This window comes from Mycetomoellerius zeteki, unplaced genomic scaffold (assembly GCF_001594055.1).
Source record: "Mycetomoellerius zeteki isolate Tzet28-1 unplaced genomic scaffold, Tzet1.0 scaffold31, whole genome shotgun sequence".
In the NCBI taxonomy this organism is placed as follows: Eukaryota; Metazoa; Arthropoda; class Insecta; order Hymenoptera; family Formicidae; genus Mycetomoellerius; species Mycetomoellerius zeteki.
In genome coordinates this window covers 2217884-2337913 of record NW_017257294.1, presented here as the reverse complement: position 1 = coordinate 2337913, position 120030 = coordinate 2217884, and the positions used below count along the sequence as shown (strand labels likewise).

General features: G+C 38.0%; 10 protein-coding genes across 36 annotated transcripts; 4 read left to right on the top strand and 6 right to left on the bottom strand.

Moving 5' to 3' along the window:
- Nucleotides 1–5145: 5145 nt before the first annotated feature.
- LOC108724643 (cyclin-dependent kinase-like 4) lies at nucleotides 5146–9831 on the bottom strand. The gene is made up of 5 exons (XM_018451100.1): nucleotides 9627–9831; nucleotides 9223–9417; nucleotides 7989–8274; nucleotides 6030–6369; nucleotides 5146–5703 (listed from the first exon to the last, which is right to left on the bottom strand). The coding sequence occupies exons 1-5, from the start codon at nucleotides 9792–9794 to the stop codon at nucleotides 5397–5399; spliced, it is 1296 nt and encodes a 431-aa protein (XP_018306602.1). The 5' UTR covers nucleotides 9795–9831; the 3' UTR covers nucleotides 5146–5396.
- A 4516-nt stretch (nucleotides 9832–14347) lies between these two features.
- On the top strand, nucleotides 14348–20363 carry LOC108724770 (zinc finger CCHC domain-containing protein 24). Its single transcript, XM_018451384.1, has 4 exons — nucleotides 14348–14705; nucleotides 15067–15318; nucleotides 18704–18868; nucleotides 19531–20363. The coding sequence occupies exons 1-4, from the start codon at nucleotides 14514–14516 to the stop codon at nucleotides 19651–19653; spliced, it is 732 nt and encodes a 243-aa protein (XP_018306886.1). The 5' UTR covers nucleotides 14348–14513; the 3' UTR covers nucleotides 19654–20363.
- Nucleotides 20364–20447: 84 nt separating this feature from the next.
- On the bottom strand, nucleotides 20448–28646 carry garz (Sec7 domain-containing protein garz). Its single transcript, XM_018451332.1, has 15 exons — nucleotides 28364–28646; nucleotides 27894–28092; nucleotides 27593–27820; nucleotides 27415–27521; nucleotides 26788–27334; nucleotides 26346–26716; nucleotides 26085–26262; nucleotides 25899–26014; nucleotides 25616–25807; nucleotides 25211–25546; nucleotides 24924–25132; nucleotides 24600–24845; nucleotides 24028–24526; nucleotides 21837–23948; nucleotides 20448–21497 (listed from the first exon to the last, which is right to left on the bottom strand). The coding sequence occupies exons 1-15, from the start codon at nucleotides 28484–28486 to the stop codon at nucleotides 21399–21401; spliced, it is 5562 nt and encodes a 1853-aa protein (XP_018306834.1). The 5' UTR covers nucleotides 28487–28646; the 3' UTR covers nucleotides 20448–21398.
- Nucleotides 28647–30191: 1545 nt separating this feature from the next.
- Nucleotides 30192–33428, top strand: LOC108724699 (glutaredoxin-C4). Of its 4 annotated transcripts, none has more exons than XM_018451249.1 (3): nucleotides 30192–30278; nucleotides 31575–31696; nucleotides 33125–33428. In XM_018451249.1, exons 1-3 carry the CDS (start codon nucleotides 30272–30274, stop codon nucleotides 33320–33322), a joined length of 327 nt encoding a protein of 108 aa, XP_018306751.1. In that variant the 5' UTR covers nucleotides 30192–30271; the 3' UTR covers nucleotides 33323–33428. The 4 variants fall into 4 exon arrangements, with proteins under 4 accessions (XP_018306751.1, XP_018306749.1, XP_018306750.1 ...); XM_018451247.1 differs by having other exon boundaries at nucleotides 30211–30278; nucleotides 31556–31696; XM_018451248.1 differs by lacking the exon at nucleotides 30192–30278 and adding an exon at nucleotides 30390–30565 and having other exon boundaries at nucleotides 31556–31696.
- Nucleotides 33429–34077: 649 nt separating this feature from the next.
- Nucleotides 34078–37810, top strand: GXIVsPLA2 (phospholipase A2 group XII). The gene is made up of 3 exons (XM_018451242.1): nucleotides 34078–34547; nucleotides 36006–36073; nucleotides 37357–37810. Exons 1-3 carry the CDS (start codon nucleotides 34313–34315, stop codon nucleotides 37678–37680), a joined length of 627 nt encoding a protein of 208 aa, XP_018306744.1. The 5' UTR covers nucleotides 34078–34312; the 3' UTR covers nucleotides 37681–37810.
- Nucleotides 37811–37924: 114 nt separating this feature from the next.
- On the top strand, nucleotides 37925–40116 carry LOC108724698 (high mobility group protein homolog TDP-1). 4 transcript variants are annotated; one of them, XM_018451244.1, is made up of 3 exons: nucleotides 37925–38260; nucleotides 38503–38789; nucleotides 39061–40116. In XM_018451244.1, exons 1-3 carry the CDS (start codon nucleotides 38202–38204, stop codon nucleotides 39114–39116), a joined length of 402 nt encoding a protein of 133 aa, XP_018306746.1. In that variant the 5' UTR covers nucleotides 37925–38201; the 3' UTR covers nucleotides 39117–40116. The 4 variants fall into 4 exon arrangements, 3 of the variants coding, with proteins under 3 accessions (XP_018306746.1, XP_018306747.1, XP_018306745.1); XM_018451245.1 differs by having other exon boundaries at nucleotides 38503–38802; nucleotides 39112–40116; XM_018451243.1 differs by having other exon boundaries at nucleotides 38503–38802; nucleotides 39065–40116.
- Nucleotides 40117–41025: 909 nt separating this feature from the next.
- On the bottom strand, nucleotides 41026–65920 carry enok (histone acetyltransferase enoki mushroom). Of its 4 annotated transcripts, none has more exons than XM_018451239.1 (6): nucleotides 65875–65920; nucleotides 54452–55232; nucleotides 49844–50310; nucleotides 48210–49681; nucleotides 45535–45914; nucleotides 41026–45458 (listed from the first exon to the last, which is right to left on the bottom strand). In XM_018451239.1, the coding sequence occupies exons 2-6, from the start codon at nucleotides 54992–54994 to the stop codon at nucleotides 41040–41042; spliced, it is 7281 nt and encodes a 2426-aa protein (XP_018306741.1). In that variant the 5' UTR covers nucleotides 54995–55232; nucleotides 65875–65920; the 3' UTR covers nucleotides 41026–41039. The 4 variants fall into 4 exon arrangements, with proteins under 4 accessions (XP_018306741.1, XP_018306740.1, XP_018306743.1 ...); XM_018451238.1 differs by lacking the exon at nucleotides 65875–65920 and adding an exon at nucleotides 63736–63986; XM_018451241.1 differs by lacking the exon at nucleotides 65875–65920 and adding an exon at nucleotides 63736–63983 and having other exon boundaries at nucleotides 49593–49681.
- A 3844-nt stretch (nucleotides 65921–69764) lies between these two features.
- Nucleotides 69765–73327, bottom strand: Adk2 (Adenosine kinase 2). The gene is made up of 5 exons (XM_018451065.1): nucleotides 72881–73327; nucleotides 71765–71972; nucleotides 71112–71387; nucleotides 70623–71031; nucleotides 69765–70137 (listed from the first exon to the last, which is right to left on the bottom strand). Exons 1-5 carry the CDS (start codon nucleotides 72895–72897, stop codon nucleotides 70010–70012), a joined length of 1038 nt encoding a protein of 345 aa, XP_018306567.1. The 5' UTR covers nucleotides 72898–73327; the 3' UTR covers nucleotides 69765–70009.
- A 768-nt stretch (nucleotides 73328–74095) lies between these two features.
- lark (RNA-binding protein lark) lies at nucleotides 74096–93603 on the bottom strand. 18 transcript variants are annotated; one of them, XR_001936716.1, is made up of 7 exons: nucleotides 93498–93602; nucleotides 87735–87898; nucleotides 87083–87628; nucleotides 86620–86903; nucleotides 83881–83928; nucleotides 77743–78819; nucleotides 75720–76092 (listed from the first exon to the last, which is right to left on the bottom strand). XR_001936716.1 is itself a non-coding variant. In XM_018451190.1 (7 exons), exons 2-7 carry the CDS (start codon nucleotides 87876–87878, stop codon nucleotides 78726–78728), a joined length of 1002 nt encoding a protein of 333 aa, XP_018306692.1. In that variant the 5' UTR covers nucleotides 87879–87898; nucleotides 93498–93600; the 3' UTR covers nucleotides 76276–78725. The 18 variants fall into 18 exon arrangements, 12 of the variants coding, with proteins under 12 accessions (XP_018306683.1, XP_018306690.1, XP_018306692.1 ...); XM_018451190.1 differs by lacking the exon at nucleotides 75720–76092 and having other exon boundaries at nucleotides 76276–78819; nucleotides 86620–86719; nucleotides 86834–86903; nucleotides 93498–93600; XM_018451181.1 differs by lacking the exons at nucleotides 75720–76092; nucleotides 77743–78819 and adding an exon at nucleotides 74096–74318.
- Nucleotides 93604–97919: 4316 nt separating this feature from the next.
- tkv (serine/threonine receptor kinase thickveins) lies at nucleotides 97920–111682 on the bottom strand. Its single transcript, XM_018451177.1, has 4 exons — nucleotides 111581–111682; nucleotides 98888–99896; nucleotides 98479–98794; nucleotides 97920–98383 (listed from the first exon to the last, which is right to left on the bottom strand). Exons 1-4 carry the CDS (start codon nucleotides 111663–111665, stop codon nucleotides 98252–98254), a joined length of 1542 nt encoding a protein of 513 aa, XP_018306679.1. The 5' UTR covers nucleotides 111666–111682; the 3' UTR covers nucleotides 97920–98251.
- Nucleotides 111683–120030: the final 8348 nt, after the last annotated feature.

Here is a 120030-nt window from a genome sequence, read left to right as displayed (position 1 = left end):
GAATGCCGCGCAAATATCAACCAAGTATCGCGCGCGCGTGCGCTATCACACTTATCGGCTTTGGAAATCCCGATTCTAGACTGACGGAGACGCGTTTCGGATGAGCTCTCCCCTCGCAAATCGAATCAGCGCTCAAAACGACGTAGGGAAAAAAAAATGTTTTACAAGTGTTTGCGAGGAAAGATAATAAACGCGCAATTAGCGAATAAATTCAAGCAAGTGCCCTTGCACTTAAATGCCTTTTAGCGAATTCTCGTCACGGAGCCTGTGTATCGAGTCGCGCACTTTTGCGTTTAGCGAGTAGTAATAGTGAGTTTCGGGAAGTACTGATATATTTATTAGCGCGCAGGTGTTCTTAGCGTACACGCGTCATGTTCATCTAACGATACAATTTCGTAGTGCAGGTAAAAGTGCCTTATAACGGTCCTCCACGAATACGAAGCGAATTCGTTACGCGAATTTTCTCCGGCCGCTGACCAACGAGCGGATTATCTTTGCGAGAGGATCGTCCGAAATCCGCGTAAAATTTGTCTGCGATTAACAGTAGAATAACGAGTCTAAATCGGTTTCCCGAAGTCGATCGGAAAGAAAGAAGATTTCGCGTGATAGTTAGAAGCGATTTTGAGTACTGGACGAGATGCAAAAGTCGATGGAAAAACGATTGCGCGTGCGTATGTGTATGCGTGTTTTGTGTGCGTGTGCGTGATAAAAAAAAATAGAGAGAGATAGATAGTGAAGGAAAAGGAAAGAGAGAATGCGAAAGAAGTTTATTGTGTGTTCTGCAATATAAATCTAAAAAACGCAGTCGGAAATTCTACACACACTGTAATATATATATTCCGATATAATTATACAAGTATAATAATTTAAAATAATCCTTGCAGTTATACATAATAAGTTTCGAAAATAAGCACTTTGTCTTGAAATTCGGAAAATTTAGTAAATTGGAAGAAAATCGCCATTTGCTCGAAATTGTAGACTCTAAAAAGTACGAAGGTGTATAAAAGAAATTTTTTTTTTTTAATTGCTACATTCAACAATTCAAGCATGGTTTTAGTTTCAAAAATCTAATCGTAATAATTATAAATGTATTATTTAATAAATATACAGCTAGACTTGTGATTCTCTAAGAGTCGAGTACGTGAAATACTTAATTGTATATAACTTTAGTTTATGAAAAAAGAAGGGAGATAATGGGAGAGGAAAGAGAGAGCGAGCGAGAGAAACGGAGCGAAAGAGGAAGCGAAATGTAGTGACGATTATCCCGCTAGGATAAACAACGTCGAAAGTGAGTGATACCAAAAGAAAAATCATGTTCTCTCATCTTCTCGAGTTCTCAGTTTCGGCACGGCGTCAGCCGGGGAGAAAAAAACAAAAAGAGAGAAACAAAAAAATGTGTGTCGGTGATTTTTTCGCGTTCGGCGAAGATTCCTTCTTTCTTCCCGTCGCATTTGCTGCAGGGTCAACGCGTCCGTTGCGAGATATTAATTATATATTTCAAAGATGGATGCAATTCCGAAATAAAAACCCCTTAAATATGTCAGATGGTTGCAAGTTATTTTCACAATTTCTTTTTTTTTTTTTTTTTTTTAAGAAAAGACACTGCCTGATTCCTTTCAAATGACATCCTTCTTTTCAATAAGGTTTCACTATCCATTTTTTATTTTATATCAGAGAGAAAAGAGAGAGAAAGAGTCATTAGAAATGTGAATACCCTTTAAAACTTTTAGAAAAGATCTCATTCTGAAATCTTACTCTTACAAAGTGAAAATTAAGTCATTCATTTCCGAGACAGGATCATTTTTACACTCTTTAAAAAAAAAATTAGAAGTAAGTATATTTTTCAATTCGTTTCAAAGGTCATTACATTACTACTTTCCTCAATTGAAATAATATATTAACGTATAATTTAAACGTACGGATTTTTATCTTTAGAATGGAAATAAATTCTTGCAAAATTACTTTATTTTCGTATTTAATTATATTATTGACAATATTTTTCTTTTTATTAGACTTGTACAGATAAATATGTAGTTACTCGTTGTAAATGATAAAATTTCAGCTTTTAAATAAAATCAAGATAGTTTTGCTGTGATTTCCTTAAGATTTTTTCTACAGATATTGACAATTTTATCAAGAATTTAATCGATATAGTGCAAAATCGAACACGTGCATTTCTCGGTGGCGACACATCTTTCACACATGTTTTTTTAATTAACATTTTACGCACTTGTCAAGTTACATGCAAGAAATACACGCACTGGATTTTTGAAACGCAGCAAACCTCACGAAAAATCGATGTAAAAAGGCGAAAACCAACCTGCGTTTCTAATTAAAATAAAAATAAAAAATGTTTTAAGACTCACCAAGCGATGAGTAACAGCGGTGTCTCCTAAATTCCCTCCTTCTGCTCTTCTTCTTCTTTCTGCTGCTGCTGGCTGTCTTGCTTTCTCGTCTTTGATTATTTTTGAATGTCTCACACAATATTCATTCGATCCACGAAACTGACATTACAAAAGCGCGACTTTTCATGCACGTTCTTTACGCACGATATATAATTATCAATTATCACATCGCGAAAAGAAGAAAACTCTTGCAAAACAAAAGAACCGCACGAAATTTATAATCCAGTCAACTTATGTGTACGAGTTTCGTAATTAGCGCAGAAGTTCAAATAATTAATTTTGGAGACGAAAAAGGTTTCGAAAGAAAGAAACACCGAATTTGTGCGTGATGATGAGGTTTGTTCGCGTTGCTTTCCAAAAGTTCTTTCACTTAAAACAATATAACTATATACTTTTGAGCATTAAAGAGAGCGAGAGAGAGAGAGAGAGAGAGAGAGAGAGAGAGAGAGAGAGAGAGCGACGATTCCGAGTGCTAAAAGTGCAAGCAACGCGAACAGATTTTCTATTCGTCAACTACGCCGAAATATTAACTTAACAATAAAAAGTTATCGTTAATATGATAATCAATCGCGTAAGACGCGATTGATATATAGCTGATCATCCGCTGATCTAATTACTGAAAATGGCGGATCGGCATCTCTCAATGTCTCTCAATACCCATTAGCCTATCACGGTCGCGTCTCGAAGAAACATAATACTAATACGATGTATTACAATGATACGGCCGCTCAGACCGCCGCCACGCCGACCCCGCGCCAACGATAACAGAGCTCGGATAAACAAAGCGCGTCGTGCCGTGTGCAAGAAAACAATGAATGTCTCTAATAGGCGATTTTTAGCGTGCTTCTCGTATAGCAACCGCGGTTGGGGCTATCTTTGTCTTCTGATCCCTGAAAACGAAGATAGCCTTAGTCGCGGTTGCTTTTGGTTGCTATACCAGAAGCACGTAAAAAATTGCCTAGGGTGAGTTCCGTTTCTCGTATGATGTGCATAATGCATCATTTATCCTTATTTAACATTCGGAATAACAAGGATAAAAGATGCATCATGCGCATCATGCGTGAAACGGAACGCAGCCCTAATGTCGACTGTCGCGCGGGAAATATTTACGAGATCAATGGCGCATAGAAACGTAATAAAGCAAACCGACCAATCGCAGCTAAGATATTTTGAAACAGTAGCTTTGCGTTTTCGACAATCTTCAATTGCGATTGACCGATTCGCTTATTATCACGCGAATCTTACATTTTTTCACGACTTAACTGTAAAATAAGATGCGCCATTTGAAATATTGCGTTTCTCGAATTATTTGACAAACGTGCGATGTATACCTCACTTCACGCTCCTCGATGCAAGCATGAAAACGAACTGTAACGAAAATTACGAGAAGCTCGAGATGCAATTATGAGAGATATTTGAATAAAAGTAATATTCGATAGAAAAATAATTATCACCCGGAAGCACAACGATAAAGCGATAATTACTTGTAAGTCATTTTTTTCTCCCTTTTGATATTTCGATTCGGTCTTTGATTCGAGTGCGAAACGCTTATTCTTCAACAAGGACGATAAGATTCGACGATCCGTCCAATTATAGGAGCTGTTGATCGCTGAATATACAATCCTCAATTATCCGTAAAGAATTAAGATTCAAATACTTGTCGCGATCGAGAAATAATACGAAATTACGCGGAGCGCTTCGCCGCGTTGCTTACCGACTCGAGGTTTCGCGCACGAATGACGACGAATGATGACGCGGTAAACATGGCGCGTAGTACGGCGGGAAAACAAACGCCAAGGCTAACCGAACTTCGTTTTTTCTTCCTGTCTCTTTCTTCGTCGCTCCAAAATATTCAATCGTTCGTAAAAATACTCTCCATATTTTGTCCTATATTCGATAAATGATTATTATCGAATACTTTTTGTATCTACTTTGCTTCGCGAACTATCTATATTGCAGTTAACAATTTAATTAAAAGTTTAAAATTCGATGAAACTTCATTTCGTTGAATTGAAAGTTATTTTAACAGAGATATGGTTATTTAAACCCTAATTCAAATTTGAATAAGTTTTAATGTATTTAAAATTATGTTTAAAATTGTAATAAATTGCGGTAATAAAGCATAGCTACGAACTTAAACGTATAACTCTGTTATTGTGGACAGTTTTATCATTTTATAATTTGATTAATTATGCAATACCGATAACTTAATTTTATTTTATTAACATTTTTTATTTTAATTAAGAATACGTTAATAACTCTTTTTTTTAGTATAAACGATGAGTTCTTCACGTCCTACGCATTTCTTTTTTTTAAAATACTAGGGGCACGCGGCTAAATAATAATTCTTACTTTTCCTTTTTTTAAATACACAACCTTACAAATATTTTCTAGAGATGTTAAAATATATGTAAGAATAATTACTTAATAAATTTTCAATAGTAATGAATTATTCAAAGGCTCCAATATTTAACAATGATATTAAGGAAAAATTGTCAATGTGAGCCAATACAAGATGTTCTTTTGTGAAAATAACAATTAATATATTTTGTATACTTGTAAAAATGATGAAAATTAACGCAGACATGAGTGACTCATCGTATGTGGTAAAAGACAATAGATCTTATTAAAGGATTAAAATATACACATACGAAATATGTAAATTATACGCGATGTCGGAACACTTCCCTGCTCGAAAAAAATCTGAAACAAAGATGTGGACATTTATATGTCACGGTATACTTGGTATAAAATAAAAGGAAACCTTCTCAGTGTTTATTCTCTTTCTTACAGCGAATAAATCGCATCTTACAAACATACTATCGACATTTAACATTTACATTTATTCATTTACAGAGATGTAAAATATAAGATATGTACACGCTCCACGTCTCGCGCATAATGAGCTTCTCTGTACAGCTTTCTCTCTCGTTCCTTCCTCGATATTAATATTGCATTGCAAAAAAGAAACGTGCTCTTTATTGAGCATGATCAACGATTTTTCACTCCAAGCAGATCAAGCTTTTTCCTCTTGGCGTTCGTTTTCGATGTCAGAGCTGGCAACACACAGCCCTTCGATTCAGGAATCAGAAGCCCTTTGTGCTCCAGCCGTCGAATATATGTGGTGTTTGGTATTACCGAGACGGGTCCGAAGTAACGCAATTCGCGCGGTCGGTTTATTTGCAGCTTACTCGCGGCATTTGTATTAACACGACGATCTTCTGGCGAATTTTCGCTTTCCATGGTTTCAGATTCCGTATTGTTATTCCGCCTCTCTTTCATCAACGTCATTTGCCATCTAAAAAGCGAAATTTAATTTATATTATTATTTAAATTTTTTAATTATTAAAATAAATGCAAGTTAATTGTAAAAAAGAAAAACATAAAATCTAAATATGAAAAGAATATATCAAAGAAGTCATAACTTTACAGTTTTATGTATTCTAAAGTTCTGTTAGAATTTTTATAATATTTAATGATAATACGTTATATATATTTTTATTGAAATATTTTTACTGGAATTAATAACTTATTTTTATTAATATAAATAAAAGTTACTATTTAATTGTTATCTAAGCTAATCAACGTGTCTAGTTGAATTAATTGAGAAATCATTAAGTTAACCTTCCGATGCTGCTACGGCAGATCCTGGAAGACGATTCCGCCCTCTTTGTTCCGAGCAAATTTATCGCGGATTCTTTTGCGACAAGTCGCTGCAGTTCGCCGAGAAATCTGTCGACGAAATTGTCCTGCAAGAAGAACGAATGCTGCAGCAACGTGAGGCACTTTGGTCTGACAGCAGGATCCGTACGAAGACATTGCGTCAAAAAATCGACCGCCACCGAGCTCCACGTTGGAAAGAGATTTCGAAGACCCGTAGGTCGCGTTAAACCAACAGACTCATCAGGTTTCGTGTGTCGGAGTATATGTTTACCACTACCGTTCGGTTGTTTGTAAAGAGGACCTGTTTTTGATAATATATTGCTAGATATAATTCTCGAAGAGAAGTGTTTGGTATTTGTGACTGTAATTGCATGGTAAAGTAATTATGATTAGGTGCTCCATTTTTATGATTATTTAGTAATTTAATCGTATATGTATAATTCTCTCAAACATAAAAAAATTATACGATTATTTGATAAAAAATAACTCAAGTTGGATATAATTTGACATTATACGAATTTAACAGTAAATAAGCAACTCGCACTTAACGAAATATTAAATTAAACAAAGCAAATTTAGGAATTAATCAAATTACAATAATTTTTTACCAAAAAAATTGTGCATGAATAATATATTTTAAAATTAATTGAATAAACTTGATAAATTGTTTAAAGTACAAAAAGACAAAGAAGATGTAATGGCAAAGAATCATGTTATTTGTAAAATTAATTGTAAGAATTGTAACGGTTCGTATGTGGGACAAACCAAAAGGAAATTAAATACTAGAATAAAAGAGAACATATAAATAATATAAAATTGGACTCTTCAAAACATTCAGTTATCTCGAAACATAGAATAGAAGTAATCACAATTTTGATTGGGAAAACGTAAAGATAATGTAGAACACAATTATAATAAAAGACTAATTTTAGAAATGATCCATATAAAAAAACAAAGTAATGGGATCAATTGCATGAAAGATACTGAATTGTTGGAGAGTTCATATTTAGATATATTAAAAGAACTTTCATATGTAACCAATAACGAATCAAGTTTAAATCGATAATATGAATTGAAAATAACTTACAAACACTATTGTTAATAACATAATATAGAGAATGTTCGTCATGTTATATGCCAGTCACCTTTGAGACTTGTCACACGTCAGTTAGAATTTATTAATACTGAACTTATTTTAATTTTCGAAGAAAGATTATTTCACACTATAACCGTAAGTATTACATTTTGACTAGATAAATATTTTTTTTACACATTAAAGCATTCAATTTACATATTTAACATTATTTTACATCATGACATCATACAAAGGACTTAACGAGATTTTCTATTTTGACACAATTGATTGGACATGGTGTGGCATAATCATTTCACCTTTTAAAAAATATAGGATATATAACAGATTTCAAGAATTGAGAGATCACAGGTTTTTTAAAGAAGTGATTCACTTTAAGGTAGATTATTGCATAGAATAATGATTTATTATATATTAATGTAACTAATTATAATTGTTTATACTGAAGAAGATTCTGTGAGTTGAAACGTATATTATATATTTTTGATTAAAGAGAAATAATTTATATAGCATTTCATAAGATTCTTATATGCTCGTCTATTGGTCGTCAATTAATTGTTTGCTGTGCAAATTACTGAGCGTTGTGTAATTGTTTATTTTAAAATTAAGTGTCTATTGAAATTGTAAGTCCAACAACAAGATAAAGAATGTAAAGATCCGTATCATTTACAAAAGTCTCAAAAATACAAAACGCCTATCTTTTTTTATGTTCTCCAATATTTATATTATTGTAAATAAAAATATGAGATAATTTCTAAAATTAATAAACTATTTTATCAATTCTTCGGTTATCTAACAAGATTCATCATCCATCCTCTTCAACTCACCGAGGACTTTCGTGATGCGGTACAACTGGTCGATGTCACTGTCGCCGGGAAAGAGAGGCTGGCCGGTGACCATCTCGGCGTAGATGCACCCGGCCGCCCAGACGTCGATCTCTCTGCCGTACTTGGAATCACCGACGAGGAGTTCTGGCGCGCGATACCATCTCGTCGCCACGTAATCGGTACAAGACTCGTTGGTGATGTACCGTGCAAAACCAAAGTCGCAAAGCTTAATCACGCCGTTCGGTGATACTAGCACATTCTCGGGCTTTACATCGCGGTGCATGATCTGTCGAAAGAAAAACCTTCTATCTCATTAAAATCAGACAAATAAAAAGAAAACGTTATAATTAAACCTTTGCGAGACTGATAGAAAATTTAACGAACGCGAATCTTGTTGCAAAAGTGGCTGAAAAAATCTTTAAATTTCTGAAAGCAGAAGAATCAAAATAGGATGAACTGTTCGTGGAAAAAGGTCAAGTTAATTACATGATAAGACGCAGATTGTACGCCGTTTGTAGAATCCTCATTTAAATTCTAATTGCAAACGGGAAAATGCGTAATGTTTTCTGTTAACGCTAGAACTTTCCGAATCGAGCTCGACTAAATGCGGCAACCATTGCCCTCGTTTGTTACAATGCTATCATTCATTAAGTATCCGACTCCGTCGCGTGTTACTACACATGCACGGTTTACTGCAACTCGGAATTTAAGCGTCACGGCCGTGAACTTTATCGTAACGGAGGTAGTATTTATTGCCAAAGGTTGCTGATAAACGGAAATACATCATCATGCACACAGATACATATTTTGTGTCTTTCAAATGCATAAATTAATCAAAATTTCAGCGTAAAATATAATCTGAATATTATTTATTATAATAACCACTTTTAAAGTTCACATAATTCTTTAAAAAATTAAGTTATATAAGAATATTATAATATATGTAATACATGATAAAATTTACGTTTTATTGTGCAGATTTGTTTTTTAATACTATAATGAATTATAATAAATTGCAATTTTTAATAAAAAATATAATTGTACTTTTATTATATTTAAACAGTAATATATATATATATTGTTTGAATAAGATTTATTTTATATAACTCTAAAAATATCTTAAAATAGCAATATGAGATGTGAAGGTAATCATAATTAAAGTAATTACAGCCATTACAGTGAGAAGATTTTTTTACAATTGTAATAAGAATATAATATTATTAATTTTGCTCACTTTATGATTATGACAAAAGTCCAACCCACGAAGTATTTGGAAAATATATCGCCTTGATTTCTCCCAGTCGAGACCATTTTCACTTTCCTCCAATTCATCGAGCACAGTGTGATCGACATATTCGAATACAAGGTAAAGTCGTTTTCTTCGGCGAAACACCTCAATCATGTTCACCAGATTCTCGTGACGTAATTTCTAAACAATATCACGCTGTTTAATACTAAATAATATATTATCTTAAGTAATAAACATAAACGATTCTTATAAAGTAATATCAAGAAATATAAAGCGTTTTTTTTTTATCGAATGAAAACAATTGAGTAAAATTTAACGAGCGTACAGTTCGTTACATTACACAGACTTAGACTTTAACAATAATAAAAATTTTAATAATTAATACCGACCTTTAACATCCTTATTTCACGAAACGCCATTTTTCGAATGTGCACATCTTCTTCCGTCGCCAAGAACTTTTTTATCGCCACTACTTGCCCGGTTTCGCGATGCATGCATTTCATCACGAGTCCGTAACTTCCCTCGCCCACTATCTCGATATTTTCATATTTCTCCATTTTACTCGCAAGGTTGACAGTGAGAAATTTCACAATTTTTTTTCGTTATCAAAAAATCATAAACTTTTTTATATTCATCAAGATTTATACACTGAAAAGCATATTAATCATGATATTGTGTATAAATGATAATTAATCAATCATTTTTTTATCACAATTATAATTTTAAACAATTCTCTCTCTCTCTCTCTCTCTCTCTCTAAGCTAAATTAATTTTTATAATTTCTTTCACCTTTAAATAATGGTATTAAATATTTGGAATTTCCTATCACACATTTTAATCAATTTTCGGTCAAAATCTATCATTTTAATATCTTTTTACGAGAAATATTCAAAAAATGCTGTGAACAAGATATACGAACAAACAGATACGATTATGTCACAATCTTGTGTATATTTGATACGATCGAAGAAACCACAATTCTTAATGTTGCCTCGCTCGCCGACGAGCCTGGACTGCTCCGAAAAGCCTCGTGCACGGCCCTCATCGATGATTATCGATCTGCTGGTAATTAGTAAGGGGTAGTCCTCGCTCGATGAAGGCACAGGTGAACCGGTTTAAAGGAATAGGGGGTCAAACATCAGAAAAAAGGACACTTCTGTAATGACAGCAATCTCTGGGACATAAAATAAATATCGTCATTTTAAATTAGAATCTTATGCTTACTACAAATTTTATAAATTTTATACATTTCGTTTTTATATACTTTATATTTTTGAACCATAAGCCTATTACTATTCAACCGCAATTTTCTGTTAAAGCTGAAAATGTAGTATCGCATTATTAAATTGATAATTTATTTTATTAATATTATCAATGCTAATATTAATATTTATTTATTCTATGTCATACGCATAATAATCGCAAATAGCTATATTTACTTATTAGCAAATCATTCTTTAAATTTTAATATAATTCTTTGAGAGAAAGTGTCAGAGCTATCAATTATATCGGTATTCTAAAAATGAAAGATAGAAATAGATACAAATGTGGATTTAAAGATCAAGATAAAGAAAACATACATCAAACAAACTTGGAGATAACATCACAATCAATTATTACATGCATTTTAAGCTGCTTTCAAGAACATATATAATCTAACTTTGATAATAAAACAGAGAGATTTCAAGCTTCTAAATTTTTTAATAAAATCTAATCAAATCTGGAAATATAATAAAGTATAAAACAAAATCAAAATCATAATTTGTGAATAACGTTCAAAATCTTTGAAATATTAGGCAAATTCTTAAAATTCTCGAATATTATTTTGAGCTGTTGCTACCCTAGAGTTTTCACAACAGGTCTAGTTATTAAAAATATACTCAGCATACTTCGCGATTTGCGCCGTCAAAAAATTTCTATTAAGAGCAACTCATTGTATTCCACGAGCAAGTACAATTATTACAAAAAGGTATCGTAATACCTCGAATCCACTTTACCAGCAATAAAAATACGATATCAGACAAGTGTATCAGACCTCAAAAGTCGGTACTCGGCGCTATAAGTCTAAAATTCCGTCAGCACTTTTATTATCGTCACAATATTACGCCAGAAAACTAGACGAAGGTTCAACTCTGTAAATAGTAAGTTGTTTTTACAATAAACTTTTTATGATACGATATTCGCACGCATGTCTCCTCAGATCATAAGTTTCAGTCCTTAAGATAAAAACAAACCCTGATTGTCTATTTCTATATACCTTGAGCGACACAACAGGACGGGATTACCGGAATGAAGATTCAATCAACTTTATGTCAAATGTGCAATATTGGAAAGAATAAAATATCATTGAAATATGAAAGCAAGAATTTCGGAACGGTTACCCTCGGTTCGATCGTATCGATGACAACTCGAGTGATCATTCAGACGAATGCAACTTCTCTGCTGTCTTGTCAAAAAAGATTCGCGTCATAGCGATTTGTTGCCGCAACTTAGTGAGCGTAATCGATACACGCGAATAGCAATTGGAGTTTATTTATAGATGAGTTCGGTGACTTTTCTTGGTATCGTGACCAAAGGCATAGTCAGCGGTCCTTCAATCGACAAACGCGATTCTAACATTAAATAGTAAAAATACCGATAGAATATATATATATATATATAACTATAAAAGCGTGTACGTGTATTACAACATATTTATCCTATATCATATAACTTTCCTAGACGAGCAACAAAATCTGATTGTGCGCATATTATGTAATTATTTACAGTTTATAATAAAATACATCGTTATCAATTATTTTATTTAATTCATAGAACATTTACTACAATGGCTTAAAAATCTTTTTCAATTTGAATTAATGTGATCGTAGTAAAATGATAAAAATGGTGTATAATAGAGATGACACGTAATGTAATAACACGTAACACAATTTTTTTATAATAATTATAATAATTAAAAATAATACTTTCCTAATAAATTTTACTCATGAGTATAATTACAATTATTAAAGCTCCTTTATTCATCACTACTATTTCAAATTGTAGTGTCAGAAACGAGAAAATGTACAAATTCTTGCAAAATATATTAAAAATTCTCCTCTAAGTCCGTTATTTAATATCTGGAAATGAAATATTAATTAATAATAATAATAATTTAATTATATTCACACTATATGAACAATTATTAATAACATATATATAGAAATATAAACACGATTTATTAATTTCTTCCCAAAATAAGAAGATAGTTTTCGATATATTTTATGTAAGTGTATTCTATTAATTTTCTAAATATTTTTTATTGAAATATATTCTATTCGTATATAATTTACAAGAATTTTTATTGTGTTTCTCTCGCTTCTGACGTCACAATCTGAGACAATAGTAGTAAGTGAACAGGAGCCTTTTAATAATCGTCCCCTCTCTCTAATATTTAAAAAGTGTACATATCTTTTGGCAGTCGGCATGAAATAATAGAGAACATTGGAGAATATCCGGAAGTCTGGACAACGAGGAGGCATCTAAAGCTAAATTATTCGCTGGACATCGCGCGTGGACGGGCGCGCCTGTCAAGCCACGTGGGCCACGACCATGAGAAGTTACGCGGCGCGGATCAATCAAGAGCAGCAAGAAGGAACCCGCTCGAGTCGGAGATCCATTCGGAGGCGCCGTGTCGGTCGAGAGCAAGCACGGAAATAGACGCACCACATGGCGGGGCTCGAGCTCCTCAGCTCTCTCCACTCCCTATGTGCACGTCCGTCTTGCCTTTACGCGTTCGTTCTGTACGCATTCATTTAGTCGCGCGTCTCTAGCGTTCGTCCAACGCCGGATCCGTTCTCAGTTAATATGACGTTTAGCGTACGCGTCGTACTTGGACAACGAACGTACTCGTTACGATTGAGGCCTGTCTCGAATCTCTTGGCCTCAGCCGATCGCATGGGAATCGTGTAAAAGTCGAGCTAGTTTTAATCAGTAAAACAGTGATCTCGGAAGTACATACGTGAAGACTTCTATTATTAATATAAAGAAGTCTGAAAGTTGTAGAAGTCTGTGACGAAGACTGATGTACGCAAACAATGAAGAAATAACCTTTTTGTTTGTTGTACTGATCGCTTAAAAATATGCTAGTTCAAGGTACTTTAAGTGGTGATTTTGACGTGCGTAATTGAACAGAAAATGGATATGATATGAGTCATGTGGGTTAATTAACACTAACATGTAATTTCACTATCGTGGCTGATAACATAGAAATATATATATTTTCGATTTTAAAGGTTCAGAACTATAAGGATGAGTTTGTAGAACCACTAAACGTGATCTCACGAGAAGAAGAAGAAGAAGAAGAAGAAGAAGAAGAAGAAGATGATGATGATGATGATGATTCATTAATAATTTAGAACGTAATTTAACGACTGAGGCTTTACTGTGTGGACTAACATCAAGATTATTACAAAAAAATCGGGCAAATATACTTAGTGATAAATGCGACGTTGTGGAATATTTTATGAATGAACTTCCGTGGCTGCTGAGAGCAAAAAGTATCGAATTGAAAATATCGAAGAACTTGAGGGCAATGTTCACATGTGTGCATACAAGAATACACATCCCGGTAACATATGCAGAGACGAGATACGTTCAGCATGTGCGTAAAAGCGTGTAAAAGCAATCCCCGTAAAAGTTAAGCACTCGTTTTGAAGAACCCATTCGGAAGAAGATGGCACTTTTCCGAGAACTGTTACATCGAGAGAATGACTGACGTGACCCAACGAAATTTCATGTTAAAATTCTGGAAAGAGTAAAAAGAGAAACTTGGAGCATTTCCGAAGTTGCAATGCAATGAAATTATAATATTTTCACTTCTTGGATGCCTTCCTCATCGAATATCTCTGGTTTCCTGATAGTATCCTCGAAACATCAATGATTCTGTCTCGTAAACGATAATGATATTTTAGGTAAATAATATTTTATGAAAATTTGTAATACTAGTTCTAAAGTTGGACACCATTCGTCCTAACCGTTAGTGGTTATCGCATTATCGATCACAATGAAATATTGAGGAATATTAAAAACATTAGCATCGAGAATTTTTATATTTCGTTCCTTAATTTCGGAAAATTAATGAGGAGATAATTTTCGATGAATTAAATGGAAAGAACGTCGCTCGGATTCAAGGACAAGGAAATGATAAACGATTACCGAAGAAAATTGTCGTCGAGAGCACGAGACGACGACGACATCCGGAACCGATAAACTTACCGAGCCGATTAGATAAAAATATGGCCGCTTGTCATTCGACACCTGCGGTGCAACGTCTGCAGTTGCAGGACTCAACTCGAATTGGTTATGGTGCAATCAACAACATAAGTGCTTCGAGTCAAAAGACTCTTCAGCAATCGACCTACCCGCCTCTACTCAATTGGTTCTACCTGGCCATTACTGAACAAAATCCGTCGCAATCATCTGATCAGGTACCTCACGACCCCCACGATGATTGGGACGCTTAAAGATCAGGATTTATCATTGAGTCAATCCCTAACTTGTCAAACAAAGTCTAGCAAACAAAGCCTAATACGAAGCATAATAAAACCTAGCAAACAAAGAATTTATTTGTAGATTATCTTAAATCTGTAACTTTATAGGAAATAGATTTCCTGTTGAGAATCAAGCCTCTTACAATTGAAAAAATAATTATAAAAATATTTGAAAGATCCATCAAAAGAAGCTAAGCATTTTATTATTTGAGGCTCTTTTAAAATACCGAGTCACTTTATTTAAAATAACGAGCTATTTTTAATAAATTGAAGACTAGATTATCCGTTTACATTTTAGAGCAAGCTACTTCCTACAATTTGGAGCAATTTTCCTGGTACGACGTCACAGACTTATCCACATCAAAACGCGTTGAATCCGTCCGGACCCGTCAGACCCATGAGAGATAGCGGGACAGAAAGTATCGCGGATTTAGCGGTACACTTTAACGAGTTAGTAGTAGGCGACCGGAAACCGGCGAAGAAACCGCCGTCAACGTACCTGTGTCATTTGTGCTTCAAGAAAGGACATTACATCAAGGATTGCCCGCAGGTCGGTAATTTCTTCTTTAAATTATTCTTCTAATAATATTATAATATATTTCGATGACATTGAACTTAATTTTCAATACATATTTAAAACTTCGATATTTTTCTGTTTATTAAATACTAAATAGTTTCTGTATTTTTAACTATATTTTAATAATTATTTTAAATACTTTAGATAATTATATACAATAACTACGTTAGACATATACAGTAATTACGTATTTAAAATTTAGATAAAAATTATACGTATCATGTAGGATTTCTTGAATTTGGAGTCGATTAGAATTGGCAATTTTGGGACAATCTCTAGAGATCTCGGGTAAAAATATAAATAGATTGCAATCGTAAAATGAAGTTTGAAGTGAACAAATGTACATAATAATAATACTGCAATCAAATGTAATCCTTGTTACATCATATGATTCGATTTCAAGATTTCAAGATGCAATTAATCAGTCTATTATCTGATTTATGGAAACCTTCGATTAGTTATCGTACATTTCATCAACATCGTTCAACACGACTTAAATGTATCTTATCAGATCTTTGTTATAAAAACATAGAGATGGATCAATTGGATAGAGCATCGAATAGAACATCGATTAAAAAATTGGATAGTTCAATCTTTTCTTTCCGTCTCCCAGAAAAATCAATAATTAAATAATAAATGTAAAAACAAAGCAAAGATCTCCTTTCTTGTTTCTATAGCTTGACACGACTCAGAAATAAATCTCTATTAAACACGAAACGATTTGAAAGGGGCCATTGTTAAATTTAGCAATACACATAAACGACGCGCATTAATGAAACAATGCCATATACGCATGGCTTAATTGAGCGCTAATTGACATATAACCAACAGTATTTCTGAGACACATGACGTCATACGATCAATTATCGCGATATGAGGGTGAGTCAATTAAGTCGCTTCTCCTGATTGTGATGACGTTTTTATTTATCTATAACACAGGTAGAGAATACAAAAATTATCATAATGTATGTCTTTTAAAAGTTACTGATAGAATAAATGATGCAAAAACGATTTGGAAATGAAAAAAGAAATCGTAAGCTATAGATAAAAGTGTTTGATTTTCAAATATTTATGTCATTTAATATATTATTATCCATAATTACTGTAGATAAGGCATGATAGTGACTACGAATACAGTAAATAAAATTTCTGTGATAGACTCACGTAGCACAACAATGCTTATAAGGCGCTTAAGAAAGCACATTATAAGCGCATACAATCAGTGCAGAATAAATGCAGTTTTATAGCATGTTTACAGCACTTTTCATATAGCACAACAGTGCCTGCAAAGAAAGCGCTATAAAAGCGTTTGAAGCTGCATTTATTGAACTAAAATTTCTCTGAAATTTAGTTGAAAATGAATTTTTCAGCTAAAAATCGCTGAAATTAAACTGAAATTTTTCTAAAATACTGAAATTTTGTTAAAAAGTATTCCAAAACGTGGAATAATTTTAGCAAAATTTTTTTACCAGGGTGTGTGTGTGATATTGTAATTATTATATGTATGTTATATACTTACCGTCGAAACTAGCCAAGACATTCATATTTATTATATTCTAAAAATTTATATATTTTAAAAAATTTTCATCAAATTAATTTTTTCTTCATTTTATTGTCAAATAAAATTTTCTTAAATCATATCGGTAAAATCTCGATGTTTCTGCGTTAAAAAATTCTTCTGAATCGCTTCTGAAGTATAAACACTTTTCACGTGCGTAATCATTTTTTGATCAGTGAAACTTGAGACCTGCTGAGTTATTCATATTTAATGAAAGTGTATAATAACTGAGAACAATTTTAGGAGGTGCAGTCGCAAGATCGCTCCCAAAGCGCTTTGTACACGCTGTTGTGCTATACGTAGGAATTTTCATTTATATTTCTCATTTTTGTGAGATTTTAGTGAAAATATATAATTTTTATATTATCATGTTACGTAATAAAAAAAAGAAGGTAAGCTTTAAAATTCGTTTTATTACAAAGTAATTTCTCTTTTTATTTCTTACAATATTTATAATTATACGAATTATATGTTAGGTTAAATTAGATTAAATTATTATGAAAAACTGCTTTTATATTAAAGACTGCTTCCTTTGAACATTTTCATGCTGAAAGCTTTAACTTTTTGTGAATTGGCATTTGGGACTGTTTCCTTTCATTTTGTAAACTTTTTATCTGTCCGATCGATCTTTATGAAATTTGGCTCATACTCGTAAGTAACTTAATAATACTTTATTCGAATCTAAATTCAAAAATAAAAAATTTTAAATAATGGATTCAATATGGCGGGTAGAATTTAAAAAAATAATCTGATTATCACACACACACACACATATACACGAAACTCGGTTTTGGAGAATTTGTAATTGTGAAATATATATCAATAACATCATGTTTCAGTTTTAATTTATTCGAAGCTTACAAGTGCTATGCAAATAGTTAGAACCGATTTTCGTACTGATTTTCAAACTTTAATTTTGAACCTTATATGATATGATCTTCATTAGAGATTACTAGCTTTTTGAAATTTGACATTTATTCAAATTTAGCGATACTAAAAAGATCTCCCAAAACTGAATTTCCTGTAATAATCAGATTATTTTCTGAATTTTAGTATCCTGATGCCAAGAATCGAATTCAGCGACCTCAAAGCCTTTAGAAAACAATGTCGTCTTTAAGTTTCTTTATTAGAAAATTCCCGACTTTAAAGAATTAAGAACAATGTCTTTTCTGCATATGTACGAGTACCATAAATGTTTTGCGAATCAGCTTCTGATACGTCTTGAACATTTTCTTATTCCCTATATAATAACACAGATCTCCAAGGGACGTTCCAAAGAACATTCAGAGATCATCCCTATGTCTTAAGAATGTTCGTCAGAACGTCCCTCGAATAAAGTGTGTTATTTGCTACCTGGATAGTTGCTGTTTGATTTATTGATATTTATTATTTGATGAAATTTATTAATAAAACAACATTGCCAAACGCTATCATTCTCAATTCTACGATATTTATAAGTCTGTTCGCATTCAAATCTCCAAAAACTTTTTCACTTAAAATGACATAAATATATATTCGGGCATTAAAAAGAGGAGAAGTAAAGATGCTGAGAGCAAAAAGTGCAAGCAATGCGAACGGACCTATTAATAACATCTACCGATATGCAAAAATTTATGATCCATCCACCGACTTAATTGGAGTCAATATACACTCATACACCTATACGTATATACGCAGTTTTCGACGATTAATTCAATCGTCCAGTTGTTGCCACATTGCATTCTGTGATATCTGCAACAACGAAGAATACAATTAAAAAAATGAATTTCTCAATTAGGATAATTTATATGATTTTTACAGGCACGACCGAAGGGCGAGGGCCTGACGCCGTATCAGGGCAAGAAGCGGTGCTTCGGGGAATACAAATGTCCCAAGTGCAAGCGCAAATGGATGTCGGGCAACAGCTGGGCCAATATGGGCCAGGAATGCATTAAGTGTCACATAAACGTGTATCCTCACAAACAGGTGAGCGAGGAGTCCGCCTCCTTCGTGTCTGCTTTCATCGCCCGCGCGTTACGGATTCTTCCCGTGATCAATCGTTAAATATAAAATTAGTCACGATTCTCCTCGACGAAGTCCCAGTCAGACTCGCTAAAAGATTCGACTCTTGGAACCGTTTCGCTCTCTCGAAATATTGCGCGGCCGAGAGAACGAAATCTCGTGTAAACCAACGCGAAAGCTAATTATAGTCGCATAATCACGCTCACTCGGTCGCTCTTTTGCCTGCCCGGTGGGCAGAAATACCCGGAGTCACCGGTAATCGTTACGTTACGGATCCCGAAAAACGTTCGCGAAATTCCTATTATAATTGAACATTAGCTATGCCGTGCCGCGAGCGAATGTTTTAAACTTTAAACGATCCCAGATTCGCTGTGCAATCGCCAAGTTTCGAAAATTGAAATCACATCGGAGTATATGAACAATATTAATGGTATCAATAATGTATTAATGTAAATTAGTTAATAACGTCAATTAAATTAACGACAAAAATAATAAATTGTACTGAACAAAAAAAAAAGAGAGCATGTTTATGTGAGAAATTGAGATATTATCTAGCAAGATTTCTATTCTTATCTCTCGCGAGAAACGTAGAGTGTGGGTAATAAAATCATTTCTATTATTTTCAGAGGCCGTTGGAAAAACCCGATGGTTTAGACGTGTCCGACCAGAGCAAGGTACATCCCCAACATCTCTGCGAGAAATGTAAGACGTTGGGCTATTATTGCAGACGCAGCGCTATAATAACTTAACGAATTCCGTCCAATTCATCTCGCTGATCCAATTAATTGCAAGAGAGGGAGGGTTTAATGATGAACTGATGAAACAGCTCGATACACTTGAACGCATCGATACGCATCGATGTGAATCTTATAGATAGAGCGTCCATTTCAGTTCGCAGGATTAAATAGAGAGAGTAAAAGAGAAATAAAATGATATATTTTTATGTATTTTTACAATTAGAATTTTTTTATCGCATGGTTTTTGACGACCAAAGACGCGGCGTTCAATCGCAGCTTTATATTTATAATATATATTGAACAATATATTATCTACACGGACATAAAATGCACACTCAAGTGAGCAATAAATTTTTTGTTTTTTAATATTATTTTGATAATCAAGTATTCACGCGGAAAAAGGCGTGTGTTGTTCGAGTAAAAAAAATGAGGGCATTGTTCTCAGGGATAAACTGTTCTGAGACCCTAAGAGCTAAGAATAAATATAGAGATCCTCAAGAAAAGGAGGTACCTCTAAAGAAAAATAAGGGGAAAAACGACGGAAGAAAGAAATATTTCAAATGAATGTTCGTAGTATTTACAGTAATGTCGAGTTGCGTTAAAATGCAGCATCGACACGCAATCCCTGCGCAATCAATATTGTTTCACAATATTGCGCAATAATATATTGATTAATGTTTATATTGATATCAATGTTACATCTACAGTCAGTATTATATACAATATTATTGCACACTTTCTTCATATTGTGTAATAATATATTAAGCACTCAATATCCGTACGGATATTAATATTATATTCTCTGGGGACATGAACATGATGCATATATAAATCTCTTCTTATTCAATATATTATTTGCATATGTACAGATTGGTTTACGATACTGAACGAATGAAGAAACATTCGAATTGCATTAAAAGTATAAGTTATAACGTTATAAATAGAGGCTATGAAACCGATGTATTTCATAGAGTTCAATTTTCGACACTATGAACGCACATACTTAGCGATTTCTTTTACTTGTCTATTCGTGAAACACGACTGGCAAGATCTTTCAATTTCATTTACAATTGAAATTGAGCTCACTGAAATCTCAACGGTTTCTTGATTATTGTTTAACGAAATCATTGTCAATTAATTCGACATTCTCTATGAAACGCATTGAACATGTACATGTCTAACATGTATTCATGTAGACATGAGAGAAAAGTTCTCTTACCTGTGTAGTAGTAGAATTCGTAAATGCTTAAGGAGGATTTGTATGAATCGATATTACGGTCCGCACCGTTCTACATAAAATACATGCAACACGCCGATAAAACATCAATGGCAAATAACTAATCGGTCGTTTTCCAAAATGATTTGGCCTACGCATTTGGCTTATTCGCGAAGAGCTTCTTTCGTCCACAATGAAAAAGATTCAAAAATGGAAATACGACGTAGCGAGTGCTAGGAGTGGTGCAGAGAACCGTATCGTGTCATCACTAATATTGCTAAGATTATACGACAATAATATTGCTAAGATGGTACGATAATCTTAGCAATACCGTGTATACATGGGTATAGTACAGATATATGTTATTTGTATATAATGAGTGCTTTCCAAATATACAAATCAAAGATACAACGATTCTGCGCCTACGTTCATCCTCCTTTGTCTATCAATCATTTTCGATACTGTTCTACACGATCAACATGATCACGCATTGTAGAAATGTTTTATATAATACAATTTATACATAGGAAATGTACAGTGGTCAAGGATTAGTGACGACGAAGAGGAGATCCGCCGCCGGATCCTCGCTAAAATACGCCGCGGAGTTAAACGTCGTCGCCCCCGTGGAATCTACCGTCGTCTGCAAATAAAATATTTCGATTACGTTCTCTCTATCACAACTTTTATCACTTTGGAAGAAATAGACTATCTGATTTCTTTTATCAACGAGATTCTATCATGGACGTTTATATTGATTTTTTGCACAATTGCAAGTGCGCTCGCGTAAAGACATTACCAAACATGTTTATATTTGTTAATAAATCTTTACATATTGATCATTGCGTTACCTTAGTGTTGTTTGTAAAATAATGAAATCGTTTAATCGAGACAAAGCGAACGCGTTTTTAATTGTAAGAGTCAATCGGTTCCGGACGATTGACTCTTCAAGATCTTGCTAAGATACAAGGCATTGATTCACCTCAGATGGATCCACGCGGTACGGGGAATTTTCCGTCGTCGGATGCTGATACTGCGCCGATTGTACATGCTGCGTGCATTGTTGCTGCTCCTGTTGCTGTTTCCATTCCTCATATTTTCTCATCGCGAGTATCAAATCGCGATTCTCGTCTGCCAAACCAACATTTTGCGTCATATTCTTCGTCAACTTGCTGGGATCTTCCTCGTTTGACGCCACTGACTGTTGCTGTTGCTGCTCCTGTTGGTGCTGCAGTCGTTCGTCCATCTTTTCAGTCAAAGAGTTTGCCGAGTAGCAAATGTCAAAGAAATTCTGAGCTGTTGGTTGTACCGCGACTGGACTGGATACACTGGGAGCCGGTTGGCTAACTAGAGTGATTACTTGCTGCGTTTCCTTGCCCTCGGTATTGTACATCAATGTCGGTAACAGAACTGGAACCGGAACTCCGCCAGATTGCACAGAATTTAGAATTTCCAAGGGCTGCGTCACGGTCTTCGCATCTACATTATTCTCGTTAGAACACTCGATGTCAGGCGAAGAGGGAATATTTTCTGGTTGCGGCGCTATAGATCCCGGAAAAGACAAAGGCTGCTGTTGGCCAACCAAGCTAATAACTTGCGGCTGTGATGATTGCTGCTGTGGCAGTTGCGGAGGCGGCAAAACCACAACAGGCGGCGGTTCGGGAAAGAGCTCCGTTTTCAGGTTCGGTAGAAACGCGTCGATCGCTCTCCACGTGGGCGCCCAGAGATTGGAACTCGGCGCTAGAACATTGGCCGATGACATCACCAGCAACATATTCTTCAGCGACTCGGGAATCGCTTCAAACAAGAGCTCGCTGTTATCGGCGTGCATATACGCGCGTAGAAGTTCCAGCACTGTTAACCAAAGCGGCAGGAAACCAGGTAGAGTTAGCAGTGGATTCAGATGATGAAGAAATACCTTGGAGAGTAACATTGCGGCTCTGTTTCTTGTTTCTTCGACGCCGATAGGATCGTTGGAAGCGATCGGACCCAATAATTGTGCCAACAGCGGGAACAATACTTCCTCCAAACATTGCGACCACTCTATCGCGGACAGCTGTGCCAAATCACGCGCCAGCAAGGTTCTTTGAAGATTTGTAATCGCTGTCGTGCGTACTGGTCGACGAACGTCACAACAGAGTCGTGCGATACCTTGCAGTAACGGTCGCCAGGCTTGCGGCCACAGGGATATACCATCGTCAATGCTACCTTCCTCCGCCCACAATTGGAATACCTGTGCAATTCTCGTGTGTAGGGTGTGCATCAGATCTAGGAGTTGCTCCGGGCTCTGTTGATAACCAGCCGATTCCTCCGCGGAGTTGCATACCCTGTTTCGTTTGCCCGCGCATTGCAGCACCGCCTCAGCAAACGTTCTAACGCAATTGACGCACAGATCGAAATTGAAGGGCGTTACATGCACCATGTCACGCACTAGGAAGTTCAAACTTTCGCAGCATTTGACGAACGCCGCCGAGTCGTGCAACTGCAGATCGCGCGCTAGCACTATCGTATCGGCGGCTACTGGAAGCGGTGCCTCGGTACCAGTTGGCGATACTAATACCCATTCCGGCACGGGACTGATAGGTCTAGGATCCAAGACCGATGCCCGAGCGTTCGCTGTTTCATCTAGAACTGTGTTGGATCGCTTAGGCGCCAATGCGCCAGCACCTGCGCACTCCAGCAGGCTAAATACTACCTTCCAATCTTCCGCACTATGGATGTTTGCGGCGCCCGTTTTCAGTAACTCGAACAGACCGTAGGCGATTTGTCGAGCTAATGGCGCGGTCGTTGCGGACGGCAAATGGGTCAAAGGTAGTAGAGGTGATAGACACGCAAACTCTTCTCCGCGTAAAAGCCTGATAGCCAATCTCAACATGCCCACAGCTACTCGTTCGAGCAAATAAGGATGATTCTCACGCGCCGCCACCGTTAACAAACGATCCAAGTAACTCTGAACTACAGGCCAGATGCACGTTACTCTGTCACGATTCTGTATAGTTACTTCTAGCAACAACTCCAGTAGAAAGATAGATATATCTTCGTCATTAGGATTAGCTGATACCAAAGCACCAACAAGAGAATTGAGCGATTCACTCTGCAAATGACAAAGGTTGTTAAAAAAAAAATATATATATATAAGGTCGTAGCCCAGTAATCACCTATCATCGATTTACCTGAAAGAATTTACTTTCTTCTATAATTTCTTTAAGATAACAATTGGCAATGAACTCCACGGCCTTTTTTCGCGCAGTTGCCTCAGCGGGATGAGGCAGACGTGATGTATCCATAGCGATATAAGAATAAAAGGTGGAAAGTATTCCTTGATCACCCGGAGAAACTTTGGGCGTGGTCGGTTCCCGGAGTAGAGATATTTTGCCGGACGGATCAATGAAGTCTTCCGCCTCCGTAAGATTCTTTGGCAATAATCTTGCCTCGTAGAGCGACTGTAAACAATCGATGATGTTCTTCCAAGACGCTCTCAAGGCATCCCCGTGTAAATGTGTGATCTTGAAAAGAGTGCGAGCTGCCATTTGGGACTTTGAGCTTCCACCGATATGTAAAACTACTTGCTCGGATTTCCCGCCGATTATCAGACCCGTAAACTTGCAGAGACTGACTATAAGCGTATCCAAGTCATTGCACATGCTATGGTAAGCACTGATTGCCGCACAACTGAGAAAAAAGAGAATACGCTATAGCTAATATAAGAATAAATTTATAATAGGTAGCAACAGAATAAACAAACCTAAGGAACGTTTGAGCGACTTTGCGTTGCAACGATCTGTCCGGTGCTTTATCGTAAGCTCGACAAAGAGCACTCACAATGGGAGCCCACGCGTGTTCGGCTAGGTCTTTATCGATGAATTCGCCAGAATTGCCTACTTTCAAGTACATACTTTCAGGTCCGAAGCCTCTTCTTAATAAAACCTTCCATAAATAATTTTCTTTTACTAGCCCAGTTTGTTCGGCTGGCATCACGATTTCTTCCCCTCTGCACAAATAACAGTTAAACAATATTTAGAATTGGAATATTCGGACTAGATCTAATTTAAATATTTATAACACTTACTTAATTGAAGTATATATCTCATCGAGCATATCTTGATCAAAATCAGTATCGCCGTTAACCTTCTTCAAATTTCTTTTAAATTCATCGGCAGTCATAGGATTATTTTGTCTCTTTACGTTATAATTATGTTGATCGACATTTAACATGATAACCGCGTAAGCTAACGTAAAGGCGGCATCAGCCGAAGCGAAAGGTCTACCATTGCTATCCTAAACACAACAACAATTTGTTATTCTATCTTCGCACATACGTTATTTCTAAAAAAATATTAGAATATATATACACACATGCCAATGTTCAGCAAATTTCTCAAGTAGAAGAGATATTAGGGGAGCTTCCCCAGGTAACCTGAACGATTCCAGGTAAAGTCGCAAAGCCTGATCGATTCGAGTGTTTCTTAAGTCAAAATTATGCACAAAATAATTGAGAATGTTCTTGTTTTCTTTCTTGCTGATGTATTCACCGATCGCTTTTTTATCTAAACCAGGATTCTCTCTTAGAAGTTTAGCGATTTTTTCTGGATCCGAGTGACCTGGAGTACTGCTCAGCAAACCGTGTTCCGTAAGTTTCGCGATACCCTCTCGTGGATTCTCATTGAACTTTTCTGTGCCAAGAGCCAACCACTGGAAATGACAAGGAGAGATTTGATTCATCGTAGTTACATAAGAAATAAGTGGAAAATAAATACCTACTCGCTTATTCGCTTTTATATCGAGCAAATCTTCACGCGTGGGTAGATTTGACGACGCCTCATGACGCGATGGTTTGCACAATTCCTTGCAGCCTTTGCAACGAATCTCCATACCGACGATCAGCATCATTATGGCGTCCAAGGAAATCAATTGCATGGTATGCATACCAGTGGTCATTGGTAGAGAAACATTCTAAGAAATAATTTTGAAGATATAGAGATTCTATATCTTAATCATTTTTTTTTAGATATTAATTTATAATATACGAAGAAAAAAAATGTACCTTAGAAAACATTTTCATAAGTTCCTCATACAAGTTCGTAGAATAAAGTCCACAGTCGTAATTTAAATATAATTCAGCGGGTAAACCAGGTATTCTCCATAATCTTACTATAGCCTCTGCAAATTATGGAAATAAACTTTGTTGTTACAATATATATTGCACAATCGCTATGAAATTAAGACGTACCAAGCGATAATTCTCGTTGCTCGTACGATATTCTATTAGATTCAGAAACAACTATTTCCATTAATTTAATTAAATAATGTTCCAGTTGGAATTTTAAATGTTCTCTTTGCGACTCAAATAGCAAGAATGATACTTGAAGATTTACAGCGAGGATCGACAATCTATCTGTTCCCAGTAGCTGATACATAAATATAATATTCATCGATTATTTCTTCATTAATGAACGACATTAAGTATAATTAATTAATTGCTTTTGCTTACCAAGATTAGATTCCTACACAAGTCGTCCTTCGCGAGAGCAAGTAGGGACGAAAAATTAGATAGAGCGTCGGCGGCGATTTCCAACGCTACTTGCAATAAGCTAAGACCTAGATGAGTTATAATTTCATTGTTCTGCTTGTCAAGGGGACTACATAGAGAAATGAGAAATCTGAACAATTCACGAACGCATAACGCGCCATATGGCGCCCGTTGTTGCAACGGAATAAATCGGACACCCTGACTATTCACATACTCCTCGATTTGTTCAGATTCTTTCATTTTAGATGCCCTAGACAGATTTTCGTCTATCGATAAATCTTCCACGCTACCAATCGGAGATTGTGCTAAATCGATACTTTTTTCTTCGTCACCTGCATAATTATTCAAAAAATATATTAGAAAATATTAAGATTTATTTTAAAATAGCAAAAAGAACATGTACCTTGATTTTCTGAAATAGATTGCTTAATGGAAGATTCGGATTCATCCGTGATTTTTTGATCAGCCGCATCTTCCTTCTCTACACTCTTACTTTCTGTTAAAACTGCAACTTTATTTTCCACATTGATATTTTCAGGTGCATTATTTACCTCGACCGTTTCTATTTCATTTTTAACATCTTTATTATTTCCGTCTTTATCAATCTCCTGTTTCTTATTAGCTTCCTGATTATCCTGATCCACCGCTTTGATACAGTCATTTCCATCTTTAATATTATCTTTGTTAATATTATTCTTGCTTTCACTCTTCTCGTCCTCGTTTTTATCAACACTTCCATGATTCAACGATCCCTGCATGTCAACGATATTGCCGACTGGTGAGACGGGTGTGGTAGCCAAGTGACCGGTTCGTATTTTGTCAACTGAACTTGAAATCATCGGCTCCTTCTCATCAATGTCATCCGTGGTAGACTTGGATTTTTGCTTCGTATAACTTTTGTGTTTTCTATTCTTGCCACGAGTATTCTCTATGCTATTTGTTCTCATTTTCTGTCAAAAATTACATTGTCTCATGTATGTTTGTTTTTTTACAAATAGATATTTTATAAATCGCATATTATGAAACTTACTTTCATGTTCGGCAAGATTCTGGTATCGTCAACAAATTGAGGTAATCTGGTGAACAAATGTTGAACCATGTCCTTCAGGCAATACTCCGCCGTTTTTCTAAGTATTTCTATAAAGATACCTCATTACGATATACTCGTAATTTGTCACAGCAGAAATATGAAACCAGTGACAACTCACCACTAAGACGAGTTTCGAAACATATTCTAAAGCAACTCAGCATAATTTCGCATACACTTTCATTAGAGAGATGATCACCAGCAGACGACAGCATCAGGGCTCTCAGTACTTGCAGAACTCTCATAAGAACTACTCCATCACCAGATGCGTCAGCACCTACAAACCTCGCGTGTGTAACAGCATCTGCTATGGCTTCTACGCAAGTTGCTATGGCAGGATGATTAGGATCTAAAAAGCAACATATATTATATTTTACAAGATAAAAATAATAATTTTCGTTGTCACAATAATTGAGACTAACCAATGAGACCATAAGAAATTATTTTATTAACAGCCGAAAGCGCTAGACTAGTCACAGGTCCAGTAGTTTCTTCAGATCTAATAATTTCCAGAAAGGGAGTGAGAAAAACTGCAGGTTCTAATTGGGATAAATCTCTGTGTTCGTTTAATACTTCCTTCAAAGTACTCAAGCCTTTCATGAGAGTATCCTGATCGTCATCCTGGAAATTAAATTAAGCAGTTAGAGAAAAAAATCTCTTCAAGCTCTTTCATGACAGTTATCACCATCTGTCGTATCAAACTACAGCTGGAGAGGATTGTAATGGTAAATTTATTTATACAAATTTAAAGTGTCTATACAAACTTGAAGTGTCATCAGATCAATCTCTACAACCTGTTTGATTTGATTAGGAATACTACCAAGTGTATATTCCTAATAATAGTCTGAATCGCGTTGAACAGTTGGCAAAGGAGATAAGAAAGAGTCTCTACCTGGTGAGAGTGCGACGACCATCGGGCACCTCGTCGCATTGCCGTCACCAGGAGGCCCACCTCGTCTTCGACGACGTACAAGCCGCCCCTACAGGGGCCCCCAGGTCTCGCGGTTCTACTCATCCTTGCGTGATTCCGTTGCTACGCCATAACAGGATTCCGAAAGATCGTACAACACAGCTGAATAAATTCGATCAGCGAAGTTCCGTCACGTCGACTGCCGCACAGCCACTTCCCAGTTCCCTGCACTTCCCGCACGTCCCCTGACGTCCCCACAGACCCGCACCTCCGTCAACTTCCAACGCGATAATCATCGACTTTACCGTCAACCGCTATCGATCTACGAATCTCGCAGTTAAAGCACCGACGTTCGATTAGTCGATAGCGTGTCACACTGCCAACGACAAAATAATGTGGGTGCCGTCATTTATATATGCATGTGTGTATGTGTGTGCATATATATATATATATATATATTGCAGGCCCGTACTTGAGATAATTTTGTGCCCTGGCAGAAATAAAAATTGAAGTATAACCTTGATGAAAAATTGCTAAAATTATTCCACGTTTTGAAACACTTTTTAACAAACTTTCAGCATTTCAAAAAATTTTCAGTTTAATTTCAGCGATTTTTAGCTGAAAAATTCTAATTTCCGAAAAATTTCAGCAAGAATTTCAGAGAAATTTCGGTTCTCAGTGATTTTTCAGTATGTTAGCTGGAAAATTCATTTTCAGTGAAGTTTCAGCAAATTTTCAGCAGTTTCACTGAAATGTTCCAAAACGTGGAATAATCTTAGCGAAACTTTTTCACCAGGAAAGTCGATGATAAGAGGAGAGTAACAAATCGTAAACAAAGTTTCTATATACAAGACGAAAATTGAGACAACGAAACGTAAAAGAGGTGCAATATAAATGCCTTTTCTTACGTTCATTTCTTACGTTCACGCTTAATTGTCATACTCTCGATTACTTTCGAATCCCCTCATATTCGATCTGATGCAACAAGCTTTATTGTTAGCTAAATATTCGCAAGAAAATTAAGCTTGAAATTTTAAATCTACGAATTATAGAAATTTTCCAAAAATCGACAGAAATTTCCTGAAATTTCAATTTCAGAAATTCGATCGTGTTTTATTTTTCAAATATTTTTAAGGTGACTTCAATCAAACTCCGACTAATAATATTTGATCAGTAATTAATTTATAATATTATCATGTTATAAGTAAAACTATAAGTTAAAATATCATTGAAAAATCATTATTTTGTCAAGAATTCACAAAACTATATCGTCAAAAGTATATCGAATAACATATCATGATTTTTTCTAAAAACTTCTTACCTACTTATAATTAATTGTTGATTTTATAATAATTTTGAGGTAGCGAGTCCCAAATTTATTATTACATTTATTTTTAATTCGGAATTATATTTATTAATATGAATAAAATATTAATTTTAACTTGTAGACGAAAAATTAATAAATTATAGAGAGAGGTACTGAAATAATAAAAAATTTTGCTTAAAGCAATTTTGCTGCCTGAACTGTGTTAGCCAATTATAAGGCTCTTAATGACGATAATGATACGTTACATTGTCGTTACATAATTGTTGTTTTACACTTTGTAAAAAAGCTAACACGCAACAAAAATATAACGACATCGTTAAAAGTTGTAGAATAGAAGCCTAATAAATATTCATAAACGTAGATTAACTTTAATCTTACTTTTATCCTTTTTTTAGTTTTAAAAATTAAAAAAAAATAATGGGTAAATTAAAGTTAATCTACCTACATTGGGTATTTCCATTTAATTAGTGACGTAACGTGAGTCAACACAAAACATTCTATTTTTCTCGATTTTCTGATAGTAACAAAGATAGAACGACACGTATGTCGACTTGTATCTCCAAATGCGACGTAAGTTGATTAGAATTTAGTGACGGCCGACCTCATTTTCATAAACATTTTCTGCGATTTCTTTATTCGTAACATCGCTCGTCAATGATGCCATGTGAATAAGGCTTAATGCTAACTCTAGTAAAACCTAACCTAAAATCGCGTCGATCAGCTGAAGGAACGTGTCTTGGTCCCTTGATAGACAGTTTTATTACAATTTTCATTTCGTTGCCAATTTGTCAATTGGCAACCAATTCCCGTAGTGACATATTTATTCCTTTAAAGCGACGTTAATCACAATTAGAGAGGTAAGGGCGAATCTAAATGGATGAGGTCTTTGATCTCTTGACGTTTGCCATGTATCGTTAACCACTACCTGCCTTCCAGTACAAATAGATGAATTATTATCGATACATCTTCTTTTGTTGTGTATTCTCGTGTGCCTCGGGCGCGTGTTGTTATCTTAATGCTAAAATGTAACAATGTAGCACATTCGCTACTTCGTTTCTCACCGAGTTATTGTTGTCACACTGACCAAAACATTCGATTTAAAAGAAATAATTAAATAGTTTATAAACGACGATATATTCTCGATTTTTCAATTGTATCAAAATTGGCAGAATATTATGATACGATTAATTATTTTAAAATAATTAGTTGGCAAGAGATTGTTTCATATAAAATATCTAAATGCAGCCCAAGCAGAACGAGTCATTATGATGTCAAAATGACTCTAAAATAATCATTAAAAGTCATATTTTAATAATTTCCGATTCATTTTTATGTTATTTTGACGTTCATCGTGACTTGTTGTTCTACTTGGAAGTGAAGTAATGTAATCAATTTTGACAATGAAATAGTACATATATATTCTGCATATTAAAAAAATAATGTGGCAATATTTCATTATTAGGTATTTAATCGATTAAAATATTCATATACTTTTATATTTAATTTTATTAATATCATATATCAGTTTTAATATGCAAGTGGCTGAATTTCTATCAGACATTGCTAATTGTGATAATAAAGTGGATGCTGCATGAATACATGATTATCGTAAGAGTAACCGATCGATTCAACCCACGTCCGATATCCATCAGCAAGATTTTTGTAGAGATACATTATGTCATCCAAAGCTCTCAGAATGCGAGTTTTCTCTGTCAAACTCCGAACGTCACGAACAATGGACATCGGACATCGGACGCGATTCGAATCTATTCATAAATGAATTGCAAACGTTAACGCCAACACGTGCTAAAGCGCCGAGGCATAATCAAGCGTAATGATCTCTTTAGCTCAATAGAATGGGTATAGTTTCCAGTACAAAAAGGACCATCATGCCGTCGACGCGAGACTTCGTCAAAGAATTGATCGCCAAGGACTCGGTTGTCATATTCTCCAAGACGTACTGCCCTTACTGTAAAATGGCCAAGGAGGTACTTGTGCTCTCTGTTTAAGGGGGGCACCTCATGTATCGTGCTGAGAATAATGTAATCTTTCGAAATTTTTTAATAGGAGACTATACGACAAATTCTTTTGAAATTTTCAGGATATGTTATTGTAATATTGAACTAAAAAAATTTTTTTTGATAGAAAAACAATGTGAATTTTATATTTACAATAATTTAATTTTGGTGCATCGGCGTGCAATGTAACGCTGTTTGTATTTATCTGAAACAAAAAAACAAAAACGATTCCTTTTTTGTAGAGCTTACGTTATTAATTGAATCTATTTTTAAAGAGAATAATGTCAAATTATAAAAATGGCGACACATAGAAGAAAAAAATATCGATTGCTACGAAAAATTTTCGTGTTAATTATGTAATAAAAGTAATTTATTTAAACAATATAATTATAAAAAATAAAAAGGTTCAATTTATGAGGAAAGTACTTATCTAGATCTGTGCACAGGGAGGGTTCAATCGGATGAATAGTTTTTGAGTTTATTTTGCACGCCAATTTTAAAAAAGTAGTTTTGAGAAAAACGCGTTTAAAGTTTTAAGTATATATAACCAACAATTTTCGAGTACTAACAGCTAATCTGCTATGCTGGGCCCATAAAGTAAATTTGAATGTACATTATAGAGTATAATCACTGCTTTCTATTTGATGACACAAATCGACACAAGCGTCGTTCTATCCTTCTTGACATTCAGAGAGTGACAAAGGTAGAACGACACTTGTGTCGAGTTGTGTCGACTGTGTCTCTTAAAAGGAAAGCAGCCAGTCTCTATAGGATACACAAAATAAATTTTCCAGTTGTGTTCAAAGCCTAAGGGTCGACAAAGCGCAACGCGCGCTCGGAGCTTTACTTACTTGACGGTCTGCAATAAAATCATCTATAATTACGTCAATTCTTCGAATTAAATTAAATTATTAAATTATGCAAAAAAATTTTTTCAATTTTTTTTATCCTTTACATGAGGTGCCCCCTTAATATGAAATTAAAAACGAAACGACTATGTCACGTACGTGACAAGTGGTTATCTCGCTGTATTTGATTTGTTGATTGTTTGACGCATGCGGGCTTCTGAAATTAAAGAAATACCTTCTGATATTCTTAGCATCTATGTATCTTTGAAAATTAATCAAGTTTTATTTTCTCCCTGTTTAAGTATATCAACATTGCAGTTTTTCGTGAGTTTATTGAATATTATATTCTATAAAAAATTGCCCTTTTTACACTAATTTGCAATTTGCTGAAAAATTATGTCGCGTTTTCTACACTACGATATGTAAATTTAAATATAATAATTTAATATCTAAATTATATTTATTATTAATTATAAAATAAGGGAATTAGTGATAAATTATTAATTTATAGTTTATTTATTTTAATCAATTTCATTAAATTTCTGTGCAGGTGTTTGACTCGTTGCAGAAGTCGTACACAGCGGTAGAGTTAGACGATAGAGAGGATGCGCAGGAAATACAAGATGTGCTGGGTGAAATAACTGGCGCCAGGACAGTGCCCAGGGTATTCCTCAACGGAGAGTGTTTAGGAGGCGGTACCGACGTAAAGAAATTGTTACAGAGTGGCGAACTTGTAAAAAAATTTTGAATTTCCACCGTCGAAGCGTCTTGTGATAAATTGTGAAAATAATTCGTTCGTAATAAGGAACAAATTATTCTAACAATAAATCAAACATACATCTATACTGATATAAGAGAGAAAAAAAGATATCTTTTGAATGGACTTTAATTCCTACCCTTTCATTGATTGCGTTCTTTATTGAAAATAAAGGTAAATATATATGATTGCGTAAACATCAATTATAATTTCACTTATTAATTTTACTTTAATTACTTAATTAGTCATTTAAATTTTATTTATGAAAAGTAGCTTGTAAAATAAAGTTGCGTTTTTTTTATTTAAGTTAAAGGTTTTTCAATTAAATTTCAACTAGATTAAAGTTAGAATTTGATTGATTTGTTTATTGTTGAATAATTCTTACGGCAAAAATTACAAGAAAATTTTTTAATTTGTTATTCTTAATCTCCAACTTTATTTTTGAAAAAATAAAAAACTGATAATTCCATTTAATTAATAAAAGCGATATTATTACACAACGAGTTAATCGGTGATTAAGTATTAATTGCAGTACGGTCGAAGTCAACTTTAAAACTAACTATGATTGACAATTTTAATTTACCTGTATAGAATATCTACATAAAGGAATTGCTTCAAATTTTAGCGCATTCATTAGTCGAATTACGTAAATTTACGCATTATTTTATTATTTTTCACGAATAGAAAGTTACGCGTCTTTCGTCAGCTGCTCTTTCTGCACTCTCGGTTTCCTCTCTCTTGCAAATCGACGTATCAATCCTGTCGCGGGAAGGATTTATTAGCGCGAGTGAAAAAAACTATAAGCTAAAAAAAGGCGGAATAATCAAGTTCAAGTCGATACGGTCGACAACACGGGGCACCACGTGTCCACCTCGATGACGGTGGTGGACACGCACACGCCTGTCTAAAAATATCCGCAGTTTAGTGAGAGTCGCTCGATCGTGTCCATCCAGGGCCGATCGGCCGCGAAGTGAGGAAGAAATGGATCTGACGCGGTACCGCAAGATCATAATTTATGTGCTGACGTTCCTGGCGTATGCCTGGTCCGGTTACGGCGCCGGGTTATTGACAAATCTACGTGACGCGGTATTGGCGGCGGAGACGGTCTTCCACGACCTCTTCGCCAACGCCATAACCGTGGCGAAGAAGATCAAGGACATACACGAGGTGTTCGATGCCGCCGTAGAGGAGCACTGCGTCTTCAAGTGTCCTGACGGTGGGTAATTTCAACGTGTCATATCATCAGCTGTCATCGTCGCGTTATCAGGTTATTCTCCAACGATGCGACGCTATTGGTCGGTTTCCTCGATCGATCCGCGCGGATCTCTCTGGCTTTTAATTGCACTTTCTACACCCCTTTCCTTTTGGCCCCGTTCCCTTACGATATTTTTGGAGCATTTGATCATAAACTCTGATTCATGATGTATCCTTACATCATTCTTTGATTAATGTCCAATTGTCCATTTCTATTAATATAGATTAACTTTAACTTCGGTTTAACTTATTTTTTTATCTCTTTACAGTTTTAAGCATATTACAATAAAATAAATTAAACCAAGATTAAAGTTAATCTACATTTGATAAAAATGAATATAAAGGCATTAAGTTTTTCGTTTTCACTTTCTGGTGAACTTGTGATTCAAACTTAACCTTACTTAAGTTCTCATAATATAAAAGTTGTTTTTTTAGCTTAATCACTAAATTAATAGTTTTGTAATAGTTATTTAAAAAAATACAATTTTTATATTATCATAAGGTTAAGTTTAACCACAAGTTCATCAGAAAATAAAAAATCGGGTCTAACTGAATCAGTGACTCGAATCAATGGCTACGTTTACACCGTACGCTTAGTCCGCGACCTATACGATAGGTGTCTTTGTTTAACCTACAGGATAAACAAGAACATCTATTGTATGTGGTTAACTTGTGGTTAACTTTAATCTTATGATAATATAAAAATTGTATTTTTTTAAACATGGTTTTGTAGTAATTTTTTAAATAACTACTACAAAACTATTAATTTAGTGATTAAGCTAAAAAAAACAATTTTTATATTATAAACTTAAGTAAGATTAAGTTTGAATCACAAGTTCACCAGAAAGTGAAAATGAAAAACTTAATGCCTTTATGTCCATTTTTACCAATGTAGATTAACTTTAATCTTGGTTTAATTACGTAGTGAAGTGGCCTGTTCTTTCTGGCTGAACTTTTGCACCAGTTCATCTTTCTTCCTCTTCTTTCCTCCTGGAGAGAAAGGAAGAAAGATGAAAGGTGCCAAAAAGAACAAGTCTAATGAATCTTTCTGTTATATGTCACGCAACAAAATATCAATAATTCTATTGTAAGCAAATAATATAGATATTATTTGATAATTAATCGCCGATTAATTTGTCAATCGATGATTAAGTTAATCAGAGATTAGTCGAGATTGTCCCATTAATTTTTGCGCATATATTTCGCTAATAAAAATTATTTTCCTTTTTCAACTGCCATTTTGTTACGCTTTCCGTATCGATCGCAGAGGTTATGAAGGAAAAAATTGCAATGAATAATATCTCTTGTTTCTCGTGAGCGCACAAATCACAAATGTGAAACGCGACAACTGACATGGTGCGTCGTAATTGGATGAGCGGTTGCGATTGAACAAATGGCGCATTATTCAAATCATTTTCAGGATCCACGCCGAAGGCAAACTGGAATCACACACCGCGAAGTGACGGATGCGGATCCCTTGGTATTCAGGTTGGTGTGTTTCCTGGAGAGGAAATAAATAAGCGATAAGTGATATGCAATGTTTCTATATGTATCATATAATATAACAAAAATTTTTATCGAATTTTTGTTTGTCAATTAACTGCATAAACAAGTGTGCATCGTCATGCATTTATAATTTAATATATACATTTCTTGATAATTTACAATCTAAGTCAGCAATTAAATTTACAACTTAGTTAATGCTTGTAATTTAATGTGGTCGAGCTTGTGATTTAATCTAGTTAAGTTTATAATTTAATTTACGATATTACTCGAAGTCTATATATTTTACAGTATCTGTCTTGCTTGCAACATTCTTAATTATATTAATTATACCAAAGCAGAGAACAAAAATTCAAGATGACATCAAAATGATTATTAAAAGTCACTTTTCAATCAATCATGATCATTTTAATGTAATTTTGACGTTATCCTGGACTTTAATAAATATAAATGAAGTAATAGCAACATAACATCAATGTTATAATTTCACATTCAACAATAATGTAATTATTGCGTAAAATATGTATGTATTATATTTCATTTATATTGTTGAGTGTGAAATTATATAGAATAAGATGATACAATTTTGAACGAAAGAAAGAATCCAATTTTCAAGATTCAAGTTTGATAAATCGCCTCATATCATTGTGTGGAGGATAATGAAGAGTACCCAGATAGCCAAGCGTGATATAGCGTGTTGTGCAAACTAATACATTGCATATGTTGTTATATATTTGCTGTACATTTGCTGACATCAAAATAGGACATATTATAAATACAACAACATGACTGCTTATATATGTAATCAATTGTCGAAATTTCTAGAACAAACTGTGAGCAATGGTGGTACATTATGATGTCGGCAATGTGTTAGCAACGAATAATTAATCGTTTCATCTTGAGCTCATTGCTAACAAAATGCTGACAATATGACAACACTAGTTATTGTCGAGGATATTCATGTTGACATATTGTCATCAATTTGCTATCGCAAGAATTTGAATTCCATTGAGTTCAACGCGACAGACATAATGCTGTCTCACCTTGTCCTGAGTTTGTCGAAATTGGTTGCTGCAACATGTCAGCAAATACACTGCATTTGGCTATTTGGGTATGTACCAAACAGAAGAAAAAATCAAACTTGAACTTTGAAGATTTCATTCAAAATTGTTCGAAATTGTACCACCTATTGATTTTATGTTACTTAATTGGTGTTGACTAGGCTATTGCTCTACTTGATCGTTTCAAATTATTACAAATATTTGTAGGTGAATCAAGAATACCTTCCACTCGCTGAAATGACAAAGTGCTGCGACGCTCACGACATTTGTTACGACACTTGCAACACAGATAAGGAGAAGTGCGATCTAGAATTCAAAAGATGTCTTTACAAATATTGTGACACGTATCAAACCACCGCCGGCAGTATCGTCAAGACGTGTAAAGCTGCGGCCAAGGCTCTTTTCACGGGAACGATTACGTTGGGTTGCAAGAGTTTCCTCGACGCTCAGAAACAGGCATGTTACTGTCCCGACAAGTGGAGCAAAAATAAGAAACCGAAGAAAGCGGCGCAGACCGGAGGAGAATTATAACGTTGCATATATAATATAATATAAAAATAATAATATGATGTATTTATACAAAGTGTATTAAATGGAGCAGAAATTTGTAAATTTTGGATTTACTAACAAAAGCCAGGATTTTTGTAACGCCGTTCTCCTCATAGCATAATTTGTAAGTCTTAGATTAAACGTATGTCGAATTTTATAAGAGACATAAGAGAGCTAAATTTCCTATTATAACTGTAAAATAATTATTACTAATTAGAAATTTTGTTAAAGTGAAGATAGAAAATAAGAGATAATATGTGCAATATTAAATTAATTGAATGGATTGAGAATGATTTCCCTTTTGTAATATCAAGTGATACTAAAATCGTGTTTGTCTTTTGAAAAAACAATAGACGGTCTTTCTGATACAAATGTCAATGTGACAATTGTCCCTGGTGGATAAAATCACCGTACTGAGACCGGCGTGAATGATAAATAATAAATTATCAAGTAACACTAATTGTAACACTAATTCGCTGACACTTCCGTAAGGTGAAGCGGAAATGGGAAACGCCAGTTCCGCGCAACCTCCCAAGATACATAAAGACCGGAAGGAGAGCGAGTAAGATAATTTCTACTTTATGACGGAACTGGTCTCGTATAACTCTGCATTTTTTATTCTTGATTCGTTCTTGGAACAGGCTTGTTTGAGTCACTCATTTACATCCATTTTAAATTTTTGAAAAAGCGTCAAAAGCCAAGAAAAATATACGCATCATTTTCCTGCAATCTATATCTATACGAAAGACTTATCGATCAATAGGACACGCAAAAGCATACTTTGCAGTTTTGCCTTTCACGTAGCGCAGATACCGGAAAAGGTAGACAACCCGCGAATGGAAGCGGTAAAGCCGCCAGCCAAAGTTCACAGGGCCAAAAGGACGGGCACCGTTCTCGAGCGACGAATCCTTTCATCATTTTCTTTCTGCGACTTCGTAGCAAAAAACCGAATGAGCATGTCACCGTGATAGCGCGAGCTGCGGGCAAATTGTGGTCCCGGATGACTCCCGAACAGAGAAAGAAATATGTGGATCTTGCCAACGAGGAGAAGAAACGACGTCAGGAGAGGAAACGGAAGAGGAAACGATCGTTCACACATTCGAGGTAATCCGTGAAAAAGAAATAAGAGTAATGAATATGAGTAATGACGCGTAAATTATCATCAACTCTAAGCCAAGTGAAGCATTTAAGATAAAAGTGGACTAAATCCATAAAGTTATAAGGTTCAAGAAGCTATAATTATATATCCAAGTAATATATCTAGTAAGAGAAAGTAGAGAAATGTAATATGTAAAATCTAAGAGAAAATATAAATATCTCCCCCAAGAAACCACATAAATTATGGACTTATTTCACTTTTACTCAGAATCCTTCAAATGCAAGCTAGAGATGTGATCGCATTCCTATGTCCAGGATGAAGTAACTAAAGCTTGTAGAGGGTCTATCTCGCGCAAGGAGGTGATCTTACATGCAATATGTCGTCGTACGTGGCACCTGGAAACAATCAAAGACGCGATTACATATTTTTGATTTCTTTTTTATTTGTTAGTAGTCTTTTTTAGATCTATGTACAATAAATATTGATGTATTTTTATACATTATTAATTATCTTATTCAATTATACTCTAAGCTAGGCGATCTGCCGTTTTTCTTTCGTTTCTCTCGTCTGAAAAAATTAAACTCGTAACGTTTCGTACCATAAATATATTATTTTTTTTGTCGTCACGACCGTTCCGCGAAGCGTCGCCCACAACGAGGGAGGGAAATTACGCGATTCGGGGCAATATCTTCGGGGTAACGTGTTTCACACTACCGTTCCTCTTTCCTTCACTTCGCGAAGGGAAATCGACGTATGCTTTCTCTCGCGATTTCGATACAAAAAATAATTTCGGCACGAGTCTCGCGACGCTTCGTGGAAGAGCCTGATTGCGCGCTCCGTTATTCTTTCCGAAACTAGAGCTACCCTCTCGCGATATTAGATAATAAAAACATACAGAGAGTAATGAATACCGAACGAATGGGTGTGACATCATACATGTGACAATTAAAATATAACGCATGAATATGTTTCTTGTGTGAGTCTCTTTCTGTATGTGTGTGTGTGTGTGTTTTTTGTGTGGGTGTCTGTTTTGTATGTGTTTCATCATCTGTCACAATAGTAATGATTATTAATGATAATAATAATGATAACAATTGATAAAAATTATGTAAACGATGGCGCTGACGATCGAGATTGACGATTTTACAATGGTGAGACGATGTCGGCGACAATTAAACGACTTCCGTAATAATACAATGAGGATTATCATAGCATTACGCAGTTATCTTTTCTTCTTTATGATACAGTAAAGTACAAGTGTGCCAACTTAAATAACAATGTTTAACAATTGATAATATCAAACAGAATATTATTCGTAAATATATCCGCATTTTTTTTTCTTTTACCCCCCCCCCCTTTCTTTCTTTGAAATTAGAAATGAAAGAGCGATACCTTGGCCGACAGAAATTAATCCGTCCAAGATAACGTCTGATCTCCCTTTCTTTTTTTTTTTTCTATTTAAAATGCACAAGTATACGAACTCGTGCCTTCGAAGAATCACCGATCGATAACTATGATTAAATTGTACCTTGTGTGCAATCTTTGTCGACAAGTTAAGAATCAGTTTAATACGAGCCTTCCTCGAGTACGGAGAAGAGAAACGTCCCGCTGTCGACGGACGCGGATAAAGAGACGAAAGGGTTATATCAATATCAATTATCCTCCCTTATCTCTCTCCTCCTGTTTTTCTGAAATTGAATGTGCAGTTAAAACAGTAATAAGCATATATATATTCGCGCAACGATTTTGATTGTACTAGGTACACCAGTCATTCGCGAATATAATCTGCTGGGTCACGATAAAGAACTAAAATAAGGTTGTGTGCTTGACGAACGGATTACCGAACGTAGATTCTGCTTATAAGCGTGTCACAGAGCTATCTTGCGATCTGCACTGTCCATTACAGCTATCGATGTATGCCATTTGTATTCGCCAATCGCAGCGATTGCAGCACCATCATCTTCGGAGGCTCCGTGGAGCACCTGGATCGGAAAAGAGGATTGTCGCAAATGGATCAGTGTGACGAGAAGACTCGAACAAGTCTGCGGACAGAGCTGGTGAAGGCAGCGAGTGGTCGGGGAAGTACAGTCCGCGGCGTCAGTTACATGGTAGAAGATCGAAGATGGGTCGCTATCGATGGTCGTATCGAAGAGAGCATTAACTTGTCGCGCGAAGAAGTTCGTTCGTCCGTCCGAACGTCGAGAGAGATTGATCCGATTGTAGTAGGCGATAATCGCGGTGGCTAGCGCGGCCTCATGGAGCTGTTGAGGGGTTGCATCAGACCACCGTTGATGTATCCGTGGTACGTAGTGTAAACAGCCGCCGGATTCTGTTGGTGCGGGTCCTGCGGATAAGGTGCTGGTACGTTCACCACGCCGACTGGTAGCTGGCTTGCCTGGTTCATAAAGCCGCCAAGCTGCGCTGCTTGGTTCATATAACCGGTCGCTGGTTGCGCTACTCGATAACTATACTGGGCGGCTGCCATGAGATTCGTGTTGAGGGCAACATTCGGGCTGACGCGGCTCGCCGCACTTTGCATCTGTGGGCAGGTACCGCTCGGATCGAGGGTCTGCCGGTAGAGACTCTCGCTGGGATACGGCTGCGTGAGCGATGGCATATTGTTCGCGGACGAGCGTGAGGTGGATCGGCTAGGCGGTCCGGGCGTGCCAGGAGGCACGGTGTTGACGTTGTAACAATAATTTTTTGCGTAGCCCAATGGTCCAACTTGAGGTGGCGTTGGTAGCTGCCGCGATGTCTGCGGTGGTGTCATAGTATGTGGGATGGGTGGCGGCGGCGTGAGGTTCATCGCCGGTGGCGGCGTGGGTGGTATCATCTCCAGACCGTTGGTCAGTTGTTGCAATTTCGCGAGACTGCATGAATTGGTGGTCTGATGACCACCACCGGAAGTAGAGAGTGGAGCCGGCGCTGGGGTATGCGAATGTGGTGGCATCGGAGGATTTGTTTGTATGTAGAAATTCGTGGCGGTGGTGCAAGGTGTCGGCGCGCCGGAACGGCCGCTACGATGTTGGATCACAGCATAGGTATTCTGTGGGAAGCCCTGCGAACCCGCTACTGCCATGTAGTTACCCTGCGAAATCACTGCCATGTTGTGCGAATGCGCGGCGTGCGGAGTGTGCGAATGCGGATGTACTGCCGGTGGTACGCTCATCGACGACGGCGATTGCTGATACTGCGGTGGCATCGCAACATGCGCCGTGTGTGCCACGGTGCTGTGACTGGTCTGCGACGTCGCAACGCTGTGTTGAGAAGTCTGAGTGGTATGAGAAGTCGGTGGGGTAGCTCGATGTGACCTACTACTCTGTTGCGTCGACCTGGATCTGTGTGTGGTCTGTGAACCGCTGGCGCGCTTGCTGTGTGATTGAGATTGAGTTTGCTGTTGTTGAGGCTGCTGCTGATGCGTAGATTGTTGTTGCTGTTGCGACTGTGCAGACTGAGATTGACTGTGCGCCATACTTTGACTCTGTGCCAACGATAGTTGCATCGGTTGTGGCGTATGTGATTGGGGCAACGGCTGAGGCGTATGGCTTGGTGGCAATGGTTGCGGACTCTGCGTAGGTATACTTTGCGGCGTGTGCGATTGTGGCATCGGTTGCGGCGTATGGCTCTGCGGAAGTGGCTGTGGGCTCTGGGTCGGGATGCTCTGCGGAGTACGTGGTTGTTGAAGAGATTGCGGGGTATGCGGTTGATGCATTGGATGGATATTCGGATGATGGGTCGGTGGTGTATGCTGCGGCATCGAGCAATCGGCATACTGCACTTGCTGCGGCATATTCACCGACACCGATGACGTAACAGGCGTCGTAATCTGCATGGCGACTGAGATCGGTACGTTTGCAGGCGGCGGAATAGATGGTAAAGCACTGGGAGGTCTCTCCACGCTATTTTGCGATGCAAGATCACTGGCTATGGAAGTGGGTGATTCCAGGCCCAATTGACTCACATCTAGATCGCACTGGCTGTAATGCAACGAGTGTACAGAATTAGTCGTCGAGTCCGGTGTGTAGACTCCCATAGATGGTAAATCTGGTTGCGACGGTGGTGTTCTCTTCACTGAACCCGGATTCTCAAGATGCGGCGTGGTTTTACCGCTCTCAGGCGAATGCTGTTTCAGTTCCTCCGTCTGAGTTTGTAACTGCAAGGTTGTATCCTGATGTTCTACAGTGGGTAACGTTTTCTCCTGCGGCGTGAGAGGCTCGGCTTCCGATGTCACCACCGCGTTGATGAGAGTGCATGTATCTTTCTTCTCTGCGGGTAAAGGTTCCGTTTTCGGTCGCGACAGATCAATCTTGACATCCTTCGGCGTTTCGCTAACGAGCTCCTCTTTAGGAAAACTATCGCTATCATCCTTCTTCGGCATGACGCTGCTCTCCGATTTTTCAATTTCCTCCTCTTTTGGTGAAACAACTGGTTCAGGTACTGATTTCGATGCCTCCGGACTGCAAACTGGGCGCTTGTCAATCTCGGAGTCCTTATCACATTCGTTTAAAGTTTCAGTCTGATCGTCGCCGACCGTTGGTGGTAGATCCGCTGCTTCCACCTTCTGCAACGAACTTTCGTCGTTGTCTTTCTCCTGAATCTTGTTGTCCGCTTTCTCGTCCTCACACGATTCTTTCACGGGGTTCTCCGTGCTGGACGAGGCCGATTGCGTCACTGGTTTAGGCGTTGGTACAGTTATTTCTTCCTCCTCCCCTTCATCCTCATCACCGCCCTCATATTCGCCGGAACTCGCGGATACTACTTCCGTTTCCGTGGGAACGGGCAAACCATTGTCCTCTGCGCTCTCCTCGCTCTTATTATCGTTGTTACCGGAGTGCTTCGTGGACGGTGACTCTGGCACAGGCGGCTGTTTATTTTGAACGGGAGAGTTCTTCATCGACTCAGGCAGTGGAGACAATGAAGGTGGCGGTATCACAGGACTTTCGGCTCTATTCTTCGTGCTGGGAGATTCAGGCGTAAGTTGCGGCATCTTTAGGGCTTCCGTCGCTTTACTTCTACTCCGCCTAGATAGTGACGAATTCTTAATATCCCGTACTTCCTCTTTACCATTACACTGCGTCACATCCTCCAGAGCTTTCTTTTCCTTTGCCTGCAACTTAGTTTGTCTGTTGGTAACTTTCAACAAAATATCGTCCACTTTACATTGTTTCTTTGCCGGTTTAGGTGGACTCGACACAGAATCTAACTTAGGAGGCGTTTTTCTAGTGTCCACCAAAGTTTCTTTCAGAGATTCTCTTTCTTTTGCTTTATTATCCCTCTCTCTTACTTTATTCTTCTCTTTTTCGCGCTCTCGTTCACTTTCCCGCTCTTTCTCCTTTTCCTTTTCTTTTTCTCTTAGAGATTCTCGCGTCCTTTTCCTACTGCTGACTTCCACTTTCTCTTCCTCAGCCTCAATCTTCTCGGAATGTTTTCGTTTTCTTAAAGGTGTGATGATTGATTCGGACATAAGCGTTTTAGGTGGTCTGATTCTTCTCCTCGACATCGTCATTATTGGCGTCGATTTCGGCGGAGTTACATTTCTTGCCGAGCCAAGGGCGCGCGCGTTTCTCGGTGTAGACGTTACACTCTTAGCGTCTGTTTCCGAGCGAGAATCTTTCCGATTCTCTGTGCTCTCGACGTTACGGCTTTCCCTTACGGATTCTTTTGGTTCTCTCAACTCTTTCGCCGCCTTAATCTCCTTCGTATCTTTAACATCCTTCTCTTCTTTGGATACATCCTTGTTAGATGTTGCAGTCTTTTGCGAAGCCTTCGGTTTCACAGGTGTTGATTTCAAAGGTGTCGATTTCGAAGGTGTTGATTTCAAAGGTGTCGATTTCAAAGGTGTCGATTTCAAAGGTGTCGATTTCAAAGGTGTCGATTTCCTTTGGCTTACTCTTCTACCCCGAGATTTCTTCTTTATCTTCACTCTTTGTATCTTCTCGACAATAGCTGGCACAGGTTTAGGCTCAACTGCAGGAGACATTTCCGAGCTAGTATCACCGTTCTCCTCCTGGTTCTGATACGGATTAGGGATCTGCGTGACTAATGGTATCCATCTGAGACAGTCGGCATCCAGTTTGATGCGCAAACTCTTTCGTACTTTCGCCATGTGAGCATCTACCTTGCTCCAATCGACTACCACAGCCACTTTACTAGTGTTCGCATCTCCTGGCAAATGAACCGATCTTATAAATCCAAGCAATTGCATTGCTGTAGCGATATCGTGCGCTGATACGCCGGTTTCCTTCGTGATATCGCCCAGCTTGATCTCAGTATCGTTCCGATGCATGTCCAGGTATTCGAGCACTGCGCTCTTCCAGAAGGAATGATACGACACTCGACCGAGGTCCGAAAGCGGTTTCTCCGGTGTTCCCGGAAGACCTTCGACCTTGGATAACAGGTAACTGAATTCTATGAGAAACCTGCCAAAACCTTGTCGTTGATACTGCGGCAGAGTCATAATGCAGGATACGTTGTACCTTTGAGCCGGACAGTGTTTCTCCTTGCTAAAGTAACCTACCAAATGACAGCCGTGTTTGTCGTTTTTGGTCATAGCATAAAAGAGAAATGGCTCGACGTCGTAGTAAAGAGTCTTGTGATCCAAAAATAACTTCGCCAGTAAACACAGATTTTGACAGTATATTTTGTTTACGTTACCATCGATCTGAAATATAAAAATATTCCTTTTAATTTTGTTAATCGAGTGAGAAAAGCTGTAAAATATTTGTTATACTACATACCTCAAACACGGATAATCCATCGCACCTATAAATTTCGGTGGCGGGTGGATGCCTCCACTGACACTTGTCCATGTGCCTGTCCAGCACAGCCCGGCTTTTCGTGTACTTGAGACAAAACTCGCAGAAGAACAATTTCGGTAATCGTGCATATTCTTGAGGGAACGGACTCGAATACCATGTCTCCACTTCGTACCGACCGAATACTATCGCGGCAGGATTTCGTGGTGCGTTACCGGATGCATTCGGCGTGTTAACGCACAACGATTGCTCATTCTCGTCGTTGCTAACCGTCAGCCGAGCCCTCTCACGAGCCTCTTTGATGAGATCCACATCTTTCTGTGTGACTCCTGGGGGTAAGGTTTGGGGTACAACTGGTTCTTCTGTAAAAAGAAGAAAAATGATTACGAGTGTTAACCGAATTCGTCCAAGCGATCTGTGCATTTTAATATTATCTTTCTTGAACAATGTTTTCTTTTTTTTTTTGTTGTAATCAATTTTATAAAAATTCAGTCAATATTTAATTACTAATAATTGTTTTACGAGATACTGCTACCTACAACTGCAATAGTTTATTGTATGAGATAAAATAGGAAAAATGATGTGTCAATGTAACGAACGAATTCGTAAATGAGAAATGTCATGAATAAGACACGATAATTAAATACATCATATATGCGTATAGTTTGAAAATATTATTTTTGAAGTATGTTGAAGTACGCACTGATGCTGCACATTACAAGATAAAAATTAAAATTACGTTGATATTGTAACAATGACTTTTTCTAAATGTACAAAGAGTGAAGGCAATTTTGCTAATGTTTATTAGCCGCGATTTAAATATTAATGATTTTAGTAAACGATGTCAAATGTAATAGGGTTAGTCACGTCTTGTTGGAGAAATCGGTTGGGGTCAAACATAAAAAGAAAGCAAAATTAATCGAACGGCATAGCATGGTGATAACAGCGATCTAATGTAATATGACAAAAGAATGCGAATAATTCATTTGCCGTTAATAATGTAAGTAGTATCCAAAGCAAAGCTGTGGGTTAGATTAGTGGGATGTGTTGGCAGAGTATCAAAGTTGGCTCTTCGACGGCAGGAACTTTCTTGTCTTTTATTTTTTTCGTGAACAGGTAAGGGGGCGGTGGTATATAACAGTGCCTGCTAAGTGTCAGCAGCAGCAGGTAGGCTCCAGTGTGAATGGTACAGGAGAGCGGCTGAGTAAAATAAGCCACCCAGTGCCGTATTTTTCTTCAGTGCCTGGAAATTATACCTCGGTTTTTGTACAAGGAGGGGAAGAAAAGAGAACGAATCGATCACGTAGCGTTTGATTAAACATTGCACAGTATACAAAATGAGTTTCATTTTGCATAAAATGTGCAAGACTGATCACGTGTATGTATTTTTTTTTGAAAAACAAAATTTTGTAACGTCTCTTAACTTGCCGAAATTAAACAAGAGGACTTGTTTTGCGCGACTGATGTCAAAAAGAAGTAAACTATAAATCGGTCAATTAGTCAAAATAAAGAAGAGTCAAAATGTTATATAATGAGAAATTAAAGTTTCTCTGTAAAAGTGCGAATGTTATATGTACATGATGTGATACGTTTGCAGATGCAAAATTATAGTTATGTATCCTGTATAAATATCCTGAAAAATGATAAGATGACTAAATCTAAAATAATAAATAAAAGGATGAAGGCCTCTACAAAAGGATGTATTCTTCAAAATTGTTTTAGTATTTCTTAATTTGATAGCCATTTCCAAATGTAGCATGGACAAAGGAAAAAAATGCCAGAGCCAAGTAATAATATGATTAACATGCAATAACCACAATAGTATCCACAGTGTAAAACAAATGAAAATGAATTTTTTATAAAAAAAATTCTTCTAATAGATGTATCTTCTAATTATTACATTTCTATACATTTCCTGCAATGAATATATCTACACGTTATCATTGGTTTTACACTATGTAGCAGATTAACATCCTGTCAAGAAACCTGATTGTTCGCGATATGTTTTTAAGATCAATCATATTAAATTGTGATTAAATTTTTTATATATAAAATATTTTTTTAATTGAACATGTTTTTAAGGGGATTCTAAAGCCGTCTGTATTATCGACTAAATCGTAATTTTTGTATAACAAATACTTTTTTCTCTTTCACAGATTCGAAAATCCTTTTCCAGGATTAAAGTATACGCATTAATACGTGTTTGTGAGGTGAAATTTATGCCGAGAACGACAAAAAATTTCGAAATTGAAATCTTAAGAAAAATATTTTATCATTCTCGACATAAATTTCACCTCACAAACACGTATTAATGCGTATACTTTAATCCTGGAAAAGGATTTTCGAATCTGTGAAAGAGAAAAAAGTATTTGTTATACAAAAATTACGATTTAGTCGGTAATACAGACGGCTTTAGGATCCTCTTAAACTAGATAATTTTTATAACTTTACTACACATCGGAACAATCACGTTATCTTGAAAAAAAGTTACGGTCATCAAACGCACGGTCATTAACACCACACTCATCATAACACCACACCGCCAACACATCCACGTGATCGTGAGCTAGGATTAGATTAGAAGGAAGTCTTCATTGCGACTTTTTTTAGGGTGCATCGAGGTTAGGAACTTGTGAACGGGTGGGGTAGACTCTTACCCTTCCTGATGGAGCAGGGTGTCGCGCGGGGTGTCGTGGTGGTGTTGGTGGTGGTGGCGCTAGTACAGGTTCGTGGATTGGACTTTGGATTAGGATTTGATTGGACAGGATCAAAACCGAGGCCTGAGGATTTCCCAACGGCGGGTACAGGGTGGCGTATTTGTATGTTCGTATCCGAAGCCATTTGTTTCTTTCGTGACTGTTGCTGCTCGTGTTTCGTTGACGGTGATGATGGATCCGCGGCGCATTTTACAAGTGACGGTGCGTCTCGCATCAGTTTTCTCCTCTCGTGCTCGTGTCTTTTACTATTCACTGCAGTTTTTACCAGACCCGAGGGCGTCATTCTCGGTAATTTCTCGTTAAATAAACTTAACACACTCTCGTCAGAAGGTACAAAGATACCAGGCTTCGGTAATCTCGATATCTCAAAGGTAGCTTCAGTCTTTTTGCGATCCTTGAGTTTACTCATGCCAGTCGAGTCGTCTGATTTGTTTCTCTGTGTTCCTTTCGGAATTTTGTTCGTTTTAGCAGTATCTTCCACGTTAGGCCTTTTTCTCCGATCTGGAGCATAATTCGGTGCCGGTGCACCAGTCGATCTTGCCCTGCTATTTGCAGATGCTGAAAAAAAGTGACTCAAACCATCGAAGAGACCTCTCAATTGACCGCTTCCGGGCTTGACCTTGTTATCCGTGCTTGCAACACCGGCATTACGTTCGGATTTGTCTTTCTTTTTACTATCTGATGAACTGATAGTAGCTGGCTGTTGTATGTGTAAGCCAAAGGTCGGCGTATCGCCCACATTGAGTTTAGGTAAAGACGCGCCAAAAGTATTGGTGATATTACTGAAGAAAGGCGAGTCTACGTTCAGCTTTGCTGCAGCGGCGGCAAAGCCCCACGGCTTGTCCTCGTCGAGGTCACAAGCGAATGGCGCCTTCGCCTTAGGAGAATTAATTCTCCCATTTTGGACGTCGTCCGACGAGGAGGAGTCGCTGCTCTCGCTAGAGCTATTGTCCTCCTCATCGTCATCTTCATCACTACTGCCCTCTGAACTCTCACTGCTATTACCAGCCTCGCTGCTGCTGCTGCTGCTACTGCTACTAGATACGCGCGACGTTTCAATTTTCTTCGGGTTCGCGGTACCGCCCCGAGTAGACCTAATGTTAACATTCCGCGAGGGTCTAGATTTATCACCGCCCCCCACCCGCTTCAATTTACTGTGCTCAGCATTAAATGCGCTCAATCTAAAGAATTTTTGCTTCTCCTTGGAAATTCTGTCGTTCTTTTCCTCGAGCAGCCTACCCTGGCCTGCGAGTGGGGTGGGGGGTTGTGGTAAAGGAGAGGAAATCATAGGTGGTTGACGAGGGGAGACAACACCCGCATTACCGTCCGAGCTGCTGTCAACCTGAGCCACTACCGCATTGCTTTTCTTGCCTGGAGTTGCGTTCGCCAAGCTTTTTCTGGATACCATCGATCTGTAAAGAAGTAATCAACAACATGTATATTAATCCTGTCATATAAAATCATATTACTGCACGATTGTATTTTTTATTTCAAAGTCGAAAATATTGTTACGAGACAATGCGAGTGAAAGAGAGAGAGCATTTATTGATCAAATACACGTAAATTATACTCACTTTCTATTCTCGCGTAACTTGCTGAGCCTCTTCCTCGCGCTGGTCGGCGTGTCGTCGACCGAATTCGCATCTTGCGCCTTGCCTCGTTTACCATCGTCCTTGGTAACCGGTGTGTGTGCCGTTTGACAATGCCGACATTTCCAGGGTGCCTTGACTTTCTTGTCGAGGGCAGGATCGATGCAAGCGGGATGGTAACACTTGACGCAACCGGCGCACTTGACGAGATAATTTTGCGACTCCCGTTCTAGCTGGCAGCCGGCGCAGGTTGGCGAACAGCCGTCGCAGGACCAAGTTATACCTCGATCGACGAGTATCGAAAGCTCCGGTGGCGCACAAGAATTATGCAGAGCCGCACCACAAACGCAGCACCTGCTTAGCTTTTCGTTGGCGTTTCGCTTACTGTTGTTGTTGTTACCGGCCATTGTGGCGCCGAGGCACTCTCTGCATATCGGCAATGGAGCCGGCAACTACGGGAAACGAACAGAAGTCGATAAATCGATAAAATAAAAATATCCAAATAAAAGTATCTAAGTAATTATAACATAACGTAGCGTACAATATTAGAATTTATAGGATTTATATTATTTTCAGCTTTGTCCATATACACGCTTATAAAATCGATATTAAACGTTATTGAGAATTTTTCTTGTCATCTGGAAGAGGAAAATCCTATAAAATATAAATTTAAACGGTGAAACTTCCGTAAACTTCACACGCCAGCTGTATATCAGCTTTCACATATCGGCGGCTCGATACTATCTATCATTGCGTATTGCATATACAAAAGACGAGTGAGTCCCGGCGCGGAACATAATTATTCATTTAGGTGGCAGTAACGCAGAAATACTGGCTAGACACGACGGTACTCTTATGCACCCGAGGGGTGCATCTTATTAAGAGCGTGTTTGCGCCAACCATGCAGCAATGGTAGCGATAATTTTGAAAGAAACGCTCGTTCGCACACAAATATTCTTTATATTCAAGGAAATATTCTGTAACATTCTTGCGTTTTAATCCTAGTCCTACATTTAGAATTATTTCTAAACTTGCAATAAATTGGAGTTACTTGTTATATATTACTTATTATATATGTATATATATATATATATTTAATATAATTACAATTATATAATTAAATTAAAATTAAAAATATATATAAGATATAAACGAACGAATCAATATTAAAATGTCCCCTAGCTTCTAAAAATTTGAGAAATATTTAACTTGTTATTTATTGTGAATTTTGATTCTTCAAAGGATAAAGAAAATTTTCCATCTATGAACAAATAAGCTCTCTTTGAAAGTTCAGTTTCGCGGAGTAATATTTTTTTTAAACGTTCGCTTGAGGAGAGGCAGTAATCTAATGCAAATGCACGCGCGAGGCTGTTGTTTTCTTTAGTCAAGAAGATGGAACGAAATTAGAGAGAAAGTATATACGGGCGAACAGTCTCCGTTTCTCGCACCAGCCGCTGCGACCTGTTGCGCGATTGGACGACTCGCTGTATCGGCGCTTTTACGCGTGCATCCGCAAATGCTTCACGCGCCAATGTCGCCCGTTAATTTCATTCCGCATCGAAGCCGCGCGAAACATGCTCCAGGTCATCGCTCAGGGCAGTATTATTCTATCGTGTGCTACAAACATCGATCCAAATTAATTTAATCGCGAAACAAGGACCAATTTTATCTAAAATCACGTCTTTAAATCTGGCAATAAGATCTTAAGGTCGGAGCACAGAATCTTTTATTTCACGGAAAAGAAGAAAACGAAGGACTTTGATTCATTCATTTTTTTTATGCATTATGCATTATGTAAGACTCTATGCTCCCGCCCTTAAACTGTTCACTTCAAAATTATTTTTCATCCCATTACTTATTAGATAGACATCCGCCATGAAAGTCTTGATATGCACATTTCTACGAATTTGGTTTAATTTTAATCTCAGTTCGATACTATCAAGAAGTTGCTTGATAGTAATACATCTCAGAATATTTCCTGGATAACTTATAATATGAAAAATCGTAGAGTCTAAGGCCCAGTTTCTGTAAGATTCATGTAAGATTAATTTTAATCTCGATTTAACTTACTGTTTGTTTTCCTAATGCTACTTTCTATCAATGTAAATTAACTTTAATCTCAATTCAACTTACTCTTTATTAATTCTCAGAACTAGAAAAGGATGAAGAGTTAATTGAATTAGAATTAAACTACACCGAATTAAAATTAAACTACATTGATAGAAACGGGCATGATTTTTAGAATTAGAAATAGATAGAGTAAATTGAATCAAGGTTAAAGTTAATCTTACATTGATGGAACCGGACCTAAGTAAACAAAATTCCATTTCATTGAATCACGAAGGATCAACGACTTTCCAAGAGGTATTTAGGTCCCTATTCTATAACTCTTAATGACATAACGTTACATTGCCATTGCACAGATGTTGTACATGATAAAAAAAGCTACGCAATGACAATGATAACGATATTATTAACTGTCGTTAACATTAACAGAATAAGAGGCCTTAATTCGAACTCGGACGACGGGTTTATTTTTTTCCGTACAGGCTGACGAAGGCTGACGTCGCTGACGAGTGTCGCAATCGACCCGGGCGGCGGGTCTCGCCCGCTGCAGTGTAATTTTCAAAATGGTCGTTCTCGCAAAACAGCGCGCGGCCAACGATCGATCCGTCTCAGCGGCCGGCGATTTGCGGTGTAACGACGAGGCAGCGAGGAAAAAAAAAAAGCGCGGGAAATGAACCGCCTAGCGACGTACGGCGCCTATGGTCCGACCCCCGTGCGCCAGGGGTAACCCACCCACCTGATGCACGATGGGGACGATGGGGACGTATATCGGCGCGGACCCGCGTCGGCGCGCCGCGATTTTTCGCGCTCGAAACGCGATGGGAGAAAGAAAGGGAGCGCGATTCCGCGGCGGAGGATCAATAAAAGAGAAACGTTATACAAAACGAGTCCGCCGGAAGTCGTCCGAGATAGCCCATCGTCCCGTCCCGGCGCGATCTCGACCTTTCCGCCTCCCCTTCCCGCCCGTTCTCCAGCTATCCTCTCCCCTCGCCGCGCTCTGTCGTCCCACTCCAGCGATCGCCAACCGACATTCCCAACATCGCCGGAACGTGGGCACTACGGCGTGACCCGGCGCAATACTTTTCCGGCTTTGAACGTTCTTGTTTGCGCGCGAACCGAGCGGCGCGTAACGCAAGCGACGCGGTGGGAAGATTCATGATTAGATTCGACGAGTACGCCAATGTCATCCATGTACGCGTCTCAACCTCAGCAATCTGATCTGAACAGTTTACTCCGATTAATCGAGGAATTTTATGTTGATCGCGTAAACAATCTGTCACTGGTCCATAAAGCGTACTAGGCTTAGATTAACTTTAATCTCAAGTCAATTTACTTTGTCTTTTTCTAATCCTAAGAATAAGAATAAGATAAATAGTGAGTCAAACAATGAAATTAATCACATATTGATGGAACCGAGTCTTAGAGATTTAAAAACTGGAGTGCGAAACACAAAAATCTTGCAAAACCATCAGAGAATTTGATGGTAAATGCTTGCGTCCGTATTTGCAGCGATTTATTCGATGATGAATTATTCTATATTACGTTCCGATTATCTCATTGCGATAACGTCGCTCGGCGATCACAACATGACATCGGGAAAGCTAAATTTACTCGAGTACTTGAGGGTATTCGACTTATGTTCAAGCTACAAGATCGTAAAAAATGTTCGCAAAACTGTTGCTGCAATATGACATAAAAAATATGATATCAAAAATAAAATCATAATCATACGAAGCTAAGAACCTAAGTTAATAAAACTCATTATTTCCTTCTAGTTGATACCGCTAACGTCAAGTAAATTCAATCGGAATTAACTCTTTCACCTAACTTTAACCTTAACTCCAAGAGTCCTAGGACTAATAGTTGTTATATAGTTCTGAAATAGATAGTTAATAGCTGGAATAGTTTCAGTTAGTCTGATTAGACTATAGATATAGAATATATATAAAATAGACTAAGCATTGCAATAGTCAAATGCGCAGTCTGCAAGAAGTACTACATAAAAGACCTGTTTGTTTCTCTTACATCTCACTGGTAATTTTGTCTCCCGCTGGAATTAAATCACCAATGAGATGCTAGCAAGAGAGATAAAACAGGAGGTACTACCTCTCATTTTACAGCAGGCGCGCATTTGGATCCATTCCGTAAGTCTGTTCGCGTAGTTTAAAATTCCCCAAAATTCTTATACTTAAAATGAGATAAACATATATTCGTACGTTCTCAAGAGAGAAAAAATGAAGAAGCCAAGTGCAAAAAATGCAAGCAACGCGAACAGACCTTTATTTATTGATGGATTAGACAGAGAAGAATGATTCATAAAACTAGCGTTATCCAATGTTTATGATTAGATTTCCATCTTCTAATAAACCGTATCATCAGGAAAGACGTAGAATATAGAGAGCTATAAAGTTGCAATTCAGCCATCATTACATCTCCGTCGGTAATTTTGGCGAGTCACAAGACGTGTTTTCCACAGAATGACTCATTATCGAATGCACGACTTATAAGCTGGTCGAAGTGACTCACCTTGGGCGTGAGCGATTCCGCGGGCGACGTATTACCGGCATCGTTGTATTTTTTTAAATGCGGTCTGTCCGTTTGCCGAAAGAGTTTGCCATCTTGGATCACTAGCCCCCGTTCAGCTGCTCGCTTGGCGGAAAGTTTAAGGGCAATTCTAAGATCACCCTCGGCACTCTCCTCGACGGCGTGACTTTGTCTAATGTATCTCTCGATACTCCTCAGGCTCGATCCTTCGCGCTCGCCGAGCTCGCGCACAGCCTTGCTCAAGACCTTGCTGAGATCTGCTGATCTGGTGACCGTAAGCTTCTTGGATTGGATAACACCTGGATCCTTGTACGAGGATTGACCCTTGTTGAAGATTTTGAGAACATCGCCGCGTTTGACGGCGATTTCCAAATGTTCGGCGATCTCCTCCTCGTGATAATAATGATGCTGGCGTATAGCGTGACATATTCGCTCGACGCTCGGTCGCTGTTTCTGACTGCGGATCTTCCGGATCGCATCTAGAAACCAGGTTGACCATGTCTCAGTCGTCTCGGGCTCGTCCATCGCGTCTCCGTCGGCGGCGCGAACGGCGCGGACGGCGACGACGACGACGACGTCGTCGACGAAGACGAAGTCACGGCCGGTGCTTCCTTCTCCTCTTCCTCCTCCTCCTCCTGCCGATTGGCGACGTCGCGGTCAACGGCAGACGTTTACATTCTGTTGCAACTCTTCGATTTCTCGGCTTGGACGCTAAGCTCCTCTCCGCCTCCTCACGTTCTCACCGCAAGCTATTGCGCTGATCCTGAAACAAGAACACGGTTAAACGGGGTTACAGAAGTCGTTGCGTGGGAGTCTGCCGAGTTTTGGCCGCCGGCATTAAACGATTTTTCCGATATGCCGCACCGTAAGATATATCCGATATCCTTTAACTCGTCGAAAGCCATCGGACGACTGGCGTATACGTCGTGCAAAAAGTTGATCGAATTACTCGCCACCGTTTACCGTAAAAGGTACTTATATCCAGAGGGATAAGACGCAGGATTGTAATTAAGCTGTATGTGCAGTGTAATTTAATTTCAGTAAATTTTATTTTTGACCGATAATCTACGTAAAGCGGCTTCTTGGACCTCCAAGTTGAAAATTATACATGTATCAATCATACAAAATAACTATTATTGCGGATATGAAAATTCATCCTTAGAACAGGCAAAGATCCACTTGTTGAGTCAATGTTGATCAATTAAAATACTATACGTCATTAAAATTCTACGTCATATATAAATAATAGAACTAATTACATTATCACTAGAAATATCAAATATTATTGACCATTTCTATTTTTTCAAATTAATATTATATTTTTTGTGTAAAACATAAGATTCTGAAAATTTTGTACTTTTCAATAATTATGTCCTTTACATTGATAAAATATTTGATTTTCATCACTTTATTTTCATGCAAATTTATTCTTTTGTGAATAGAGAAACGTTTGATATTTCTAGCGTTAACAAGTTTTGTTTTAGATATAATTCTGCGTCTTATTAACTGCAATAAGCTTTGTGTTAAATTAACACAAATTTTCCAATTATGTAGCAGTTGTTTTTTTTTTACTAGCGCTTTAAAAACACGTGACAGTCAACGTGTTAACAAGAATATTACGCGCTTGTTCAATTAGATTCGCGCTCCATTATCGGGAGCGCGCGTGAAGATCATCCTCGCGTGCTCGCGGAACTCGAATTATATCGGCTTCGGGATTTATTCAGCGCGTCTTTGTTCGGCGCTAACGCGGTGTTGTATAACTATCGGGTCATGCGATTTTCGACTCCGGTCGTAAACGACTGTCCGGTTTCCCCCTGAGCGATGAACTTTCTCCTGTGCGCGCAAAGCTCACACGTGCGTGAATGCGTGCATACACGTGGCAACGCACACACGAGCGAGTTCGGAGCAAATATTTAAAATCGCCGTGCCCCGACAGCGGGTATTGCGCAACGCGCAAACAACTCACAGGCGCGCGCGGCTTATTAAAGTCGGCCGCGTGAATACGCTGAAACGCACAGCGTCGGTGAACCGTTGCGCTGAGATCTACGGAATACAACAATAAGAATAGAGCAAATATATTGATCCTGAGGTAGTCCTCCCGCCAAGAAGTTCCAAAGGTGTAGCATACGGTATCTCAGACCTGGGCTTTTTCACACGTACAGATTCGATCGCTTTAAAGAACTCTCCTTGATAAAAGTGTCGAAGAGATCGTCATTTGCTTCAAATTAATAAATAATAATAATAATAATAATACGCTGCCGATAATAAATAATGAGTTCATTTATCATTTTGATCGTCTTTATTTCTTCTTGTTTATTATTCTTTTAACATCTCAGATTTTTATTTTGTTGTGTCCCTTTAAACTTACTTGGCTGTGTTCAGCAGAAAAAGCAGCTTTGCAACTGTTGCAAATTTTTTCGTAATAAATTCTTTGCGATGTTTCAAATCGATAATCAATTTAACTGTGACATTATTATTTCAGTTTGAGTTTATGATTGTATTTCAATATTTTCAAGTCCAACAGTAAATGGTGCGTAGTTCATTGTACTGAAAGATCTATTTAAAATTTATATATAAAAATATTATATTGGACATCAAGGTCTAATTTCGATTGTATATAAATACTGAGATGATAAAAGAATAATAAACAAGAAAAAATAAAAATAATCAGAATGAGATAAACGTATTATTTATTATTGGCAATGTTTCTAATAGTTTTAAACTACTTCTAAAATATCCATCTCTTTTTCTCAAAACTGATAAATGTATTGCAGAAATAATATTTTATAAAAATGTGAGTACATTAATTAATTAATTTCTCAACAAATACGTATCCAGTAATATGTCTATCTAAATTATTTACAGATTTATAGATTAGCTCTTGTGTTTCATTTTTGCTCTAATTCTTCTGTGGTTAAAATTAACTTCAAAAAACTAAGTAAGCATAAGGCCCTGCGCACAATGGAGGAAATATTAGGAATAGGAATAAATATTAAGATTTCAATCTATCAGAAATCGTGTATTTCAGTGTAACTGGTATCTGAGGTTGAAATCTTAATATTTATTCCTGTTCCTAACATTTGTTCTATTATTCGTAGGCCCTTACAACGTCTCAAAGTAAGATGCATATAACATTTCGAAATAAATCTGTGTCAGATAAAAGGCACAGTAACCCGGAAAAGGATAAACTTTTAAAGATCCAAGAAGTACTTATAACCTTCTTCGAAACGTCGTGTCACAAAATTAGTTGACCGTTGAACTTACGGAAATAAAAAAAAAAGGAAATTGAAAAAGAGAGAAGGTCGAATGACTCTCGTTAGCTTCGAGAGTCTCTGCCATAATCTGCCATGGCTTAAGCGTGAGAAACAATGCGCTTGGTGGTCACGTGGCCTAAATGTTCCTAATAGAATAAAACATGTATACGGCGTTTATTTAATGCGCACGGGGTACACGAAGTGTAATTCTCCGGTAAGCATAGCGGAAAGTTCGACCGTAGGTCGGTCGAGAGATCCATTGTTCGAGAGGAGACAAAGACCACCCACCGTTTTCGTGCAATATCCATATCGCGTAAGCACGCTTCGATCGCTGACGGAAATCGCGTTAAAAGATCATGTTCATTTCACAATTGGATAACAGCCGCACAATTCGGATTACACACCTTTTACCTATAGATGTATCTATAGATATACTCCCCTACTTATGTCGTTAGACATAATCAGATTATAACTGAATCTATAATCTGATTAACCACCCCGTTCAAAAATACAGCTTTTCTAAAATTGTAAATAAGAAGATTGATCGATTGACCTATAACAAACCACAAATAGCTGGCTGTGTTCAGCGGAAAAAGCATCTCTGCAACTATTGTCGGATTCTTTAATATGATTTTTGACATATAGATCCAGTGAGGAACTCTACGGGCAAGATCAATCATATTAAAGAATTTTACAACAGTTGCAAAATTACTGAATACGGCCACTGTCTTGACCTTTTTAAATTTTTTGGAGTAAATCTTACTCCAAAGAATTTAGAGAGTAAGAAAAAGAATACTAATTCATTTTTCGATTCGTGAATCGAATTAACGACAAAAATACTGGAGATTCTAAGTAATTTTTTTACACAACAATAAGTCACCTACAAGAACTCTGATGGAAATTCCCGAAACGAATGTCATGCATCAGATATCGGTTAAATGTCAACGGACGTGAAAGTTCAACAGAAAATGTTTCCGACACCGCGAGCGCAAAAAGGATTAATTATGCGAGAATTAAACGACAGCTGTGTCACCGATGTAGTCGCGATACGAGTTGACCTAGGCCAGTGATAATAAATACCGGCGGTTTAAGCACCGACACTCGTCGAGGAAGGTGAAAGAAAAAAAAAGGGACACCACGGGACCTCCAGTAAAACCGGCTTCGTTAGAAATCCTCGCTACCGGGATATTCCTCACCACGTGACGCGTTTTATTCTCAAAAGTGATGTCTATACGATCCTCAGGGCCGGATCCATGGTTTCCCGCCAAAACTTTACCAACTTCTGACAACCAGTCCTGTCGACTGTTGATGTTCGACTGTTCTCGAAACGATAAAATAAGGCACACACTAATGCACTACTGCAGGACTTTTTTTCAGCCTTGAATAACCGGAAGATCACCACTTTGAAAAGCGCTGAAGGATTCTGAAAACTCGTCTCGACACGAGTGAAACATTCTTTAGAAAATTCGTATTAATTTTTCTATTGATGCATGATTTTTCATTTTTTTTACTTTATCGCATTTTACAAAAAAATGCTCTAAAAATGTAAAAATGAAAACAAGATAAAATCTGCGTAAAACTGTTCTTTGTTGTTAAAGAATGGAATTTTTGAGGAATCATAACAAAATTCGCATAAAAGTATGAAAATTTTTACAATTACAATTCGAAATAGAGAGAAGATCTAAAATAAAAATTAAGTAAGAGGAATCCTATTTTCAAAGCGTATCTTAGTATCTGAATATTTTGCGATGTGAATTTATATATATACGTTTCCAATTCTGCAACCTGTCGAAATCTTTTTCTTGAAACGCAATTATGAACAGTACTATAATATAATGTCACATATTAAATTGACAAGCAATTTAACAATAATGATAATAATAAGCATCTTATAAAAATATTAACAAAACTAAAAAATTTTTCAATTATTTAAAATTCGATATAAGTATTTAAAAGACTGAGAAAAAAAATTGTTTCAAAAAAATATTAGTTGACTCAACTAAATGCAGCAGTCAAGCAAATTTATTATTATATGTAAAATATTTGTTAAGCCATATAAATAACATATTTTAAATAACATATCTTAAATTAAAATCCTGTTAAAGATCTTAAATATATAAATACATGAATTAAATAAATAATCATTACAAACTAAACACATTTAGTCAAGTTAACAACTTTTTTTCTCAATGTACATTGACAGAAAGGCTAACATACAATAATGACAGCTTTTTTTTCGCAAGCCAAGCACATGGAACGTAATGATGAATGAAACTCACGATTCCGAAACATCCTGTACAATTATGTATATCTTTTTTTGTAAATAAATTGTATCAGATAAATATTCGAACTGTTCAGCAAATTCTATTATGAAATATGATGATACTTAAAGAGAAAAAAGGAGACCAGTTACGCGTTAAAAATGTAAATATACAGTCATATTATTATCGCCGGAAGAATGACGCGACATGACGCAATTCGGCGGTGCACTCCAAGGCTCCCGTTGTATCGACGTCGATTAGCGCTAACATCCATTATCTCAGTCTTTTTCGTCGCTATATTTCAAGATACAGTCGCTAATATAATCGAGGGAAAAAAGTAACGAGTCATTGGCTGCGTTCAGCGGGAAAAGTAGCTTTGCAACTGTTGTAAAATTCTTCAATATGATTGATCTTTTACTCTTAGTTCATCACTGGATCTAAGGCCCGTATTCATAGTCAGGCCTTGTACTTAAGGCTTCCTTTAATTTATCTTTAGATGCTCAGTAGCCAATGAAATAATTCGTAGAGCATCTGAAGATACATTTAAGGAAGCCTTAAATATAAGGCCTGACTATGAATATGGGCATAAATGTACAAACCAATCATATTAAAGAATCTCATACCAACTGCTTTTTCTGCTAAACGCAATCATTAATTTATATTTCAGCAATATTTACTAATGCCAATCGCAACGAAGCAAATCTCGCTTATCTCGTTCATGAAAGTTGTCGTCTTATATCATATGTCTTATATCACATCGCATGTATTGGCTCCAGAGATTAAATCATAATTTCTGGAAAGGAGAAACGCAGCTGCGAAATTGGAAATCTTTCGAACACAGACGGTGGAGTGCACAAGTCAAAAAAAGAGACGCACGTCGAGCAGCGTCGACAGAAACGATCCTCGACTTCGCGCGTTGCACGCCGAAACGTCAATGGAACGCCGCGTGTTTATCGCAGTTTTATCATGCGGCTTCAATGAGAGATACCATAGTACTCGCATCTTTACTACGTGGCACGGAACTTTTAATATTCCATTGACGTTCACGGTTCTTTCCGCGAGACGGAGGGAGGGATGAGGTTTTCTACGAGTGGCGACACACTTTCGGAGCGAGGTAACTCGCGAAAACCACGCGTGCGTTTCTCGCGAAATGTCGCGGGAGAGATCGCTACGCGGTGTTTAATATTCTTTTAGAAAAAATACAAAGGACAAATCTGAAAATTTTAGGACTCTATTCCTCGATATTTCCAAACTAGATTGTGACTGTCAGAAGTCTGCGCGTTAATTTCTGAAATTTTCTTGCGCAATATACCTTAGGCGACTCCCAGAAGTAAAGCACAATCATAACATTAAAATGACGTCACACACAAAATAGCTACAACTTTGATTATTAAAAGTCACTTTTCAATCACGACTCATTTTTGATGAGGTGACTTTGATGAGGTGACTTTGTTGCTCCGTTCGGGCTAATATTGCACGAAACTGAATTTGTCGGTTATTCTCACACATAAAAATTCGCTCTTTGATAGAATGGAATGCTAATTTATTAGAAAAGAATTTCCGGTATATAACAATAAAGGACTGAGTTTTGAAAGAATACATAAATCTAAAGAACAGGTACCTGAAATGAAGGTCTATCCTTTACAATAAAGACTGGTCACCGTAGAGATCGCGGGAGAGACGGAAAATTCCATGCAGTAGAGTCTGGTTGCATCACCGAAATTCTGATTGGAAATGTACAAACTAGAATTTTCTGATTGAATCTTTTATAATTATAATGAAGTAACTAGAATTCTAGTTGAATTCTAGTTAGAATTTCGCGCAAATTAAATAGAAGAAGTGATCAGCACGACGAAGTATGACGGTTTCAACCAATTTGAAGCCCTTTTCTCAATGCGACACGCAACTCGGAGGGAAAACCTACGTTGTCTTCGATTTCGACGAGAGCCAGTTCTCCAACAATGTGCGAAAATAATCGTGACGCTTCGTGACGACGGGACGGCATAAAGGACGCTTCCAAACCTGTTTCAAGCATCCGGACGGAATCTCGAATGGAAAAATTATTTCCTGGAACGCGTAGGATCCAGTAGGTAGGCCTTTCGTAGATAAGTTAAGGATCGATCACTGTATAGGACAGAACGACGAGAGAAGAGAGACAGAGACAGAGACAGAGAGAGAGAGAGAGAGAGATAGAAAGCGATGGAGGAAGGAGGCCGCGACGCGCATTTCGCTCTCCTCTCCGCCGTCTTTCTCCGCTCGCGCGCGGCTATCTTATTAGGCGAAATGAAATACCGGCTGAACGAACGAACACGTCCGTCTGTTTGTCCGCCGTTCGTCCGGTTAAAACGATGGGGCCGAGGGCGAAGAGAGGCCGCCGGCTGCGCGTGTTTGTCGGGGCCCCTCTCACCCAACGAACAAACGAACGAACGAACGAGCGAACGAAACGAGCGTGTGAGCGAGCGAGCGACGGCGGCCGAAGGTGAGGACGCGGAGAAGAGTGGAGACAGAGACAGAGAGAGAAAGAGAAAGAGGAAGAGAGAGAGCGAGCCAGCTGCCGTCGCTACCGAGGAGCGGTTTGTCGTCAACGACCCTAACTGCTGCCGCCCGTCGCTCGGCGAAGCGTGCACGCGCGAGAAACGTATTCGTTCGCCGTCGTCCGTCCCGGCGAAGCAATCGGAGGCGAAAAGGCAGAAAAAAAGAGAGATGTGTGGCGAAAGAGAGAGAGAGAGAGAGAGAGAGAGAGAGAGAGAGAGAGAGAGACGAAGAGACAAAAACGAATGGACGGATGGGCGAGAGCGGGTGGATGAGCGATCGATCGGTTGGTCGGTCGACCCTGGCGAGACGCAAATTGGCGCGCGATGGAAAATCGCGGGAACGCGATAAAAGCGAGCTTGTGGGAATCGCGCGAGTCACCGCCGATCCGCCGCCACCGCTGTCGAGCGTTGAACGGCACTCCGCCGTCCGACGGGTAGCCATTTTGAGCGACTGTACTCGCACGGGATGTTCACGGCGAGCCGTATCCGCGCGAAATGACCTCCGCGATCGAGCGGATGACGCGCGGACGACGTCGGGGCGTTCGTCAGCGACAGCGACGGTCGGGAACGACCTCGTTGCCGACGGCCGTCGCCACAGCGACGCGACAGACTTCCGACGGGCCGAGAGCCACGAGTTGGTCGAGATTCGGATGACGCAGGCGAGTAAACGCCTCGAATGAACGTCGTACGGACTGCCGACGGACGTGGCGCACGTCGCGCGGTCGTCGTCGAAGACGGACGAACCGGAGCGCGCGGTCACGTCGAAGGCCCGTGCGACGGGCAGCCATCTTGAGGCCAGAGAAGTCGGACGGGCTGCTTCTCGGGTTCCGTTCCGCTCCGTCCGCGATCGGTACTCTCGCGCGCCGTCCAGGCGTTTCCGACGCGCGTGTCCTTCTCCTCCACCGTCGTCACCGTCGCCGTCTTCGTCGCGATCGTCTCGTTTCCCCGCGCGGTTCCGGGCACGGCCCGTGGAAAAAACGTTCCGATACCGCGTACGATACCTCGTACGTCGGTACAAGATGCAGGAACATCCCGATTACTCAGTTTCCTCCTCGTCTCGTCGTATCGCGCCTTCTCGCGCTGCTAAACCGTGCAGGCGGCCTCGCGGCGGCACCGCTCTCGGTCCCCGTATGCATCGGACGACGGTGACGACGGCGCGTGATTTTTCCACGCACGTAAGGTCGGCCGCGACGGCCCTCAGGCGGGCAGACGTTTACCTGTACGCGGCGATCCCATCGATAAATCCAGAGAGCACGAGGTAGTCGCAGGTCCACCGGGTCTACCGTAACACGGGATACGTAATCACGATCACCAATTATCTCGCGACAACGGCGTCACATTTCACACAAATCAACAAAGGTTACCCACTTGACAAAGATGGCGGTCGCGCGGGGGTTACACACTACGCGCACGCGGTGGGGAGTACACTGCGCGCACACCGCCGCGCTCCTCCGGCTCGTTACGGCGGAAGCACGAAACACGAAACGCCGTAAGCGGCACGCGTTCCCCTCGGCCAATCCCAATGCGGCGTCTCACTCGACACACACCGATGTACTCGCACACCACGCGCTCTTACGATCCGATCACATGGCGTCGCACTGGCCGCACCGAGATCCGTCCGAACTCCGGCTACGATCCGAATGCGTGACGTATGTCTCTGCGCGCGCGTGCGCGCGAGCGCACACATGGAAGGGCGAGCGCACGTATGCGCGTCGCGAGATGTACGTGTGTTATTAATGCGTACATATGCTCCGGCCGCGACTCGAGTAGCGTTCTCGTCCGATCGGGCGCGTTAATAGTCCGATCGTACGACCTGCGAAATTAGGAAACGACGTAGGGTCTCGGCACTAATTCTAACCTTACCCCGCGGACGATTATGCTCCAAACCACGTGCCGGACTGGCAAACTCATAATGACGTAATATCCATTCGACACCGAGAAAGAAAGGATATGAGAAGGGGAGAAAAGATTGATGATTATTTCATATAATATATGTATACATCATAGACCAAGTATCGTGTCCGTAGATTAAAGCCGAAAGTTGACAACTTAAAAAGCCATCGGCTTTTATAGAAGTGATAATAGTATCGTAAGGATATCATATCTTTATTTGTCACTTAATCAAGGAACACATCGAGTCAACAAGTTAAAATGATTTTATTTATATGACGTCATTAAAATCAAAATGATTTTTTATTATAAAATTTGACTGTTTATTCAGAATTAAAATAGTCATTTTGATTTTTTTGTGAAATTTTACGTATTCTTTGGATATAGTTCATTTTTTAAATAACAAATGATGTTATGATGAACGTTCCTAAACGAATCTAAAGTGTAAATGAACAGTGTAAGTTTAGCTGAAAAGAATACACTTTGACACAAAATGAGAAACTGAATATGAATTTATACTGTATTTATTTTGTATACAGGATGTACTGGGCGTGTATTTGAAATACTTTTATTTAAAACACAGTTTTTGCGATACAAGTATATTTTGTATTTGAAATCGAAAGATTGAAATAAAATTTTATGTATTTTGTAATTCAATTAATAAAACTGATTGTCAATTATAATATTTGAACATACAAAATACTTTCAATCTTTTAATTGTTATCAATAATAAAATACAAAGCACTTTCATGTGCTCTGCTGAAACACAAAATTGTTTTACAAATACTGTTTTTCAAATAAAAGTATTTCAGTACATGCCAATCCTATTTATATATTTATAAACTTATTTACTGCCAACTTCCAGCTTCACTTCCTATTATATAAATATAGTAAAAGCATAGAAATGCTTGGTCTATAATATGTTGTTGAACTATTCATATAGATAGAATACAAGAGACTGTGGCTGTTTTAACAATGAAAGCAATTTTGTAAGTGTTGTAAGATTCTTTAATACAATTGATTCTTGCACTTGATTCCTCAATAAATTTAAATGTATAAATCAATCACCATGGCTGCGTGCAACAGAAAAAACAGCTTCGCACAATTGTCGTAAGATTTTTTAATAGTTAATATCTTTTATTATTAATATTTAATATATTTAATATTTAATATCTATAATATGATTGGTTTATACATTTAGATCCAGTGAGGAACTAACGGCAAGACCAATCACATCAAAGAATTTTTGCAGCAGTAGCGAAGCTGCTTTTTCTGCTGAATGCAGCAATGTTCAAAAGTTTGTTCGCATCGTATGCTCCAATATGCTTCATTGGAGCATGCGAGGCGGACGAACCTCAAGACAATAGTTCCGTAAAGCATCACGTGGATCAAGAAATAAAGTATTAGGAAAACATGATCTGCATTGTATTTCTTTTCGCAAAAAAGAATAACGCTAATACACTCACAAGGATATTTCACGGTATCACGACTCTCGATGTCCTTTGTTTTTCGAGACTGAAAACTTTCACACATCGCACGTGCAAACGGAAAAACGTGATACTTCTCGAATGTCGAACGGAGAAAGATCCGTAGGTCCCCGGCCGGTTGCGAGATGCAACTTGACATGCGCCCGACTGTACTGCACAAGCACACTGTCGGTCGCAGGTACCTCGTATATACATGTATGTACATACGTACACTCGTTTACTAAAAAGTTGCAACACTTTTTTCTCGAACTCACCATTGCTCGTAGAGCGGTTGAACGTAAATAGTTAAATTCATAAGTAAAAATCAATCGCTCGATAAACAGGCTGTATTCCGAAAGCCTGCATCGAAAAAGAAGTGTTGCGTTCTTTTAGTTGCTTTTAGTAAACGACTGTACGCGCGATCGGTGTGTGTACGCATCCGCGCGCGAAATACGAATCTGTACGAATCTACGACGCGTGCGTGTGCGTGCACGACTCGCGTATCACGCGCGATACTTTAACGGAGATACTAGGCGATACCGCGTGACGAAAAGCGAGACCCGAGGTTTGTACGCGTAGCATGTTCCAATATGCTCCTACCATAGCTCTTACTCGCTCCAACGCGCTTGATAGAGCGAGTAGGAGCTACGGTAGGAACATGTTGGAGCATGTTGGAGCCTGCGACGCGAACAAACCTCCGGTTCGCGCGGTAACAGCGAATATATGCGATCCCGTCCAGCGTCGGTCCGGCAGAATGGCCGCCCGTTTCTCGACCGAGGCGACAAGCGTGCATCCGATGACCAGACGACTCCGGCGAGTCCGGCGAATGCCGCGAAATGAGGCTGAGAGAACCGGGAGAACCGCCGCGAACGATGCTAACAAGACGCGACAGGGATGTACTCCGAAGTCCGAACTCGTTGGAGATAATTATTCCCTCTTTTTTTCTCGGTTGCGACGCACCCTCCCTGCACTTCTCTCGCGTCGTTTAAAATTCAGAAGGCTAATAAACCTGTTCTTTTTTTAGCTTTTTACGGTTCACATCTTTCCTCTTTTTCTCTCCACGTTGAGGAATAAAAGACAAAGGATGAACTATGCAAGTTTAGTTAAAAAGTAGGCCCATTTAATTCATTTGTCACAAACAAATTTTTTAATTGCGTCAATTAGCTACAGAATAAAGAAGTCTTTGAGTTTTTAGAAATTCTCTATCTCGTAGATAGCCAATCAGCACACTTAAGAAATCTGTCGTACGACAAATGAATTATTAGCTTAGGCCTAGTCTACAATCGGTCGGGAGACGTTGTCATATGTCGTGCCATAAGAAATTAACTAATCATCGTCGATTGTTTTTTTTTCATATTCAACTGTGATTGGCCAATTTTTTACGACACGACATACGACAACATCTCCCGATTGGTTGTAGACTAGGCTTTAATGGCTGTGTTCTGGGAGTCGATTGTGTATTTTGAAATGAAGTGAAAATTACAAAAGTGAGCAAATTCACTAGTTATTGACCAATTAAATTATGAGTATTCTAGTGAATTTGCTCACTTTTGTAATTTTCACCTTATTTCGAGATACATAATCGACCCCTAGCAAAGAAGGGAGCTTTGCAATTGTCATAAAATTCTTCAATATGATTAGTTTATATATTTAGATCCAATGAGGAAAAAAGGCAAGATCAATTATATTAAAGAATTTTACAAAAGCTTTCTCTGCTGAACACAGAAAAATATTGCTATCAGGAGTGGTTCACTTGCACACTGCCAATCACAGCGATTCTGCGAAGGGAGTTTTTTTTTATTTCTTTTTCTAGCGCTGTGATTGGCTGTTGCGCAATTGGCTCGTGTGCAATTGATACATACCTACTGCCATCAATGTAGAGTAAAGCTTGTTTTTTTGGCTGAACTTCTTTAGATGAACTTGCACAGTTCATCTTTTTTTCTTTTTTTCACATTGGAGAGAAAAAGGAAAAAAATGAACTGTGCAAGAAGCTAATGCCTGTTTCTACTAATAAAGTTTAATTTTAATCTTGGTTCAATTAATAAGCCTGTTCTTTTTGGCTGAACCAGCTCATCTTTCTTCCTGAAGAGAAAAGAAAGAAATATGAACCGGTGCAAAAGTTCTACCAAAAAGAAAACAGGCCTAATTATTCATAAGAATTAGAAAAGAGCAAGTTGTGAATCGAGATTAATTTTTCATTGATAGAATCGAGATCTTAAAAACAGACTTTTAATTTTAATATCAGTTTAATTTACTCTGTATTTTTCTTCAGATTTTCTTAAAACTTTCAGAATTTTCTTAGAACTAGAAAAAGAAAAAAGTAAATGAGGTCGAGATTAAAATTAATCTACACTAGTAGAAATTGATATAAAATGACAACTTAAGTAGAATATACGAGTCATGATAATATCATAAAGATGTCATCATGATCTTATTTATTACCTACATAAATTTATTTTTAAATGAAAAATGACGTCGCGTGATATTATTATGACATAATTATGACTATAACGTTCTACCTGGGAATCTGAAGAAAATAAAATTTTCTGAGAAAAATGAACGAACGAACGAACGAACAAATTTACATGCTGCTAGGTTTCGATGCGGAAAGTTCCTCTTGTATAAAATACGCGTGGATATATTTATCGTAAATGAAAATCGATAACTTAATTTAAGACGGTCACGCAAAAGCGACAGATCCTTCACGTCGATCTAACATTAATCTAACTTGTACCTCTGTATTTCTTTATTCGTAAAAGAAGCGAGGGAGCACGATTGTTCCAGAAGCAAACCGTACACTATTATCGCGATCGTCGTAAACTCGTTTCACCGAAAGGTGCTATGTATACGACGGAGGAAGGTGCTGGATTAATACGACACTGCCCGGTGCAGCGAGTGTGACGCGCGTTACTTCTGTTTATATGCAAAACGCACAGCATGTCCAATGCAATTTCGTAATGAGATTATTGATTTTTTTTTTTAAGAACCGTCCCGCCTGCTCGCCATCTCATTCTCTCTCTCTATCTCTCTCTCTTTTTCCCTTGCCCGCTCGATACGTCTCCGTCCCGCTCCAAACTCCGCAGTTCGGCCGCATATCGCACCGCGCACGACGCACGCGTGCAGCGTCTCGCATAATTGAATACCCTACACTCCCGGACGGTATCGCCCGTCCAGCGGCCGCGTATGCGAAGCTAACCGGCAAATTCTCGGTATAATATCTACATACCTCGGTGATTGTATTGATTTTCCCCGACAGTATGTAAATTAACGTACGGCGATGTAAGTATGCGCGAGGGAGAAATTCTGCGCAGTTCACGTCTCTGAGCGAACACTCGTGAAACGATTTTAGGTTTCTATCGATGTAGATTAAATTTTAATCTTGGTTCACAAGATTACGCTTCATCTTTTTCTAATTCTTAAAACTAGAGGATGAAGAGTCGAACTGACAATGAGATTAAGGTATAGCGAATTCGATCACTTGCATTACACTAGATTAGTGTATACTAACGATTGTAAGAGCTGCTGAATGTATGAAAATAGCAAAATTAAATGCAAAAGCATATGGATATTTTAAAGGATTAAATACTTAATAATGATACTATTGACAGAATATATATGTAGGCAGTCAGTGACTTTTTAAAAGGAGAATATATATTGAAAAATAAATCAAATTTGGTAAAAAAAGTCATCAAGCTGCCCATTAAATGTTAAAGTTAATTATATTATCATTGATTCAGGGATTACTTTGTATAAAGCAGTCTTTAATGTGTATTAATCCAATATAGTGCGAGTGTCCGAATTCACCATTAATTATATTTGAAATGGTAGAAATGGATATCAATTTCGCAGCCCTGTAAAATGATTTATGATCTCATTAATTCAACAAGAATTTATTGATTTCTTTTTCTTTCCCCGAAATTATGCCGTCGGTCCAATGCGCTTAGATTAGCAAAATAGATGTTTTGTTGAATTTTAATAATACAAATATTTTTATAATCTTGTGTGTGTACCTCAAATTCCACTCGTAATGTAAAGTTCAAAAGGTAAAAAAGATAGGGATAAATTCAAGGTAAAAAAAAATTATTAAGATATCTATTAAGTACACGATTTATATCCGCTACCACATTGGCGCCAATCAAGACTGGAAGTTCGGCTTTCCCTCGTAAGTACATCCGAACTTCTGCACGATCTGCGTCGCTGCCCAAATGCCGCATTTTATACACGTGTCTATGCTTTTACCTTGTATAAGTTGTGATAGAAAACCTGAAACAATTTATCCAGTCGACATAAAAGTTAAGCTTTCAATTAGTTTTCTTTTTATGTAGTCTCTTTTATTGTTATTGTATTTCAATAATATACTATGAGAGAGCGAGCGTGGCAAAGTAGATAGCGTACCGATCTGTTATGCTAGAGATCCTAGGTTCGACTCTCGGTACAATCAAAATATTTTCATACGCTCGTATCTCCTCTCGGAAGGAAGCGGCAACCCGCCGAGAGTAGCTTTGCCAAGAACGCTTCTCTAACAAAATTTCATTGTTCGGAATCGACGTTAAACTGTAGGTCCCATATGACTGTGTACGTGTGTACCACCGGCATATGAGAGAAGTCACGCTCGGCCACGAGCAATAAAATTAAGAACAAGAAAATTAAGAAGAATCTCAATAAAGTTATCATTGCTATATGTATCTCAATAAAGTTATTAATTACGCAAATACTTGCTATTATAACAGCGACAGATCCGTACTCACCACCGACAAAAGCATCCCCGGCGGCATTAGTATCTACAATTTTCTCCTCTGGCAGTTTTATAACGGGATACTCCGTCACAGTGCCATCCTTGGCTAAAAGCACTGCATCAGTACCCTGTGTTATCACGACGATCCTTTTCCTCTTGTTATTTATCTTATCCATTTCCGATATCTTCTGCGCGATCTGTCTTCTATCCGTTACGTTAAGATTATTGACCTTTGCAAACGTGTCCGCTTCCGTCTCGTTCCCGAATAAGACGTCCACGTAGGGAAACGCCGCTAGCATCGGTTTTTGGAAGTACTCGCATAGAAACGGTGCGCTGAGATTCATCATGAACATTTTTTCGTTTTCGTAAGCATGTTTGGCTACCGTTTGTATGGATTCGGGACTGACCGTTAAGAAAAATCCCTGAGATACAGAATAACGAATTTCATGATATTTTACTGATTCGCTCTTTCATATACTTATTAGAAAATCTTTGCGTTTACCGATATGTAGATGTATCTCGCGACATCTATCAGATGCTTGTTTTCTGGCTTTTCGATGTGTGAATGTGAAAAGCAATTTGCCGCTGCCAAATTGGCGCATAGGGAGCGTTCTTTCCCCGTAATGAGCACCGCGCACGTCCCAGTCGGTTCCTGATCGGTGTATTGATAGCGAACATTTAAGCCATCCGCCGTTGCCTTATCCTCCAGAATCTTGGAATATTTGTCTTTGCCGACACAGCCCATGTATGTGGTAATTTTTGGTTTTTGCAGGAACCACTGTAATACGAACGTCGATTATTTGTAGTATGATTTTTGCCCATTTTTACCAATGTAGATTAACTATAATCTCAGTTTAACTGACTTTTTATTTTTTTCTAATTCTAAAAATTAGAAAAAGATGAAGAGTAAATTAAACCAAGATAAGATTAAAATTATCTACATCAGTAGAAATAAATTTAAGATTTTTTTCTTTTATCATTCAAATTTATAAATAAATTTGGCACCTCTAAATTCTTTGGTGAAAGCTCATCCTAAAGAGTGAAAATTGAGTCAGTCTTTTTTAAGAGTGACTTAATTTTCAATGTTTAAGAATGAGATTTATTCTGGAAAGTTTTAGAGAGTGAATAACAATTTTCTGTGTAGATTCTACCTACTTGCGCAACTCTCATAGTATTTTGCACAGATCCACCCGCAGTAAATTCAGCATTGTATAAGTCAATCAGTTCCTCATATAAAGGCTTGTGCTTTTCTTCGGCGAGAATGGCATTGTTGGACTTCAGATCATATTTTTGCAACAAGTCATGATCTACGTATGCTGAAATATCCAGGAGAGGATTTCCCATGCCCAGCAGCAATCCTTCTCTGAAATGTTCATTCGATAAAATTTTCCATACCATTTTCATCTATCATAGATGAAGTCTATAGATCAGTCTACAACTTATGCCCGTTTCTATCAATGTATAGTTTAATTTTAATTTCAGTTTAACTTACTCTTTATGCTTTTCTAATTCTTAAAATCAGAAAAAGATATAAAGTAAATTAAAAACCAAGATTAAAATTAATTTACATTGGTAGAAATAGACATTAGAATAGAAAGAGTAAATTGAACAGAGATTAAAGTTGATCTATATTGATAAAAACGGGTATTTAAATTTTCAAGGAAACCAATCCTAGATATGCTTTGCGCAATTTCATTAATAAAAAAAAATTTCCTGAGGAACGGCGATGAGATAATGACAAGCAATTCATTATCTTCGAATCAGTTCGATAATAGCTCGATAAGAAAAGCGATATTATTGAGAAAATAATAAAAACGCATATGGCAATTTCGTATTGCGATGCCATTTTGAAGCAGCCGCATCGAACTCGGTGACGAATCGCGCCTATGAGAATCGACCTTGAAGATTACCGAAGATTACATAACCTGTATCTTTCCTCTCGCCAGACGCGACTCACGCGACTAAAATTTCCACGAGTCTGACGTCGTTAATCGTTCGTGCAATTTTTATGATTCAAACAAAAATTATAATATATGCACCATTCTTTGCAGACAATCCTTTCTTTTCGACAGCGAATTGATTGTCACCGACGATCGCCGGGAGTAGTGGAGTACATACATGTAGCATGTCGAACTTAACCTTGTCGCGTAATAAATCCTGACTCATAACCTCTGAAGAGGAGGTAAAAACGCGACTGGGCTGCTCGATAGACGTCTCTCGAGATAGAGAAAAAAAAAATTAGAATCGTGAGAAACTAGATGTTCCACTTACCGTAAGTCCTCAGCCATTTCCGCGCGATTATAGTTTTCGAGCGATTACGAGGAAAGACACGCCAAGGATGGGACGGTCTGCTACGATCGCAAGGCGCGCCACCGACGCCTTCAGCTCACCGCTGTGCCGCTTCTTGCGCTTGGAAACGCAAAGTATCCAATGGTATCGACTCGCGGCTATTATTGAAGAAGTCGCTCTAACTCAGGATAATTATTATCTCTATGTCATAGCGATGACTTATCGAGGGGAGGGATGAAAGAACCATGTTAAGAACCGTATAATCAGATCGTAACTAAGCAGTCTATGCTAATTTAAAACATTCAACGATACTTTCAAAGACTGTTAACGTTTGTAAATATTGTAAATCGCTTCTCACATACTCACTCGAATCTTAAGATTATTATTCCTCTATACTCTATATTTAGATCCAAGGAACATACTAAGTTAACTAAGTCAGGAGAGTCAGAATGACTTTACTTCAACATCATTAAAATCCAAATGATTTTTACAAAATTTGACTATCGACATTGAGATTCAAAATAGTCATTTAGATTTTTTGCTGCCTCTTTGTGTGTTCCTTGGGATGTATTATCTTAGTTTAGCTCGGAAAAGTGAAACAGCTTTGCTTGTTTCTATGAAAAATAAATTAACTTGATCTCTGTTGGACTTACTCTTCATCTTTTTCTTATTCTTAAAACTAGAAAAAGATGAAGAATTCAACCGAGATTAAAATTAAACATTGATTGACGGAAACAGACATTAGCGAAGAGATTTATACCTAAATTCTAAGCAGAATCGTAAGACTCGTAATATATCCCTGTAAGACTTGTAAGAATTTTTAAGTGCTTATACCTTTATACAATATTTTTGCAGACAGTTTTTTACTAGCCATAAAATTTACAAGAAATCGTAGATATTTACGAATAATCGTACGTTTTATGATACATACGCACAAAATTAGAATACTAGTTATAAGTTCTTACAAGTTTTACGAAGACACATTACGAGTCTTACGATTCTGCTTGGAATTGACCCGTCATTTAATGACGTACATATAAAACAAGATAAGGTTTAACGATTTTTTATTACTTTGCGCGATAAGTCTCATCTTAATCATGATTTGTAAAAACAAAAACTGAGAAATAAATAAATTTAAAGTGAAGAAACAAATAAATTTAAACGTGTAAAATTATTTATTCCAGTAACATGTTGCTTAGATTAAACTTTTGTTGATTTTTTTTTACGTCAAAATATAAAACGAGTGTAAAAGAAATATTTGTCGTATAATTCAAATGTACGCAATAGCTTTAACGTGTTAACGAGACAGTTAAAGAGTTCTGCAGATGAAAGACAAAGGTCTTTATTGCTCAATTACACGCTGAATATTCTCGTCTGTCGACTTGGAAAGTTTCGTATGGTCAAATGGAGCGGCGACATCCTGTAACATATATTTCACACGAGGCTTACTTACGGCACTATTTTAACTCTTCATGATCCGTTGGGATTAAATAATACGATAGCAAGCTATCTTTATACATCTTACCTGCGAAATTTTACTTACCGTTACGCATTTACGTCTAAATAACTTTACTTTTATTAGCAATAGAATAGCACAAAAGTATTTAACATTAAGATTTCTCTCGCTAACATATTGGATTGTAATATCAAAAGTAGGAAATTGTATAAATTTTTTTTATTTTGCATCACAATTGAAATAGCTTAATTCTTTCACATGTTACTACTTGTATTTAATAGAATCGATAAAAAAATATATAAAAAATTTTTGATTCGTCAATTAATAAACAAGTCTTCAAATTTTTTTTAATGGTTACATATTCGTTAAAAATATGACTATAGAGATTCGATTATACATGGTGAGTTATAAGTATGTTTTAAAATTTTATGAGCGTCTTCCTTTTTGTTCAGGACGCTCACAAAAATTTAAAACATACTTATCTCGTATATTATTTATTAATGTAGAGTAATAAAAAAGAATTTTTCAGTATAGCTTACCAATGTGCACTATCGAACGCAAATGGCAGCATGTTGAAAGAACCAATTTATTTCGATGCATAATAAAAAAAGATTTATATTATTTCTTACTTCTGATCATCATAATCTAATATATATAATAGTTGCATTGAGAGAAATCAAGTGTTCTGAAAACCGTAAAATTAGTGAATGACAGTAGAACCGCTATAATCTGTCTGAATTAAACTTTTAATGTAAGTCATGAAAAATGAACTATAAGAAAGATATAAAATCACCCTCGCATGAATAAGAGTTGAAGCAAATATGGTCAATATTATCACGAATATTATGCTATCGTTAGGACTATCTGAGATCGAAAGTGTCCGATATTTCTCGAGATTTTACCCAATTGACACCAATTAAAAGTAATATCTATGTTATAATTTCGCATTCAACAATCTAACTGTTACGTAACATCATGTGTTATATTTATGTTGAGTGCGAAATTACAACAAACAGGGTGTCCCATGGGAAGGAGTTACACCTTGGTGTCTTTGTTACTTTTAGAGGTCTATTCTGTAATTCTTAACGACTATAACTGTAGCATTATAGTTGTTAAGAGTTATAGAATAGATCCTTTAGTTGGTGTCGACTGGGAGGGATCGCAGCGCGGGGAAAGTATTCGTTCTTACGATACCTTCATGGTCCCGTCGAGCGGAGACTCTCGAGAATCCGCTCTAGGACGAGATTCGGCGTGTGTAAGCACATGTCGATCTCACAGTTTTGTCCGGCGCACCCTACAGAAGAAGATTCCTCTCGTAGAGATGGGCTCTCCCTTAAGAAGCGCCGCTTTTCCTAAGAAAGAAAACAGGACTCTCAAAGGCGTTCGGGTGGAACACGCGGGGATGAATTAACGTGTCGTTTTCTCTTTTCTTTATATTACTTTTATTCATTTTCTTACGCGTATCGGAACAATACCGAGAGGCTGGACCCGCGTCTTGGATGCGGTAGCGCAATCCCGCGTCTCTATTACAGTATACATCTCTCATTCGCACTCTCCCCCGCTCTTTTTCGACGTAGTGCTGTGATGAACAATTACCTCTCGCTACACCATGTCGCTCCTCCATCAGACCTCTCGCGTCGCTTCTACTTGAAACCCTCTCGTCTCTCGAGCCTGGCACGCTCGCTCCTTCAAGGGTACATCCTTCGTAGACGATGCCGGCGTAGAGGGCTATCACGTCCTATATCACATATCATATTACAATACAGCGTGTTACAATCCCTGCTGTCGCGTTTCTATCGGTTTTGCGCTTTTTTCCGTTAATGCGGCAACCGACGATGACCGACACGTGTGTGTTCGTTTTCTATCACGCGAGATCAAGGGGTAACCCGTGTCCCGACGACGTGCGTCCGGTTTTTTTCCGTTATATACATGTACATATGTTTTTCTCCGGGTTCTTGCGCCGACCGTGTCTCCCAAAAATCCGATGCACGGATCCGATCGGCGATTCACGATCTCCACGTGCCTCTAGTGAGAACTCTGCCGAGAGGGACTGGGTACATTTTTTTTTAATCTTTCTAAGCGCCTGCGAGGGTCTGTGCCGGCGCGTGTCCGGAAATGTAGCTCAGCGATCTAGCTACAGACTGGGCTCGGAACTTGTCATCTCGTTGAGCTTCTCGGCGGCCAGCGTGTGTCCCGAACCGTTTTGCAACTCGGGCTGCGTGACTTTATTAGACGACGTTGACGGCGACGACGACGGCAGCGACGAGGGCGGCGACGAAGCTGACGACGACGGCGATGTGACGACGACGACGAAGAAGACGACGACGACGACGACGACGAGCCGGAATCTCGCACGTCCACGTATGGGCTACGAGAGCGAGGCTGCCGACCCTTCGGGCAGACCTTCGCTATCCGACGACTAGTCCGGCGGCACCGACATTACCGTAATCCTCGAGGGAGTATGTATGTACTTGCACTACAGCGATACATCGCGTATCGAATATATCCGACGAAGCTCCCCGGTGTGACGACTCCATGCTCCCCGAGTCTTTTTTTCCCGCACGCGTGTGTTATACGCGCGCGACTCGGTATCGCAGATTTTCTTTTTCTCCGCGTACCCGCATCAACGAGCCTCGAGCCTCGTCAAGTACGTCAAGCATACGTATCGCGGGTCGAGGGTCCACATCTAAGTGGGTAGCTAGTTGCGAAGGGATAAATATATGCGCCAACAATACGAAAAAAAGGAAGGAATGGGCTGTAATTTATAATAAGATTATCTCAAAACCAGTTATGAGAGAGCATTATTTGTAATTTTTGATACTACTGAACTTAAATTTCTTCAATAATCTCTCTGCCTCTTTTAAATAACTTAAAAACCATCGACATACAGTACTGTACGGAATATAACATCGACAGATAGATCTTGACAGATCTAGAAAAAGATGGAACAATGTATGGGTAGAATACATTACTGTTTTTTCTCTCCTGAAACAAAACTTGATCAATAAGACAATAGTAAAAAGAGGGTTCCGTATCCATATATTTACCTTTCTCTTAGGTCCATCAAGATGAAAGATTAAAGAGATTTCACCACATGCTCCAGTATTATATGTCGATGAAACTAATTTCTCAAGCCAAAGATACATTAATTTTCTGAAATTTTTAAAAAACAAGTAGACTGGACTTTCGACTAAGCTTTGTTGAATGTTTAGTGGTTCTGAGACATCTTGTATAAGTTCTTGTACGAGATCTCGACGATCATGCGCCGAAGTCTCCCGGTGAAGCCAAAGTTAACGGGTGTAGACGCACTTGTTATGCACCGATCAAACTCCTCCGGATTTGAAATAGTTACGTATTATCGGATAACATCGGACAGCAGTTTGCTCACCACATCTCAGTATGAAGAGATGATCGAGTAGCGTGCCTGGTTCTACACATTCGTGTTCCAAAGTCACTCTGAGAGAGACTCCGCTCGGTTATCTCCGAGGATACTGCACGATGTCTCTTAAAGTAACTTTGGAAGGAGAAGTGACTGCGTATAAACTACAGATCGTGGCCGGTCGCCTCCGTGTCTTGCCGTTGGTAGAGTGGAAAAGCGATCTTCAGCAAAGTCCGATTTTGTAGACCTGCTCAACCTCCGAGTCTGCAAGTTTGACTGGTACATAACAATATGAGTATTACCATAACACAAAATCGACTTAAGATATATAAAAAAAAAGAGGAATATTTACTCCCTCGTCTATTTACATTTCCGTGTCCGCTTGGTACTTCTGGAAACAGCTTTAACTTTGGCTTTGATCGGAAGTTTATGCAAGTGAACAATAATCGCACTACTAAAGATGTGAATGCGGCGAAAGGATTGCAAATCTTTCCTCCGTGCTTATGGAATAGGGACAACAGATTAACCGAGAAGAGGAAGAACGCGTGAAAGATTGATGCTGTAAATATATACATATTCATATCTACAATATTCATAGTTAGGTGGTAATAATAAACATATCATATTTGAATACATAAACAATTGAGTTTAAAGATGGGAAGACTGTCCTTCTTCTTCTCAGTTAGTTTACTCAATCTACAAACGATACAATCGCTTTCGACGAACAAATTCAGCCTAGTTCGAGAGAGCCAGCTAGAAAAAAGGTTGAATTCTCAGTCACAATTTAAGGAGACGTCGTTCGCACGTGTTTTGATATTTATTAAAAAATAAGAACTTGCAAAAACATACGTGAGTCACGTACAAAATAAAATGTACAAAACAGATACTCATCTCGTACTGTTACTAACGCGAGAAAGGTACGTAGCAGGCTTATATCGGAATTCGATATTATTTCCCAGTGTTCCCTTGTTTTAACACATACAGAGGGAGAATTAGTATTCCACATCCGTGTATGCATGATGAAGCGACTTATTCGCGCTATATGCTAGCTCGTGCGCGACCACCTCATCCGCGGTGCCAATTGTTCTGAAAACATCAGTCATACAACGAACGATTTCACTTAGTGTTCGACGGATCTCGCTACGATGGCCCTTAATTCTTTAAGACAGTACAGAGATAGAGGAATCAGAGATCAAAGCTGTTATAATCTCTAGACTTCAACTTTCGATGCCGTACTGAAAAAAGTCTGCTAATAGTTACAAAATGTTGAGTAAAACAATTTCAATCATAATATGTTCAATTAATATAACCAAAAATAATTTGATTTTTTTAAATATTTAGTAATCATTATCAAACGGTTAGTTACATTTTTATGTTTGATAATGCTTATTAAATATTTAGGAAATTAAAATTATTTCGCTCAACATTTGGTACCTATTACCAAATCTTTTCAGAGATTATATAATTGTTCCCAACGTCTACAGCATCAAAACTTAAACTTTACAAAAATATAATCCGTTATAATCCCTGCTTTCGACTACTAAGACTGAAACAAGTAATTACAGAGGAGAAAAGAAAGAAGCAGACACATCTCGGTAAAGAGACACGCTTAAAGATCGTCTTAAAAACGAAGGAAATCGACAACGCATCAATTCGAATAGATCGCTTAATATTCGATACGAATACGATGGTGGTTCGCGAAATAACAAAATGACACATAGATGATGTAAAGATTCTTCGAAGAACTATAAGAAATTATAAAATTTTCCCTGTACTTTCAAACTGATTTCTTTAAGATGATCAAGATATGAAGGAAACGACAACGTTGCTGAGTTCAAAATCTCCTTTATTTTGTTGGTTCAAAGCAACACATGAGATGCACAAAAAATATTACTTGGACTAGACAGGATGTAATAGAATCATCGGATAATCCTTTTAGACAACCCAGGAAATATGCAAGTTGTTTTAAATAAAATAAAAAATTACAGCAATTTAGACTAGAAAGAATTTTAATTAAAAAAAAGTGTCTTAAGCAATTAATTTAATAATGAAAAATTCTGTTCTTATAAATTTTATAGAAATTTTACATTCAAACACAAAGTATGAATACAATACCACTAATAAAATTTTCACTACTTAAAATTACTCCCAATTTTGTCATGAGATTCGTGTAGCTGACAGGATATCTCTAGTGATTCCGGAACATCCTATATTTATATACAAATGCTGAAATCCTTTCGTAATCGGGCGTGCATCGCGCGACTAATTTAAATTTCCTATTGACGTTTGTCACGAAGAAACCATGAAATCCGGAAACGATTAACGACACAATCAACGCACGATTGCATGTCCAACGAGCGGGAAAATATTACATTGTATTACATTATATGTGCATCTCATCCCTACTTTTTCCACTCTACTGAGAGTAAAATGTAGAAATGAAAGACAGGTGAGGCTTCGAGAGGAATTCGTTTAACAGAACTGAGAAAAAAATAGTCATCGAGCCAGAAACACAAACGTGAAATACAATTTCACACGTGAACGTGATAGTTCTCGATACATTATGAAGAGACACTAATTTCCAATGATATTAACAATATAGTGCAACGTTTATATAGACCAGAATGTTTAATCTAAATATTATTCACATGTGCAATTACAATCAAATTACGTGCCAAATTATGGTTCTCTAACAAATAATTTGATTAAACGTAATTTTGACTAAGTAATTGATGACAAACTCTAATTGATCCCTAATCTACCAAATTATTGGACGGTCTGATTGCATGACTAAAATCCAAAAATCGCTGTCATTAATTCATATAGATTGCACTGTATCGCAATTAAATAAAAATTTAGGAAAGTAGCAGTTTGAGTTGCTCGATGGAGGAAATATCGCAGAACTCTATCTGTGGATCGACAATCAGACTTGTGAAGGGTGGCACAAGGATGGCAGCAAAGATAGACAGAGTAACATGAGCGAACACGCCGCGCGCGTTTCGGATCGAGATTTTGACGGGGAATTTCATTTCTTTTTTTTTTTTATTAAGCTAATGCGAAGCGGAAACGCGCGCACGACGCGCAGGAAGCCAGCGAAGGAAGCGCGCGTCCGATCGTACCCGATCAAGATTTTCGTGGTGCGACAAGAGAAGGATTGGGGTGGTTTCCTGGATGGTTGTTGCTGGCAAAGGATACACCACGAAAGAGAGAGAGAGACAGAGAGAGAGAGAGAGCGGTCGGTGTGATATAATTAAAGAAACACGCAGTACACGTCGTTTTTTTCTTGTGAATTTCACAAATACATGTTATTACATTTCTCTTATATTCATCATCATTATTAGCAATATATCGTGTGGTTATAATTTATAATAATCTTTAAGAAAAAAAAAAACACGGTCGGTTCTCAGCAAAAAACAAAAAGTGTAGACGGGAGAAAAAAGCTTACAGCAAGTCTCTACGCTCGAACAAAACGGAAGTGCGATTATTACAGACTACAGCACGTCTTTTTTTACGTCAGAGTTAATCCTACGTTAATAAAAAGATTACGTTACTATACGCTAAGAATAATGTTCCGCCACTTAGGTTTCCATACAGAATCGGCGCATCCTACCGGGTCTAAGTCCAATTATAACTTGTTTTTTCCTTTTTGCAGCGAAGAAAACAGCGTTATGAAAACAGGTTTTCTGAACGGTCAGACCCGCACGCTACCCCCCTTTGGGGAAAGATTTCGGCAAACGCTTATCTTTTCTTCCCTCCTTAAACACGGTCTACGTCTTCTCGGTGTATTTTCAAGACTACGATAAAATCGCAAGAGAGAAAAGTTCAATTTACATCTCTATAAATTATACATAAATACTCCTCAATGTGACGTGAATTCTATCACTTTGGAAGATGAGGCATGCTCTCAACTTTAACACTTTAAAAATCGTTTCTAAAATTAAAGAGTTATTCATTCAAAAATTTTTCTCTACATCCCCCTGTTTCACAAACCGCGTCGCGGTTTTCGTCGATGCTACATTAATAAAATCCAAAAGAGAGAACAAAGAGCTTTAAGAGGTGACCAATCGATAAAACAATTTCTGACACAAGCAAAGTAGCGATGCACACTCATCATTCCTAATATAATTCGTCCTCATTATGTTTTCCTGCGACGATACGTATGATCGTGTTCCATGAGAATTTTCTTTTTGTATATATGCAGCGTATTATTTTTGATGAAGAATTTTGTAAAGAAATGTAAATTAAAGACCTCACAATTTTCACCGTACTCGTAAAGGTGTCACGAGAAGACATAGGCCGCGCTAAGTGTGTACAAACGCACATGCACAAGTAAAACGATCTTCATTTTTCTTTTTAAGGGACCAACCGCGAGTACCGCTCTCGGAGCGTATGAATGCTCGCGACAGTGAATCTCGCATCCGTTCGACGCATTGAATAAAAACGGCAAACATCGCTTTTTGGATCTAATCCATCTTGTTCCGTCTATCTCTAACGCGCGATGAAATCCACGTGCGACGCAGTTGCGTAGGAGATTAACAATCGACAATAGCGGATCGCGAGTGTTCAAATGTGTGGAGAATTACAGTGATATCACGCAGTACCTTCGCCAAGCGGTTGTTACCTCGTCCAGCGGTCCCCGCGGAAAGGTGCGTAACGCGGAGACTATCAATTGTTACGCAACGGAGGGGTGGATGTGTCATCGTCACAGAAAACCCGAAAACGATCGGTGGATTCGACCGCTGCGAGATACGGCTCCACTGCAAAGCTTTCGTTGATCCTACATTTTTTTTTCATTTTTCTTTTTTTTTTTTTAATAAGTTACAAGTCTTTTAAGTTACAAATTACAAGAGTTGCATTTGAGCTACGAGTCCAGTTCTCAAACGAGCAAGAGACTTTGAAAAAGGAAAATGAAGCTTCCTGGTCGAGGATCGAGAAGTCTCTCCGCAGTGGAGCCGGATCCCTTTTTTTGACACGTCGAAGATAACCTGACTTTATACAAATGTATGAGGGAGGGGTGCGAAAGTGGTCACAGTAGACAACAAGAGATACGGAAAGGATCGTCAAGCCGGGAGTCTCGGGAAAGATACGAGGATTCGTCGGATGGGGAATGATAATTTTCCATAATTTTTGCATGTCTGTGCTATTTTCGGCTTGCTATATTTCGGTTTTTTTTCCGTCTAAATAGATCGCACTGCGGGTAGAGCACTTGTTTCTCATAGAGCGGGCGGCAGATCTTCACGCGTGCAGTTCGCAAGACGGCCAAGAGTATCTCGGTTCCGAGGCTTCCTGCTAGCGACAGACAGACCCGACGGACCGACGACCGACAGAGACCGATCCGAGCCCGACGCGACGATTTAGTATGGTGCGAACCGGCGCGACGGCGATGGCCCTCGTAATCCCGGTCTGGTAACCAAAATTATGTCACGTCAGTCACGAGATCGATGATCACGGATCAAAGCACGGATAGATATAGAGTGTAAATGTTAAAGGTAATATATTTGCGTGGTATGAAGAAAAAAACAGAAGATAGAAATGTAGAGTAACAGAGCACGTACGTAGAGTGAAATATCGTAAATAGTAGAGTAAGAAAGAAGAAAAAAATGAATAAAAAAATAAAGAAAGAAAAGGGGAACGGACATACAGCTCGGATAATACCTCGTTTTTCTCGCTAAACTTTTTTTTTTTACTGATACTTCTGTTTTACGATAATAGGAACATTCGCGCAACTTGCATTAAAACATTCGATTCTTTATCCGAGCACTCTTCTTTATGAAAGATCGCGTTTTGAAATATTTTATGATGTTGAATGTGTTTTCGATCATTGCTATTAAATGATCTACATAAATTCTTGCGAATTACAATTCATACGGAATAAAATAATGCGTTCCAAATTGACGATACTGAAAATCTACAGCTCACTTTTCGTATGCTATAGATTTTTATTACTGTCAGTACATTTCGAAAGATATAAAGAAGATAAAAATGAATATCCAAGTGCTCGATAAATTTTTTTTAAACAAAAATATTGTTTTGGCACGATCGCGACATAAAGAAGAGGGCGGCTTAATATTGTTTCTAAATCTCGCGGCATGTGAGGATTTCAATTTGGGCGTAATATTATGATCCCAGGAACTTCACTCTACTTACCTACGCTCTTCAAACGAATCTCGGCTGAAGTCCTCGTACATGCCTCTACTATAACAGCGGTATAATAAATAATCGAATCTACCAATGAGATCAGATCAACATATACCATATACTGGCTCCCTTGTCCAAGGCTTAACTTTGTGAATTAGTCCCTGTATATACATATAGATTCACGTGCAAGAATCGCGTGCCTCGCCTAATATGACTGAGGATCGGGGACGGAATGTTTTTTTGTGCCTGTTACGCTACCTCGAGAATAAAAATCGGGACAAAAAATGTAAGACAGGATATAATACGCAGACCACAGAATTACTACATTTACAATAAAATTTCCTGCCACTTCATTACATACAAACACAACGCGCGCACGTATGTGCGCGCGCACGTGTAGGCGTATGTACAAAGGAAAAATTTTTATCTATTAAATAAATTTGACAAACCTTCAATGATGCATGATTAATAATCATTCGCAGACTCGAGCGCAGAAACGCAATGAACGATTAACAACTACAAAAACCTACGACAGCGAAGTGCAAACAATTATCTGTACTAATTCGCTATCTGTACAACTCGATCGTGAAAGTGAAGGGCTGGCCAGGAGAATGTGGGATGTTGCTAGTCATATGAGGCAGGCAGCGGTAGACTGGATTTTTAACCCATGCGACTTGTCAATATTACAGCTTCTCGCAAAAAAAAAAACCAACAAGAGTATTATAAAAAATAAGAGCCATTTGCAGCCCAGGCTGGGATAGTATGGGGTAATGAGGTGGTAACGTGCAACAACAAATTTAAAGTATTTAGAAAAACTGAGAAATTCAATCAATTCTGTTTTCTATTTGAACGTTTTGCGAATGGATTTACATACATGAAAAGCTTTGAACCTCGTGAGTAGAAGTCAACTTCAAGAGCTATGGATATTAATTTTGAAAAGCACGCGGACAAACTGACAATCTCTTCGCGGAATTCCGATTCGACCGAATGTAGGATGACTTTGTAATTTATGATTTAATAAGATAATTTCTGCTTCATATGACGATTTTCGAAAGTTTAAGCGTATTTAAATTAATGCATCTACTGAAACAAATTCAATTGAAAATTTTTCTATTTGAAGTAATTGGTTATTTAATGAAATAGGAAAAATTACAAAACAGCAAGAAAAAAGCGATTTGCATAGTCTAAAACAAGAAATTCAATCTTACATTGCAACTTGAAAATATATACTGCACAAAGAAAAAAATATACAACATTTTACTGATAGTAAAAAAGAAGAAAGAAAAATATATTCCCAAGATTTGCTCAATTTCACTTGAAAATATTTTTACTGTCAGAGACATAACATTTTTTTAAATTTGTTACGTCAGTATTTTTACTATTAAAGAGACAGTATACATGATTTTAGTCAATAAAAAAAAAAGTATTTACGCATCAAAAAAATTGAATCGAATTAGATTCAATCGAATCGATTCGATCGAATGTTACAAGTTTATGTTCGTAAGTTTGTGAAACTTGGAAAGATTACCGATATAAACTTACTGATCCAAATCGTCTGGAGAGCTGGTTTCTACTTACGACACGTTTCAAAGACAATCGATTCGATGCGTCATTCCAAAATCGCGCCAGCCCTGTTTGTTTTTCTTTCTTTTCTCTATCTACAGCGTAAGAGTTTCGTTTAAAATTGCAGAGCGCATCCTGGCTCGCGGTAGTGCGATCAAGAAATTCTAATTCGCATTCCTTAGGTACGTTTCTTCATCCCAGGCCTCCGCGCCACTCCCGGCTGAGTGATGTACGTAATAGGGAGCGCTTGAAACACAAAGGATTCAGTGAGAGACATACAGGCCAATTTCGCAGTTAATGCCATGGATCAAGAGAGTCTATGAACTAGGACATCCCTAGAAGAGCAGTCGACATGTTCAAGGAACAATCAGTCGAGACCCGGAAAAAAATTCAAACACCATGGGACGCAGACGACGTAGGCGGCTGCTATTGTATTTCTGACGCGGGTTGTTGCAGCGACAAGAACGAGGCGTGACTACTCGCTAACAAAATGAGTCAAAGACTTACTCTTGTACGACTTGAACGCTGACCCGGGACTGTCTCTCTAGGGTTGCCCGCGTTCATGGACAAAGATGGTACGCCTGAGGTGCACTGAAATTTAGAATGTACAGAAACGTCCAAGCGTCATATAATTAACATTTCACTACGACGGAGTCTGCACTCATGTGGGCATCGGGTCGACACTGGTACGTGTGTGTAAAAGTATTAAGTCTTAAAATCTCAAGTACGAGAAAGTAATATTTGCATAGACGATCATGCGTTGTGCCGCGCGATAACAATTGTCAGAGAGAAGAAGTTCCGTTTAATATACGACGATAGAAAAGTAAGAAGAGACAGAAGAGATAAAAAGAGTGGCAGTACACTTAACAAAAAACGTCGAAAAGGACGACAGAGGTTTATAATGAAGTAGACATGAAGTGAACATTGTAAGACTCGCGATCGCTTGTCCATAACTTAACATTCGCTTTTCCATGGGAATAAAATAAAAAAATAAGGAAAGATATACTATAAGGAGATACAAGCTGAAATCTATATGATAAGAGAAAGAAAAATGTGCAACAGAGACTAGAAATAATGTCGACGAATCACCGAAACCCCAATTCGCATGAGCTGTTAATCCAGCCTGGAACGTTCACAATGTTAAGTCGGACGAATGGGCAGTCGGTACGCCGGGTACCTACTCACCTGAACCGGCCGTTGTTGCCACTTGGAGGGGGTGATCGGCGGCTGAACATTCCATACTCGTTACCACGGGAGAAGCCAGTGTCACGCATGGATCCCATACCTAGAGGAGGCATAGGAGGCATTGGGTCTCGTCTTGGTGGTAGAGGTGGCATTGTCATTGGTGGAAAGTCTAGCCCGCACATGGTAGAACCCATGTCACTGGGCCCTGTCATACCCGTAAACCGCCTCTCGTAGAGGTCCCTGGTGTCCTCGAAGCCGCGTCTGTCGTAGTAGCTTTCGTAATCCTGTTAAACAGATGGAAATCAGAATGAAAAAATTAATACAAGATATTCTCATACGTAATCACCTATGCTATCCATCAATGCGAAAGTCATCGATAACATGGATGATCCAAATGTTTATATACACACACACACACTGTGTACAATATGTGTGAAACATTGATGGGAAAAAAGAAACTTACCCCAAAGCGGCCACCACCCATGAGCCGGTCCCGTAGGAACGGTGGTGGCGGCGGTGGAGGATATGGATCACGTCCAAACATTCGGTCCCTGTATCCGTTCCTATCTGGTCCACCTCCCATCCCTCCCTTGGGACATTCCTTCGACCAGTGACCGCCTCGTCCGCATCGGTAGCATTGTTCCGGATCCCCCATGCCTGGCCTCTGTCGTACTCGACTAGTAGATATCTGGACCTTCATCGGTTGTCCATCCACGATCTGACCATTCAGCTCCTTGATGGCATCATTTACGTCGCCAGTTGCCTCAAGATGAACGAAACCGTAGTTTCTCACGATGTCGCACTCAACGACGGTGCCATACTTGGCAAACAGTTCGCGAACCTGTGGCGCCTTAGTATTATCTGTAAGATTGCCCACGAAAATCTTCGTCGTGGGAGTGTTGGGTCCCTTGCGACTCTTTGCAGCTTCACATTTTATCGGCTGACCATGAACCATGTGTCCATTCAGATTTTGTATCGCATTTCGACCCGCTTCTTCGTTTTCCATATGCTGTGTAAATAAAGTGTCACTATATTATCAATTATCAATCCTGATAATCATATCATCGCCTGATTGTACCGATTAAAGTATTCGATTAAACCGATATGGCACTTACCACGAATCCATAATTCTTTACCACGTCGCATTCCACGACTTTTCCATACTTCTCGAACAATGGCTTTATGTCCGCGTTCGAGGTCTTATCGGCTAAATTACCAATGAAGATTTTAAATGTGCCAACGCTGCTAAAACCCGGCATTTTGCGGCTCGTACAAGAACCTAATGTCACAAAGATGTACATATAAGAACAGAAATACTTCTTTTTGTTTCTTTCCATGCAGCTTAACATAAAATTATAAAAATATAATTACTTATAATAAATTTATAATTAGGCTTAAAATTATATTGCATTTTTATTTTCACCTTCATACATTTAGCAGAACGTTCACAAACAAAAAATAAAAATTTATTTGCAGTAGCGTCATTGTGAAATAATGAACAACTAATATTTGTAGGCCCATAATAATAAATTATATTACTTCGAGGATGAAATTTTTTTCGCGACAAAAATTTTTAATAAATATAAAGTACAGTATCAATCAAATGTTCATCTGCAGTCTGCACCATCGTGTTCCTGATATATCTAGCGACGCTAATCCATTTAGCGTACTCGTCCCCGCCATTTCATTCCGCCATAGAATTCGGCCGGGAGTTTAGATGCCTGCGCCGCATAGCGTTGCGTCGCTAAAGTGAGGCAATGGAAGCCGGATAATACCGGCGGATGTGGATTTCGATGCTAGGAATGTGATCCTCATACAATAAATATTTACAAACATCCACGGGAAAAATACATCAATTCTAGCCAATCTACGTCAACCTCAACACAAATCACGCCAGAACAACTGGGTGGTCGAGAGACGGTCGTTAAAATTTAATTTCAAGGTTACCCAAAACGTTAAAACCAGTTTTCTCGTCATTTCTCAAAATAGCGTTCCAGAACGTTCCAGAGCGTTCATAATTCTCGCGCAACCATCTCTTTCGCCCGATGGCGCAATCTCGTGAGACGGTACCTTTCCCGGCGACCGGGCGACCAAAGAAAGGAAATCAGAGTGACGCGATTGTTTGCCTTCGATCCCGACGCTTGCCTTTCCTCCATCTTGCCCAACGATCCCCCGACTAATTTACACGTAGCCCACGCGCAATATATCCACGACTCCGACGAACATGCCTCGTGACTCGAGAGAATTTAAACTCACTCGCGGCTACGTTGTTTCTCGTAAAAGGACGTCGTGAGAGCCGCGACGACAGAGAGATCGTCACGACGATCTTTCGTCGAAGCAAAAGTACGTACCTGCGTCGAACGTTCTTCACGGTATCGTATCGGCGTACGAACTATATTCCACCGTAAGAATCCGCGTGGAATTCACGGGACAACGGAATCGTACGCGTTAGACGCGTCGGGAGCGAAGTACAGAGGTAGAACAATGCCGGTTCCCGGCGCTGTGAAACGGAAAGATCTAAGACGCCGCGCACACCAAAGAAACGCAACGGTAGTAATGGCGTCCCACCGCTTGCCGCGTCGTCCGCCCGAGCTCGGCACTAGCGCGTTCCGCAACCTATCGCGCGCTCGCCGACGACGTGAAGATAGGCGTAGACGGAGCGGAGCGAGCCAATGGCGAGCGGCGACGGTCGAACGTAGACGAAGCCGTACGAGCCAATAGCGAGCGACGCCGGTCGAGCGCGGGAGAATTTCAACTGCGCTCCGTTCCCGCCGACATCTCGAATGTTCAAGATCGAAGTATCGAGCTTCACTGCGATCCTCGCGTGTGCCAAACCGAGCGGGAAGAGCGAATATAGCTGGACACATCCGCTTCCCGCGATTCTCTATGCGTTACCTTCTTCCGTCGCGTGATTAACGGATACGTTCGGCGACAGAGATAAAGAATGATATTTATAGCATTTCTCGAGAAATAAGGGCCCCCGATGCAACAAGAAACCAGAAATTAAACACAGGGAAAAAACAGAACGTAGGTATTTAGGAGCAATGAATTTATCGTGTTTTTCCAAGCATGGCTTCGTATATGTTGAGACTGATGTTATTCCCAATTTTACGAAAATAGGAAATCTATAATATATATGTATATTATTGTATACATTTGTGGTATTATAAATTAAAATTTGATTTTCATAACAAAAGCAACATCAAATTCTATACAAAAATAGAGAATTTATTATTCATCTAGTTTGATAAATATTTATAGTACCTTTATATGCAACTTTCGGTACATTACAATACTCGGACGCGGTACTTTTAGGAATACAAGCCCTAGTTTCTTTGTGTCTAAATTCTCAGAACTTTTTATATATGTATTATCATGTAAATTAGCAGACATGAAGATTTTAAAATAAAAATTTGACTTTCATAAAACGAAAGCAACATCAATCCCATATAAAAATAAGAACTTATTATTATGCATCCAATTTGATACATATTTATAGCATTACATGCAGCGTCGGTGCATTCAATCACGATAATGCATGCAGTATTTTTAGAAATAACGTCAGCGTATGACGGTGCGCTTTATCCGCCTCCTTAATGCCGAACTTTCATGAAGCCAGCCAAAAAACACAATGAGTCATTCATTGGATTATTGATTTCCAACAAGGGTAACAGAAGAAACAGACAATTTGCCGCTTCGTTAATTAACCCTCCGGCAACCGAATGTTAACTCTTCCGTCAGCAATAGGGGTCTTCCAGAAGCAAAGCAAATGTTTTGTATTACATAAAAATCTGAAAAAAAAATCTGATGTACTTATTAAAGCTTTACAACGTGTTTTACCATTATACAAGTAGGATTGTATTTTACTTACTTTTTACAGATTTATATTTATTATCAAAACTTTTACAATCAAAATATTAATAGTGCCTTTAAAGCTCACACTACGCATTGGCGACTGCAAATTGAATTTAACCAATCAGAACAAAACGGATTAAAATTAAAATTATCAGACTGGTTGAATTCTAATAGGCTTTCTATAAGCCATTACCTAAGCTTTGAGTTTTGAGAAACTGACCATCATAGCCAATTATTATTATTCTTCTCATATTCGACTGTAATTAGTTAATTTTTTACAGCTTAAAACTTAAAGTTCAAGTAACGACTTATAATAGAAAGTCTATAATCTTTAATTCACAATCTTCATCTCCAATGCGTAGTGTGACATGAGCTTAAATACCCCAATTGTCGGCGGAGAGTTAAAAACTCCTACTTGAACTCTTCTCTATTAACGATTGAAATATTTAAACAAACACGAATTTCCGGGCAACGTCATTGATGGTCGGCCAAAAGTCACAGATTACACGATACTTGTCACGAAACAATGCGCAATAATTGGAATCTTGCCTAAACCTCGAGTATTACAAGTATTATTAACTTCGAGGAAACGTAAGGCGACCGAAATTAATAAAGACTGCGGCACACGATTGCATATTTCACACGATTGCATATTTCCCTGCTGAATCGATTGTGTTTCGACGAATTACTAGAAATTCTGTATGAAATTCTGATAATTTATTAAAACGCAAGCAATTCAGTAGGAAAAAATACCTCGTGTGCCACTGGCTTAACGGAGACGATACAATGCATCGTTTGTAAAGACTGTAGTCGTGCCGGAATTCAAGGATCGTCTGACATGTGTAGCGTCTCGACCGTGAGGTCGCGAACGATACGGGACGCGAACCGACGATGGAAAATTACCGCAATGGATCAAGAACAAGCGTCCAAGAGAGACAAGGATAGAACTCGTCGGGCGCGAGAAAGGCGTCGTCCCGCTAGTCGATACAACTATAAAGTCTGTTCTTTTTCGAAGAAAGTTCTAGAAATCGGTTGCGTACCTTGAAATGAAATAAAAATTATAAAAGTAAGAAAATTCACTAGAATATTTATAACTTCGTTGCTCAACATTTAGTGAATTTGCTCCTTTTTATAATTTTTATCTCGTTTCAAGATACACAATGAGTGGCAAAAGGTACACTGGGAATCGATTGTGTATCTTAAAACGAGATGAAAATTATAAAAAAGCAGCAAATTGATGACGATCAATAAAATTATAAATATTTCAGTAAATAGTTTCAAATATAGTTTACTTCTAACAAATATATAGGCCTGTTCTTTTTGACTGAACTTTTGCACCAGTTCATCCTTCTTCCTCTTCTTTTCTCCTGGAGAGAAAAAGAACAGGCCTCTTGTGTATATTGCATCAGTTCAGAAGTTTCTTTGAAAAAACAAAACTTTAAAGGGCCGTTTACAACTGGAGTAATATGAGTAATGCAGGGCCTACAATAGAAGTCGTAGCGGTTGTAGGGTCTTAAGTCGTAGAAAATTGACCAATCACAGTTGATTATTCTTCTCATATTCGACTGTGATTGGTCAATTTTCTACGACTTAAGACCCTACGACTGCTACGACTTCTATTGTAGACCCCGCATAAGTCTCGGAAGTCGTAAGAAATCTATCAATCACAGTCGAATGTGAGAATAACCGAGTATGATTGGTTTCAATTTCTTATAGCTTACTACACAATATTACTACAATTGTAGGCTCTACAACAATATTACTACAATTGAGGTTCTGGCACACAAAAAAACTTAAGCAGTAAAGCCTTAAACACAATGAAAAGCAATAAGAACAGCGAATAAGAGATTTCAATCTATCAGAAACCGTGTTTAAGAATACTTATATACTAGAATTCTAATACACGATTTCTAATAGATTGAAATCTGTTATGCCTTGTTTCTATTACCTGTGCTTTTCATTGTATTTAAGGCTTTACCGCTTTTAGGTCCGATTGCATCAACATTACTTTGACTTATGCCTGTTTCTACCAATGTAGATTAACTTTAAAATGGGTTCAACTTACTCTTCATCTTTTTCTTATTCTTAAAACTAGAAAAAGATGAAGAATTGAACCGAGATTAAAGTTAAACTACATTGATAGAAACGGGTACTAAAGGGAAGCTTAAAACTCTTTTCTTTCTCTTTTTAAAATCGACAGAAAGACAGAGAGGAAGTTTTAAACCTCGCTTAAAGTTAAAATAATGTTGATGTAATCGTTCTTATTGTACGTTTTTCTATGTGCCATTGATTTTAATCTCGTCGCAGTCTTAAAAAAATGTAAATCGCGTGGTCGCGAACTCAAGTCTGAACTCTCAACGCCGCGAAAAAATGTGAAAGAAAAACAAATAAGGGAAGGCACGTCGATCTCCTCTGTGCCGCATACGAATGACGTGACGCATTGGATGCGAGACGCACCATCATTCACGCGTCACGAAATGTCGAGAGGATGAGTTTATACAGCTCAAACACACCGGCGACCATCGCGTTTGTTTCCCCAATTGATAAATCGCGGGAAGAGAATAGCGCGCCGCGAATCGAGTCGAATAAACATACATCGCTGACGTTGTTGCAAAGTAAACGCTCTCTATCCAACCTCGTTCCACCTCGTGATAATGGAAGCGCAGTGATCGAAGGCACGACGCTCACGACGCCTCGCCCGAGTCCGATCACGGCGATCGCGCTCGTCACGAGAGAAACGACCACGATTGCCAGCGCATTTCGCGACGAAGGTTTCCGATAGATCGCGTCTGAATGCCGGCGACTCAATCCGCTTGATCTCTCTCGTTCGAGAAACCGTATTAGGAAATCCGGGAAACCGGCTAAACGGCACCGGACGATCGCACCGAATGGAACGCCGCATCGAGTTCGATGTGACGTTATATCGAGCCGCTCGAACGTGTTCCAGCTGTTGTTCGTATTTATTTGCTCGCACGCGACCGCGACAATTCCGGTAAGACGAGATAAATTGTTTCGGTACTCACCAAGTCAGTGGTCTGTAAAACTACGCGATAGAACAGGACGCGAAACGGCACACTTCCCGAGGTAAAAGATGGCGAAACGGAAGTATGTGGCGACGCGAAGAGAACGTCACGGTTGGCGTCTCTTCGGTCTTCCTGTACTGGAGTCACTGCTGCCAACTTAAATCTTTCAAGGAGCCAACCTAACCTAACCTAATCCGATACACAGGTCTGTTCGTGTTGCTTGAATTTCCAAATATTTTTGCACCATTTTGCACTTCAAATGAGATATATATATTTGGGCCAGAGAGAAACCTGAAAGCGGCCATCCCGGCCTTTTTCGTGTAATAGGTCTGTTCGCGTTGCATGAAATCCCCAAATATTTTTGCACTTAAAATGAGATAGATATATATTTGGCCTTGAAAAGAGAGAAAGCGAAGATACCGAGTGCCAAAAGTGCAAGCAACACGAACAGACCTATTGCTTCTAACTTCCTGTACACTAGCGACACCAACGTCCATTTTCGAACTGCGGGAACTACGTATCACGTCCATTTTCGAGATCCCCGTCTCGCCGATAAAGGCTGCGATCTACTTAGCGCTTCAAACGCTACAGAGCATTTGTAGCACTAACATGACTGGTCCATTTGACGCTTCGGAACGCTCCCAGCAACTCTGATTACGTCAGCAATACGTCATCGTTTTCGCTCCCACTTCGCTCCAACTACCTCACCTCGGGAGGTGGATTGGCTGGAGCGTTCACGTAGCAATTGTAGTATTCGGGACAGTTAAGCGGGGAGCACAGACTTTTGCATAACGCATAACATGTAATGCATAAGAAATTCAATCAATCAGAATTCTTTATTTCATGGAAAGGAAGGAAACGGAGGGCTTTGATTGGTACATTTTCTTATGCATTACGTGTTATGCGTTATGCAAGAGTCTGTGCTCCCCGCTTAAAGCCGGTGGCACATGATGCTTGTTTTCTTGCTGGATTGCTAGCTAGAATAAATTCTTGCCACCGTATCGGCTACGAAGCTGACACTATCAGTACCGCGGCCAATACGATGGTAAGATTTTAATCTAGCTAGGAATCCAGCAGGAAAACAAGCATCGTGTGCGGCAGGCTTATGCCCGTTTCCACCAATGTAGATTAACTTTAATTTCGGTTCAACTTACTCTTCATCTTTTTCTAGTTCTAAAGATTAGAAAAAGATAAAGAGTAAGTTGAACCGAGATCAAAGTTAATCTACATTGGTGGAAACGGACATTAATGGACCAATCGGAGCGTAGCATTTGGAGCGTAGCGTTCAGAACATTTGAAAGAAGCAAGTGGACCGCAGCTAAAATCGTATCGTCGAAAGTGGACACTACACAAATTATATTATATATTTTCTTCACATTTATAATTTGTAGTGTACCACGTCCACTTTCGATACGATTTTATCGGCGAGACGGGGGGTCTTGAAAATGGACGTGGTACGTAGTTCCCGCAGCTCGAAAATGGACGTTGGTGTCGCTAGTGTATGGCGAGTTAGAAGCATTACAGGAAAAAGGCCGGGATGGCCGGCTCTCAGGTTTCTCTCTGATTTGGGCATTGAAAAGAGAGAAAGCGAAGATGCAAACAAACGCAACAAAAAGTGCAAACAACGCGATCAGACCTAATTATGAAGCATGCTTTTAAATATCCCATGTTACCGATGGAGCTTTAAAGCAGTTGAAGAATAAACAGATCGGACTGGAATAGCGGAAGAAAAACATGTATTAATACATAATTACTTACGATTAATTATATGATTAATTACATTATTAATTACGATACAATTTCTAATAAAATTTTGTTAGAAATTGTATTAATCAAAAATCGCTTTTAAAATTCTTTACTTACAATAATTAATAATTTAAATAAATTCTTATTGTCTCATATTATAATCTATTATCGCCTCACAATATATTGATAGTTTTTTTAAATCTCTTGTGTTTAAATCTCCAGTACAGTTGTTTGCATTATTACATTTTAGTCTCTCTTTGAACATTGTATCTTTAAAGGAAAGCTATTTTTGCTAGATAATATTCTTTTTATAAGAACAACACTTAAACAATCTGAATTTAATAGTCTAATCTGGAATAGCCTAACTGTTTTGAGAAAACTTATAGAAATATAAGAAAATATATAGTTACTGTTACTTCATTCTTCCAAAGTGAAAATGATAAACGAAGTTACAATGAATTGATCTCTTTGCATTACATTTGTTATCTTCTACAGTTGTAATTTTTTCAAAAATAATTATATACTCTTAATTAAATACGACGATATTTAACATACAGAATACAAAAGTGAAAAGAATAAACTTAACATGTAAAGAAAATAAAGGCCGTATATTTTTTTTGACGAAAAAGGATATAGAAAAAAATGAATATTTAATTTTTAGAAATATAAATTTCATTGTTCAATTAACTAACAATCATCTACAATTTTCTTTCTGTTTGATTACATACAAAAATTACATAACAATCTCATGATTAACTTGATAAGAAAAAACTTTTGAAAATAAAAAAGGAAGAGAGGGAAAATATATTTTTACAATCATTTAATTTACATAAAAAAATTAATTAATTTGATTAAGAATTAACTATTTTGATCGTTATGTTGTAAATGCTACACAAGTTCGAAGGGATATGCGAGATTACATACTGCCTTCTAAAATAACATTATATCATTATACTGTTATTGCACTATGTAATTGTTAACTTTTTCACAATTTCCTCCTTTCTAGTTACTTTCACTGTACAAAAGCATAAAAATTCGAAGAGTACATCGGCAGCGTAATGAAAACATCTTGGGATGATCAACAATCGATCATATATATATATATACATACAGGGTGTTAATTAAGTATGTTGCCATACTCAACAGAGTGATTCTTTGATTTATTTCAAGTAAAAAAGTCCATATAAACATGTGTCCTAAACGGGTTAGTTTCCGAAATACAGGTGAAATGTTCGCAAATGTTTGACGAAACGATAAATCCTTTGAATTATTTCCTTTGGGGGCATCTGAAATCATTGGCCTACTGTAGGGCTATTCTGTAACTTTTAACGACAGTTCGGTATCGTAATATTGTCGTTGCGCAGCTTTTTCATCATGTAAAATACCTGCGCAACGACATCCCTAGCTAATAAAATTGTCGTTAAAAAGTTACAGAACAGGCCTACTGTAGGGCTATTCTGTAACTTTTAACGACAGTTCGGTATCATAATATTATCGTTGCGCAGCTTTTTCATCATGTAAAATACCTGCGCAACGACATCCCTAGCTAGTAAAATTGTCGTTAAAAAGTTACAGAATAGGCCTACTGGTATCTTTGAGCGTGTACGTTAATTTTTGAGAAAAAGGCTCGCTGGATGTATCATGGCACAAGATGGACATTTTCAACAATTCATCTAATTGTTTTATTTCATCAGAAGAACTGAAGTCTGTTTTTTTTGTTTTTCTGTTTTTGACTAGTTTTTGATTAGTTTAAGCTGTATTTCTTTCAAATAAACAGATTATTACTACACGTTTAAATTTTTTATGTCGGAAACTAAGCCGTTTAGGACACATATTTATATAGATTTTTTTATTTAAAATAAACCAAAGAATCGCTCTATTGAGTATGGCAACATACTTAACTAACACCCTATATATATACCCAAAATAGTATTTCGAATAATTAATGTATTCCATTTTTGTACAAGTTAGAAGTATAATTTACAAATTTTACAAATGATAATATAAGCTTGCGCATAATAATTTGCAGTTGTCGATTAATAACGTGACTCTTTTGCGTATATAATATAAAAATGTTGTTCTTAACATTTAATTAGTTCACAAGGTTGCGCACAATAATCGATTATAATCGAAATTGTAATCGTACATAAATTAATCTATGGTTATTTGTTACAACGCGCGAATTTTTATTTCACGCAAATTTCATATGCGCAATGCGTATATTGCGAAGCTAATCTTCAATAATAAATATATTTTGAGGTACTTGAAAGAGAAATCTCTCTCGGCATGTGTGACATAGGCCGCAAAGTAATGTTAGCTTAGTTTATAAGATCTCATTAGGCACGTTATACATACTTTCAAATTCCGAACACAAAAAGAGTGACGCGACGTAGACGCGAAATGTATCTTATGCGGAAAATTTGTATTGACATATCGAATATTTGATATACTTTCACACGCTGAATTCGCTTTACATTACTATATGGCCAAATAGTATAAATTATGATATGACTATTCTAGCTTTTATTAAAATAGCTATTTTAATAAAAGACAGAATATCACGTATTCAACGAGCTTTAACATGGCGCAATGTATCGAAATCGTCTCTTTAACTTTGATAAGTTTCATATAAATATAAAAGAAAATTATCACAAGATATTTGAAATTTTTCGCGTTCATTTTTTTTTTTTTGAAGATTTATATTTTCAGTGTGAAAATTATTTTTCTTTAATGATGAAGAAATCGAATTATATACGGATATCTTTCTATATATATATGTACATAATATATACATGTCACTTACATCTTCTACAATCGGTCAGGTCATTCATTCCTTGCTCATTCATACTCTCTTTCTTTCTCTGTATCTTACATTTATAAACTTTAATCGTCAGTCTTCAGGCTGCAGTCTGTCAACAATTCTATTGTCACTAAGGGCATATTTACAGGAGTAGGAAGTTGTTTGTTTAACTAGAAGAAGAGTCAGTTTTTTATAGTCACATCAAGCACTATACGATCTTGATGCTGACGTTATCAATGTGTAGTTTCGACAGTGTCTTTTTAACGCGAAGAGCAGTTAAGCGAACTGGTGGATTTGGATGCCAACATTCTGACATCATTTTGCTTAATGCATATAGGATCTGTAAGGAAAAAAAAAGCCATTCGTTATTCGATCCGTAAAACCTGGGACAGTTAAATTAAAAATTTGCTTTTCTCAGAAAAGTGTCTTTCTTACCGAATCGTTATCCCATCTCGTTGGAATAACTGGACGCAATCGTTTCACGCAGACTACCAGGCGCATATCCTCGAAGTCTGGATCGTTTGGTACCACATCGTGATAAGGCAAGGCGTAAGGCTCTGCCATAGTAGTCTTGCCACCTGTGACACATCTCCTGCATGCTTCCCAAAATACAAGACCAACAGAATACATATCTGCCATTTTGAACGCATCAAAGGACGATGTATTCAAAGTCTCATCCAACACTTCTGGTGCCATATAACGTCGAGTACCCACTCGAGTATTTGGCGCGATGTCAATCTCTCCGCTCTCGCTAAAAAAAAAGTTAAATTTCCCATTCTTAATTTGTATTCTAAAAAAATATTAATAATAAAAGATGTATCTTTAGACTTAAATCCCTGCGTACCTGATGTAACGAACGGCCAACCCAAAGTCAGCTATGGCACATTCTCCGTTTCTCTTAACTAAAATGTTTCTGCTCTTAATATCTCTGTGAGCTATTGCGGGTTTCCCTTGCGTGCCAAAGATTTCCGTATGCAAGTGTGCGATACCAGACGCGATTGACGAACAGATTGCTAGTAAGGCTTGATGATCTAGTGCAGTTGTTTGCAGGTAATCGTGCAATGAACCTCTTTCGTGATAATCCGTGATCAGCAACATCTGAGTCCAAGAGCCAGTTCCTTTAATATCGGCCGCAATGAAGCCGAGGATATTATCATGTCTCATGAGGACAGTTTGATATATTTCCGTTTCTCGGAACCAAGATGCCTCCTCTAACGTGAAGAAGACCTTCACCGCTACTTTTTCACCACCTCGCCATCTAGCAAGCCATACCTCGCCGTAACGTCCCTTTCCCACGCACTGCGACATGGCTAATTGTTTCGCGATCGTCTGTTGTACTAAGAGTGGTAATCCCGAGCCTGATCCACTGCTCTGATCTATGAAGTCCTTGAGAGTTCCTTGTGATGGCACTAGGCATGGATCTCGCTCTTTCTTCCGGCATTTAAGATACACGATTCCTATCGCTATCGAGGCGATGACGAAAATCGCTGATAGTGTTACTATTAGGATGATTAGCGGCACCCCCGATGATATGACCATAGGATTGGTATCCACGGTAGGACGGGACTTGTAAGATATATCGGGAAAGTGTTCTTTGTTGCATAAATTCGTATGGTTACAGCACTTTATACTCTTCTCTCGTAAGTGAGGAACTTGATTTCCCTTGCATTGCATGAAGCCTCCCTCGGCGGGCGGCAAGCAACCGAACGACCATTCGGGAACGTACTCTCCCTGCTCGGGGTCCCACACTTCTTCCACAGCGCTGAAACACTGGCCTCCAGGTCGTAAGTCGCAAGTCCCATTTTGTCTGCCGTCCGGGCAATGTCCGTCGCAATAGCAAAAACCGCCCAACACTGCAAGAAGAAACATCGATAGTATTATTAGGCACTGAGTATGAATGAATCAAGTGTATACTTGGAAAAAAACATACAAGATTCTAATATTAATCGTGTCTACTCATTCAAACAATTTATTTTTAGCAGGGTTGGTAAAAAATATGTTTTATATAAACATTTAGAGAAGAGAGTTTTTTTTATAATACTATTTAAAGCATATTTGAAATATTAAAAATATATTTAAAAGAAGAAACGTTTTATTCTTAACAAAAAAAAAACATTAGTCTTTGCCAACCCTGATTTTTGGACCACACGATTCGTCTGAGATTAATACTTATTTATAAGCTAGCCAAAGAATGGCAAGGTAGGAGATACGTTGCTATATGAAATCAGGTGAACGATGTGTTGCGCGAGATGCTAAATAACTTAATGATAATTGATATAAAGAGAGGCGAAACTAGGCGTGGAGTTGAGCGAATTCGAGAGGTTGTTTGACAAGTCATGAGATGATGTGTCGTGTTTTTTCGCGTCCCACGGAGGGGCGTGCACCACCACAAAGAGAAAGGAGTGGTAGGTGCGTCCCGACTCGGAAATCGGAGATATCTTTCATAAGCGTCTCCGCATGCAAATTGACGTAAACCATCGGGGACCGATAATTCTCTCTGTTAAATTTCGCGCACGTATAAAAGCGCGAGTAGCACACAAATATGATGAAATATATGTTAAGGGATCATAGTGTTAATGGATCATCAGTAAAAGAAAATGATATGATAACAAATACAAATAGGGTAAAAATCTGGAATGAATTAGGTTCTGAAATCAGTATGTTATAGAAAATAGTGTGATAGTAAGTACTTGTATCATTGAAACGCATCAAAATTTAAGATATAAACATAAAGAATATAATTAATACCTACACTGAAAAAAAAAATGTTATATATTAAAGCATTTGTTATCTTAATTGAAAATAATTTTGTTAATTCAAATAACACTAATAATATGAGACAAATATTTTTGTTTCAATAAAATTTTATTTCATTAATACTGTTATTGAATTAACAAGATTTTTTCAGTGTATGAACTTTCTAATGAAAATTTCATGAAAAAAATAATTACTTTCAGATCAGTAGTGTTCTATTGAAAATATTTCTACTATTATATCGTTCATCGATACTTAATCGCTTATAAAATTCAAAAGTCTGTTTATCAAATCTCAATTATGATTTGCAGTGACGTGTAGCATCCAGAATTAGAAGTGAGTCCGAAACGAATCTGACAGACCGCGAAACCGGAGAATTGCCACGAGGCATCCACCTCCGTCACGGTTGCCGATAACGGCGAATTCGATGCAAACACGGTGTCACGTTTCTAACGAGTATGCAAGCGGGACGACCGTCGCGGGACGCAAAAGGAGAAAGAGGAAGAAAGCTTGACGCGCGTGGAGGCTGCGCTTATCTACCGCCGCGGAATTACTCTCTCGCGTGTCTATTTTACGGTGACCGCTCTATTTATAACCCACGAATATCTGGATGACGGATTCGATTCTTCGCGCGTTCTGCATTCGTTCCACCGCGCACACTTTCTCTTCTTCCTTTCTCTTTCTCTAAGGGTGTCGCCAGAATCTTTTAACCCTACTAATCTGTCCGACTCTATTTGATCCAAAATATAATTTATATTCTTGATAATATTTCATTTATTTAAAAGCTGTTATTTTTATAAATTTAATTACAGTTTTTCAGCATATTAACATCTTTATAATATGATGCCTGATTGAGCATCAAAATTATTAAAAATTGCTTGTCAATTTAATTCGAGAGATTACTAAAGCAGTTTAATTGCGTTTCTGTAGTCCGGAAAAATAATTCCGCACGCAGTTCGAAAGACTACAAATATGGTATATATGCAAGTACATATATAGTATATTTAGTAATTCAAGATTGAATTATTTAAGCATTAAAGATCCAGCTTCGATCGTTATAGGCCTTTTAATTTCTATTATTGATTGTGTTCTCACATATGCGGTCTAAAAATAAAGATTCTTAATATTGTTATTTTTATTTTTCTACTTTTTATTTTAATACTTTATTTATTTCAAAACTTTTCTCTCGTATTTCATTAATAGACTTCGTCTGTTAATCCAAGATTTTTTTTCTGTAAAAATTGTTCTTTTTTTTTACTTTTAATCATATTGATCTAAACGATGATCGTATAGTAAATTTGAACCAACGGAGTTAATTTTAGCATTAATCTCGAATAATTTAATTTTAATTAGTCAATGAATCTGATGTTGAAAGCAGTAGGGAGGATTTGGATAAAGCGAAACGTGAAACCGAGACAGCAATGGTCTATTAAATGTCTTTTCCCTTTAGATTTAAAATCCTTCTAAGAAATCTATGTTGGGTCGAATTACATGATAATCTCAGTCTGACTTAGTGGAATTCGACCTGCTAAGTTTCAGGAACATACCGTGACCGTGTTTTTTATTAGGAATAAGCATAAACAAGCAAGTACAAACGTGAAAGCAACGAACTCTCGACGGCCACGATTCGCTTATCCTTGCATATCTGGAAGCGAAACACAAATAGCTTCGCTGAAAGTATTTTTCCACATCAACAACGTTCTGTCAACGCTATACTGATCGTTGCACGGATACTATCGCTGTCATGGCTGGCGAATAATGACCGCAGTATATAGGAACACGCGAGATCTGGGAAAGGAATAGCCTAAGTGACACTTATACCGCGATATCGATCTCGCCTTATCCAGATGGAGGCAGTGGCGGATTTAGAACTCCAGAAGCCTTACATAGTCTTTAGTATGATGAGTTTCTGAAGAAATCTATTTAACAAGTCATATTTATACCTAATCGTTTCTGGTTAAACCTGTCTAATAGGTTTCTTTACATATAATTTGAAAAAAGCTCTACTGCTTACTTTGATTGTTATATTTTACTAATTTCTAAAAATAAGCACTTCGAAAAAATTTCTGATTGAAAATAAACCAACATGTTCCAATTATATCAACTAGAATTCTGGTCATTATAATTGGATATCTATAGTTATCTCGACTAAAATTGACAGATTTAACCAGAAAATTTTTCATTAGAATTCTAATTAATGCAACCAGACTATTTTTTCAGTGCATTTATGAAATTAAGAGACTATCAGGAGACTTAAAGATTGTATCAAGACCAATGCATTGGAGTTTCAAAACCGCAAAAAACTACTATAATTTGACCAATCAATCTTAAGATCCTTCGTCAGCAATATGTAATTTTGCACCTTCTGTCAGCAATCTGGGTCTTTAAACTTTAGTGTAGATTTGTTCTTGACTGTATAAAAATTTGAAAAATTACTGTGAAAGTTTTAATAATATATTGTGTGAAAGTTTTAACAACGTTTTTATTATCATAAAAGTCGGAATGTATTTTATTCATTTTTTACAGATTTAAATTTATCAGCGAATTCACAATAAAAAAATCTGTGCCTTCAAAGTCCCACATTGTCGGACGAGTTAATCCATTTTGTTCTGGTTGGTTGAATTATAATCTTCAATACGTAATCTAATGCGGGCTTTAAGTTCATCACACTACGCATTGCGGAGATGAACCGGATCCGGATTGCGTGTCACGGATCGTAAAATAGAGAATCACCTATTCTGTGATTGACAATTTGGAGCCTTGGCTACTTCAGTCTAATTGGCTGGTCAATGATTCAAGCGATTCACAATCCGAATTCAATTCTCATCTGCAATGCGTAGTGCAACGTGGGCGACCAATCGATGGCCTTAATTTTAATCCATTTTGTTTGGATTAAATGAATTCTGCAATAAGTAATCCTCAATCTCGAAAGATTCTCAACTTTTCGAGGTTGAGGATTACAAATTGCAGATCAGAATTCACGGATGAAAATTAAGACCATCTGATTAGTCGAATTCTAATCTTTAAGTTTTCATAATTCTCAATCTCCAATGCGTAGTTTGATACGGACTCAACAATCGGGTCCCCGAACGAACGCTTATCAGTTCGACCACCACTGGCGAGAAAAGCCATAATGAACTGTTTAGAAAACTCGTAAACACGCGAGTGTGTGTACGAGCTCGCGCGATCGGCCGAGAGGCGGTAACGCGCATATCTGCTTTCGTGCAGCTTTCGCGACGCAATCGGCGCCCGTAATCGCACGAAGGTTTCAATGAATCGCGCGAGGCGACGTGCCAGCTAGTTGCGGACTTTATCAGCGTGGCAAAGAGCAGTATCAGCGATAGCCCCGCGCGTCTATGAGTCGCGCCGAATCGCCAAGTTCGCCGGCGACCCTAGAAACGCGGCGCAGCTATTTCGAAACTAAGACATTTTTTTTTCTTTTAATTAATAACGTTGATTGTAATGTCGTAATATTCCGAGTTATAATAGAATGACGTCAAAGGTAATCAAATCGGACAAGGTGCGGAAGGGAATATTTGTCACGCATATTCCCTGGGGAATAAGCGATAAGGGGACGAACGTTGGTAAAGACAGGCATTAAGGTGATTGCGACTTATCGGAGATAATAAACGAAATTGGTTACCAATTTAAGTGAGTGGAAAAACAGTTGAGTAAATATTGAACGTAGGCTAACTTTGCGAGAGGTGATTTTGTATCACAAGAGGGCATTGATTCCACGTTGAGTAAGAAAATCATTCCATTATCTCCTTTTGTTATCGCTATATCAATATTTAAAATCAGTCAATAAAAGAGATACACGATTATGGGAAGATATGTGTTTCTGCCAAAACAGATGTGTTAAAATACACTGAGAAAAATTTCTGGTTGAGAACGAACGACCCAAAAGATTGATCATATTAATAAAAAATTTGATTATTTTTTAATTGTAATTATAATAGATTCAACCAGAAAATTCTTGTCCATTTTCAAGAATTTTAGAATTTCAATCAGTGCAACCAAACTCCTTTCCAATGTATCATCAATAAAATGATTTTATTTGTTAATAAAGGAAAAGCTCTTTGATCTTTGATCTTATCGTATCTTTATAATTTCATAATATTTATCTCATATTATTTATTATCGCGATGTGACTTTTAACTTTAATTATTCGCGTACCGGCTGAATCAAGTGATCTCATCGAAGTGGCGAACTCTGCACTGGTAAAAGTCTGGTTGTTAATTGGAATTCTGATTGGAAACGGACATCAGAATTTTTTGGTTGAATCTATTATAACTCTAGTTATTAGAATTCTGATTGGTACGACTAGAATTTTCTGATTCATCCATTTTCAACCAAAAATTTTTTTCATACTCGTTTCTATCAATGTAGATTAATTATATTCTAGTTAATTTCTATCTTTTTCTAGTTCTGAGAATTAGAAAAAAATGAGGAGTAAATTAAACCGAGATTAAAACTAATCTACATTTGTAGAAATGAATATCAGTGTGATATAATTGATGTCGAAAAGGGCGACATTTCGGAGGCGGTACGCAACGTAATGGCATTCGCGCTGGAAGCGTGCATAGGAAACTTAATACCCGCATCGCGCTGCAAATAATATCGTCGAGAAAAGCAGCGGGAACTCACGGACGGATTTGCGCGCGTAATCATGATACTCCGCGATCATAATTTTCGTGGAAGGACAATCAGCTTGTATGTAATTCTACACCGTAAACGTGCGGCGTGATTGAGAGTTGGAAATCCCCAGTCCATGGAAGAGAGACGTGATCATCTCCGGCGCAGCATCCACGATTGTCGATCGAAAATTTCCAGCGAGCTTCAATTTTCGACACTACAGGCTTCTATAATTATAATTAGTTATTAGCTGCGTTCAAATAAAGTAGCTTTGCAACTGTCGTGAAATTCTTTAATATGATTGATATGTTGCTTTTAGTTTTTAGTATCTCACTGGATTTAAGTGTATAAATCAATCGTATTAAAGAATTGTACAACACAATTACTGAACGTAACCATTGAAATCGGATTAAGTAGCTTTAAATAGCTATTTGCTTGTTTCTAATGTCCATTTTTACCAACGTAAATTAAATTTGTTCGCATTGCTTGAAATCCCAAAAAATTTTGCACTTAAAATAAGATAAATACACTGAAAAAAAGGACTATGCCCAGTTTTATAAGGAAATTTGGGCCCCGGATGAACAACTTTAACACATGCCTAAAATTTTAAGGTATCAAAAGAGAATCAAAAATTCCATAAGCCTAACTTTATAGGAGAGGTTTCCTGAGTGCTCCTAGAACATATATTGGCCACATTTCAATTAGGTAATTAAAACCTTTTGTTTCATACTTTGAGTGTCTCTCTGCTCTTCATCGATTAATATATATCACCTATAACTATTCATTTGGGGTCCAAAAAAGATTTTAGTTGTCTTCGTCAAGATTGGACATATTCCAGATACTAAATTTGAGAAATCGAATAAAACTAGTTCTACATGATACACAATACATGATCATAATAGCGAACTTTGAACAGCTGTAGCATTCAAGGGATTCATTTTACAAAGTTGTGCATATGGAACTTTTTACTCCTTTTTTGATGCTCTACAATCCTAGCTAGGTCTCAACGCTGTTCAGCCGGGGCCCAAACTGGACATAGTCCTTTCTGGTTGAGAATGGACGAATCAAAATTTTCTGATTAAATTTATCAGAATTCTAGTTGAGATAATCAGAATTCGTTAATACAATATTTCTGGTAAATTTTATTACTAGAATTCTTATTTTTACCAGAATAATAATATCAATCAGAATTATCTCAATTAGAATTCTAATAGATTTTATCAGAAAATTCTGATAATTCTGATTCGTCCATTTTCCACCAGAATTACTATTTAATTCAACCAGACCATTTTTCTCAATGTATGTACATATTCAAGGTGACCAAACATTCCAATTTCGGCGAGTAGTAGTTGGTAATAAATGCATAGTAGAAGAAAAAAGTGATTAGAAGAAATGAAGTCCATTAAACCTCGGTTAGACTTTTAAGTAATCCGTTTGCCGGAACGACTCATAAATACCTACATGTCTATACATCAATTCGCCTTTTTCATTGCCGCGCATAAAAATGTTTTCGCGCGTCTACAGCCTCGAACTCTGGACCCACCGAACGTGGGGCTTTTTATTCCAGACTTAAATTATCGGGAATCTCATTAATCATTCTTTTCACCGAGAACTACTACTTTGTTATTCAGATCAAGAATGCGTACGCGCGTTTTTTCTTTGCTACTTTATCGTGTTTTTTTTTTTCGTATTTCGACAGATAATATATGTTCTTTTAAATCCTGGGGTTACAAATCTCTATCTGATAACGGTCGACACGTTTCCGGCATCGCACTTGAAAAGAGTTCGTTGCATTGCGAGCGAGAAGTCACATGTTACGAAACAGCGTATTTTTATATCCCGGATATGGCTCGCGCTTGCATTGAGAAAGGCCGCCTTTTATTTGCCTTATTCATTACGTACGCACGATGTACACGCGCGATGTCCTTGCGGGATCTCGCGGAAAAAAATCGCGTACGTCGTACGTCATACGCGACGTGAGAGAGAGAAAAAAAGAGAGAGAGAGCGCGAGAGGAGAAAGGCAAAGCGGATCGGAACAGACCCGCGTTTTCAGTGCAAAATTACTGCAGACTCCGGCAAGGGAAAAGGAAAGGGACGAGTGTCATGTCTCGCTGAAACGACGTTTACAATCCTTTGATGTATTTCGAGCCCTATGCACGCGCTCGCTGAGGCAACATAAACAATCTCTCCATTTCCTACGCACAGACAAATGCCGTCCCGGCATCTTCGCGCCGCATTTAGCGCTGAAAGTGCTCGATTGCGTTGCTGCGATTATTAATGTCCGTTTCTACCAATCTAGATTAACTTTAACCTCGGTTCAACTCACTCTTCATCCTTTTCTAGTTCTTAGAACCACACTGAGAAAAAGGTCTGGTTGAAAATGGACCAGAAAATTCTGTGATTCGTCCATTTTCAATCAGAATTCTAATTAATCCAATCAGACATTTTTTTTTCAATGTAGAAAATGATGAAGAGTTAGTTGGACCAAGATTAAAATTAAACTACATTGGTAGAAAAGGGTAGAAAATATGACAATTGTGTAATTAGATGTCAATAACTGTGAGAGATCGGAGCGATAATTGAGCGTTTTAGAAAACTATTGTTTTCAATTCAGTGTTTTTTGTAAAGCGCAAAAAATACTCGATAGCTTCAATAATAACAGTAAATTGCAAAATGCATTCATCGCTATATTATTCTATTGTCGTCCTTGCAATAATTTTTTTCTAATGTAATGGGATCGTAAGTGGCTTTGGGCGACTCCGATCAAACTTCAATTAACTTATCAAGCTAATACTCTATTCGTTTAAAGTGGAAAAAATAAGTGAGATATTATCTTCCATTGTTTCATATATGAAAAGGATTCGATTAGGAACAACGAATTATATATAATTATAAATTTTGCAATTGTGCTAGTTGATCGATTAAGTTAACTGGAGTTTCATCACAGTCACTTTTAACGCATGAATGAATCTGATTACATACATCGAGACATGTATCAGGTATCAGGATATATTTAGGACGCGTGCTTCTCATTTCAATGCGTTGTAACTATTGATTATTCGAAAAACAGCAACATCACGGAAATTGTTGAAACATCTGACGAAACTAACCGACTTTTGGAGTCATACGTAAATATTTTCTGATCATACGTACATAATTTTATATCTATCTATTAAAATCGACTATTGTGGTTATTATTGACGAAATCAGTTCCAGTCTAAAATCGTGATCAAACTAGAGATTGAGACTGAATTGGAATTTAACCAATTAGAGCAAAGTTCATTAAACTTGAGATTGTTTTTTTTTCTTCTGATTGGTTAAATTCAACCCAATCCTAATCTCAATCTCTAATCTGATTAGAATTTAAGGTTCAACCAATTATAAGATTAACTTTAATCTCAACTGTTTACTAATTTTTAGAATAGTACATTGAACCAAGATTAAAGTTAATCTAACAGGTAGAACCGGGTTATAAAGAAAGTTAATCTAACAGGGTTATATAAAAAGAAGCATACTGTTTCAAAACAACTTGGAGACAATATTTCGTAATTCGAGACATATTAATGATGGCAAGTAACTACAATAATATTATAATTATCAATAAAAGCAATATTTCTCAAATAATTCATAATCATAATATGTAAATATTCACGTACTGAGAAAGAGATTTAAAAATTTATTTATAGAATATATTTATTTCACTGAAATATATCCTTATTTAAATACACCAAATTAAATTTTATTCCTAGCAAATAAATTATCTTTTTTTTTTTTAGAATTATATATATAATAATATATTTCACAAAAATACATATTTAGTCATTACAGGTTTTTTGCAATCAATAAATATCGAAGAAAACGTCACATATAACATTTACTTGCGAATATTTTTCGACCTTTTCTCAATGTGAATGAAAAGTTTCAAATGTGTTGCCGATATATAAATAAATTCTGGGAACCTTTAACTGTATGTGCTCTTCATGTCGCAAATGTATGTCGAAAATGACAACACATAACAGAGGAAAGTGACTTTCAACATTTCCATAACAAGGTCCTATCTGAAGCGAATAATTTACTGAACTTTCCTTTCGTCATCAACGTCAAGCATGATCGATGCGCAAATTAAGAAAAAAAGGTATTAAAAAATGCCACAGTCATACGATCGCATTGCGTTTCAAAGGGTTAAGGCTCGTCTACATAAAAGTCGTAGACAGTCGTAGGATTTCAAATCGTAAGAAATTGATTAATTCTAGTCGAGTATTCTTATATTTGATCGCGATTGGTAAAAATATTTAAGTCGTAGGAAACCAATCAATCACAATCAAATATAAGGAGAATCTCGATCAGAATTGGTCAGTTTTCTACTTAAGACTCCACGACCGTCTACGACTTTTATGTAGAGGACCCTTTAAAGTCTGATGTTGTCGCCGCGGCGACGTCATCCCCCGCCGATACAGAATCGCGCAGCAAGATCGATCGGTCCAGCATCGGGATCTGGACCGTACGATCGAGATGCGCAAAGAAGAAAGTCCGTGAGAGAGCGAAGAAAAGAGGGAAAGAAGAAAAGTGGAAAAGGCGTCTCGCGGGAGAACGGCACTCTCGTCGAGCCGACGAGAGACGGCACGAATTCTCAGCATCGCTGGTATTTCAGTCTCTAACGTCGGGAACACAGCTAACCTCTCATCTCCCTCTCCTTTTCTCTATTCGTCTCACTCCCGTCCCGACGTACAGACGTAAAAAAGTACGGCCGCGTGCTATGTTGAATGGCGCAGAAATTCCACCCGAGAAAACGTATCAGTGGGAGAACGTTCGATTTAATTGCGAGGAGAAAAAAAATTTATAACGCTACTAACCGCTGTAAAAAAAGAAAATGCAATTAGGTCTGTTCGCATGAAATTCATAAAAATATTTGCAATTAAAATAAGATAAATATATATTAAGACGTTGAGGAGAGAGAAAGCGAAGATGCTGAGTGCAAAAAGTGCAAGCAGATCTATTACTGTCACGAAACAGCCGAAGGTATTTTATAGTTTGAGACATGAATGTTTGATAAATAAAACGGAATCGAGAAAAATACGCGACGCACGGAGTTACGAGGGTCGCAGAACCAAGAAGTGTCACACGGAGGTATTGTCGATCGCCGTTGCGTCGACGGCGTTTCCCCGTATCTAGGGGTGTTTCCTCGAAGGTACTAAAAAGAGTGCGATACAATCAAGGGATTCGAGGGCGCGCCGAACGATCCTTCACGATGATGTGACGTTGGTTAGTTTGCGACGTTTCTCGGCCAGGTCAGTTCGGCCAGGTTTTATAACTCTTAGGCTTGATTCTGCCAACGTAGATTAACTTTAATTTCGGTCCAATTAATTCTTTATCTTGTCCCAATTCTAAGAATTAGAAAAACAATAAGTTAAAGAGATTAAAATTAATCTTACATCGATATATATAGTCTTTTATATCCATTTCTATGTAGATTAATTTTAATTTCGATTCAACTAACTTTATCATTTTCTAGTTTTAAGAAATAGAAAAAGATGAAGAGGAGCTGAACCAAGATTCAAATTAATCTACATTGGTAGGAACGGGCATGAATGACAGTAAAGATATCATTACATTGTCGCAGGTTTTATACATAGTGCCGGTAGTAAAATAAAAAGCTGCGCGACAATTTAATCGTTATTATCGTTAAGAATTACAGAACAGGGGCTCAAGGGAGAGAGACGGGGTCGACGGAGACGCGAATGCGCGAACGAACGCGCGGATCGAGAGACGGCGCGGAGAAGGCGAAGAAAGAGAGAAGAGAACGGCGATCGGGTTAAACATCTGTGCGGCAGAAGGCGAACGGCGCGGGGACCAGGGCGATCGTTTCGCGCGTCGCGTCGCGCGACCAGTCCGCATCCGATCGATTCTCTCTCGCGCGCGGCCCGGCAGCGACGGGACGCAAACGTTCTCAGGCCACTTCGCCTCGCTTCGCCTTCTCCGCTGCCCGTCGGCAGCAGGCAGCATCTCGCGTACACGCGCACACATGCACAGGCAGGCAGCAGACACAACGCATGCATACACGCGCGTAGCAGAAAACGCGAACGTACGCACGCACGTTACGAAGCGGATCGAGCGTAACGCGTCACATACGGGGCACGGTTGTACTCACCGCCGAGGTATCTCGCGGCGAGCACTCCCAGGCCGAGCCACAGACCATATTTACATCCGCCCGAGTTAGCGGAGAGCGCAGCCATTTTCTACACTCGGGAGCACATACTTCACTGTGACGTAGAGCGCTCCGCGTCAAGCCGCAAGGCGCAGGCCGATTCGCCTCGGCTGTCTTCGTTGTGAATCGGTGGGGGCGCGTCGCCGGTGGTGGGACGACGCCTCGTGCGTCGTCGGCATTGTCGACGGAGAACGACGATCGACGCCGCGTGAGAGAGTGAGATGATGTTGTTGGGCTGAAGGGGGGGGATCGGGGCTCAGGTCTGTGCTAAGGAACCTCTCCCCGTTGAGAGTTTATCTGATTGTGCAGCGCGATAAACAGAACCGAGAGACGCAATGACGAAGTGACGAGAGGTCTTTGGTATTAAGTCGGATTACGCGATTCTTCGCGCGTTGCGAATGCTATGATGCAGAATGATTTTAAATGGTTTCAACTCAAAATCGATGTCTCGATTTTATCGTAAAAATGTACGACTTTCTGGTTAATAAAGGGTAGTTCTTTGGATACAAAATTTAATGTTGCAAGCGTTTTTTTCCTTACAGACGAATTATATATATATATATATATATAATTACAAAACTGATCAAATTCTATCATTATTACAATTATTCCTTTGAAAATTAATGAAGATATTTGTAGCGAGATCATGAATATTTTTTAAAAGTTTATTATCTTAATAATATTAAAAGTGGCCTTCTTCAAATCAATTAGTCGTAGATAATTGTTGTGTCATTAGATCACAGTTTCGTGAGTCACTATATATGAGATCGCTATACTGATAGTGAAAGAAAAATGTTTTCCTATTGGACTACAATTACATGGTAAAATAATTATGATTAGCTCCATTTTTTTTAATTATTGCTGTTATAACGTTAATAATAATATTTATATTTATAGTTGCTATATTGTTGGCACTGAAAATGATTATAAATTATAGTTAAATTATCGTAATTGCAATCATTTTGTTTTTTAATGTACGAAAGTGACATATTGAATCGACACAACCATAAAAATCAGCGGCAACATTGCACTATTTTTTAATGAGATTAATGTCCATTTTTAATGTAGATTAACTATAATACTCAGGTAGCAACACACGTCATTTTGACGTCAGCTTGCTACCAGGGTATCGGTTCAATTTACTCTTCATTTTTTCTACTTCTTTAGAATTAAAGATTAGAAAAACATAAACACTAATGTCCGTTTCTACCAATGTAGATTAACTTTAAATTCGATTTAATTTATTCCTTTTTTTTTATTTATTTACCTTTTTTCTAATTCTTAGAACTAGTAAAATGATAAAAAGTAAATTCAACCGAGGTTAAAGTTAATTTACTTTAATACGAGCATAAGATATGAAAAGGGACAAGAATTGACTTTTTTTCAAATCATTTCAAGATATTTGAATAATGCATTTAGGTGAAGTGCACAATAATCATAGATAACCGTGTAATTTACGACAGCCGTGTCAAAGCGATTATTTTTGCTGCGTATTTTAGAAGATATACCTAAGGTTTATTTTTCTAAAGATTATCTGTCTAATAGAACCTGTTTAAGGAGTTTGACCAGCCCTTCGAATATTTTTTGAGGGTGCAGACAACTTGATGAGCCGTCGAAAGAATTTGCGCATGCCGAGATTGCCGAGTACGGGCCTGGCGTCGTCGCCGTCGTCAGCGGGGAAGTGCGCGACGGCGCCATGGTGCCGCGAACGGCGGCGGCAGCGGCGGTGGTTACGACGGCGCAGAGACCCGGAGATCTTTTTCCGTCCTTCTCTCTCTTTCTCTCTTTCGGATGGATCGCGATACTTCGCCTCTTCTTCAACGCGGCTCCTTGGAAAGGCGCGAATGTCTATGCGCGGCGCGTCACCGCGGAATCTAGAACCCGGTTAGAATCTCGAATCTTTTTCTCCACGATCCGGGATAAGGGCATACGCAAGACCACGCGTTTCTCTTTTTCTTTCTTTCTTTTTCGGGAGTTTAGCGGTATTTACGTATTTACTCCAATGCGTACCGTTGAAGTAAAACTTATACCTGTTTCCATCAATTTTTTAACTTTAATCTCAGTTTGAATTATTATTCTGTTTCTTTTTCTTGTTCTAAGATCCGGTTCCACCAATATTGTTTATTTCTACCAATGTAGGCTTAATTTTAGTCTCGATTTAATTTACTTTTTATCCCTTCCTAATCTTTAGAATTAGAATTTTTTAAATTAGGGAAAAAGAGATAAAAGTAAGCTAAAGATTGAAGTTATCTATATTGGTAGAAACGAGCATAAACGATTTTTCAGTTTACCTAAATTTAAAAATAAGAAAAAGATAAAAAGTAAATTAGACCGAGATTAAAATTAATCTATATTGATGGTGGAAACAGGCACCGAAGATGTGAAGCTTAATCTTTAAATGTGATCAGGCAAATATTTTCAGTGGGTTAAACATCCATGGCATACAAAAAATGTAAGGCAATAAGACGTAAGCAGTAAGTGAATCGACCAATGACAGTAGAAACCTAGAACAATAACATAAAACAATAGCAAATAACAAAATGTTGATTTGTTTACTGCTTACACTTTACGTTTATCTATACATATCCCTGGCGGAAAAAAAATTTTTACGAAAAAGTACAGAAAACTACATAGATTGAGACAAAATTACATTTTAGAAATTCTTAATTTTACGTAAATATTCTCTAGAGTGAGATTTGTTTGTCTTATTAAAGATTCTTAGTTTATCGTAGAGATATTCTCAGTGAGACGTAGAGTGACGTTGTTTGAGGGCGGAGGATCTCTAGGTTTTTCAAAGAAATAACGTCGCTCTACGTCCCACTACGAATATCTGTGAAAAACTAATTATTTCTAAGATCTTGTCTCAATCTATGTAGTTTTTCGTAAAACTTTTCCGCCAGGAATGCCATTAGCTTTACGTTCAATGCGTACATGTTGTTAGCATCACGAAGTGCAGGTTATCGAGCTTGTAATGTTTATATCGGCAAAGCAAGTTTCTCGCGAGAAGTGACGAGAGAGGAAGTCGGCCTTGATATGAAAAATTATGCTCCGCGGAGCGTAGCGTACATAACGCTCTTCTCACTTCGAAGAAACGGAGCCCCTTCGTGCGGTTGTAGTTCTCACACTTGTTTTCTATCCTCTTCCTCTGCCACTTCTAGAAGTGGAAGTCCATTCAGACTATATACTGAAGATTGAACTCTTGAGAATTCAACCAAAAAACGGAACAAAGGAAACTGAGGAGGGACAGAGATTGAGGTTCAAGATTGGTTGATCGAATTCGAATCTCCGATTCGCAATCCTCAAGTTTCAATGCGTATAGTTCTGATACTTGGGCTTCACGGTATTGAAAGAAAATGCGAGGAGGCGTGACTAAGGGGAGCAGACCTATACTTTGGCGAGGAAATCGAAAGAAGCAACGTGATCAAACGCAACGGGGGTGCGCGCCACGCTGCGCTTTCAAGTAGCGATGAGGTGCATGCATTCACTTGCATCGCGGCGATCCGATGCGATCCGTCTCGTCTCGGCTCTCTCGGCTCGACGTGCGAGTATATACTACTATCGATATCAGATTACCGGTTAATTGCCGGCGGCGCGGCGCGCTCGGCACCGATTGTTGCACTCGAACAGTAATATTTCACGCTTCAGGAGGGCGACTTGCTACCGCCTTTGAAACGACCTGACGCCTAATTACGTGGCACGATTTCAACGAGGGTTGTTGAGAGCCGCGAAAATTTTACGTCTTCTAACTTCAAAATCCGTCTCGAGATTGTACACGTAGGCCTGTTCTTTTCAACTGAATTTCTTGCGCATTTATCTCTTTCGTCTTTTTCTCTCTACGTTCGAGAGAAAAGAAAGATGAACGGTGCAAGAGTCAAAGACAGACGATAGGTCTGTTTTCTACAACTGAATTAGTGTACACTTAAAGTGAAATAAATATGTGTGTTTGATATTTGATGAAAATGAGAAAGAAAGTTCTTGCAGTCTCCCATACAGCATAGAAGTTTGAAACAATATTGCTGCAACATTTGCAATGTTACTACGATATTTCTGGAACGTTGTAATAAATTGCTACAATCCCTATAAGCGCAAAATATTCCTAGAATGTTATATAGATATTATTAAAAAAAAAAATTAAAATAATGTTATTATAATATTTCGAGAATATCATAAATTTTTTTAATATTACGGGAGTATTCTATAGAGATTATATGTCCACTTACATAATACTAGAGTATACTAATATACTACTAGATATTACTGCAACAGTATTTGCAATGTTACAACAGTATTTCTAGAATGTTGTAACGTTGCTGCAATATTATTGCTAGAATATTTTTGCTATATGAATTAGTTACAGGAATGAAAAATAGACTAAATATATATATTCAAGTGACATAGGCATCTTATAAGCCGTAAGAAATTAACCAATCACAGTCGAATGCGAAAAGAATAATCGCTTAAGTAAATGGCTCATTGTATAAACTAATTATAACAAAAATAATTATATAAAAATTTACGTCGCGGGTGTATAATTTTCAAATTTTCTATATTTGACCTGTACAGTTCTGTAACAAAATTCCAGCTACGTTAGAAAGGAGAGAAGCAGCCTCCCTAAAATATTTCACGCCGGATGTTTTGTTTTTCTTCTCGACACGCGTCTTACATGCATCTCTGGAAGTGAAAAACGAATTCGTAGCGCCGCTCGGATGCAGTGAATATTAAGGTCCAACAAAAGGCGCACTGTTCACGAGAGAACAAAGCCCGTGGTAATTCTTTCAGCGCCACGGCAGCTGAAGGAGCACGAAACGCCGGCATGCATCGAGATTAGGTCGCCGTGGAACGACGCGACGGCGACGATGCAGCAGCGTTTGCTCGCGCGTAACCTGTTGCGTGTATATCGCTCACGCGTGAAGTCGCGCGATCCAGATTGAAGTCGCGACCGGACCCTCTCGGCAGCGCGTCTGTCTCGCGCTTAAAGGCGTCAGTCATTATATTTTTAGAGATGATCTTCGGCACTTTTATGGAAAGACGTCCATACACGCTGATCCCGCGCCAAGAAGACAACGCGCAGCTGCGGCACACTGGATCTCTTTTCCAGCAGCGAAATCGTCGCTGATTTTTTGAACAGTTAATTAGAGATTTAACATTAGAAGAAACAACGTTTCGTATTCGTTAAAAGGACCAAGCTAATAAATTACTATGAAAGTAAAGGAAGTATTGAAAAATCAAAATATTTCAGAATCTTATCTTTTATATAAAAAATATAATATTCATCTATATATATAAACAATAGAAACGATTAATAATGACTGTGATATTTCTAATGACTTTAGTATTGTATACTTCTATGATTAACAAGACCGAAACAGCATTTCAAGCCCAACAATAATTAGTGCAGTTCATATAACCGAAAATGTATAAAAAAATTTACATAGAATTGTTATTAAGCATCAAGATCTAGCTCGATTGTATTTGGCGCTTCTTTATTTATTTGATTTAGCCGTAATCGGAATTCGTGGGTCCAAACTATTTTCTTCAATTATGTTGTCAGAAACTGTTTGCAGCAAATATTTTTCATAGCTTTAAATAATTTTAAGTTACATAATTTTATTCCTCGGAAATGAAAAAGAAATCGTTTAATTACGTTAACTTTAAACTAATTAGCTTAAATTAATGTCTCTTATACATTAATTTAAAGTACACTGATTAATTTAAAGTACCTACACAATAAGATACATTAATTTAAAGTACACAAGCTACATTAATTTAAACTACACTCGCGAATATCAGTTAAGATAATTTCAGAGTAAATACCGCATTAGGATTAAGACCAAGAGAGCAAAAATACAGAACGTTCTTTCTCTTTCTCGGGGTGGGACCTCAATTTCAACGACTGGACTTTCGGCGTATTTAAAAGGTTCCAATTCCCCTTATTATTCGCTACAGAATTGGTTCGTGTTTATGCATTAAACGCATTTCTTAGCTTAAACATTTCACGGTCACGTCCTTACGTTCTTGCATATCGATGCAAATGGCTAATATCACTTGCGCTTAGCGTTGTCGCGTAAGAACGCGTGAACAGGATGACAAGCAGTCTCGACGATTAACAGTAAATCACTTAACGTCGTTATTAAGCTCGCTGAGTACGTAGTGTGGAAACTGTTAATGCGCGCCCGACGGAGCATTTTCTCTAAAGTAAACGACGGGCTCTTTAACTAATTCAATACCTCGACTCATCGTCGATCTTCGGCACGACATAGAAATATGATTCTGGTCTAGCATGTACTTATAATGATTTGCAGATGCTTGGCAAAAGAACGCAATAAAAGTCGATCGCGTGCGCGAGAAACGTCAAAGCGACTGTAAAGATCATGTTGCCTTCAATGGCAGCATCTTACGCGCAATTTCTTGCTATTAACCTACTCGAATGAGAGGCCTCGCCTATCGTTCTTACCGGCGATCGGCCGGAAATCGATTCGATCCGGTCGCCGCACATCGGAGAAACTGCGTACGAGATAATCGTCGCTCGAAACGAAGCATCCAAGAGGAAGAAAAAAAAATTAGGTCTGTTTTTTTGTGGTTGAACTAGTATACACTTTTGGAACTTAATTAACACTAGAACCGCGGGTCTAAATTAACCCTTCGTGATCACACCTCTTAAAATTCCGTAATGATCACACCGGGGTCAAAATGATGTAAGAGCGCATTTAATCGATTGTATTCACAGTTTTCTTTCTTTTTTTTTTTTTTTAAGAAAAAGAATTGCTGTTTAAATGTGCTCTGGGGTTATTTTGATTCCAGTGTGACCAAGAAGGATTAACTCAATCGCGGTTCAAGATAAATCTGACTTTTTACGAGGAAATGTTGTCACTATAAAAATAAAATTACTTGGGATTAATTACGATTATTTATGAAAAATCACAAAAATCTAAAGCTCCATCCAAATTAACTGCAAAATCCAAATTAACTCGACAAGAAAAACTATCAGATAGATCTAAAACTGCACATCCGCGGTCCTAATGTTAAAGTAAGAGAGGTATATATTTGATATTTGACGAGAAAGAGAGTTCCAGTGAAGTCTAGTGAATGGAATAAAAAAACAGATCTATCGATAACACGGCCGTGATCTATCGTCGGCTTCGCGGAAAAATCGCGGCAAACCGTATGCGAAAGAACGATTCGCTGGCTGCGGACAATCGATGACTGTGGCTTTCATTAGTGCTTAATTATGAATTATTATAGATCGCCGGGGCGAACGCGGCAAGCGCTCCGGCCGAGTGGCGACCGATGAATATGCATCGTCCGTTCGGCGAGGCGAATATAACGGCTACAGTTGACTAACGAACGATTGCTAATTGCGGGGGATAATTACTGCACGGGCCCGCCTCGTTAACTGCCTCCGCGGCAACTCTGACAAACTTGGAAGGACAAGGCGAGTAAATGACAGTGCGCGGTGCAATATCATATAGGGATTTCACGATCATAAACGAATCTATGGATTGCGGATAATTATCAATTACTTTATAAACTACGACTAACGTAGATTAGCTTTAATCTCAGGTTAATTTATTTTTTTTCCAATTCTTAGAACTAAAAGAAGATAAAAAGTAAGTTAAACAGAGATTAAAGAGTTAATTTACAATACATTGATAGAAATGAACATAAAAGTACATGTATACTTTTTGAGTTCGTAAAATTTCTGCTCGTTAATTAAAATTTTGTATTTATAAAATTATGTTAATATAAAATCAATAAAAGCTCAATTACGAAATAAAGCTTTAGAAATTTAATTTTATTAAATACTTACATTTAATGCATACAAAATTATACCCCCTTCTTTTCCATTGATCATCATATTTTAAAAAGAGTATACACGTACTCTTTTTGTGATTCAAGTATGGTAACCGTAATTGCGCAGAATGTCATTCTCGCTCTATTTCTGGAAGACGTTGAAAAACTCTGGTGTAAACTAGAACTCCGGATAAATTAAAACGCCGTGTTTTTCTCGTGATTTTATAAACAACCGTAAACGGATTTTATGTGAAATCTCATCCCGCGCCTATCTCTTATTCATGAACGCCTCGGGATGGTCATGTCGGTCCCGAGACCTTTTTAAGCGCCGTGTTAACGAAAAAGGAGGAGTATCGCGCCGACAATCCGGAGCTTCGAACCGGATTTCGGGATTAGAATCAGATACCCCTTCTACGAAGCCGCGTTCGTTTTATACGGACGAGGGCGACGGCGATCTCGCCTTCGTGTACCATCACTGTCCGGTCGGCTTCGGAGAACAGCGACAATGGATAACAAAGGCAAGCGAAATCGTGCTCCGTCCATCCTGCGGCCACGAAAAATCACGATCCATTCGTCTCGCTTGAAAATATATTATACTGGCA

What these genes read in the sequence shown, in the direction of transcription:
- LOC108724643 (XM_018451100.1), bottom strand. Translation starts at nt 9,794, where the DNA reads ATGGAGAAATATGAAAATATCGAGATAGTGGGCGAGGGAAGTTACGGA. An exon ending in ACTTTTGTCATAATCATAAA is followed by an intron (nt 8,275 to 9,222) that starts GTGAGCAAAATT and finishes TTCTTTCGACAG; the next exon opens with ATCATGCACCGCGATGTAAA. An exon ending in TGCCGTAGCAGCATCGGAAG is followed by an intron (nt 5,704 to 6,029) that starts GTTAACTTAATG and finishes TTCGCTTTTTAG; the next exon opens with ATGGCAAATGACGTTGATGA.
- LOC108724770 (XM_018451384.1), top strand. Translation starts at nt 14,514, where the DNA reads ATGGCCGCTTGTCATTCGACACCTGCGGTGCAACGTCTGCAGTTGCAG. An exon ending in CGTCGCAATCATCTGATCAG is followed by an intron (nt 14,706 to 15,066) that starts GTACCTCACGAC and finishes TTTACATTTTAG; the next exon opens with AGCAAGCTACTTCCTACAAT. An exon ending in ACATCAAGGATTGCCCGCAG is followed by an intron (nt 15,319 to 18,703) that starts GTCGGTAATTTC and finishes TGATTTTTACAG; the next exon opens with GCACGACCGAAGGGCGAGGG.
- garz (XM_018451332.1), bottom strand. Translation starts at nt 28,486, where the DNA reads ATGAGTAGAACCGCGAGACCTGGGGGCCCCTGTAGGGGCGGCTTGTAC. An exon ending in GGTCGTCGCACTCTCACCAG is followed by an intron (nt 28,093 to 28,363) that starts GTAGAGACTCTT and finishes TTTAATTTCCAG; the next exon opens with GATGACGATCAGGATACTCT. An exon ending in AATTTCTTATGGTCTCATTG is followed by an intron (nt 27,821 to 27,893) that starts GTTAGTCTCAAT and finishes GTTGCTTTTTAG; the next exon opens with ATCCTAATCATCCTGCCATA.
- LOC108724699 (XM_018451247.1), top strand. Translation starts at nt 30,252, where the DNA reads ATGTCGACTTGTATCTCCAAATGCGAC. An exon ending in CTTGTATCTCCAAATGCGAC is followed by an intron (nt 30,279 to 31,555) that starts GTAAGTTGATTA and finishes TGATCTCTTTAG; the next exon opens with CTCAATAGAATGGGTATAGT. An exon ending in ACTGTAAAATGGCCAAGGAG is followed by an intron (nt 31,697 to 33,124) that starts GTACTTGTGCTC and finishes ATTTCTGTGCAG; the next exon opens with GTGTTTGACTCGTTGCAGAA.
- GXIVsPLA2 (XM_018451242.1), top strand. Translation starts at nt 34,313, where the DNA reads ATGGATCTGACGCGGTACCGCAAGATCATAATTTATGTGCTGACGTTC. An exon ending in CGTCTTCAAGTGTCCTGACG is followed by an intron (nt 34,548 to 36,005) that starts GTGGGTAATTTC and finishes AATCATTTTCAG; the next exon opens with GATCCACGCCGAAGGCAAAC. An exon ending in GCGGATCCCTTGGTATTCAG is followed by an intron (nt 36,074 to 37,356) that starts GTTGGTGTGTTT and finishes AAATATTTGTAG; the next exon opens with GTGAATCAAGAATACCTTCC.
- LOC108724698 (XM_018451243.1), top strand. Translation starts at nt 38,202, where the DNA reads ATGGGAAACGCCAGTTCCGCGCAACCTCCCAAGATACATAAAGACCGG. An exon ending in AAAGACCGGAAGGAGAGCGA is followed by an intron (nt 38,261 to 38,502) that starts GTAAGATAATTT and finishes CCTTTCACGTAG; the next exon opens with CGCAGATACCGGAAAAGGTA. An exon ending in CGATCGTTCACACATTCGAG is followed by an intron (nt 38,803 to 39,064) that starts GTAATCCGTGAA and finishes ACTTTTACTCAG; the next exon opens with AATCCTTCAAATGCAAGCTA.
- enok (XM_018451239.1), bottom strand. Translation starts at nt 54,994, where the DNA reads ATGGACGAGCCCGAGACGACTGAGACATGGTCAACCTGGTTTCTAGAT. An exon ending in AAGTTACGCGAGAATAGAAA is followed by an intron (nt 49,682 to 49,843) that starts GTGAGTATAATT and finishes ACTTCTTTACAG; the next exon opens with ATCGATGGTATCCAGAAAAA. An exon ending in ACCCTGCTCCATCAGGAAGG is followed by an intron (nt 45,915 to 48,209) that starts GTAAGAGTCTAC and finishes TTCTTTTTACAG; the next exon opens with AAGAACCAGTTGTACCCCAA.
- Adk2 (XM_018451065.1), bottom strand. An exon ending in CGAGATACATCTACATATCG is followed by an intron (nt 71,032 to 71,111) that starts GTAAACGCAAAG and finishes TCTGTATCTCAG; the next exon opens with GGATTTTTCTTAACGGTCAG. An exon ending in CGGGGATGCTTTTGTCGGTG is followed by an intron (nt 70,138 to 70,622) that starts GTGAGTACGGAT and finishes AAATTGTTTCAG; the next exon opens with GTTTTCTATCACAACTTATA.
- lark (XM_018451178.1), bottom strand. Translation starts at nt 87,878, where the DNA reads ATGCCGGGTTTTAGCAGCGTTGGCACATTTAAAATCTTCATTGGTAAT. An exon ending in TAAAGAATTATGGATTCGTG is followed by an intron (nt 87,629 to 87,734) that starts GTAAGTGCCATA and finishes TTATTTACACAG; the next exon opens with CATATGGAAAACGAAGAAGC. An exon ending in TGGGTGGTGGCCGCTTTGGG is followed by an intron (nt 86,904 to 87,082) that starts GTAAGTTTCTTT and finishes TCTGTTTAACAG; the next exon opens with GATTACGAAAGCTACTACGA.
- tkv (XM_018451177.1), bottom strand. Translation starts at nt 111,665, where the DNA reads ATGGCTGCGCTCTCCGCTAACTCGGGCGGATGTAAATATGGTCTGTGG. An exon ending in CGCCGCGAGATACCTCGGCG is followed by an intron (nt 99,897 to 111,580) that starts GTGAGTACAACC and finishes TTCTTCTTGCAG; the next exon opens with TGTTGGGCGGTTTTTGCTAT. An exon ending in TTGGCCGTTCGTTACATCAG is followed by an intron (nt 98,795 to 98,887) that starts GTACGCAGGGAT and finishes CTTTTTTTTTAG; the next exon opens with CGAGAGCGGAGAGATTGACA.